General features: G+C 37.6%; 4 protein-coding genes and 1 long non-coding RNA gene across 6 annotated transcripts; 2 read left to right on the top strand and 3 right to left on the bottom strand.

The window, feature by feature from the left end:
* The first annotated feature begins 6,465 nt into the window (after positions 1-6,465).
* LOC149830920 (uncharacterized) lies at positions 6,466-11,568 on the top strand. Of its 2 annotated transcripts, XM_090011919.1 has the most exons (5): positions 6,466-6,899; positions 7,993-8,036; positions 9,210-9,287; positions 9,369-9,963; positions 10,637-11,568. In XM_090011919.1, exons 1-5 carry the CDS (start codon positions 6,753-6,755, stop codon positions 11,276-11,278), a joined length of 1,506 nt encoding a protein of 501 aa, XP_089868045.1. In that variant the 5' UTR covers positions 6,466-6,752; the 3' UTR covers positions 11,279-11,568. The 2 variants fall into 2 exon arrangements, with proteins under 2 accessions (XP_089868045.1, XP_089868046.1); XM_090011920.1 differs by lacking the exon at positions 7,993-8,036.
* Positions 11,569-19,502: 7,934 nt separating this feature from the next.
* Positions 19,503-52,991, top strand: LOC149830919 (secretory carrier-associated membrane protein 1-like). The gene is made up of 13 exons (XM_090013547.1): positions 19,503-19,744; positions 22,984-23,049; positions 24,899-25,003; positions 25,113-25,175; positions 26,343-26,376; positions 26,537-26,659; positions 29,594-29,656; positions 29,800-29,893; positions 30,043-30,088; positions 30,195-30,262; positions 52,098-52,146; positions 52,489-52,554; positions 52,702-52,991. The coding sequence occupies exons 1-13, from the start codon at positions 19,688-19,690 to the stop codon at positions 52,786-52,788; spliced, it is 921 nt and encodes a 306-aa protein (XP_089869673.1). The 5' UTR covers positions 19,503-19,687; the 3' UTR covers positions 52,789-52,991.
* Positions 52,992-65,893: 12,902 nt separating this feature from the next.
* Positions 65,894-66,926, bottom strand: LOC149830918 (uncharacterized). Its single transcript, XM_090011917.1, has one exon. The coding sequence runs from the start codon at positions 66,807-66,809 to the stop codon at positions 66,138-66,140; it is 672 nt and encodes a 223-aa protein (XP_089868043.1). The 5' UTR covers positions 66,810-66,926; the 3' UTR covers positions 65,894-66,137.
* A 9,933-nt stretch (positions 66,927-76,859) lies between these two features.
* LOC149830917 (uncharacterized) lies at positions 76,860-77,698 on the bottom strand. The gene has a single exon (XM_090013546.1). It carries the CDS (start codon positions 77,653-77,655, stop codon positions 77,152-77,154), a length of 504 nt encoding a protein of 167 aa, XP_089869672.1. The 5' UTR covers positions 77,656-77,698; the 3' UTR covers positions 76,860-77,151.
* Positions 77,699-82,921: 5,223 nt separating this feature from the next.
* LOC149830916 (uncharacterized) lies at positions 82,922-84,284 on the bottom strand. The gene is made up of 2 exons (XR_016432972.1): positions 84,048-84,284; positions 82,922-83,225 (listed from the first exon to the last, which is right to left on the bottom strand). It is a non-coding gene; the product is annotated as an uncharacterized LOC149830916 (long non-coding RNA).
* Positions 84,285-102,937: the final 18,653 nt, after the last annotated feature.

Genomic DNA, 102,937 nt, shown 5'->3' with positions numbered 1-102,937 from the left:
ATATGCCAACATTCTTCTGAGATTTTTCTGAGAAAAACCAAAATTTTTAATACATCACGAGATTTTCCTGAGAACGAGAGTTGTTACTATCTCACAATGCACAATACCTAAAACAGTGCAATATTTTCCAAAATATATATTATTTCTATCATGTTACTAATGTGATAAATATAGTTTTATGGCATATTTTGCCGTATTTACTTTTATTTACACTTTCACGTATCCTTTATATTGTTTATACATGCTGACATTTTCTCAAGATTTGTGTTCAAGAAAAACCAAAGTCTTCAAAATATTGTGAGATTTTGCCTTGAACGAGATTTCTGGCATTGTTGAGAACAGCAATGCAATACTTCATTGAATTGGACAAAAAACAATTTGTTTTTTTCTGCTTTTTATTTTTATTTTTATTTTTTTATTTTTGATGACGAGGAAACCCTCACCCAGAACCAGACTGCTTAATGTGAAAAAGGTTTTAATGCTCTCATATATAGATGGTCACTGGGTGGGTCTCAGCGGGCAGCTAAACCAACTTGAGCTCACTGTCTCTGTGCATTACCTCTGGGGGTGTCAATGGATCGGGTTTGACCTGGACCCTACCCATAGCAAACCCTGCAGGGTCAGGGCTTGGTGCTAAAAAAAAAGGCTCGATTAAAATCCCAGTTGGACCCAAAGGGTCTGATTAGTATATGGAACTGGGTATGATTTGTGAATTTTCACACCAGACCCGGGTCTGACCCGAGTTTTGATTAAGATTCATGAATTTTCAACTTAAACAGTATTGAAAATATTATTTTCTTGGGTATGAATAGGGATGGCAGTGGACTGGGGCGGGGGACAAGGTCCCCACCCCCACCCTGTCTCAAAATTTTGCCCTCCATTCCCGCCTCCATCCCTGCACGGGTTTTTATTTTAAACTATATCCCTGCCTCCATCCCCGTTTCATGTCCTCCATCCTCGGTCCACTTCCATCCCTAAAAGCATTTTAGTTATTTTACTAACCGGGATTGTAGGCGGGGGCGGGGGAAAGCGTAAGTTCATCCCCGCACGGGTTTTGATTTTAACCTTCATCCCTGCCTCCATCCCCATTTTATGTCCTCCATGCTCGGTCCAAATGGGTGAGGCAGGGCGGGGCCCCGTTTACCCCCGGTCGACTGCCGTCCCTGGGTATGAACTGGGTTTGGTTCATGTAATTCTTATTAGGACCCAGGTATGGATTTCCTTATGATGGACCGTATTGTTGGGTCACCTCAGTCAGATCCAGGTTTGGACCCACTGGGTCCCAACCAGATTCGACATGTTGACACACCTAATTACCTTAAGTTTTGCCAAATAACAAGCATCCATGGATGTAGATGTATGGTTTTTGGCCCAATTAGACCTATGTCGTAAATATATGATTACAATCCGCCATGCAATTCGAGTTCTCTATGCGAATTCGAAAAATTTCTCAAAAATATGATACATCCACACGTATTTTTTAATTTAAAAACAATTTTTTGATATTTGAATAAATATATATTTAAATATTATTAAGAAATATTAAAGTAACATTTAAAATATTAAAATAACATCTGTGCATATAAATTCGTGTCAACTTTTCATAGCATGTTCAACTCGTATCGCCCATGACACGCCCTCCAAGTGGCCTCACTGTAACGTAGAATTAGACCAAACCAAGTTCTAGGCTTACGAACGTAGAGCTAGGCTTGACCACTTTTTTGTAGTTCAACAAACCAGAGAGAGAGAGAGAGAGAGAGAGAGAGAGAGAGAGAGAGAGAGAGAGTAATATAATTACGGACTTAATTTCATAAATTAGTTAATTATTTTATAATAAAAAAAGTAGATTCAGCCCCTTAAAAATAAGTGATTTTGTTGATGATTAAAAAGTGTTGCTATCACGTTGATATTGTGATAGAATGAGTGATATTATGAAAAAATCACCATTTTTTTAAGATATGTGGCTTTTGAAAATATCAAGATAAAATGACAATGTTTTCAAAATATCCCCCATAATCTTTACCTTTTTGTAGGCAATAAATCATCCTTTCTATAGTTTGGAGATGCAAAAATCGGTTGCTCAAATTGCACCTACATCCTAAAAATGGCTTCACTTGTCATATTTGATTTGAGATTTGGTCCTCACATACCTAGCAACTACATCCAGCTTTTGTAACTATTTTTTTTATGAAACCAACTTTAAGGGAAGGGCACGATATATTTATCATGATTTATTTTTTTATGACCAGGAACTCACGCCAAAAACCAGGTCACTTAATTAGGGGTGTCAACGAGTCGGGTTTATCTGGACCCGACCCATAACAAACCCTATAGGGACAGTGTATGGTGATAAATATGAAGACAACCGGATTAAGACCTGAGTCCGGACATGAAGGGTCCTATTAATACATGGAGCCAGGTATAGTTTGTGAATTTTTATATCAGACCCGGGCTCGACCCGAGTTCCGATCAAGACATGTAATTTTTCAATGTAAAAATAATAAAAAATATTATTTTACAGGATATGGTTCATGTAGTTCTTTTCGGGTCCGGGTATGGTTTCTTTTATGGTGGGTCCATTTAGACCTGGGTCCAGACCCGGTACCATACCCAAAAATTGGGACCAGGTCTGGTTCCACCTGAGTCCGAACCAAACCCGACCGGTTGACACCCCTACACTTAATGGACACCACCCTCCACCCCCCTTGGCTGGCCTCCGGTTGGTAAAACCCTTGAGGTCCCCCCTATTCACCTGAGATCAGACCCAGCTTCAACGTTGCGGCAAGGGATGCCACACATGAGTTAACTTGGTGACATTCACAAGTCGCCCCTACCAGATGAGCGGAGCCCTTGTGGGCAATGGGCATGATATATTTATCATCCATTTTTTCAACAAGACAATGTTCTCCATTTCATGCCCATCACTAAGAAGTACGGATTGGGTCCAGATCCAGCCATACTTGTTCCATTGACAGCTCGAATCAGCTAAGAGTCACTAGACTTGTAAGGCTTTGACTCTCTCAACCAGGCCTACTCACTACCCAGACTGATTATCCAGTATAGTAACTAGTGTCCGTGCCCGACCTAGACTAAAAATATTTTCTTGGAAATATGAATCGGACCAAACACATTTTCTTGGAAATATGGATCTACAATAAAGCTCAAATGATTGATCGTAATAGATCAGATTTGGACTTATGCTGTTGGTTGTTTTTGGATTTGGTTCAGATCCAGATCAGTATTTTATGTCACATTTACATTTTGAATCTGGATTAAATCTAATCTATTTACCTTTTTACATGTAAATGTCTGTGCCTAATTTTTTTTGCCAGATATATTAATAAAAATTCAGATTCAGTTTTGGATCCATCATGGTCCGGCCCTAACCCGACGCATTTGCACTCCCCGAGAGCCCTAGGAGCCAAGTTTTGATCTTTAAGATATCATATGAATAATGTACAAATATTCAAAAATAATAAGTGAGGAATCCAGCTATTTGGCTAATAATTTCAAGATACTTACAAAAAATACACAAAATAAATATTAACATTATCACCCATTCATGATTATGTTTCTGCAATGCAGATTTAGAAAAGGATTGAAGGAACAGATAAGAATCTATATAAAGACCTTATATAGTGATATTTAACTTCTTAATAATGGCAATTTTCTTATGAGACCTGAATTATCATGTGGGTAAAATACCAAAATGCCTTTCATACGTCAGCAAAGAATGGCCCTTTCGTATGGAAAGGCTTCTTAGAGGGCTTGTTTGATGCAGAGCTGCGAGTGAACACCCACTGGTATCAAAGGGGGCACAAGGTTCGAAAAACCACCTCTTGCCCTCTTTCATAGGAAAATTAACTCTTTCACCACCACCTCCTGTCTGGGAAGACTTTTTTACATAAATCATTAGCATAGGAAAACATGGGACCCAATGCATTGCCATGTAAACAGTGTTTGGGTCTCACATTTTCTCATGAGAAAGTTTGTCTCAGGTAGGTGGAAAAGGAAGTCCAAGCAAGCAATTTAAAGGTATTGGTAGAGGATCCAAATAATAAAACAAGAGTTTTTTGAAAAATCTAAATAAAAGAAAGGCTCTAATCCTAGAATAATAGGAGATAAAAATATAAAGACCAAACAATAATTCAAACAAGGTCCCAATAAGGATTCTAACTTGTTGGAGGTGATATATTTTTTTTAAGTGACATAAATTTTTTTTAGCAAATGTTTTTATGCATGTAAAAAATTTTAACCTAATATTTATGTATGCACCGAATGCAAACCTTATATTAGATATTTAAGAAAGAAGAAACATGTCAAACACAATGAGCCAAGCTTAAAGAGGGTGATATTATCTCAAAAAAAAAAACATCACTTGATTTAGATTCCACAGTGCGAAGATATGTAATTTGGAATGCCAAACACCCAATGAACTTTTCTACCCCAAAATGGTAGAATGCATTTTTCTTGAGAATTCTTTACTAAGAAAATATTTTTCTAGATTTTCTCTCAAAATATCAAAAATAATTCAAGATATCAACTTTAAAAAGAACCCAATTTTGTCAACACATGAAACCCGAGTAGAAAGAAATGCCTCGTGAAATAGAAATTGCCATGCAGCCTTACCTGTCACCGAACAGAAGACAAAATTTTTTTGGGTGATTTTGACAAAAAAAATTGGAAAATCTTACAAAATATGACATGTTTGAAAATGAATTATCTTTCAAAAAAAACAAGAATCACATGATTTTGACATCAGAGCGCGAAGATCTCCTTCCTGGAATACAAACTGTCCAAAAAAAAATTAGAAAATAAAAATAAAACTTTTGGGATAGAAATATATACTTTTAAGAGAATAACCCAAAATATGAAATGAAGTTAGGAATCTTAGCTTTCCAATGCAACAAAAATTGCTCTGTTTCGATATCAAAGTGGTGAGATACAACTTTCCAAAGACAAATTATTTAGAAAACAAGTCGCAACTACCAAACGCCAAAAAGGGTTTGTTATTTTAGTTCTAAACGGCAAAATGGTTTTGCCGTTTTGGTCCTGAATGACAAAATGACTTTTTCATTTTGGTCCTAGATAGATGGTGGGAGAACCGATTCGTATACGAATCGGCCCCTCCTGTTTTATTCGGTTGGGTCGGTTCTGAGTCCCCTGAACTGAGCTACACCTCTTTGGGCCCAGTTCAGGTATATCCTTAAGCCTTTGGGCTCAGATCCACTATTCCAGATTCAAATTTTATTTGATGGAACCTGGGTTTGGCCCAAACTGACTCTTTTATTTATAATCGAGTTTGGTTTTGGAGCACGTCAACAACATCATTTGGAGCACAGAACGATAAAGCGAGGAATCCAAATCATTTGGAATTCTTCAGATTGGATCAAACAAACTTTAGAGACATTGGATCCATTTAATCCAAATCAACAGAAGGATCCAGAAGACTACGAATGGTTCAGAAAGAATATTTTGAGCTTTCATACGCATATCAGAACAGTTCAGCCTACTAAGTTTATGGACCTACATCGATATCTAAGATTCTTAACCTACAAAGTGGAATGAAATTAGAAGAAGCTTTGGCGGGAACAAGACTTGAGGGCAAGTTTTCTCGAACCCGAGGAGATTAATGCAAGAGGAAAGCGATGCATATCCAACTTTACATTTTTTATTGGATCATTTGCATTCCATATTATTTCTTATGAATATCTTTAGTATTTGGATTATTTTATAATTGATCTTAGATCCGATATTCAGATTTAATAATATTAGGATAATTAAAAAGAGTTTTAGATTTTTTAAGAGTTTATCATATTAATTCTTGAATTTTGGTTTGGGTATCTCTCTATAAAAAGATGAGAGCCCTTTGTACATGTTCAAAATTAAGAGTTTGATTAAACTTGCTAATTTTTCTTGAATTTTATGCAAATTTTTTAATATATTTTTTTTTTATTTTTCTAAGTTTTTATTCACACAACTTAGTTTTCTCTGAATCGAGACCTCGTGGTTTACAACACACCAATGTGCTAGAAACTCGTACCAAAATTTTGGGAGACTCATCTCAATCAATACGTACCTAAAACTTTGAAGGCCTTGTATAACCCGTACCCATCCCCATCTCTCTCTCCCGTTGGGACTATGGTTTTAGATTTTATAATTTAATTTACAGTAAAATTTTATCTAAAATTCTCATATATTTTTCGAAACACCAAAAAGTTTATGTTTAGGGCGATACTTTACCTCACTTAGATTTTCCACACAACGAGACTTGTGGCGTCGTATCAACAGATTTATTAGGGATACACAATCAAACCGGGTCCACCTACAACCGACCCAAAGCTCGAGAGCCGAGACCCAGTGGCCATGGCAATTTAGTAATCCAACCCAAGGGCAATATATAAACAGGGGAAAAGAGAAGGTCAGGTGGTGAAGGGAAACCTAAAAAGTCCTCCTCTCCCCCTTTGGCCTTCTCTCCTCCAATCTTTTCAACACCCACGAACACGTCACCCCCACCACCATATAAAATACCGCCCTTTTTTTTCCTCCGAAAACCACCAACTCTATCAGGCCAGAAAACCAACCCCCGGTCCCCCCCCCCCGGGAAACCGCCAACCAAAACCAAGTTTCTTTTTTCTCCTTTGTTCGCTGAGATCTTTCAAGAGAAAAACGGTTTCCCGGCGTTCACACCGGTGGCGGTGATGAACGATGCGAGGCCGCGAGGGTGACGTGGAAGGCGCCGGTTGTATGATATGGAGGGGGCGGAGCCGGTGAGGTGGGGGACGTGGGATGAACTCGTCCTCGGCGGGGCAGTTCTCCGGCACGGCACCGCCGCCTGGGATTCCGTCGCCTCGGAGGTCCGGACCCGAACCCTCTTCCCCCACCTTTTCAACCCCGAGGTAATTCTCTCTCTCGCTCTCAAAATTAAATTAAATTTTTTATTTTCGATTTGGATTTTTGTTATTTTTCGCTGAATTTCCATGGCCGTTGATATGCTGTGGTCACATGGCAATTTATTAAATGACTAGTTTGTCCCTGTTGGGGACACAGTTGCCTTTTCTAGAAAAGCAAAAAGTTGACGTGTTCACTTTTCACTTGTTCTGTTTGCGAGTCCGGATAGGGTGCAATATGATTGCACAAAAAAATGTGCATTAAGCACTGATCGCCCTCTATCAGGTCTTGGGCCCCACACCTGACAGGCCCTATTCTCCCAAGATGGAGGGTGATCAGGTGCTTAATGTACACATTTTTGTGCAATCATATTGCACCTGATCTTTTCTCTCTGTTTGCGTTCGGTCGTTCGGATTTTTAGAAAGGGAAATCGATCCCGCGACCTGGATTGTTTTTTGAAAACAAGCCCATGTGGTTGGGTTGCCACGTGTTTAGTCGTGTGCTTTTTGTCCCCCAATATACGCGTCTATCCTAAGGATATACAGCTGGCTGCATTTCCCAATTTCACTTGACTTTTGAGTATCCTTTCCTATATCAATAAATTTGGCTTTCGGGGATACATTGGTCATTTACTATATTGACTAGGGGCAAATGAGTCAGCTTGTCCTTTTCTTGGCTTCGTTGAATTTGTATTTTTTTTAATATTCTTTTTTGTGAAACAAAAAAAGCACGAAAATCTATCGGTCAATGGACAAGTTTGAGCTTACACATGAAAAAGTTGGAGTGATTCTCTGGGCTTTAGCTTTGTTTGAAAGAATATGGTCCCTGGTCATTTTTTGATAAGGGAAGGGCACTTTTGGTAATCACGTTGTAGAGAAAATATTGGCCTACATTATCGCGTTCTTCGGTCGAAGCCACTGTTTTGACGTTTTTTTTTGTTTTTCTATTTTCAGATAAATTGACAAATATACTCTATTTGGTTTGTTTAGTTACCAATTAAGGGCGTATATATATATATATATATATATAGAGAGAGAGAGAGAGGTTTTTATGTAGTGATATTTTGGTAATTCTGTGAAATTTTTTTGGTCATTTTCGCAGGTGTGCAAGGCCAAGTACGACGATTTGCAAAAGCGATATAGTGGGTGCGAAAAACGCTTTATTTATTGATTTATTTATTTTTCTCCCCCTGCTTTTCCTAATGACGAAAAATACCCCTGGACTACAAATAATTGATGGATCCGCAAACTAATTATTTATCCTTAGAAAGATGGATAAATTACGCGGATGCCATGACGTAGGTTTCCGTTATATTTGGTAGATTGTGGATATATTGGTGAGGTTGGCGCCTGACCTTCCTTGCCATCCGTCCTATTAAATCGCCGATTTATTCGAGGACGTTGATGGCATGTAAACGGGCCCGACTTCACGTTTTAAATCTGACCTAATTAAGGATTTGGATTTGGATTTGGATGAAAAAAATTATATAATACCGAATCTGATCCTACTAGCTTTAAAATGGTTAACCGGACATAGTGTTGCACATAATCGGATCCTGGTATCTGTCGGATTCGGTTTTGGATTTGAGATGAGGTGTGAGTCTCCGCACTGAACCGAATCTGATTGTTGATTGGAGGATCAACGGGTTCGGGTTTGTTCCAATATCTGATTCAAATGACAGGACGAGATCCAGGCACCCATATGGGATCCACATGTGAGACTTGTGTTGTTCGGTTTGGATTCTGGTGACACCGACTCGGTTTTGACTCGGACCATATGATTCACCTACGAACCGAATGAGTCAACCGAGTCGTGCTGACCGGTGCACATCAATTGTTTCGGGTTTTAGAAGTTGGTGAGACGGATCATGACTCGTACGGTTGTCTCGGCTCGGACCATATTTGGCCGGGAGTGTTTTTTCTCCATCTGGTTGACCGTCTCGGGTTCGTGGTTGATCTCGGCTCGATTTCGGTAGCACCGTAAGATGGATAGTACAGTAGCGGGTATCTGATCCTTTTTGTTCTCCAATCTGATGGTCCATAAATCCGAGCAAGGGTTGGTTGGCGTCCCAGTGACACGCCTTTTACAGTGAGTGTCATATTGACACGAAGACACGATACGACACTATGGGCTCTTTAAAATTTTAACTTTTGACCGTTTTAGTAGTTTTCTTAATATTAGCTCCACAAAAATCCTGACCGTGTACATGACAACAACGTAGGGAATTTAGTACCAACTTCAGATTGACATTGTAGAAAAACAATCTTGATTTGCTTGCTAGCTAAAACATAAAGCACAAAGAAATCTTTAATTTGTAGTGCGTGGTTCGAAGAGTTGAGGAAGCTCCGAGTTGCAGAGTTGAAGAGGGAGATAGAGAAGTCTGAAGACTCCATTGGGTCAGTACTTCTATTTCCAGACGTGCATACATGCACACACTTCTTCTGGTGATTGCAGAATTCACTGGCCATGTTTTGCAGATCGCTGCAGTCGAAGCTTGAAAGTCTTAAGGCTGGGAAAGGCGATAGCGACCACTTGGACGATGACTCTTGCTGGCCGAAATTCTCGTCGCCGGCAGAGAATGTCGATGGCAGGGAGTCTACCGGGAAGGAGAAATCCAAGGATGGTTCATCAGCTGGCAGCATCACACAGGGTGTGGACGATGTCAGGAAGAACTGGTCGCAAGAGTGTCATGCTCTGGCCATGGGAGATCGAGAAGCTGAGGGTGACGGGGTTAAAGTGAAGTTGGTGGAGGGTTTGGAGAAGCCTGCGGCGGCTCTCGGGACTCTGAGGAAGAGAAGAGGGAGGAGGAGGAGGAAAGTGTGCAGAGGGACAAGGGATGTTGGCAGCGGTGGTGGTACAGGGGAGAGTGATGTGTTGAGCTCTGCCAACACTGTTGTTGCTAAAGAGACTGATGAAACGATCAGAAATCATGGGAAGATCGTCAAGGCTTCTAGTGATGACAGCAGAGGCAAGGAAAGTGTGGGCTCGAATTTGGATTGGATACCGAGGTTTCTGGATTGCATCATGGAGCACAAGGATGGAGCGGTATTTGGTCGCGAGCTCGAGAGTCAGGTAAGCTAGAGTAAATTATGTGAATGCTCTGTTTAGAATTATGGAAGTGCTAAATTAAACCGAATTTTGCATGTCTTTGATTGAAATTCATGCTATATAAGAAGGAAAAAAGATCATCTTTGGTAGGGAGCCTAATGGTGCTTTTACCAGTGATATGATTGTTTTAGACGAACTGAAACATTGTATTGTAATTGGTTTTTGCCATGAACAGAGAGCCTTTCAGGCAAGAACTGTGGCTCATCTGTGCTGCCAATTTATTTTTATATTCAAATTATGGAATTAAGAGTGCAAGTTGCATTGAAGATAGAAATAGCATGAGATTGACCACTAACCATTTATGGCCTGTTGCTTCCGGGGTTGTATGTTTATGGTAATGAGATTTTCTCAATGGCCTTGAATGCAAAATATTTCACATTACTACTGCTCTGGATATGTACCATCTTGGTCCACATTATTGCAATTCACAAAGATACTTTAAGTTAAGTCCGTCTCCTGCTGCAAAAAAATGGTGTCCTGTATCGTGTCCATGTGACATGGTTGCATGGACTGGATTTACATCGATTGCATATCTACTTTTTGTGAATGAAATTGGTGTTTTTCTGCCCTTGATGATAATATAGCTTCAACTTCGTTGAATCATTGGTTAAAAAAACTGTTTTTCTTGGATGGTCAGAGGAGGGCTAGATACAAAAAGCTGATAAGGAGGCATATGGACCTAGAGATGATAAGGAGAAGTGTAGATAAGAACCTTTACACCACAAGCTTGGAGATGCTGAGGGATCTTCTGCTCTTATTGAACAATGCTCTGGTTTATTACCCAAAGTGCTCATCTGAGTACAATTCAGCCATTGCTTTACGGCAATTCGTCACGAAAAGGTCCAAGGAATTCATGCATAAGGAACAAGGTAGCAATCAGAGAAATGCTCTTCTTGCAAACCAGATCCCGAATGCTCTGGTTTATTACCCAGAGAGCTCATCTGAGTACAATTCAGCCATCGCTTTACTGCAATTCGTCGCGAAAAGGTCCAGGGAATTCATGCATAAGGAACAAGGTAACAATAAGAGAAATGCTCTTCTTGCAAACCAGATCCCAAATCCAGTAAAGCCTCGAAGCTCTCGGCTGAGCAAACACCATGTTACCAGTAAAGGTTCTGCAGAGAACAAGGTTCCAATGGGCAGTGATGTCAAGAGTGGTGAAGATGGGAATAGATCGTCTTGGCCCATGAAGAGACGTGCAGTGCAGAGTGCAAAGAGTGGTGATGAAAGACCAGAGAAACAACTAAAGGGTTATTCTGGAAAGGGTAGGAAAAGGTGAACCATGACTTGAGATATCTGCTGGCCTGTGACTGTTTACTGTTGTAAACATTTTGGAATTTTTGTTTATGTATATCCTTTGCCTTTTTTTTTCTTGCATCTTTTATGTGCATTGCTATGTTGAGGATGAGGGAGAAGGGAAACAGCTAACAGCCACCTTTTGTGTATCTTTGGGAAAACATTTAGGGGATTTACTGATAATTATACATTTTTATTTAAAGTCAGAATCAGGAGACAAGGGAAAGGGATTGAAGTACAGCATATCTTGTATTGAGTGTCATCTTTGGCAATCAAAAGGTGCATGCAATCAATCTGAGAGAGAGAGAGAGAGAGAGAGAGAGAGAGAGAGAGAGAGAGAGAGAGATTTACTCATAATTATACATTTTTTATTTAAAGTCAGAATCAGGAGACAGGAAAGGGATTGAAGTACAGCATATCTTGTATTGAGTGTCATCTTTTGGCAATCAAAAGGTGCATGCAATCAATCGGAGAGAGTGAGAGAGATCCGTCATATGGGTGGGATTGCCCATATTGCCATATTGTAATTAATTGGAATAAAAATCAATTAAGCTAACCTTTTCCTTTGAGTCGTGATTAATTGGCAAATTTTTAAGTTTGCCAGTAATAACTGCAAATAGTTAAATTTTAAAAATATACATTTATAAAATCTCATTGTGCTCTTGAATTTAATGACATGTGAATATCTTAATCATACAATAAAATTTTGCAAAAACTGTGTGACTATTGCATACATATCGATTAGAGCAATAAAATCAACCTATAAAACCTTGGACAACAAAAAATAATGGATTAGTGAAGTTTAAAGCTAATTTATGTTTTACCGAATTCTAAAAGGTTATTGATTTAAATAAATATTAGCTTATAAAAGGTGAATATATACATAGAAATCTTTAATTGTTTTATATATAATTTTTATTATTAATCTTTATATCCATACTAGTATTAAGACTTTTTATTGACAAATTATAAAAAATTTGACATTCAGCACGGCGCCCGTTCCTCTGTGTAACAGAAAAAAAGAAAAAAGAAAAAACCTTGCTGCAGTATCTAGGTGATATATCATCTTTAATCTCTCATGGATGGTGAAACGGATTCAGCCTGTTTTGTTGTGTGTGTTATAGCCAATATACATCTAGTAGTGCTCAATGATCCTACCATCCTAGTAGGGCTGGTAAACGAACAGAGCTGCTCGGTTCGGCTCATCAGGAACTCGTTCATGCTCGGTTTATATAGTTGGCGAGCCTAGCCACGAGCAGCTTGTTTAACTTAAACAAGTCGAGCCCTAACACAAAGTGTTCAGCTTGGCTTGGCTCGATAGTGCTTGTATAGATAAATTATATATATTATGTAATATATAAAAGAAAGAATGCATAAATATATATATATATATATATATATATACAAGAAGGATGAATGAAAAATATATATTTAAAATATGAACTATTAAGTGTAGTTTATAAAAAGTTTTATATATTTTTAAGTATAATACATAAAAATATATATACTAAATATAAATAACATGAAATGTTTTTACACGACTCGTCTTATTTTGGGATGATCGGAGCTCAAATCACGTTCTCAATCCACTAGTAAACGAACCGAGCCTCAACATGACCTATTCGGTTTGTTACCAGCCCTACATTCTAGCACTAGGCAAAAAAAAAAAAACTTTTTGGGTTTTGTTGTTTTTACATGCATCGGAGGATGGGCATTCCGGGCCCTGAAAGGGTCTGACACGTGTCAATCAACTTGAGGAATGTTGGGGATGATGCCCTGACAACCTGCCCATAGTAACAGGTTCTGAAAGAGATGTTGCCCGTTTGGATGCCAACTGATAATGGCCAAAATCCCTAACTTGATAATGATAAGTCATGGGCTAATGGACTCGACTCACTCTCTTATCTCTCTCAGGCGTTGTGTCCGTGCCTAAGGAGCCCAACCTGAGCCCGAGTATGGATGAGTTGGGCTAGGCTCGGGCCAAGACATGGATCGGGTCGATCGAGCCCTTATCGGTCCTAATCGAGCTGGGCCAGGTCGGCCCGATGACCACCCCTACTGAGACCGTACATGCATGGCTGAAGGAATATCATGTCTAAGCCTTTACATATTTCTTGGACCCTGCCTACCACGTTCTTCGTCTTAACCTATACATGCTTCTTGGAGTCAGCCTGTCGCTGTTCCTTACAAGTTGGACGAAACAGTTTAAGAGTAGACAATTCGAAATTGTTGGGAAACCCCAACCAGAACTCCCATCATCTATGGCACAACTGCTTTGCCAACCCCATACAATTTAAAATCAAATGTGATTTGGAATCGTATGAATTAGTATCACAAGGGACCACAATGGGGTCGCTCGTGTGGCCAGCAAGGTGGTTGGGAGGGTGCTGAGAGGAAGACATCAGATCAAACCCCACTGGTGCATGAGTGTGTCCGTAGCTTTCAGAGGTGGGCCACACAAGGCAGGGTGGTCGTGGGGCCCCACCCGGAGTTTTTCTTGCAGCGGGTGAAGGTTCCTTGTCATAAAAAAAGAATCAGAATTTTCCCTTTGTGATTCATATTTTGGCGACAAATGAGAAAATGACTCACTTGGCACAGCAAATGCCTTGTCATTTTCTCATGCCTCATTCTCTTTAAGTTAGTTTTGACTTGACATGAGAGAATAGAGGTAATTGAAATCATTTGTGTGAGAGAATGATTCTCGTGGCAGTTAAACAAATGGGTTCATGGTAGCTATTTGCTCTTTTATCTTCATCTTGTTCACCGTTTTTCCTAAGAATTTGATCCCTCTCCCTACTAAAGTGGATATCGGGTCGCATACCCAACTCAAGATGAGCCTTGTTTGGGCTGCATTGTGCAGTCTGAAACATGGATTTGGATGAAAAAAAATGAGGGCAGAGGGCAGATTAGGTCAGGGTTACCCCTGACGTTAAGTACCATAGGAATCAAATGCAGCCTAAAAGAATTCAATGGGCCTAACACCGCCCATCCTGAACTGAGTCGATCATGGATCTCGGAACAAATTCAGTCGGGACCAAGCTCCACGCGTGTCTGATAATAACCAGGTCCAACTTGAAGTCGATACCTGCTGGGATAATTTGCTTACGGATCAGATTGGAGACTCAACCCTCAGCCTTTAATGGACATGGGATTGGATTGGGCCAGCCGGATAAGTGGGTTAGGTGAGCCTAACTAAATAGAAGAATTGAGCTGATTAGATCCAGTTTGAACCGATTTTAATACTTTTTTTCCCTTTTTTTTTTTAACCCAGCAGGATAAGTGGGTTAGGTGAGCCTAACTAAATATACACATGCTCTTATTTTTATGTAGTTACCTAACCAATCTCAATACTTTCTTTCCTTTTTTTTTTTTTCGGCTTAAGCCAAGGGAAAACCCCCACATCACCACCGCACAGTTGCATTTTCAGACCTTTTTTCCACAGAGAAAACTGGGATTAGGCAGACCCCTGCCAATTATACAATCATACCATTGGAATTTGAACTTGCAACGTCGCAACACAAGATAATGTGCACTAACTGCTCCTGCCAGACAAGCAAAGCCCCGGTTAGTCGCATTTGCAGCAGTGTTGTGAGAGGCGTACGCCTCAGTACTTGAAGCGTACGCCTCACAGGCGAGGCCCACGCTCAAGGTATTGAGGCGCACCCTCAGTTCCTGAAGCGTTCTGAAATTGCTTTGAATACATAATTATCTAAAATAATTTCAAATATAACACTGTTTGGATTGCCCTCACTATGATTTCAGCTAAATGTTTGATGCTAAGTTTCTTTCAATAGCATTAATAGCTCCCGATTAATGGCGTGGTGGTAAACCACTAAAAATCTTTCATTAGTATAACTAAATTAAATTTACATATACCTGTATATAAGTAAGAGATCGTGCGCAAAAGTGCATTGCTGAAAAACTATAGTTTCATGATAGTTCTATTGCATGTATGCATTTGATATGTCCAAGAAAAAAATATTTATATGCATCACTAAGATTTTTTTTTGTTTAGGCCGTTTTTGATGAAAACAAATTCAAGGTTATAATTTAAAAAAATTGGGAGCCATTTATTTTTCAAGTCCTTCAAAAACCTTATATTTACTAAATCAACCATCAAACAAACTCATATATGTATATAACAAGCTCATATATGTATATTTTTATTAAAAAAAACATTTACCAGTGCTATTTTATTAATATTATATATTTTATTTTTTTGATCATGAAGCTTACGCTTCAATGCCTCAAGGCTTATGCCTCGCTTCATAACATGCTCAACGCCTCGCTTCGCCTCATCGCATTTAACAACCTTGATTTGCAGTACTTCTCTTGGTAAAATCCTAAAGATCCTCTCTGCCCATTTTAGAGTACATCCAGCTTCAACTAGGGGTGGCAATCGGGTCGGGTTGGCGGGTCAGCATACCTCAACCCGAACCCGACCCGTTTATTAAACGGGTCGGCTATGGCAAACACGAACCCGACCCGTTTAATAAACGGGTAACCCGACACGACCCGCCAACCCATTTAATAAATGGGTTGGGTCGGGTAAACGGGTTTTCAGGTTCGCGGGTCAGGTTTTCGGGTCGGGTTGGCGGGTTGACGGATCAGGTTGGCGGGTCGGGTTCACGGGTCGGGTTGGCGGGTTGGCAGACGGGTTGGCGGGTTGACCCACCCGCCTAACCCGTTTATTAAACGGGTCAGACGGGTTGGCGGGTTGACCCACCCGCCTAACCCGTTTATTAAACGGGTCAGCCGGGTTGGCGAGTTGGCATACCCCCAACCCGAACCCGACCTGTTTAATAAACGGGTTACGCGGGTCGACCCGTTTATTAAACGGGTTGGCTTAAGCCCAACCCGAACCCGCCTAAGAGGCGGGTTGGCGGGTCGTGTCAGAAATTGCCACCCCTTGCTTCAACCATGCAGCAGGGGATGCCTCTATGGGTTTTGAACTCGTGACATCCTTTCAACTTGGTGACGTTCACAAGTTGGCCCTACCAGATGAGTGGTACTTTAACACTAAATATATAAGTTCAATCCTCTCATCCAAGTTTGAGCCTAATCCACTACCAACCCAGTTTATAATTGAGCTAAACCAAATCCAAATTGTTTGTCTATCCAACTGATTTATATTAGAGTTGGTTCTAGATCAAACAGTTATAGGTCGGGTTTGGTTTACGTCTAAATTTAACCAAATCCAACTTATAAAGAACTAGACCAAATATTGAAATGTACGGAATAACTGTTAACGTTACTTTCCCTCACCCAAAAAGTGTCACCTGGACTCCAAACCAATGTTGTCACGATCGGAATGGGACCTGTATCGTTTGGCCGACGATTCAGGTGAATTGGACGATACCGATTCTCAAGTGAATCGTTTTGAATCGGCAAAAATAATTAAAAAATATTACATGTCAATTAGAACGTGATACATGTTAAAGCCATTAAAATAATATTAAAAATTAATACTATGGGTCCAAAATAAATGATATAACCAAAACCAAGCTTCATATCTGCTGGCTTTGGGTCCTTTTTCAGGCCTAATTCAATATCAAGCTTGAACTAACCCACTTACAACCATATTTAAACATGTTTTGGGTCTTCTGGGACATAACTGAATGTGGAAGATGTCAGACCCGATCCATCTCAGCAAGAATGGAAAGATACGTTCACACTGAGTTTTCTTCCCCAGTAGGCAGCAAATAAAGTTTTGCTTAATCAAATTGAGATTCGGGTTAGGAATCGGGTGGAAAGGTAAACTGAATCCAGATCCGATTAGCTAATCAAGTGCATTTTATACGTGATCAGGTCCAATGATTTAGCGGACTCGGATGTAAAGCTGTATGCTGAAACCAAATCTGATTAGTAATCAGATGCTACTTAGGGGTGTAACTAGGTCAGGTTTGGCTCGGGTCTTATCGGACCCAATTCCAAATTGGATCTAAAAGTAGGACCCAAACCTGACCCAATTTAGTTCAATTGCAGCTAAAAATTGTGGACCCATATATGGGTTATCAGATTCGGGTATGTATCAGATTAGGTCTTTAATAGATCCATTTTGATTCGGGTTGGGTTCAGGTCCGAGTATGACTGAGAAAAAAAGTAAACCCATTTGGGTTAACGGGTTTGGGTATGATCAGTTCGGGTTTCATCTCAGATCTTGATATGATTGGTATTCTAGACCTAATTACCCGCAAATAAAAAACATATGTAAATTAATGGAATCAGGTATTCATTAAGAAGATTATATGCTAAAGTTTATTGACTATTCTAAATAATGCCAAAATCTAAATATAACAAGAATATTTCCATGCTATTTCGGTGCATATAAACCGGGTTTGAGTTTGTGTTAGATTTCGGGTTCAGGTTTGGATCAGTTCAAGAATAAAAAGGGTTCGGGTTCAGTTCGGTTTAGTTTTACAATATGGACAACCATATGGGTTGGGCATAAAATGCAGGTCGGGTTTGAACAGGTTCAGCTCTTCATATTTGTAATACCCAATACTCTACCTGTTTTCATTATGGGTTTTTATTTTGGACCAACCCAAACCCATGAGTCTACTAAAATTGGATCGGTTTGTAACGATGGGTCGGGTCAGGTATACCCGACCCAGATACACCGTTAATGCTATTGTGCTAACCGAATCAGACTATTCCGAGTCAGAACTGTTCGGATATCTTACCCAAATCCAATCCGTTGTCATCCTTGAACGTGGGTACGGCTTTTACGCGGTTGCGTCACACGGAACGTCTCCACCCCGACTTGTTAGTTGCGCTAACCCACTGATAATTATCTTTTCCAAAAAACATGTAGCTGATTACTTGTTGCTTCTAGGAAAACAGCCCCTCATAATATCTTGCCATAAATAACAATACATCATCTTTTCCCACAACGACCATCTCGTAAGCTTATAAATCTCCATAATACGCCATTACTTTCAAAACGTGGCAGCCAAACAAGAATGACTTTATCCTGAAACACACCTTGCTCGTCATAGGGTCCTACGTCACCATACTTGAAAACTGATCTTCCCTAATTCCTACTTGACAGATAGCCTTAAGCATAAAAAAAGGAGAAAGAGCAGGAAGTTGAAAAAAAAATTGTATGTATTAAATTCAAACCAAAATTTTCATCAGAATTGCTGTACCCACCATAGTTTTCATATTTTGTAGAAAACCCCAAATTTCCACCACCTTTAATCTAAAAACACATTTCTCTACCACCTACCGTTTAATCCAATGTTGCAAAACTCGTTCTCAAAAAAATCTGGATAAGGGAAAATATAACAATATTTCTTGAAAAATATGGTTCTTTAGGAACAAATTTCAGAAAAGTAATAACTAAAAACATAAATTGTTTTACCGTGTTAATATCATAATAAAATGTATTTATAAAACAAATGATATCTGGAGAATATAACCTTTTCTGTATTATACAAAAAATATCACAATTTTTATCATGATATTTTCAAAATATCAGTCACATTTGTGACATAAGCTGAATGTTAAATTAATGTAATTATGAAAATAAATTTATCATATTATCCTTACACAAATGCATTTTGTATCGTTGTTCTCATATTCAACTCACTATAAATCTAACTATCTTTCATGAGTATTCCTTTCATAGGGGCCATTTGTGAATGTCACCAAGTTGAAGGGATGGCTTGAGTTCAAAACCTAGAAAGGGCATCCTTTAAGGTAAAGTGGAAGATGGGTGCACTGTCTATTTAGAGGTTCTCTTGGCCAAGCCAAAAAAAAAGTGTTTATTTTTAATAAGTATCCAATATTAACAAAATAAAACAAAAATTAATGTGAGAAAGGCAGGACAAGGATGTGTTACAAGGTTCTAACTAAAACATTCTTAAATTAATTTTTTATTTTTATTTTTTATCTTGATGCATGGCAGGCTGAGCCAGCAGGACCAGGTCTTTGTGCTGGGTGTCTTCAGGTTAGAAGATTATTATCTTGATATATAAGTTGTATGGAACTTGATTCATATTTGCTCAATCTCACGTTGAAACTTAAAAAGTTTTAGAGACTATTTGAAAATGGTAAAACCTTTGTGGTGTATCCGAATTACGACTAAACGTTTGGTGGTCATCTGAAAATTACGAGATCGTATAAAAAAGAGCCGCTCTAGTTTTCGTTTTTTCTGTTTTCCGGACTAGAATTCCTTCGTATTTGTTTTTACCTCTCTCTGTCTCTGACGGTTCTCTTTCTGTGTCTCTTTTGTATTGTAAAGAGGGGGGAAGAGGAAGCCCTTCTAGGGTTTCTTGGGTTGCTTCTCCGGCAATTTTCCCACCAGAGGAATTTTTACTCCTTAAAGAGGAAAGTTCTTTCCCTCAGATCTCACCCGCCATAGCCGAGAGGGAGAAGACGACGAGTCGCCATGGCCGGACGGTACGACAGAAACCCGTTCGACGAGGAGGAAGTGAACCCCTTCTCTGTGAGTCCTCACATTTTTCCTCCAGATCCTTGCGAATTTAGCGTTTTTCTTGCGTGTTTTTGCGTTTTGTTTCGTCTGAATTGGTTGACCTAGTTCGTTTCCGGGAAGAAAACGGGGAATCGTGGAGTAGTTCTGATGGAATTCTAGTCTTGTGGGTGTTTTGAATGGCGTAATTGTTGAATACTGTAGTTTAGTCGCATTGCCTTTTTGTTGGATGTTAGATCTGCGTCTCTCAGTAGCGAATTTTGCATGGAATGTTGGCATTGATCGTTGATTTTAGTATCTAAAAGTGCGTGATGCATGTTCCGGTGTGCAATTCTTCGAAAGGGTTTGATTTCTAATTTGTTAACTTAAGTCTAGGGCAGGATTCTGGAATCTGAAGGTGAATTGAGGGATTTAGCATTATCTTGTTTTATCCGCTTATGGTGTTGCGGAGGATTGGATTCGTGGAGTAGAGCATCTTGATCTGCATACTGGCATGAAAGGCAAAAAATGGGATTTGATACCTTTTTTTGTATTTAGAGCATTTATAGTTCAGACCAGAATCTGTAGAGCAGGTGATTTTGAAAGGAGAATCCCTTATGCTTGAATTAATTCCAAGTACCCGAATGCAAGAACCCTCGTATTTTGATACTTTGGTTGTCTTCTGATGATACTAGCTGGGCAAAGCCCTTGAACACACGACACCTTTGTGAAGATGCCTATGACTTTACTGTTTGGCCACCACATTGGACCCTCATAATGTGTGGTGGAATGACATGATTAGTATGAAAATTTCAGTAATTTGCATGTAATCACCTCCAAAACAGATGCTTACTGGTCTTGTGAACTGGAAGGGACCATGTGGTGAGCTTCTTTTCTCCCTATTGGAAGAAGAGTTCATGAAATTGCATAAATTTGTCTTTGCAAGTAATCTGACAACTCAATCAGCCAATGTATTTTAGAAAACCTGAAATTTACTCTTTCATAATTTCATTTATTCAATTTCTGGGACTTTGGCATAAAAAGGGAAAGAAGCATTAGAAAGAAGGGACAAAAAAAAACAAAAAGCAAATCATATTGAATGTGAAATCTTGTTTAGCATAAACAACATTACCTTGTATACGATCTCATGTTTCAATTACATGGGTATTCCCCAGATTAGTCACTAAAGAAAATAAAGAAAAACGATTTGGGACCACTAGAAACCAAAAAGATGATAAGGGCGTGAAGGGGCAATAAAAATTGTAGAAGTATGTGCAATATGAGTTTGTTTGATAATGAAATATAAAATGAACTTTGGATAAATGAGATGGAAAAATTGAAAGTCTTGACATAAACAAAGGTCTTGGTCTCTACTATGAACTCAGGGATGCTACATTTGTTGTTCTAGTGCCCTTTCAAAACATCCTATACCCTGCAATTGAGGTTCTTGTTAACTTACAAGGAATGCAACAGAAACTGGCAAATATATGATTGCAGCATGCCAGCATTTATTGAAAGAAAAGTTACAAAGGGAGGCTGTAGAGTATGTTTCTCTTGTTTGTTTGTGGAGCTGCATTGGGACTTGTTCTTTATAAATTTTGTCATATTCCTTCTAGATGAAGTTGACCAGTTTCTACTATAGGCACCCATACTAGTGTTTTAGACTTTTAGTGTTTGCTCGCTTCAATAGTATTGTTGAAATCAAATGGGTGAAACATATTGCTTCTATGCACCCTTTCCTATATTTTGTACTTCTTTTAGAATTACTTCATGCAGCTTGGTTGGTCTTGGAAAACTTTCTCTATGCCATTGTCCTCCTACCTTGGCTAGTAAAAAGCTCTCATTGGGCCATTGTTCCGAAAGTATGAGCAGCAACAGCAACATTGTGTATAAAAGACTTCATTTACATGCAGGAGTACATATCCATGTACTAACATAACCCATACACTCAACATGATAGCTGTCATATTAATTAGTTACTAATAGTTTCATCTTTGTTTCCATAAACTTTGAAAATATAATCTTGCTTTTACAATCACACAAACTTAGATCTTTAATCATTTGCAGTTTAAAAAGTGGTTTTTTAGTTGTACTTTATACCTAAAAAATTACTTCTTCATAGTAATGATGTAACATTGCTTATTTGCACCCCCCCCCTCTCTGATGTACACACACACTCACTCTTACAGAGGACGAGTCGTTGGTTCAGACGTGTGTGCCATATCAATAACTAGGATCTCATCTACTCATGTTTTCAAGTTGATCAGATCATATAGATGTGTTTGGCATGATTCATTATGTGTGAAACATGTTTTCTATCTAACAATTTGGATGTGGAAAACCTTTCTTTTGATGGCTACAGTTTAGTGCATCTAGAGGTTTCAATTTTATTCTTCTTTAAAATATATTTGATATTTTAATTTATTGGTACTCCAAAGTATGTTCTAAACCGTGATAAATCCATCTGCTGTGGTCACATTCACTATAAATTGCATGTGATGAGATTTTACCCATATGTCATTTGTCCTGCATACATTCGCAGCATAGGCTGATCCATACATACATGTGCACACACATACACACGCTAAATGATACAAAATTCAGGTATATCCAAATAACCAATCCAATGTTTCTTAGTAAAAAAGACCATGATAAGCATATCTGTAGGATCCAATTAATGTAGACAACACCTGCAACTGTGACCTTTTACTGGATGGGATCCTACTCTTGGTTGTGCCGAACAATTCCCTGTGTGTGTGTGAGCATGCATGTCTAGGAAATATGTACCATACTATGTAGCAAAAAGTTAGTTGCAGGTGTTCTTTGCTTAAGTGACCTGTGGATGTGTCTACCATTTCTTGTTTACTCAAAATAATGTTCTTATTAAAGTATTTCAATGAGATTTTTTTTTAATTGTAAACTTTTGGTGCAGTATGGAGAACTCCGTCTAAACATCAAAATTTCTTAGTTAATACATGTTTTCCACTGAATAAATTATAGAGATCACATCTGTAGGGTCTGATCTGCAAAACATAAAATAAAATATGAGAAAACTAAAGTAGTATCAGCTGAGGCAAAATGTTCTAGACTATTGATAGGCTCAATCGACATATGTATATTAACCTATTGCGGTTTTGTGAAAATGGGTTTTATGGTAGGCATGTGTTTTTTCCCCCCTAAGTTTCTGATTTTTCTTGTCCTTTTTGTATGTGTGCCTGCTTGCATGTATGTATATGATACAATTTGTTACAACCTTGGTATGTTTTTATAACCAGGATCCATCAGTCCGTGCAAAAGCATCTGGACAGTCAACTTTTGGTGGAGGCTCATTTTACACAACAGTAAGTTTTAATCCCCTTTTTCCTTTTTTATTTAAATTTCAAAATCCTCCTCCTTTGTATGGTAAATTGTCAATGACATGATTAAGCTGGTTATGTCATCCTCTTTCATGTATGGGTTCTACCATGAATTCTCTACAACTGCAACCCATAGCCCGGCAAATTGAGGTCATTTTTAGTTTAAATTATCCTACCCATGTATGGGGACCTTATTGGGTATTTGGTGACCTGTGACTTATAACCCTGATGCTTATGGTTATTACTTTTTATTGTAAACTGAATTGTTTATTTTGTAAATTCAGTGTAAGAATTTGGCTTCTGTTTGCAATTTTATATATTGAATTACAAAACTTATGATTATCATGATGCATGCAGGAATGGGAAGGTCTATGTACATTATTCTTGTCTTGTACACAGGGAATTGAATGAAATCTATGATATTTTTCATGAGATTTTCTTTCTTCTCAGTTGTTTTACTTTTGCTACTTACCAAGAAGAACGAGCTAAACTTCCAATATTATGCGATTCTTTCTTGGTTCTATTCTAAACATGGAATTGAATGGAGTTCATTTCTTTTCTCAAACTTTTGTGTAATTTGTCAGTTTTTAATGGTTTCCTAATTAATTAGTTTTGCTTTCCAATGTCCGCACTTGTGGAGGGGTAACAACCAATTTTCCTATAACGGTTGGGTTACATCAAGGATCTGCTTTAAGCCCTTTCCTATTTGCTATAGTGATGGATGAGCTTACGAGATCAATTCAAGAAAATGTGCCGTGGTGTATGTTGTTTGCTGATGATATTGTTTTGATTGATGAGTCTAGAGCTGGGGTTAATGCTAAGTTAGAATTATGGAGACAGACATTGGAAGCAAGATGTTTTAAGTTGAGTAAGAATAAGACAGAATACATGGAATGTCGGTTTAGTAAGCAACAAAGTAGTGATGGGAGTGTAGTGAAGCTTGGTGAGCAAGAAATACCTGTGGATGATTGTTTCAAATATTTGGGATCTATCATTCAAAAGTATGGAGAAATTGATGGAGATGTAAATCATAGGATAAAGGTTGGGTGGATGAAATGGAAAAGTGCAACTGGAGTGTTGTGCGATCGTAGAATGCCATTGCGGTTGAGGAGAAAGTTTTATAGGACGACTAATAGGCCCGCTTTACTATATGGTACGGAATGTTGGGCTGCCAAGAGACATCATATTCAAAAAATGAGTGTAGCTGAGATGCGTATGCTGAGATGGATGTGTGGAAATACAATAAAAGATAAGATTCGGAACGAGGAGATACGTAATAAGGTAGGCGTTGCACCCATTGAAAATAAGATGAGAGAGAATCGTTTACGGTGGTTTGGACATATTCGGCGAAGGCCTAATGATGCTCCAGTTAGAAGGATGGAGAAATGGGAAAATATATTAGTTAAAAGAGGTCGGGGTAGGCCTAGGAAGACATGGATGGAGGTGATAGGAAAGGATATGAATGCTTTGAACCTCACCGAGGACATGGCATTGGATAGAAATGATTGGAGGAGAAGGATTCATGTGGAAGACCCAAAATGATTTTCTTTTTTGGTTCATATCGCCGACCCCAATTGTTTTGGGATGAAGGCGTAGTTGTTGTTGTTTGACATTATTTGTAGTGTGCTGATTCTTTTTATTATTAATTTAATTGCCTTCCTTTTCCCCTTGAGAACTTTGGTTGCTCTCTTATCTTTGGACTTTTTATTTTATTTTTGGTTTGTGACTTCTTTTCATATTTATGAATTAAGACATCCTTCTTCTCTCTCTCTGTGAAATGTTTGTTTGCTTTTAGTTTATAACAATATTCTCGTGGATTGTCTCCACTTACCAGAATCCAGGAAGTGTTCCATCTGCCATGAACAGACTTTCACCTCTTCCCCCTGAACCTGCTGATTTTGGAAGTGCGACAGTTGATATTCCTCTTGATACAGCAAAGGTATGCTTCTATATTCAGGTTAACATTGATATGCATCCATCCAAATATGAAATTTGTTGCATAAGGTCAAACTGGACTTTCTGAATATGATTTGTTGTCAAATATTTAGGATTTGAAAAGGAAAGAGAAGGAATTGCAAGCTAAAGAGGCAGAATTGAACAAACGAGAACAGGTGCGTCAGATGTTATCCATTTTAAAGATTGTATACATGACCTTGTCGACACATGCACTGATTTTGAGTTTGTCTTGGCCAGGTTTTGACCACTTATGGTAACTCTGATCAATTTGATTGGGCACACTAGAGCTTTCATATAATAAGTTGTCTGTCCAACTTGATCCATGGCGCTGTATATTTTCTTCCTTTCTTGAAGTTGGAAACTGCTAGCTAGAGATTGGTTCTCTTTCTTTTCTTTATATGGTATCATCATTTTTTAAAACACATTTCAAGCTTCAAAGTCAAGCTTCTACTTTTTTCTTTTTGCTGACATGTGTTCTGTTCAGTGTTGGTTTTATTTCTTATGGCATGGAATTTGATTAAATGTGTCATCAAGTTCTATGTTCTGTAAGGTTGCTCGTCTGCCAAATCATAGTTATCTTTCCTTCTGGTAGAGAGAATTTCAGTTAACAGTTGCCTTCCATTAGCCCATTGTTCACCTATATATATATATATATATATATATATATATATATATATATATATATATATATATATGCCCTCAAGTTTTTGTTATCTCGATGCCCCTCCCGCCATACATATTCAGACAATTGAGGGAGTGGTTGAAAACCCCTTATCATCAATGCAATCTTTTATTCAGTGGAATAGGAAAAATCTTTTAGAGGATCATGATATTATTTCATGAGCTTATCTGCCATTTTCATGCTGGCATTCCTGTTCAGACAGTCAGTTATTATTTTAGCATTATTACCATGGGATGCAAGATTTGTCTTTATATTTATTTACTGATCCTCAAGTAAAATGTGAAAATCTTTAAGCCATATACAACCGTTAATGAGTTGGGTTATTGGATCAATGCATTACTTATGCACACTATTATATGCTGTTGGTGCTTAACAAGTTTCACTTGAATTAGATTACTAAATACTTTCCTATATGATTCATATTCCCAAGTTAAGGTAAAAGACCAAATCATAGTTCAAAAGGAAAAACTCTCTTTTTCCCTTGTCTCCCATTGTTAGTCTTCATCTTATTATTCTCATGCATTTATTTTTTTCTGAATGTGCAAAGGTTAGTGCTCTCTTTTGCACTTATGGAAATATGTGGAGTTACAATAATCTGGTTTATCTTATTGAGAGCTGTTCTATGTTTTACCTTCTACAGGAACTAAAGCGGAAAGAGGATGCAGCTGCACGGGGTACTTGTCTTCTTCGCTAACATCAACGTGTTTTGTTGAAATCATATAATGGTTACTTTTTGCTTGCTGTGGTGTCTGGTGATTGCTTATTGTTATTAATGGCGATTGCTTATTGTTATTAATGGTGATTGCTTATTGCTATTAAATTTCTTTTCTGTAGCTGGAATAGTGATTGAGGAGAAAAATTGGCCACCCTTTTTCCCTATCATCCATCATGATATTGCAAATGAAATACCAATTCATCTACAGAGGCTGCAATATGTTGCTTTTGCATCACTTCTAGGTATTGAAGCTTCATCTTGTGGACTCAGTTCTTGCTTTGTATGTCATATTGGTATAGCAATTTGTGTGTGTGTGTGTGTGTGTGGTGCGTACGGCTGTGATCAATATATTTTGGTGCACAGAACAGCCAGTGCACTTACTAGGTTCCTGTGATACTCTTTTCCAGCCTTCTCATTGTTGGGAGTTGGGATGCAAACGGATCGGTTCCGTATCAGGTAAATACATAGGAAAGTTGGATCTGAATTGGGTCGGATCAGCCAAAAATCATAAAAGTGGCATACTGGATCCGGTCTGCTTACACCCCTATTTGGGAGCCGTTGGCGCCTTCCTGGACCAACAAAAATTTCGTCTGCCAATATCAGGCCTTGTCATAGCTGAAAGTATGAGTATGTCTTTTTTGGCTTCGTACATAGATCCGAGGTCTGTTTTGGATAGTTTTGGGCGATCAATGTCTTGGCACGCACTTGGCAAAAATTGGTGGACATGTGTGCACATGCAAGCGATCAATGTTTTGGCATCAACTTGGCCAAAATTGGACGTGTGCATATGCATGTTTGCACACATACATGCACATAAAATGAATATGATCTCCTAAAGGATGAAGATTTTATATCCTGTAATGGTGTAATGTGCACGCACAAGCATGTGCCAATAGTAATGATTTGAGATGGAAGATGATGTGATGGGTTCCTTGGAAGAAGTATGCAACAATTTGCATGGATGTATTCCATCCTTGATTGAACTCCTCATTAGTTCTTATGTGTTCGATTAGATGCCTCGAGGTTATAAGAAATGACTTATAAACTTCTATACCTGCAATCTATGTCACATGGGTGCGGGTGCGGGGGTGTGGCACTTTCAAAAAACTTGGGTGCGGCAAAATATATATATATATATATATATATAAAGTCCAAAAGTTGGACTTAAATGACCCTGGATGCGTTTACCGCACCCAGGGTCAGGTTGACCGCACCGGGTGCTGCACCCGCGTTGCGTCTATGCGGGTGCGGCACCCAGTTGGCCGAGTTCCTGTGACATAGCCTGCAATGCTTCGGACTGTGTTAAAACAATTCAAGAAGCAAAGGCCTTCCTTTTCTGTCACCCAGACGATGAATTAGGATACTAAGTAGATGCAATAGGCAGAAAATGAACAGAAAATGGTGGGGTCATCAACTCAGTTGGTTTATCTGCCTAATGTCATATGAATTGCCATATTTTTGTTGTACCATCCCTGTGAACCTAACTGAGTCAAGAGCATACTTGTCTTGTGTACTGCCACAACTCTGGCTTCATACAATAGAGATGACCCAAATTGTTCATGTATATCAGAGCTTGTGAACTTCCTGAATGTTTCCTGGATTGCTATCTGTAATCATAGTGATCAAGTGATAATGGCAAATAAAAGCTGACCCAAAATATTGATGTGAAATTTAAAAGCTAAACTTTCATGCTTTAAATTGAAAAAGCTGAGAAGGTAGATCAAGAAGAATATTTTCTTTTTGGAGTGGAAGATGGGAATAGGTAAATTCCTAATGTTGAAGATGTTAAGAAATATGCATTGTATTATATACCCAAGTATACTAAGGTATATTTATAGGTATTTTCCTTTGTATTTATTTTGTATATTATTTTTGTCATTGTAATTCCAATCTTACTAAAGTATACTTATTCTGATTTCTATTTTAGTAAAAGGATAGTTTAGGATAAGTATACATATTGTATACTTTTAGGGTAGAATAGAGATTTTATTTTTATTATTATTAATCATTATTTAAGATGACTAAATTTTGTAATTTTATTTATTTATGTGCTTTTCTTTTTGGTCAAATGAGTTTGACCCAAGGTTACCAGAAGTACCCTTAGTAGTGGGAAGCACACTTCCCCGAAACACGTTTCGGAAGCACGAAACGTCGCGCTTACGAAACATGCTGGGAAGTGCACCCAAAAAATGGGAAGCGCGCTTCCTCTAAATGGGAAGCTCGCTCCCCCCTTTTGTTCTTTTTTTATATTTTAAATTTTAAATTTTTTTCTCTTTTTTCGCTTCCCCCTCGCTTCCTAGGTCGCTTTCGGTTCGCTTTCTAGGTCGGTTTCGAGACGACTCGTGGTTCACTTCTAAGTCGTCCCACGCTTCCTGCTTCCTAAAATTTTGAAAGTGCCTCTCTTTCTGCTTTCGCTTCCCGTATTGCTTCCCGCTCCCGCTTCCTCGACTAACAACTCTGGTTTGACCAATTAGCTGTTGGGGTTTGTAATGGCCATTATGTTTTCTTTTATATATTGCTCATCCTTTTTGTTGTATAGGTCAGAGATGGATGTATAGTGTGTGCATGAGTGTTATAGTGAGGTTGACTTGTATATTTGTGTGAATATTTCTCATTAATAAAATATTTAATTTTTATGTCTTGTTTTTCCTTATGGCTATGTATGGTTTATTGTATCTAGCCAAATGCATTATGAGAATGCATTTGGATTTCATTTATATTTGATAAAATTGTTGGTATTCTTTTGTTTTTCTTGTGTCTCGGATTCGGTGCCATTTCGTAACAGAAGATTGAATGGTATGTGTAGAACTTCAGTTTCCTGAAAAAAAATGTAGAATTTGTTCAGATGCATGCAATAGACAAAACCAAAGATGCCATGTTGGTAGTGTGTGCGTGCACAAGTGTGTGTGTGTTGAACAATTAAGATTATGATCTTGAGAATATGAAAAGGAAAATATTTCTCATGTGTCTGTGGGTGAACGTGTATGTGTGCATGCACACACACCCACATTGTTTTTGTAAACAACTGAGGAATTTTCATGCCCCACATGTAGATGTTTTGTGATTGGTAGAAGTCAAAGTTTAGTATGGACATAGGAACCTTCACAGCATGTGCAAGTTTGATGTATTTGCCCAAAAAAAAAACTTTGCATTAATGGGCTTTGCATACTGTGCAGGACTTGTCCTATGTCTTACCTGGAATATAGTAGCAGTGACAGCAGCCTGGATTAGAGGAGAAGGTCAGTTATTTAGAATTATTTTTATAGACTTTAGAATATATATTTCCATTTTACTAAATGTAAAATTTCCAGTTGCATCAACTATTCCAAACAAAGAGGCATTGGGGTTTCATTTTTTATCTGTTGGTCAATGTGCACTCCAGGTGCAACAATATGGTTGCTTGCCATTATATACTTTATAGCTGGGGTCCCTGGAGCATACTTTATGTGGTATCGCCCCCTTTATCGGGCCATGAGGTAATCCATGCTCTTCAATCTTTTTCTTTTTCCTCTCATGTGCCTGAAAGGCTCTCTCAATGTACCTTCTGTATGTATTACCGAGTATTGCTGTATGGTAATATACTTTTGAAAGATAAATCTTAGTTCATTCTTGTGTATTTTTTCAGGACTGATAGTGCTTTGAAATTTGGGTGGTTCTTCTTTGCCTACTTGGTAATGTTGATGCCCTATTTATCCTAGGATCTACTCTTTTTTTCCTTTTGAAGCATCAGCATCTTTGACTAAACCCTCTAGTGAATTTCTTGCTGTTTTCCTTCAGTTTCACATTGGCTTCGTCATTTTTGCTGCTGTGGCTCCTCCGATTATCTTTAAAGGAAAGTCCTTGGCGTAAGTTTTTTTTTCCCTCTAGATTGCTTTACAAGTAGTACATAGAGGCCTATTCATTTATTCTTTATTTTTTACTAATTTATGCAAGTAATATTGTTGGACTTGGTCAATAAATAGCTGAACCTGTTCCATAATGTAAAGGGTTCTTAAGATTCATGTAGACTTGTAAACATGTAATCTGTCTTACCTGTAAACATGTAATTAGTTATGGTCCCTTCTGGTCCTGATGATGCAGAGCATTTGCTTAAACTTTTAAAAACTGAACTAAAAGCTGGGTGACATTGATGTCTTTTTGCAATAGTAAAGTAGGTTATGTTTTCTGCATCAAATGCATCTTGTTTCACCTTTTCGTTCATTCCTTTTCTTTTGTCACCTTGAAGCAATGAAGAGGCTTTTTTTTAAAGAACTGAAAACCGCACAAGGAATGTGTGCACATTGTGATTTTGCAATTGGTATGAACTTAAATTAAAACTCTAAATTCCATTTCACCTGCAAAAAAAGAGTAGATAAAAAATTGTCCTGCTCAAAACAATTCAGTCTTTCACATTTGTGTCTGAAATTGCCCCATGCGTATGTGATTATAACCTTGCTAATGAAGCTTTGTTTAGTCAAGATCTCTTTCTTGGTATCTTGGATAGCTTTGAAGACTTCAATTGCCCGCTTGTGGAGAACTTCATTTCCCTTTCCAAATCCATGTTGGTAAATCATGCCCACACTTTCTTGATACTAAATCCTGTTTCATTACAAATCCATGATTGAGAATCTTCATTTTTCATTTTCTTGAACTGAGGTTCAGCTTTAGAAAACCAGGGTAGTGTTCATGTTGGGAAGAATTGCCATATGAAGACTATATAGCAGGGTAGCTGGTCAAGCTTGATACTTAGGTTGGTATAAATTGTTCAAATGAGTGGGTTCAGTGTGCACCTGGACTATATTTCATTTCTGAGTATTTTTACCAGTGCCATTTCTGTCATAATCCATGCAAATGTCCTGATTCTTTGGTTAGCAGGGTAGTTGGTCAATCTGGATACTTAGGTTAGCATAAATTGTTCAAATGAGTCGGTTCAGTGTGTGCCTAGACTATATATCATTTCCGAGTATCTGTACCAGTGCCATTTCTGTCATAATCGGTGCAAATGTCCTGATTCATACAGATGGCTTTGGACCAAGGTTGCCAGACTGGGAAGCGGAAGCGAGAAACAATACGGGAAGCGGAAGCGAAAGCGAGAAGCGATGCATTTTAAAATGTATAGGAAGCGGGAAGCGAGGAATAAAAAAAAAAGAAATATAATAATTGAATGTGAATCATAATGAAACACAAATAAAAACTAAAATAAAAGTGACTAATATTAAATTTCATGATTTTTTTAGTGTAAGAATTAAATTTTTAACAAAATCTAAAAATGATGATTACCAATTTAGAGAAAGCACATGGAAGTGAGAAGAGTGAGAGAAAACACATAAAAAACATGAAAAGTTGAGTAAGAGAACATATAAGATGAATAAATGAAGTGTGTGGAAAGCATAGGAGAAGCGTGGGGGAATCGAGGTTCTCATCAAGTTTCGGAAGCGAGGAGCATCGCGCTTCCGAAGCGAGTTTCCGGGAAGCGAGCTTTCCACCTATCTAAGAAGCTTCCGGCAACTCTGCTTTGGACCCTAAGGACCCAAATCTCTTCCTTGGAGAAGGGTGTTGCATTTGCATCTAATAAACCTTCCCAGCAGGAATTTTAAATGATTTCTCCTCAAAGCTACCATCATGCTAAACAATAGAGTCCAATACTGGATTTTATTGTAGGAATGGTTCATGCCAATGTTGAAAAATAACCCATATAGGTTGGGTCCAAAATAGGATACATATTGTAAAAAATCGTTAATTTTTAATAAATTTTTTAGGAAAATCCAAAAAATAAAAAATTTCAGGAAAATCCTAAAAAATCATAACACATGAAACAATGACGAATTACACAAGATACAACCATAATATCACATATCAAGCATTTATGTTTCTATAAGTTGCATAAGACATCATCTAACATCAAATAATACAGATTATAATGCATCCATATCTGACAAGGACAATGCAAAATATGAAATATCATGCAATTAAGAACATGCTGCAAGACTCATAGCTTTGTAATACATAAACAAAAACAAAATAATCATGTTTGTGAATACTTAAGTGTTATATAACCAAGTTTTTCAAAATATAAACAAAATCAAATGTATATGATTTCAATCATCATCTTCTTCTTCTTCTCCTTGTTCGACATCCACATTCACCATGCTCCTTTCACGTTGAACCTATGCATCCAAAACATCAAAATGTTCTAGACTGATGAAATCAAATTACTCCTTATGCCCTCTTTGATGATAACTTCTTAATTTACCTAAAAAGATGACATGAAAAAAATAAAATTAGTTGGGTGTTGTATGATATAAATTTTTTTTAAATAAGCACATGAAAATGACAAATAAATTTTATATTTTTATATACTTCTGCCTTAGCCATAAGTTGTGTGAGCGTACATGAGGTCATTGAGCATTTTGTTCTCTAATCTATTGTAAGGAAGTAGGCGGAAATACAAATAACAAGTAATAACACTTGAAGGTCCAATAATGGATGAGAAATCACAAGCACATAAAGTGCAAATATACAGAACCCATTAAAGGGAAATCACAAGCACATAAAGTGCAATTACATAAACCTACAAAGGGGTAATGCCAAAAGGCTAAAAAGAAACAAACTTTATTACGAGCGTGAGAACTCTACACAAAAATAAAGGGGAACACCCCTTTTATATACAAAAGAATGAGGGTCTAAGGGGGCCATTGGGGCTCCCCTATTGTAGACGTTGGGGAGCCCCAACGGTCATATATATGAAAAATAAAAAATGGAAACATTAAAATAAGAAGCAAAAAAAGTTGTTTTATAAACCAACAACTTCGTTACATGTGAAAAGACTAAAATACCACTATCAGGTATTTTGGAATAAACTGAAGAATAATATATATATATATATATATATATATATATATATATATATATATATATATATATAACACGCCCCCTCAAACTTTACGGGGAAAGGACAGAAAGTTTGGCAGTACGAACAAAAGCAAATGAAGAACTCCAAGTCTTCAACGGAAATAGCCATCTTTATAGCATATCAGAGAATTTTGCAAATGTTATCCTTCAACTGTCTTTAATGGTGATCATTTTCAAACACCTTTATTGACTATCTTCATGATGTATCAAAGGTATTCTTCCATCTTATCTTTAAGAACACGTGGAACAAACTAGAGAGCTTCAAGTATACCAGAAAAATATCTTTGTCGAATATAATTTAAAAACAAGAATAAAATATTTCAAATAATATATACTCATTTTTAAAGAAACCATAACATTGATCATGAGACAATTTGATTATTAAAGAACATATGATTCATAAAAAAAGAGATAAAACAATGATGCATAAACAATATTCTATGCATTTCAATCAAGCTTCATGTGAAAATATTGTTAAGCGGATCAAGTTCAAAGGCAACTTCATAAACTCACTATATTCTTAACGAAAGATATGTGCACAAAGGCACAAGAAATTGCTCACAAAGGAGCAAACATGCATCATGCATGAATTTAATATAACAAAAGATTTAGAAAGAGCTAATTAACTTCATGCATACAATAATGTGAACACATATATGCATCATGCAATTAAAGCATTTCTAATGAATACATATATTCTACACTTTTTGTATTGATATGATAGAGACGATTGGTTCATAACAATACACAAGTGTTTATGTAAGGGACATACTTACAACACCTTCAAGGGAATACACAAAAAGACTCATGATATATAGAGACTATGCGAAAATGCTTGAAGTTTTTATCTGTAAACATCTTTCACAAAAGGTTTAGAAATTTCGAAGAGAGATTTTAAAGAGAAATTAGCAAATCAACACCAATTTGTGAAATATTACATTCTCACAAATATCAAGAAGAAATATTTTATTTTGCAAACTTCAACAATGCAATGCAAGAAGCATGAAATAATTTCAATCATTTCTCATAGAAGAGAAGATAAGTTAGACAATTTTTGAAAACATTAAAAATTCTTAAATCTTTGAATGAATTTTTCAAATTAGAACATCGGTTTAACCATCACAAGTAATCACCTCCTAGTCCTCCAAACCTCAAATATCAAGTGTATCAGCGACTAGACCAAGAGCATAAACTAAAGGGCCAAAGACACACACGAAGGTGTGTAAAAAGACCTTCTGTCTATATATAATGACACTTGAAACAAGTGTATCAACGATTAGAACAAGAGCATAATGCCAACGAAGGGCAAAAAACCACACACGAAGGTGTGAATAAATATCTTTTGTCTACATATAATGACACTCAAAATCCAGTGTATCAGCAACTAGAACAAGTGTACAAAGCCAACAATGGGCTAAAAATCACACACGAAGGTGTGAATCAACATCTCTTGTCTCTATATAATGACACTTAAAACAAGTGTATCAACTACTAGAGCAAGAATACAAAGCCAACAATGAGCTAAAAATCATACATGAAGGTGTGAATAAACATCTCTTGTCTACATATAATAACACTTAAATAAGAAGTATAAAAAGGAAAAGACAACCGAGGTAAAAAAGCTTGTAATGGAAACACATTAATGCAATCAATTTTAACAACATTTTGAAACACCATTGTTTCAAAAAATAGATAGCCATCACAGATACACAATTAAAAACATCCATAATAAAGTCAATGACCAAAGATCAAAGGATTGATATAATATACTCACAATAAAAAATCACATAACTGTCAGTTAGAGTCAAACTACAAGTTGACAATCTAAAATGATATAAAGTGATGTGCACACAACTCACCCCAACAAACATCTCTGATTCAACAATAATAAGGCCAAGAAGATTGATGCATCATATAAAAGACTGTGATGGATAACACAAATGCCATAAGAAGGCAATTATGAAAATCATTTTTCTGAACAAAATACCGATTCGAAAAACAAAATTTCAAATCAACTTCAATAATAGAAAACTTGGTCTCATATGTTCATGTAATTATAATCATGTAATGAAATGTTGGTCTTCCACAAAAGCACTTGAATCTCTCAAAAGAGTGTCTATCAAAGACACTTCAAATAAGACCCATAAAAGGGTATAAATGGAAAGAACACAAAATGAAATAATAAATTTTTATTTATAACAAAAATGCTTAAGAAGCATTGATACATAAGCAAGTTATGGAAAGGGCTAACTTAATTTGGTTCATAAAAAAGGAACCGTTTTGAACATATAAAGGTCCAAATTTACAACTTCAACAACTAAGATGAAATTTTAGAAAGAGTCACATGTTCAACAAAATGTCCCATGACAATTTTTACGATCTTTAATAAGCAAATAAGAATCATGCTTATTTTAAGCAATTCTTCAAAAAAAGTTCATGAATACATCAATCAAGAGATAAGTGCACTAAGGCATATTACATGCAAGGGGTCCAATGACTCTTAAAGAGAAGATAAAAACAATATATATGATTTTGAAATAAGCTATTTAAATTTAACTCACAGTCTACTATGAGACAATCAATGCTTATTAAAGAGAACCAAAGCATATGTAGAGATTTTTTAAATAACTATACGAAAATCCAAATGCATATATTTTCATAAAGAGATCAAAGGGATTTATATGCAATAATCTAAGTAACTTAAAGCCACATATCTCATACAAAAGACATGCATATGAAAAAATTTAAGCATATATGCAAGTACTAAAGACATTATATAAAAATTTATATTTTTAGTGTACAATGAGTCAAGAGTTTTAAATATGAACACATATGTCCACCAAGTATGCAACACAATATTTAAATCATATACAAGAGATATAAGATAATTCCATGAGATCATAATCATAAGTTCTCAACACCTAATATCATTACTATTGTTATACACACAAGTTCAAGTAAAATTATACATCATTATCAAATTATTTTAAGATATGAACATGATTGACTTTTATAATTATGATTGGTTCAAACGAACTATCTAAGGCCAATAACACATGTTCAAACATACATGATTTTTTTTTTATATATATATATATATATATATATATATATATATATATATATATTAAAGCAAGTTTTGAAAAATTTCAAGATTCAAACATGATAAATATATCTAGTTTTCTTAAGATAAGCAAAAGATATAAGAAACACAAGTTTAACAATGATAAAAATACCATTTTAAAATTTCAAAGCATACATTTTGCTTTTATTTTAATTTAAAAGAAATAACATAGAATATATATATATATATATATATATATATATATATATATATAATGATAAAGAAAATAGATGTTTTTCTCTTGCATAATGCATGAGCTAAATAGCACAAAGAATACTTAAGAAATGTAAAATTCATACCGAGTAATTCCAAGGAGAAGAGAAGAAGGGAGAGGTAACAAATACTTCACCACCTTCTCAAATTTTGAATGACAAGTTTTTCGATGCATCGAAAGAATAGCTTGATCACAACCAGGCTCTGATACCATGTAAGGAAGTAGGCGGAAATACAAATAACAAATGATAACACTTGAAGTTCCAATAACGGATGAGAATGAAAAAGTGTGTTTAGGGTCTGGATATTATACCAGACCTGGACCTATACTGTACACTCAAACATATTAATACATCTTTTAGGTCACGATTTCTGTGATTGAAATCGTGACAGCCGCAACCCCTTCTTCTTCTATTCCCTTTCTCTTTTCTCAACACAGGTTCCAGAGAAGATTCTAACATAGAGAAGATTCTAACATGGTATCAAAGTCAAAATCCGTCTAAGGGTTGAAGAGGCTTCCGAAAGGTGCAACCGACCGACCAGAGGTTTGAGGACTCCTTCGTCTCTTGTCTTCTACTCTTCTTCAGTTTTTTTTACTTCTTTCTATCTCTCTTTTCTAACTCCTTTCTGGTGAATTCACGTCTCACGTGGGTCTGATATTCACGTGAATCCTTGTTCACGTAAACCCTGTGTGTAAAAAAAAAGGGGGAAATTCTATTTCACGTGAATCGCTGAAGTTGATTCACTCGTTCACGAGAAACGACCCACGATTCACAAAAACGACCCACACGATTCATCTTTCCCTTTCGCCTGGTATTTCCAGATCTGGTGTACCAGATCTGTTTTCTTTTTGCACATTCCCCTCTACGCATCTACTCTGCGTATCTAGATCTGACGGTGAAGTTGCGTCAGATTTGAGATATTAAGCCCTCTTTGCTGTTCGTATTTGCTGTGTGACAACTTTTTTTTTTTAATTTGATTCTCATTTTTTTTTCAAGTGTCTCCTCTTGCAGTCCTCTCGCTGTCACAACTAGTATCCACATTGCTTTTGTCTGAAAATACATTTAGATTAATATTCTGTTCAACGTGTGAAAATTTTTCATTACGTTAATCTCAAATCTTATAAAATTGTAAGGGAAAACTTGGGTCTGATTCCCTTTTAAATCTGACAGCCAAAAAAAAAGGGCGATCAACAAACTTCCCTAGTAGAAGACTGAGTACTTTGTGAACACTCTTGTTAAATTTCCTTTCTCCATGGATTCTTATTCTTCTCATTCGAGTCTCTCTTCAAGCTTTCTTAATCAACTCGTTTCCGAAAAGTTAAACACCTCAAACTTCTTGATTTGGAAGAGACAAATCATACCTTTTATAAGGAGCCAAGGTCTCTTAGGTCACCTGGATGAAACCACTCCAGTCCCGCTAGAATTTGTTACGAGAGAAGATAAAGATGATAAAGGGGCGAGTTCAATTGTGTATGTCAAAAATGCAGAATATCTCAACTGGGAAATGAAAGATCAATCAGGAGTTGCATATATCACTTCTACCTTGTCTCAAGAGGTTCTTGTTGCAATCCCCGACAATTGTACAACCCTGCAACTTTGGGAGAGATTGGTTCAGACGTATTCACAAGTTTCACAGGCGAGGATGATTTTTCTCAAGAGGGAATTTCAGCTACTGAGAAAAGATTCCATGACCATCATGGAATATCTCAACAAGATGAAGACTATCACAGACCAACTTACAGTTATAGGATGTGCCGTGAGCGACAGTGATATGGTGCAACAAACTCTGAGTGGATTGGGACCCGACTATAATATGATCGTCACTTCACTATTGTGTCTGCCTGCCCTTCCTACTTTTGATGAGTTGCGAGCTAAATTGATTCAGTATGAAATGACTCTGAAAGAATTTTCTGAAGAAACAAATGCTCATACAAATTCCCAAGAAGTTTTTGCCACAGGAGTGACTTGTGGTCGAGGACGAGGGCGAGGGGGACAAGGGCGAAATGGACACAGAGGACGTGGATTGCTTCCCACTCCAAATATCTTGACTTACACTCAGGGACAAAGGTCAATCTTCACTTGCTTCCTTTGCAACAAAAGGGGGCATATCAAGGCGAATTGTTGGCACAACCTTGAAAATAAAGGAAAGACTCCACAGACAGAACAAAAAAGAAAGCCCACTAATATCAGAGACAATGGAGAGATTAGAGATCTGTTAATATCTGCCCTGTCAGAATTGAAATTAAAGCAGAATGATCAAGGCACATGGTTCGTTGACTTAGGAGCAGCAACTCACGTGACTGGTGATGTAGGTAAACTTTCTAAACCTATCCCTTATTTTGGTAAAAGTAAAATTGTCATTGGAGATGGATCCTACCATCCTGTTTCCCATGTTGGAAAATCTGTCATTCCCATGTCACATTCTACTCTTGAACTTACTGATGTCCTTCATGCTCCAAATATCAAGAAAAATATTGTCTCTGTTTCTAAGCTTGTTGATGATAATCATGCTTCAGTCGAATTCACTCTCTTCTCTGTGCTGGTCAAGGACCTTCACACGAGGGAAACATTCGCTGAAGGACAGAGACGAGGCAATATGTTTGTCTTTGAAGAAGCTTCATGTCATCCCGTCCGCCCTATTCATCTGGATTCGAAGCCTTCATTAGAGTTGTGTTCCTTCTCTTCAACAAATGTTTTTAGTATTTCTGAATGTAATAAGTCTTCCTTATGGCATAGTGGATTAGGACATTGTGGGAGTCATTTTATTCAGAAACTTGTTTCTAATAATCTCATTCCAAAAGAAAGTCTCAAAGTGGATGAGAAAAACCAGAAGTATTCCAGTTGTTTTTTATGCAAAAGTCATGTATTGCCTTTCCATTCTATTAATAAGAAAGCTTCAAAGCCTTTTGAGGTAATATGTTCTGATGTATGGGGACCTGCCCCAGTTGTCTCTGGATCTGGGAGCAGATACTACCTAATCTTTGTTGATAGCTATTCTCGATACACCTGGATATATTTCATAAAAAATAAGTCAAAAGTTTTTCTTTTGTTTCAAAATTTTCTTTCCTTATTAAAAAATCAATTCTCTGAGTCCATCCAATTCTTCCAATGTGATAGAGGTGGGGAGTTCTCATCTAGTGATTTTATTTATTTTCTTCAAAATAATGGGATAGGAAAAAGGGTGTCCTGCCCACACACCCCTCAACAAAATGAGATTGCTGAGCGAAAACACAAGCATATCGTTGAAAGTGCCATGAGTATGCTCCATGATATTAATCTTCCCATTAATCTGTGGACAGAAGCTTTTCATTCTGCCGTACACGTGATAAATAAATTGCCTATGGTTGTTTTAGAAAATAAATCTCCTTATTACTGTCTTTTTGGAGCTCATCCTAGTTATCATGATTTGCGTGCTTTCAGATGTGTTTGTTATATGTATATTGATCGGTCCCTAAGAAACAAGTTTCATGACAAGGCTCAGAAGTGTAGATTTGTGGGATATGCCGACGACTACAAAGGATATAGGTGTTATGATCCCGTCAACAGACATATCAGAATCTCAAGAAATGTCATCTTTGATAAACACAATTTTGATTACAAAGCTGGCACAACGAATATGTCCTCTACCATCACCGAAGTTTATTATCCCTGGTTGAATTCAGAACTTTTTGTTAGTTCCAATGAAGTCTGCTCTCCAGATTGTGGGCAGCAGGAAGAAGAAATGTCTGAGACTATTGACACATCGGGATCACAGAATGGGGAAGAAATACCATCCGTACCGGGCAGATACAAGGGCATTTGCTATACTAGACAGAGAACGACAATGCCAGATCTTTCAAATCACGCCTCAGCAGCTGCACCTACTTCCTCTTATACCCTATTGATAGGTGGGTCAACTATAACAATTTCTCCTTGGACTTTCAACTCTTCTTAACTGCCCTGAATAAGATGAACCTATCATGTACTATCAGGCAGCTACTTCTACTAAATGGGTAGAAGCCATGAATGATGAAATACAAGCCTTACATGAACGTGAAACCTGGGAAATTGTTCTCAGACCACCTGACAAAAATGTTGTTGGATGTAAATGGGTCTACAAAATAAAGTATAAACCAGATGGAACCATTGAACGATACAAGGCGAGACTAGTTGCAAAAGGATTCACTCAAGAAGCAGGACAAGACTATGATGAGACATTAAGTCCAATGGTGAGAATGAGAACAATTCGAATTATTCTTTCCTTGGCCGTTGAGCATGGATGAAAGCTGAGTCGGCTTGATGTAAAGAATGCATTTTTGCATGGGGATTTGAAGGATGAAGTCTACATGGAACAACCCCCTGGATATCAAGAGCAAAACTGTAAAATACATGTGTGCAGGCTAAAAAGAGCTATCTATGGCCTAAAACAAGCATCTCGCTCTTGGTTTGACAGCTTCTCCCTTGAGATTCAGAAGCATGGATTCTCACGCTCCCTACTGGATCACTCATTATTTATTTTTAGAAGTCAGAATGTGATCACTTTATTGTTAATTTATGTTGATGATATAGTTATCACAGGCAACTCTGAAGATCACATCAAAGAAGTAAAAAACCTATTAGGTCAGAGGTTCAAAATGAAAGATCTTGGAGCCTTGCGCTATTTTCTTCGCATAGAAGTCGATAGCCAGGCTCATGGCTTGACTCTCACTCAACACAAATATACGATAGATGTTCTCAGCAAGGCAGGTATGAAAGACTGCAAACCTTTAGCAACTCCAAGTGTGCTCCACCAAAAAATAAGTACTCATGATGGAGACCTGTATGAGGATCCTGAAACACGACTGACCCAATTCGTTTTATTTAAACGGATGCTCTCCTTTTATTTAAATACATGCTCATTAATGGCATGTTGTAATTTTGATGTATCATATAATGGGTATTTTCGTACCCTACTATTGTACCTATGTTTATTTAATGAGAAAGACAAGCCACTGAATACCCTATTAGGGATTTTCACAGCAGCCATGCTTTCTCTCCCCATACTGTTGCTGGTGCTTGTGGATGAACAAAGGAACCCATGATTTCTATCATGGTATCAAAGCAGGTTCAATCGTGAAGATCGGTTCCTCTTATGACTGCCTTGTCGTCTTCTTCTAAGAATATGGACTCATTTTCTCATTCTCAAGAATGTCTTTCCTCAAACTTTCTTAGTCAACTCGTGTTTGAGAAACTGAACAATTCCAATTTTCTAACTTAGAAATGACAAATCATACCATTCATAAGAAGTAAAGATCTTTCCGAACATCTGGATGGTTCTGTTCCTGTTCTTCCAAAATTCATACCACAAGAAGAAAAGAGTGGTAAGGGAGATCTTTCTATTATTTATGTTAGAAATCTTGAGTACGTATTTTGGATGAAGCGAGATCAGGCATTGGTTGCCTATATCACTTCTACATTGTCACAGGAAGTGCTTGTGTTTATTCCAAATGACTGCTCAACAATGCAATTATGGCATCGACTGGCTCAAACATATTCTCAAGTTTCTCAGGCCAGAGTATTGTTTTTAAAGAAAGAGTTTCAAATGCTAAGGAAGGACTCCATGACTATTATGGAGTACTTGAACAAAATGAAGACTATTACAGATCAATTGGCCACTGTGGGATGCGCAGTTAGTGACAAAGATATGGCCCAACAAACTTTGAATGGGCTGGGATCGGATTATCATATGATGGTTACTTCCTTATTGTGTTTACCAGATTTACCTACATTTGAAGATCTTCGTGCCAAGCTTTTACAATATGAGATGACCTTGAAGGGATTTTCTGAAGACACCCATGCTCATGTTGGAGCACACGATGTTCTTGCTACAGGAGTAGCCTATGGACGAGGACGTGGTAGGTATGATTTTCGAGAAAGAGGGGGTCAAGAAAGAAATGGACAAGGAAGTCGTGAAATATTACCTACACCCAATATTCCTTCCAATGGGCAAAGGCAAATGACAATACCTACCTGCTTTCTCTGCAACAAAAAGGGGCACATAAAGGCAAATTGTTGGTTTAACCCTCAAAATAGAGGAAAACAATTGGAGACAAGAAAGGAAACAAATACATTAAAGAATAGTGAAGAAGTTAAAGAACTGTTATTATCTACCTTAGCCGAATTGAATATCAAACAGAATAATTAAGGCACTTGGTATGTTGATTCTGGTGCAACCACTCATGTCACTGGTGATGCTAGTAAGCTCTTAAATCTTGTTCCTTATGTTGGTAGAAATAGTATAGTCACTGGAGATGGGTTTCACCACCATATTTCGCACATTGAAAAATTTGTAATTCCTATGTCCAACTCTTCCCTTGCTCTTTCAAATGTCATTCATGCTCTTGATATTAAGAAAAAGATTGTTTATGTCTCTAAGTTTGTAGATGACATTAGTGCTTCAGTTGAGTTTACTCTTTCTGTTTGTGTTAAGGACCTTCACACGAGAGAAACGTTCGCTGAAGGAAAACGTCAAGGGAATATGTACGTGTTCCAAGAGAATCCTTCCTCTCGTGTTCAGCCTGTTGATTCCATCTTGAAGCTCATATCATCGTCTTCAGTTCCTCCTGAGAGTGTTTTTAATCTTTCTGAATGTATTGAGCCGAATCTTTGGCATGGTTGTCTGGGTCATTGCAGTAGTCGCTTTATTGATAAGCTTGTTTCAAGTAGCCTTATTCCTAAGCCAAGTCTAAATTTAAGTGTTGATAATAAAAAATGTTCTAGTTGTCTTCAGTGTAAGAGTCATGTTCTTCCTTTTCATTCCATTAATAAAAGAGCTTCAAGACCATTTGAAATTATATGTTCTGATGTTTGGGGCCCAACTCCGTTTCCTTTCTTGTCTGGTACTAGATATTATCTCATCTTTGTTGATAGCTATTCTCGATATACATGGATCTTCTTTATGAAAAGTAAATCTGAAACCTTCAAGCTATTTCAGAATTTTTATTCCTTTTTCAAAATCAATTCTCTGAGAATATTATTTGTTTCCAATGTGATGGAGGGGGCGAATTTTCTTCAAATGACTTTATTAATTTCCTCCAGACAAATAGAATAAGTAGACAAGTGTCTTGCCCTCATACACCTCAACAGAATGGGATTGCTGAGCGGAAGCATCGCCATATTGTCGAGAGTGCAATGAGCATGATGCATGATAGTAATCTTCCAGTTACCTTCTGGGTAGAGGCTTTCCATACAACATTCTATGTCATAAATCGCTTGCCCATGAACATCTTGGAAAACAAATCACCATATTTCTCTTTGCATGGTGTGCATCCAAATTATCATGATTTGCGTGTATTTGGGTGTGTATGTTATGTTCATGTTGACAGTTCAATGCAGCACAAGTTTCAGGATAAGACCTTAAAGTGTAGATTTGTGGGGTATGCTGATGATTACAAAGGCTACAAATGCTATGATCCCGTGAGCAAACACATTAAAATATCCAGAAATGTTGTGTTTGACGAATCAAATTTTGGTCATAATGCTAACACTCCCCCTGAAATTGAAGTTTATCACCCTTGGTTGAACTCAGATCTCTTTTCTAGTATTGATGGTGTTTGTTCTTTTGAATGTAATCAAAGAGATGAGAGAAACATACCTTCTGTTGCGCAAAGGACTAAGGAAAGTATAATTTCTGGACCACTATTAGCCCCCGAAAGGTATAAAGGCATTGTTTACTCTCGACGTGAGAAGGAGATACCTCCCAGCTCTAATCAGGAGCAAAATTCTCCTACTGTTTTCATTCAACCACCTTCTCACTGAAGGTTTACCCGACCTCAACATCCTATTGATAGGTGGGTTAGTTATGAGAACTTCACGATGGATTTTCAACTCTTCTTAACCTCTTTGGACAAGGAAGATCAACTCACAACATTTTACCAAACAATAAATTCTAAGAGATGGATTGAAGCTATGAACGAAGAAATGGAGGCTCTTCATGAATGTGACACTTGGGATATTGTTCCCAGACCAAACAATCGAAATGTGGTTGGGTCAAAGTGGGTGTATAAGATAAAGTATAAGCCATATGGTACTATCGAGCGATACAAGGCTAGACTGGTTGCCAAAGGATTCACACAGGAGCAATGACAAGACTATGATGAGACCTTCAGTCCGGTCATGAAAATGGGTACTATCCGTATCATACTGTCATTGTCTATTGAGCACCAATGGACTTTCAATCAACTAGATGTAAAAAAGGCGTTTCTACATAGAACTCTTAAGGAAGAAGTATACATGGAGCAACCCACTAGGTATGTAGAAGGGAACTCTAAAGAATACGTGTGCAGATTAAAGAGAGCTATATATGGTCTGAAGCAGGCATCTCGATCTTAGTTTGACAGTTTTTCTCTTGCAGTAGAAAAATATGGCTTTAGTCGGTGTCTTCTAGACCATTCTCTTTTCATATTCAAATGCAAAGATATAGTTACCCTGTTATTGATATATGTTAATGACATTATCATTACAGGTAACTCTAATGAACATATTGAACATGTTAAAGAACTTTTGAACCGTAGATTCACGATGAAGGATCTTGGTAAACTGTGATACTTTCTTGCAGTAGAAGTTAATAGGACTCTTTAAGGCATGACACTTACTCAACATAAGTATACCGTTGATGTTCTTAGCAAGGCATGTATGAGAGATTGCAAGCCTCTAAGCACACCCAGTGTACTTCATCAGAAACTCAGTACCCAAGATGGAGATTTGTACGAGGATCCTACAGGATATCGTAGGATAGTAGGAACGCTTCAGTATCTTACCTTCACTAAGCCTGACATTGTCTATTCTGTCAATCAGGTATCTCAGTTCATGCATGAACCACATATTGGGCATATGAAAGCTGTTAAACACATTCTTCGATATTTGAAGGGAACTATTAGATATGGTCTTCTGTACAGAAAGAGCATGCATGACCATCACATGCATGAACTTCTCACTTACACAGATGCAGATTGGGCAGTAGATTCAGATGAGCGTAGGTCAGTCTCAGGATACTGTGTTTTCATTGGCCTAAATCTTGTCTCCTGGAGCAGTAGAAAACAAAAGGCCAGGGCCAGGTCGAGCACAGAAGCTGAATATAGATCAATGGCAGCTGCTACAGCCGAAGTAACATGGATCAGACACCTGTTGACAGAAGTAGGAGAATTCATTTCCAAAAGCATTATTTTGTGTGACAATCAAAGTGCTATCAACATGTCATTCAATCCTATCTACCACAGTCGTGCCAAACATATTGAAATTGATCAACACTTTGTAAGACAAAAGGTCGAAGAGAAGGAAATTGAACCAGAATACGTACAGACTGCTGATCAAGTTGCTGACTTGTTTACAAAAGGACTTATCAAAAACAAATTTTGGATGTTAAAAGGCAAGTTGTTCATGGTTCAAAACCATGTACAACTTGAGAGAGGGTGAAAAATGCTGTCATTCATGACTGGGTCTGGATCTCAGGATCCAGACCCAATTCGTTTTATTTAAACGAATGCTCTCCTTTTATTTAAACACATGCTCATTAATGGCATGTTGTAATTTTGATGTATCATATGATGGGTATTTTCGTACCCTACTATTGTACCTGTGTTTATTTAATGAGAAAGACAAGCCACCGAATACCCTATTAGGGATTTTTACAGCAGCCACACTCTTTCTCCCCATACTATTGTTGGTGCTTGTGGATGAACGAAGGAACCCATGATTTTTATCAGACCCCACCAGGTACCGCAGTCTAATAGGAATGTTGCTGTATCTCACATTTACTCAACCTAATATTGTTTATTCAGTCAATCAAGTGTCTCAATTTATGCATGCACCACGTACTGGACTTATGGAGGCGGTTAAGATGATACTCAGATATCTGAAAGGGACTATTGGAGATGGGTTGATATATTCTCCACAGTCGTCTGGCAAGAATGTGCGTGAACTTACTGTATATTGTGATGCAGACTGGGCAAGAGATCCTGATGAGCGAAGGTCTACGTTAGGATATTATGTTTTTATTGGGAGAAACTTAGTCTTTTGGAGTAGTAGAAAACAAAAGGCTGTTGCTAGATCAAGCACTGAAGCTGAGTATAGATCCATGGCTGCCGCTACTGCCGAAGTCACATGGGTCAGGCATTTACTAACTGAAGTGGGAGAAACGATATCTCCGTCCACCTTGCTGTGTGACAATCAAAATGCTCTCAATATGTCATTCAATCCAGTACACCACAGTCACGCTAAGCATATTGAGATTGATCAATATTTTGTGAAACAAAAGGTTGAAGAAAAAGAGATTGAGCCTGAATTTGTTAACACTGAAAGACAAGTTGCAGACATTTTTACCAAGGGCTTGACAAAAGATCGCTTTTGAATGCTTAAAGGCAAGTTGTTCATGGTTCAAAACCATGATCAACTTGAGGGGGGGTGAAAAAGTGTGTTTAGGGTCTGAATATTATACCAGACCCGAGTCCATTTATGTATAGCCTTTATGTATAGCTTTGTATAGTTTTATTTCATTCCGGGTCCGGATATTATACCAGACCTGGACCCATATTGTACACTCAAACATATTAATACATCTTTTAGGTCACGATTTCTGTGATTGAAATCGTGACAGCCGCAGCCCTTTCTTCTTTTATTCCCTTTCTCTTTTCTCAACACAGGTTTCAGAGAAGATTCTAACATAGAGATGATTCTAAGAGAGAAATCACACGCACATAAAGTGCAAATACACAAAACCCACTAAGGGAAAATGACAAGCACATAAAGTGCAATTACATAAACCCACAAAGAAAGTAAGGGGGAACACCCCTTTTATATACAAAAGAATGAGGGTCTAAGGAGGCCATTGGGGCTCCCCTATTGTAGACATTGGGGACCCCAACGTCTACAATAGTGGGGTCCCCAATTGTACCAAAAGATAAAAAAATAAAAGAAAAAGGAAAAAGAAAAATAAGAAGCAAAAAAAGTTTTATAAACCAACTTTGTTACATGTGAAAAGACTAAAATACCTCTATCCGGTATTTTGGAATAAACTGAACAATATATATATATATATATAGCGAAGTTCTAAATGCAAGATTCAAATAGTATGTTCCAACTTGAAGAGGTTAATGAAGCTGCGAAGTCCATTTATGATTCATGATGCGCCATATATGCTTGTAGATGTTTTTCTTCCAATTCAAGTTATTTCTAATGTCCTCTTTTGCCTTGTCCATGGCTTTATAGAGATAACCCATAGTTGGATTGTTTTCACTATCTACCAATCTAAGCACTTTCTTTAAAGATATGGTGATTCTCAACTTCATTTAAGAGTCCCAGAATTCACTTATAAATATAATTTTCCACAATTTTTTTTGACTTTCTTTTTTGTGCATTGGGATATGCATTCTACTGGTCTGATAAAAACATTTTTTTGAGTGCAGTTGTATTCTTTACTAGACTATGCACTGTCAAAAAGTTCGTAGCAATTTTAGTAACTGCACTACGAATCAACTCAACATCATTGGTGTACTTTTTCATTAAGCTCAAAATCCATGCATGATTGTAAATAAATTTTGTGATCTCTTAGCAACATTCAACTGTTTGTTTTATTTCATCCACGCTACTGATGTCCTCAAGAATGAGTTCTATGCAGTGGGCAACACATGGGGTGCAAAAGAATGTCCCATAATTTTTGTCAATTATTTACCTGTTGCCTTTAATTTGCTGCATTATCAGTGATAAATTAGACAATATTTTCAGGCTTAACTTTATCCACAATCTTGTCAAACACCCTGAGCAACACAACTGCCGTCTCGGGCGTAATAGACAAATCAATTGATTTCAAAAACATAGTTTCCTTGAGGAAACAAACAAGAAAATTTATCAAGGTTTTTGTCTTTTTGTCAGTCCAATCATCTTCCATGATGCTACACCCAGTTTTCTAACATGCAGTGTTTTTTAAAATGCGCCTCAAGGCGCAAAAATCACACCTCTTCTTAGTGCGAGGCCCCTTGTGCCTTGAGGCACACATAAAAAGCGTAAAATCTTTTAGGTGTACGCCTTAAAGCCCCCATTTGACCAAAATTTGGGGGCAAATAGAGAGCGATCCCAACCTAATTAGGGTCTTGGGCCTGCCTCTCTTGCTCTCTCGTCTCTCGCTCTTCACCACTGACAGCAATGGCAGCCACCACCGGAGGCAGGTTCTCTCTCTCTCTCTCTCTCTCTCTTCTTTTTCCTCTTTCTTCTTTCCTTCTCTTTTTCTTCTTTCCTCCTTTTTCTTCTTCCCTTCCTCTGCCGCAGCTGTATCTTCTTCTTTGTACTTTTTCTTCCTCTATGCAATTAATTGACTCTGCATGTGATTATGTATGTACATGTAATTGACTATGTATGTGTTCGTTTTTGTAAAGATTGTGTATATCAAATTGTGAACGTTACTTTGTTATTATTTTAAAGTAAATTTTTGATAGGTGGATATGAATGTAATTGACTGTGTATGTGTAGGTTTGTACATGTACATAACTACACACAAAAATTGTGTATGTACATGTAATTTACTGTGTATGTGTAGGTTTGTAATTTTGTATATAAAGAATGTTAATGTGAATTTGTGACTTTTAGTTTATGTTGTTGGATCATGGAAATTAAAAATAAGTTTAAGCAGTTTTGTTGGTGAGACTAAGTATAGATAATTAGATATGCATTTTTATGTGTTTTGGTGCTTGCAAAATTAGCTAGATATACATTAACTTTTGGTTGTTAATACTAATATGCATTATATGATGATGACATGATATTGAGAAATTTAATTGTTAGTGATTTTGTTACCTAATTTTTCATTGAATGTTCATATTTTATTTGTTAGATAGTTAAATAGATCAAGTTGTTGGATTCATGTTACTTTACATGTTATTCTTATATTTTCGGTATTTATTTGATATTTTTTATTTCTTATTGGTTGTTGCTTCATGAATAAAGCATTATATATATATATATTTTAAGTTTCAATTTTTTTTAGGCTTATGCTTTACGCCTCAAGGCTTACGCCTCACCTCAATTTTTGGTGGAGCGTTTCACTACGCCTCAACTAGGGGTGACAATCGGGTCGGGTCGGCGGGTCAGAATACCTCAACACGAACACGACCCGTTTATTAAACGGGTCGAATGTGGCAAACACGAACACGACCCATTTATTAAACGGGTAACCCGACACGACACGGTTAACTCGTTTAATAAACGGGTCGGGTTGACACGACACAACGACCCATTTATTAAACGGGTCGACCCAATAACATAGACACGATAACCAACCTGAGTAACTCGCAACCCGATAACATAGACACAATAACCGACCTGAGTAACACGATATATATATATATATATATATAAACGGGTTGCGGGTTGGCGGGTTGGAATACCCCTAACATGAACACGACCCGTTTAATAAACGGGTTAGGCGGGTCAACCCGTTTACGAGACGAACCCGTTTAAGCCAAACCCTAACCTGGCTAAGAAGCGGGTTGGCGGGTCGGGTCAGATTTTGCCACCCCTAGCCTCAACGCTTTTCACAACATTGCTTCTATGACTACCTCATCAAAATATTCTTTCACTTCACATTATCATTCAGAATTTTTTCTCTCAAATCATGACATGAATGCATTTTATATTCAGGCCTAATATTAGTTATAACATCTTCCATGACCTGAAAATGAAATGAATTTGCCTTATTGAAAGAAATCTAGGCATCATAAAACCATCTTTCAACTGTGACATTCGCTTTCTTCACTAAATGTTTAAGGGTCATAGTAGTGCGAATGGTGAGCTGCAACTCAAGGGCAATCCTAGGAGGGAAAAAATCCTAATAGAACCTCTAGCTTCACCTCCTCTAAAGGAACTCCCTCTTCTTACTCATCTTCTTATTTTTCTACCCGCACCATTACTACTAGCATCCTCCACATCTTTCCCTTTCAATGTAGAGATTTGTACTTTTGATGCTATGCTAGGGGTTGTAGGATAAGAAGTTGGTAACTCATCTATGTCATAAGCATCCTCCCATGGCCGCACATACTCCATTTCTACTTCATTTATCTCCTTTTCTTGCTTTTTTTTTTCAAATTATTAAGCAATTGTTGGCATTGTCATTTCACGGCCTTCAACAAATTACTTGACGTGCATGGGGAAATATTGTGATGTATCCCGGTTAAATGATGCTTAAACCGAGAGATACTACCAGAGAAAGTATAAAGGCAAAGTTTTCCTCGATTTTCAATTGATTCTCACTCAATACTTGAGTGCCCCATTGCCATGCGGGGTCAATTGATGTCATTTTCCTTTAAAAAACTCAATAAGAAAAAATTATAGATTTTTTTTATCTTAACCACTTCCTTGAGTGGAAAAAAGGTGGAAATACTCATGTAAAAAATTTGCAAAAAACCCTCTCCTTTGCTTACAAATTGGCCCCTAAATATCTCTCATGCCTCTTAGAGTGCGTGGGTTCCCCCCCAATGGCCTCTATACAAATGAGGAAATTGGCCTTAGGGAGATCTTTAAAACCCAAAAAATAAGTTTCGACCCTTTTTAAAGTGCATCTCTGGTGTAACGTATGATACACCCTGTACAGTATGATACAATACGATACAGTGCAGTATCATATGATACACTCGATATGAGTACTATCGACACTCGTATCGTGATACAAGTGCATATCATATCGAAAACCCTAAAAATATCGTGCTATCATCTTCCGCAGCAAGATCAACCATAGGTGTGTGCACAGGTAGATCTGGAACCATTGGCAAGTGCTGGGACTTTTGTTGAGGGTGCTGCAAAGTTTTATCTCTATCATGATTGATATAGCAACCTAAGCCTGACATGATTTATGTCCTTATCATCAGTCTTCTTTTTTAACTTACAAAACGGTCAGACTAGGTGCTGGAGCCACCTAACTTGAGTCTTGAGTCCAACTTGGTGCAGTATCCACCAGCTCCAACATGGTAACATGTTAGGTACACATACCAACCAAGTCTAGATTTATTTGGTCAGCCCTAGGTATCTGACTTACTGGTTTACAGCCACAATGTCAGTGTGCCATTTAATAAACATTGTTAATTCACAAACATCTCTATGGATTTGATGCTACGGGAAAACTAACAATGGAAATAATTTAGCAGATGAATTATTAAATGTAACAAGTGAGAACAGAAAAATTAGAAAGAATGACCAAATGACTTTATTTTTGGGATAAGCTCAAACCTAATTATTAGCGTTTTATCTTGTACCTTTGATGGTACGGAGCATGTTGAATGTATCAGCATGTATTTGATTCATATTTTCAGAGGATACCTAGGTGTCATTCTTTCTGTATGACTTTTGGAAGTTGTATTTGGCATACCGATGAATAACTCTGTATCTCCATTAAATTGCTCATTTATGGACTGTCCATGCATGCTGACTTCTTGAATTACTATGGAACAGTGGCATCCTACCTGCAATTGACCTTATGAGCCCACACATCATTGTCGGGGTATGTTCTTTATCTATATTGTCATAATTGACTAGTCCAATCAAATGATGGAAAGGCACCTTGATCTGCATTACTCCTATCAAGTACCAAATTCAGCATTGTACGACCTGTTTAGATGGATGAAAGACTCATGATGAGAAGCTCTCATGGTTTTACATCCATTTAAACAGGTCACTGCAGCTTCGTACCTTTGTGTGTGTTTTGTCTTCTTGACAATTGCCTCATTTCCATTTGTTAAAACTTCTTTCATTTTGCTCTGGTGTTCACTGCCCATCTTACTCTGGACTTCTTTGATAGTTCTATTTTATTGTTCATAACTTGCTGCTGCTGCTTTCTGATCAGATCTTATACTTCGTGGGGTTTGCATTGTTCTGCCTAGAATCACTACTCAGCATCTGGGTTATCCAGGTATGGCGACGTACCATCCTATTGCATTCCATTTTCACTTGGTGTTTGTGTCAACGTTGCTCTAAGTTCCATCCTTCCCTTCTCCCTCCCTCTTATCCGTTTTCCTTTTCCCATTGTTTATTTCTTTGTTTTGATTTATACGAGCAGCAAGTGTTGATGTACTTCCGGGGCAGTGGGAAAACTGCTGAGATGAAGCGTGAAGCTGCACGTGGTGCTGTTAGGGCTGCACTATAGAGTTGATACTATAAATGGGAACGGTTTCATGCAATTACGATGTTTTCCTCTGCTTCAAGTGATGAAGTTGTGTATCATGTTTTCCTCTTCGTTTTTTATGCACAGGAGCACTAAACAAAATAGATCAGCATAGGTTTGTTAATTTGTAATTTGTGATGAACTGATTTTTTGGTCAATTTTTACAGGTTTTTCCTTTTTTTAAACTTTTTTTTTCTGACTGCCTTGGTGTTGATTCATATCTCTTAATATATTACTAGTATTTTTTTCTGAATGCCTCTCTGTCTGATATACATACATAATGACATAAGTTAAAAACGGCAAAATATCAGCAGTCAAAAACTTGCGAGAATTTGAATTTTTTTTGAAAATCTTGCATTTTTGGCAAAATCTCAGCAAAAAAAGGAATTAAAAAGCTAAAAAATAATTTTTATAAGGAAATATACATAATTAAAAAAAAACTACACGGTTTTTTGCAGAATAAATAGCTGTTAAAAATGTAAATATCATGATTAAATTATAGTTATGTTTTGATGAAAAAAATTACTATATTTTGAATATATCGTGGGAAATTACCGTTTAAAACATTCAAGTATTTTCTTGCGATATTATGGCAAGATTTTCATAAATATAGGTAGGTTTGCGCCAGTTCACCCACCCTGGACCATCCGATCAAATAATCAGCTGGTCAAAATTCTCTCGTGTGTGTGTGTTCCCTCCTGCATTTTGTCATCTTCCCACCTTGTGTTGGTAACCATATGTATATCATACACACATAACACACGCGCACACACACATAACACACGCGCACACACACACACACACACAGAGAGAGAGAGAGAGAGAGAGAGAGAGAGAGAGAGAGAGAGAGAGAGAGAGAGAGATTTATCCCGGTTATTATGATAAAAAGCAGAATGTCATGTTACAAAGTATTAAAATTAAATAAGGACTTGCACATGAAAACTAAGATACCCAACTAAGCCTAAAATTTAACTATTCCGTGATCTTAGAAAAGTTTGAAGAATATGCAGAGAGAGAGAGAGAGAGAGAGAGAATTATGATAAAAGCAGAATGTTACAAAGTATTAGAGAAAAATAAGGACTTGCACATGAAAACTAAGATACCCAACTAAGTCTAAAATTTAACTATTCCATGATCTTAGAAAAGTTTAAAGAATATGCAGACTTACCTATTCTAAGAGGGGAAGCCTTAAAACCCCAACAAACAATCATTTTTTATTGTTATAATAATAATAATTATTATTAACGAATACAAACTTACTTATTCTACACTAAAGCTTTTAAAACTACATCAAAGTAGCCCACAAGCGCTAGGCACACAATGGCTAGGTAGATCAGTTTAAGATGCACAAGCTGAAGGATGTCAAGAGTTCGATAATTGAGGCGAGTCTCTTGCTGCAAGGCTGTGAATCGGCAGCCTTCCTGACCAGTATTGTCAGTATCAATGCGAGTCGGCCTATTCATATTGTATTGGCTCAAAATCTATTCGACGATTTGGGGCTCAGCCATTTTTTAATATTTTATAATTTTATTTTTTTAAATTATAATGATTTTTACATTAGAATACTATAAATGGCTAATCCACATTGGCTGATTCTCTGAATCAATTTAGGTCTGAAACTGATACCTGCAACATTGCTCCTGATCTGATGCTGGTTTTCCCTATTACTATTATTGTTCACCAACTAAATATTCCATTGCTTTTCCGTTGGAGTAGGTCGAACGTGAAGCCATTTGTGAGGCTGCCACTATATCCATCTAATGCCAAGTTTCATGCTCATTATCACTCAGCAATGAACTGCTGGTGACATCTCTAGGTTGCCAAAAATTGTTAGTTTCACGTGTACATAACTTGTTTCACTAAAATTACTATCAAGATACACAAATACTACAAGTAAAACATCATCTTACAAGGAAACAAGGGTCCTTTTTATTGCATAAACGACATACATACGTAGCAGATCTTACAAAGCAACTGTGGACACTGTTTGACATCAGTGTCCAAAACAAACACACCACTACTATAACTGAAAACCCAGACATGAAAAAAAGTAAAACCATAGAGAGGTTAACACATGGCCAGGCACATCCTCTCACAGTCATAGTTACATTCACCACCACGGTACCCAACATTCTGGCCTGAACCTGAGAGGCAGCTGGCCGGGCAAGTCAGCTTCTTCCCTGCACAAGGCCCTGTATTAGGACAAACCATGGATGGCAATCCAAGCCCACCTTGATCAACAGATCTCTCACTGGACCCACCTGGACCCATGTAGTCCCCTGGTCCCCATGGGAAGGGCCCACGTGGACCAAATGGGCTCCATGGAAATGGTGGCCAATGGCCAGGAGGGATGAAATGACAATCTGTGTCATTGGGAAACAGCTTCAACCACTCTTCTATCTTCTGCATGCAAGAGCTGCTTGGCTCATCATGATTCTTCCATAGGTTATGGGGACCTCCTCCTTGGTAGTACTGGGGGTTAAGGTATTGGCTAGACTTCTTCCTCAGTTCAGCACCAACTGCACCATGACCATCATCTTCTGCGGAAGCCGATATGACCAACAGTACTAGCAACAGAGGGATTATTGCAAAAGTGTTAGAAGGAGACATGTTTCTAAATGTATTGGACATGGGATGAAAGGATTGAAAGGTCTTATAGATAGAAACAAACAAGCTAAGTGTTAGTGATAAGGACAGACATCTAAGAAATTCTTCTGCTTGCATAATCCTTCTCTCCGCTCTTTTAGGTTAGCATTAATGGTCGATATATATAGGTATCATTTATACATGAGAGAGTTTACGTTACGTAGCTGCAAAATGGCATGCAAACCGTATTCGTTTGTCCTGTTCTTTTAAATTTCATCCACGTTAATTTCTTTGGTTTACTATATAAGAACAGTATTTTGGCTATTTGCTATCCTCGTGTAGTGGAAAACTCTAAGTTCTTTTTTGTTTCTTTTATTTGTTTTGCACATCTGACACTCCAAATGTGATCGACATCTTTGATTTAGTAGAAACTAGTTCATGGATCGTGTTTTTCTGATGTCTATGTAAGATTTTTTGGGGGTTGAAAAATCTGCGGCCTGAAATGTATCAGATGTATAATCCTCAAAAAATCATATTTTATGTCAAAAAATACGATCCAAGGGCTGATTCCTACTATTTTGATCATGCTGAACACATCCATGGATTCAGATTTAGTCAAAACAACCTTTCCCTATGAGTTTCAACTAAGGAGTTACTTATCCATTAGGCTAGCTGTGTGTGTGTCCTTCATTTTCATCGAACACTGTCATCCTGTTTTCCCATTTAGAATTTACCTGGATAAAAAAAGTTTCAGTACAAATATATACGTGTAAATGGGTAGGGTCAGTTTAGCTTTATGTCGAGTTTCATTGGACCTATATCCAAATCAATACGGACTGCATATTCTAGGTTTACCTTTTATTCTAGATCCGTATGGGTTATTAGGTCTGGATGCACATAAAAATCAGGTCGAGCTTTGACGGGCAAGAGTGTTCTTGATTTGGATGCAAACCAGTCCAGTTGGAAAGAGCTCAGGATGAATTAGTTTAGGTCCACAACAATTCCAATTGGTTAACCAACTGGGTCAGGCTCAAATTAATAGGGTTGAACTTATTAAAAATGTGGTGAAATTAAGGCTAATTAACACCATTTTGCTAAATCACCCATTGGAATTTAGATTAGTTCCCAACAGCTTTTCATGCACTCAAGACATTGTTTCTTGCATTAAAGGCCCTTAATTAATGGTTATACTTCCAAATTTCCTTTTGCAGCTCTGTCAACAATTTTGATTGAGTTAACCTTAAAATATCTTGTTTGGTAGTTGGCTGTGACTGAAAATGTGGTTATAGTTTGGTAAATGCAGATAAGAATACATCCCAATATTTGATCAGTTTGATACACTTAGTTGAGCAAGCCAAATATGAGACTCGTTTAAATTACTTGGGAGTTCAAAGACAGAATATATAGGCCTCTGTGTGCTTCATGGAATGGAGAAGCTGTTCTCTAAGAGCTGTATCACAAGGAAACGTATCACATTTTGGCTGCGTGTCCCTGGTGATACGAGGGACTACATACAAACACTGATTCATATGGCTATTATTTTACCAATTTTAATAAACTTTATTATGTTAATAAAAACATTTAAGGTGTGTTGGGCTGCCAAGAGACATCATATTCAAAAAATGAGTGTAGCTGAGATGCGGATGCTTAGATGGATGTGTGGAAATACAATAAGAGATAAGATTCGGAACGAGGAGATACGTAAGAAGGTAGGTGTTGCACCCATTGAAAATAAGATGCGAGAGAATCATTTACGGTGGTTTGGACATATTCGGCGAAGGCCTAATGATGCTCCAGTTAGAAGGTTGGAGAAATGGGAAAATAGATTAGTTAAAAGAGGTCGGGGTAGGCCTAGGAAGACTTGGATGGAGATGATCGGAAAGGATATGAATGCTTTGTACCTCACCGAGGACATGGCATTGGATAGAAATGATTGGAGGAAAAGGATTCATGTGGAAGACCCAAAATGATTTTCTTTTTTGGTTCATATCGCTAACCCCAATTGTTTTGGGATGAAGGCGTAGTTGTTGTTGTTGTTGTTTATGTTAATAAAAACATTTTTAAATCTTAAAATATCAAAAATAAATTGTTACTGATTAAGAAATAAAAAAAATCTGTGCCCTCGTGTTCCATTTTTGAAAAAATCTTTGAACTTGCAAGTTGAACCTGCATATCGTGTCCTAGCTTCCACCTATCTTTTTATCACAATCTGAAAGTTCACATAGTTTGATCCATCACATCAGCATTCTAACATAAATGCAGAAGGAATGAGACCTTTTTAACTGATATTCAGGGATGTCTTTTCCTAAATTTGTGGGACATGAGATACATATTTTGGTCTAGTTCAAATTGGGGACCTTATATTCCATGAAATGGCTTATGACTGCACTAACAAAACAAGCTAATAGCGTCGACAAGGGCTCTGCTCATCTGGTAAGTGCGACTTGTGAATGTCACCAAGTTGATGAGACGTCACAAGTTCAAAACTCAAGGGTGCCATCCTTTGCTGCAAGGTCGAAGCTGGGTGTACTCGCCAGTGGACAGGGGAGAGACCTCAAGGGTTTTACCAATCAGAGGTCAGCCAATGTGCAGTCGGTGATGTGTGGGAGGAGGGTGTTCCTTTGGACTCCTAAGACAGTTAGGTCTATTTAAGGGTGTCAATGGGTCAGGTTTGACCTGGACCCCACTCATACCAAACCCTATAGGGTAAGGGTTTGGTGATAATTAAGAACAACTAGAATCTGGGTCGAACCCAAAGGGTCCGATTAATATATGGAGCCGAGTATGGTTTGTGAAATTTCATACCAGACTCGTGCCTGACCCTAGTTCCAATTAAGATCCGTAAATTTTCAACGTAAAAGTGATAATTTTTTTTATTTTACCTGGTATGTATGGGACTGGTTCATGTAATCCTTATAGGATATGGGTATGGTTTCTCTTATGATGGATCCAATTAGACTTGGGTCCGGACCCAATACCATAATCTCAAATGAGATTTGGGTTTGGTTCTACTTGAGTCCAAACCCAACCCGACCAGTTGACACCCCTAGTTCTAGAGCGAGATGGTATACCCTTGTCTAGATACAGTCAAACGCATCATGCTTGGTCAAACCCAAGTTGGGTAGATGAACTCAGTGAAGCCTTAGTTGACCTAGAAAGCATCTGAGCAAAGACTAGCTTCTCAAGTCATCCAAGCTCAGGCGAGAAGACCTGAGTTAACATCTAACTTGTGAGGTCATATATGCTAAATACCAAGTTCATGAATAACGACAGTTTTGATCTCTCTCTCTCTCTCAAATGATCCAAACTGGCTCTATAGTAGGTGAAGTCAGAATCTCTACCTATGGGGCTGGTAGACATGCTGAAGGAAACCAACATAGGGGCTCGGTTCATTCTTGTGACCCAGCTTGAGCTGATGGCAAGCCTGAGTTAAAGAGCCAAACCTGAGCTGGCTCATTAACCAAAAAAAAAAAACATATATTCTAACACTGAAAATAGTAGAAATTGGACTCTGAACCTAAAGAGCTAAGCCCAAGTCGGTTCATTTACAAAATAGCTGCATTGTTTCAAAGCTGTAAGCAGAATTTGAACTCCAAGTTTATTGCTTGCATGCCAAACACTTCAACTATAATATAAAATATATGTAAAATATATTTATTACTAAAATAATGAGCTTATACGAGCCGAGCTGAGCTGGATACTCGTTGTTCTTGTTTGACTTGCCCGAGCCTATTTCACTTCAAACGAGCACTTTACGAGCTGAATATGATCCAAGCCTTGAGCAACTCGTTTCAATTCCCAGCCCTAAGGGCAGACTGAAAGTGTAGGTGCAACGTGAACTTATTTTCAGGTTAACACAAATCGCATGCGTCTTCAAATAATTGCCTGGCTTTAAGATCTTATGGGAATCTTTATAATGTCAACGACAGGAAATCTAAAACATGATTTGCTATCGTATTGTTGCATAAAATTATGATTTTTTTAATCAAGAACCTTTAGTGCATTGTGGATACTATTAAACAATCCGCCTACAAATCAAAATATGATCTAATATGTGCTTTTAAAGAATTAAACAACTTAGATCACATCCATAGCTATGATTACAGGAATATACAGAAACTGTCAGAGAAACATGTTCTTATTAGGGGGCGTTTGATGGCACCCAGCTTTTGGTTTTTGTGCCCTATCAAATGGAAAAGAAAAAAACTACCTGCTTTAGGGGACGTTTGGAAGTGAGAAAAATGTATGAAAAGTGATACAAGGTAGAAAAATCGGTAGGAAAACCGTACGGTTTTCCAGCCTCTCCAAACGAGAGACAATTTTTTTTCTAAAAAGTGCACTTTTGATAGAAAACATTCTGAGAAAAGTGGAGCCTCGAGGAAAAGTGGAGGAAGGCTCCTACCAAAAAAATGGTGATTTACACTCACCACCGATTTCACCACATCTCACCACCACCCACCATCACAACCTCCTAGAAAACCGCTCTTCCCATGATGATTTTTCACAATCCATCACCATCGATCATCCATCTCACCACCACCACTGTTACCCACCTCCCAAAAAATTGAGCTAAAGAGAGCAATGAGGTGCCATGTGATTGCACTCGATCCAGACTCGAGGACGAGAAGCAAGGCATGATGAGCCTTTCATGCAAACAGTGTCTTGCAATTGACGATGGTATGACTTCTTAATAATTAATTACTTTTGCCTCAAGGAAAAATATCTACTTAGGCCTAGTTTGTTTCATGCAACTTACATGAGAAAGTACTGAGCTGATAATTCTGTTGTATTTTTTTTCATCATAAATATAACAAACATCAAATCATCATTATTGAAAGGTGCTATGCCGACATAAGTGGGCCTTAATATTTTCATGAACTACTACTTTTTATGTGTAAATTCATTAATACTTTCCCTCGTGTGAAAGTTTTCATCACTACCCCAACTATGATTTTCCACCACCATCCACGATCAACGGCCCTCCCTATGATGATTTTTCACCATCCATCACCACTATTCATCTCACCACCACTACCACCCACCTCTCTAAAAATCTCCCTTTTCATCACCACCATCCATCTCTCCACTACCCACCTTTCAACTGCGCCGGAGAAGCTCAACCACCACCCTCTCCTCTCTCTCATTTTTTTTAAGATTTTTCATTTTATTTCTCATGCTACCTAAACAAGTGAATTTTTTTCATTTAGAAAAATTATCATATCAAAACTTGTCATAGGCAAAATTGTATTTTTCTATGTGAGTTTTTCTTGCTTCCAAACATAATTTTGCAATGGCAGCGTCTCTTTTTTGAAGAGACCCAGCAACTTTTTCCTTTAGTTGAAGTTTTCTCTGGAGATAATTTCATCCCCAGTCAAACAAGGTGTACAACAAAGTAACGGCATGGTTAATTTTAATGTGAACCCACATTTAGATTGAAACTTGGGATTGATGTGGAGGTGTTGGCACAGGTCTAAATTGCAAAGAGTCCTCATAATCCTTGAATTATGTTAATCTTTGAAAATTTGTAAGAATATGAAGTTTCTTGTAAAATCTAAGACCCAAATTCATGATTTTACATGTAAAAAAAGATCGAATCCGAACGTCTGGTTTGGAGATCAGAAGCCAACCCATTGTAGCATGCAGATATGCTCAGATCCGGGTCAGACCCAGGTGTGTTACGTACAACATACAACCACTGGGCATGTGGATCGACCCCGGTCAGAACCAGACCATTTGGGCATTTGGAGTGGGAATTAGATCTGGACCCATATGGGCATTTGAATCGATGCTCAAAAGCAAGGTTGTTAAATGCGATGAGGCGAAGCGAGGCGTTGAGCTTGTTATGAAAGCGAGGCGTAAGCCTCGAGGCGTTGAAGCGTAGGCTTCATGATCAAAATAATAAAATATATAATATTAATAAAATAATGAAAATTTTAAATAAGAACTACTAATAAACGACAATATAAAATAAATACTACTTTCCTATAATTAACTCGTATCATTCATTGATTTTAAATGGTTGATGAAGAGTATTTTTTTATGAGATTGTTGCACATTATATTCCTAAGTTGTCGCAAATTGGTGCAATTATCAAAATTGCATGAATGTTGCTTCTACTGCAACAACAATTTTTGTGAGGATTACAAAAATTAAAAAAAGAAAAGAAAAAAGAAAAACAACAAAATTTGTACATTAAACACCTGATGGCCCTCCATCAAGCCATAAGCCTCACAACTGACAGGCTTGTCCATAAGATGGAGGGTGATCAGGTAACATAGTTCCTGAGAGTCGCCTCTTAACTCTAAAAAGAGGAATTGGGGAATGAAACTACGCAACTGAAGAAAGAAGCAACTAGTTGAAACTAGAACTAGATCTTTATCAGTGCCTCACTAACTATTTTAACGAGATGCAAGAACAAAAAGAAGTAAAAACTACCGAACATTGAAACATGGATTGAACCCACCGTATTTCAAATTAACAAAATATGCATCAAAAGAAACAATAGCTACAGATTATGAACTGAGATCAATCACGGATTGTTTGTTACAAACCATAAAGGGGAATTTTTAAAATGAATATTTTCTTTCAAGCAATAAAATTGAGCTTAAATTCTATTATAAGAACCATCCTCCGACCAACATACAATAAATCTGGATAGCTGCAAGACAAATTACTAAGATCCCACTAGTTCCAATTCAAAAGAAAGCCCCACAGTAATGCCTAGTATACAACTGAAAATTCGAAAAAGGAAAATCCCAACCTAAAACCCAGTATTCCTAAACTAAAAAACTAAAAACATGCAAAATGTTCAAAACAAAATCACAATTCATAGAAAGCAAACAAATCAAAGCAAAAGATAAGAACGGGAGTCCCGATCAGACCTGAACCCGATATTTCACGGCGAGACTGGCGATGGTGTCGTTGTGTTTGAGGCGGTGCGAGACGGTGAAGCGCCGTAGCCGATTGTCCTGCCACAAGGCATCGGAGGATGGGATCTCGACGATCTCTTTCAGCTTTCAGGGGGATCGGAATGATCGGGTCAGAATCTCACAATCGGAGGAAATACAGCGCCGGAGTCGGCAGACGCCGGTAGCTCGTGCGAGGTTGGCAAGGAAAAGGCGCTCAAGGATGCTCCGAAGGACGTCCGACGAGGTTAGGGCGGCGAAATTGGAGTTCATCTGAGAGATGACAGCGGAGGACTCACCGAAATCCGTAACTTCGGTGAGACAAGGGTCAAAAACATACATCACAACTCCAAAATATAAGAGAAGACGACATGAAAATGTGCAATGTTTGTAAATCTGATGCGTACGCCTTAGAAGCGAAGCATGCTTCGATGCGAGGCGTACGCTTCACCCATGTAAAGCGTACACTTCGAGACTCAAATGCCTCACAGCAGCGCCTCGATACTTTTTGCTTACGCTTTGCCTCTAAGGCGTACGCTTCAGGTACTGAGGCGTACGCCTCTCACAACACTGATTCTTTCTTAATCTCTTTATGTGTTACATTGAGATTCCAATATAGCTAATGTGACATGAGGATAAGGAGTCTGGATCTTATGCAACGACTTAGCATCTTTATCATTTTGATAAAACCGACTCTACACTAGACGGTTTGTGCACTCTTCTCTCAACAGAATTATCCTTGATCTTCAAGGAAGACATTTTCCTTATCTGGCATTTCATCAGGACTCTTAGAAACAATTTTCCTCAATGGGACTATGATGGAAGAGTCTGGAATCGTAACTCTAACAATTGTAAGCACTTGGTGAGAAAGGGAGCATTCCTTACTTGGGTAGGTAGAACTCCTTGAATGTGCTCTTTCATTCATAAGCATTATTATGTATTCACTTTTGAGCAGTGTTTTGAGAGGCGTACGCCTCAGTATCTAAAGTGTACACCTTAGAGGCGAAGCGTAAGCAAAAAGTATCAAGGCGCTGCTATGAGGCGTTTGAGTCTCGAAGCGTATGCTGCCTCGCATCGAAGCATGCTTCGCTTCTAAGGCGTACGCATCAGGTTTACAGACATTGTACATTTTCGTGTCATCTTCTCTTATATTTTGGAGTTGTGATGTATGTTTTTGATCCTTGTCTCGCCGGAGTTACGGATTTCGGTGAGTCCTCCACTGTCATCTCTCAGATGAACTCCAATTTAGCCGCCCTAACCTCACCGGACGTCCTTCAGAGCATCCTTGAGTGCCTTTCCCTTGCCAACCTCGCACGGGCTGCCGGCGTCTGCCGACTCTGGCGCTGTATTTCCTCCAATCGTGAGATCCTGACCCGATCGTTCTGATCCTTCTAAAAGCTGAAGGAGATCGTTGAGAGCCCATCCTCCGATGCCTTCTGGCAGGATAATCGGCTACGGCGCTTCATCGTCTTGCACCGCCTCCAACACAGCGACACCATCGCCAGTCTCGCCGTGAAATATCGGGTTCAGGTCAGATCGGGACTCCCGTTCTTATCTTTTGCTTTGATTTGTTTGCTTTCTGCGAATTGTGATTTTGTTTCGAACATTTTGCATGTTTTTAGTTTTTTAGATTAGAAATACTGGGTTTTAGGTTGGGATTTTCCTTTTTCGGATTTTCAGTTGTATACTAGGCATTACTGTGGGGCTTTCTTTTGAATTGGAACTAGTGGGATCTTAGTAATTTGTCTTGCAGCTATCCAGATTTATTGTATGTTGGTCATAGGATGGTTCTTATAATAGAATTTAAGCTCAATTTTATTGCTTGAAAGCAAATATTCATTTAAAAAATTCCCCTTTATGGTTTGTAACAAACAATTCATGATTGATCTCAGTTCATAATCTGTAGCTATTGTTTCTTTTGATGCATATTTTGTTAATTTGAAATACGGCGGGTTCAATCCATGTTTCAATGTTCGGTAGTTTTTACTTCTTTTTGTTCTTGCATCTCGTTAAAATAGTTAGTGAGGCACTGATGACGATCTTGTTCTAGTTTCAACTAGTTGCTTCTTTCTTCAGTTGCGTAGTTTCATTCCCCAATTCCTCTTTTTAGAGTTAAGAGGCGACTCTCAGGAACTATGTTACCTGATCACCCTCCATCTTATGGACAAGCCTGTCACTTGTGAGGCTTAAATTTTGATGGAGGGCCATCAGGTGTTTAATGTACATATTTTGTTGTTTTTCTTTTTTCTTTTTTTTTTTAATTTTTGTAATCCTCACAAAAATTGTTGTTGCAGTAGAAACGACATTCATGCAATTTTGATAATTGCACCAATTTGCGACAACTTAGGAATATAATGTGCAACAATCTCATAAAAAATACTCTTCATCAACCATTTAAAATCAATGAATGATACGAGTTAATTATAGGAAAGTAGTATTTATTTTATACTGTCGTTTATTAGTAGTTCTTATTTAAAATTTTCATTATTTTATTAATATTATGTATTTTATTATTTTGATCATGAAGCCTACGCTTCAACGCCTCGAGGCTTATGCCTCGCTTCATAACAGGCTCAACGCCTCGCTTCGCCTCATCGCATTTAACAACCTTGGAAAGAATCTCTATTCGTGAGTTTAAAATAGAGAGATATTATGGTGGACGTAGGTTTTACTGTGTTTTATTTTCATTGTCTGAGCACTTGTTCGTTTTAACAACAAGGGTGTCTTTAAATCCCTCCAAAAGCAGCTTCGTAGAAAAGGGGGGCCGGGCCAGACACGGTTAGTGATTTTGGGGGCTGTTTTCTGCAAGGAAAGTGTTTCCCATGTTTGCATTGCACAGTGGATAGTACGGAAATGGCATAGGTCCCAAGGCATTTCTGCGCAACATAATCCAAACACTTCTGATTTCCAAGGATCCCCCTTCACTTCCACCAATCCACATGACTCTTGCTATATTTTCTTTTCAACAATTTCATTTTTGTATGAGCGTTTCTCATACTCCCACTCAAGGGAAGCCTCTTTTCTTTGAAAGGACCACTTTGAGGGGAAAGTGATCGTCTAGGGAGAGGTATGAACCCATTTTCACAGCAAAACTGCTTTTTTAATTTATTATGTAGGTCCCACTATATATTTTTCATAAAGATAAACATGTTTGTTTCACCGTTTGTAGAAAAAAAAGCCTATTTCTTATGAAAGAGAGCTTTTTTCATAAGAAAAGTAGGAAAAGCGTGAGACAAATGCCACTTATTGAATGAGCTCTTGAAGTGCATTTTAGATGAAAAAAAGGGTTTACTATATTTTATAATTTTCGCCAATTTTGGTATGGTTCTAGCGGAAGGTAGGCATATTGTTTTTTGAGGGAAAACGTAGATGAGATAGGCTCCAGTGATGTAAAATGACCTTTTTTTTTTATGATTCAGGGCCGATACCGATACTGACAACATTGTGTCTATCATACAAATTCAAAGCAGGATTAACCCATTGATAGTCTAACTGGGAAACGGATAATATTGGATCAGGACAATTAATACAAAACCCTGTTAGTAACCATATTGCAATTTCATTACTAAAAAACTACAAAGAAACAAATTCAAAACCAACCTTATAACTGCTACTGCAAAGAAAATTACAGCATTTGCATGTATGGGATATATATGCTTTTTAAAATTGAAGGCGGGAAACAAATACGAAAACCAGACAGCTGATTTCTACTAATGCATGTCAAAGTTCTGTAAACTATAGTTTCTACTGCTAAACCAAATTCAATTCTCCAACCATAATTAACTACCTAGTGGACATATACAAAAACGGTTTCCCGTCAACCGGAAAACTACCAAACTGCTAACAATAAGCTATGCACTGATCTTGGCAATCGAAAGAGCAACCGCCACCGCCACCGCCACCACCACCATACGGTCCGGAGGAGCTCCATGAAGAGAAACACTTGTTTGGGCATGTCAGCTTCACGTTGTAACAGGGTCCAGGATCTTGACAGACAACTGAAGGTAGTTCAACCCCGTGGCCGTCAGAATCACCACCAAGGCCACCCCATCCTCCACCAAATCCGCCTCCCCAAGGGAACCCACCATAACCACCACCATAGCCACCCCAACCTCCACCAAATCCGCCTCCCCAAGGGAACCTGCCATAACCTCCGCGACCACCGGCACCATAGCCTCCACCGCCACGGCCACTATAACCACCGCCACCACCGTAGCCGCCACGACCACCATAACCACCGCCACCACCGTAGCCGCCACGACCACCATAACCTCCGCCACCTCCATAACCGCCATAATAGCCTCCACCACTGTAGTCAATGCCTTCCACAGCATGGCGGCCATCTACTCCCGGGCCACTCCGGCGACTGGTTTTCTTCCAGAGCTCCGACTCGAGAGAGCCGGAGCTGCCGGTTTCCAACATCGGCGAAACGGCAGCCTGATCGGAAGCATTGATGACGGCCAGAAACGCTAGAACCAAGAGGGCTTCAATCGAAGATCGAATGGAGCCCATTTTCTTGTGTCTTCAACTTTCTACCAAGAAAGTACCACAATGGTTGGTTTTTTATGTGGGGGTGTCTTGCTTCAAAGGCGGTGACTCCAAAAGAGGTGGTGATGAAGATAAAGATAAACACCCATGATACACTATCTTTTATCTCTTTATGGGAGGGTGGGGGAGGGTCCTCATGGTGGGAACTATACCTTGGTCTGTCTCTGTCATGGCCGATTTTTACCACGGTTGGGCATCTTTCCAATGTCTTGATGCTTTAGGTTCGGGTTGAATATTGCCTGAATCTTGTTCGCTTGTGGGGGAGGTTGTTTCCAGACCTTTCTTATGAAAAAGTCCCTTTTTCATAGGAAAGAGTATATCTATTTGACTCTTTCTAAGGTGGGTAAACAAGCACCTCCATGAACATATGTGGTGGGACCCACATATTATGTCACGAAGATTTGTGGACAACACGTGACCAATGTTTTCATCAGAGATGTCAGAATGGTATCGGACTCTGAATCAATTTAAGAGGGAATTGGCCGATTCTAATTCTGAACTGAGTCGGCCAATTTTTAACCACGTCCCAAAAATGTTAAAATAATATTAAAAAGTAAAAATATTAAAAAATAATTTATACTAATTTTAAAAATATTTAAAAATAAGCCAAATCAGTTTAATTTCATATCATTTTTTGGCGGATATAATACAAATAAGCTATTTCAGGCTTATTGGCAATGATAACATTACATGTGACTAGGGGTGTCAACCGGTCCGGTTTACCAGGACCCGACCCAAACCTTATAGGGTTTGGATATGGTGACAAATAAGAAGACCTGATTAAGACCCGGGTTGGTATCCGAAGGTCCAATTAATACATGGATCTGGGTATAGTTTGTGAAATTTTATACCAGACTCGAGCCCGACCCGAGTTCCGATTAAGACTAAGAAATTTTCAATGTAAAAATGATAAAGAATAATATTTTACCGGGTATGGTTCAGGTTTGGGTCATGCAGTTCTTATTGGATCCGGGTATGGTTTCTCTTATATATTAGACTCGGGTTCAGACTTGCTAACATACCCAAAAATCTGATCCAAGTCTTATTTCACCTGGATCCGAACCAAACCCAAACCGTTGACACCAGTACATGTGACGTGGGTTTGACTCTCAAGTTTGAAATATTTGCAAAAAATAGGACAACCACTCATGTCATATTCATAGATGCATGGTTGGCAAACCGGTTGACTCGATTAGGTTCGAGTGAATAAGTAAACGAGTACCCATTTAAAACTTACTGGGATCATGACAAAACTCGTATGGATAGTCAATTTATGTATATATTCCTATCATTTCAGCCATGTATCGATGAGTTTGTCAAAGGATGCCTTTAACTTCTTATGATAGATGTCACCTTCTTGAAAGAAAATACATAGGTATTTTGTTGTTTGCCTATATTATTGATGCTTCCGATGATACATTTTCTGTAGCATTTAGAATGGTTGATAAGGAGTCGAAGAAGTCATGAAAATGGTTTTTGAGGCATTTGAAGAACTAAATAAATATCTATGACAATGATAAACTGAAGGTTAAACAACAGTTGGTAGTTATCTCAAATAGACACAAAGAGCTTATGTATGCTGTCCCATGCATATGACATAACTGTAATTATGGATATTGCATGAAGCACCTGATTGAGAACTTTTTAAAGAAATTTGGTGCACTACTTAGTGCATACTGGTGGTGTGCCGCCAAAACACCCATGAGACTACAATGCCATTTTTTATATTTCAAAGATACGTGAGTAAAGTGAAGAAGCATATAAATATGTTGATGATAAGATAAAACCGATATATTGAGTTAACAATCATTTTTCTGCTAGAAGGTACGAGTTGTTAACTTTTAATATAGCATATTGTTTTAATTTGTGGATTCTCCCTATACGTGACAAGTCTTTAATCTCACTTATTGAGAAGCTTCATCTAATGTTGAAACTTTACGAGAAAAGGACTAATAGAGAGAAAATGAATGACAATGTGGTACCTGAGGTAATTACAAAGATTAAAGAGCATAAAATAGAAGCATAAAAGCTACACATGGTAGTAGTGCATTGCCTCCATCGTTATGAAGCTCATGACCGAAAGCATGACTACTATGTTGATCTTGAGAGTATGTAATGATCTTGTGAAGAGTGACAAGTTATCGTGATTCCTTGCGAGCATGATATCATATGCATTTTGTATGACAAATTTTCGGATGATTATTGTGACAAGTTCTATATATTTGAATCATATCAGGCTGCATATGTTAATTATCCTTGAGACAATGAAATTTGAAGTTGTTTGTTTTTTGTTTTTTGAGGATAATGAATTGTATATATATAATAGGGAATGAAGTTGTTTGATTCTTATTTTTTTAGTAGAATGGATTATTTATATAAAAGAAGAATGAATTGTGTATCTAACATGGAATGAAGTTGTTTGATCTTATTTTTTGTTTGATATGTATTGTTAATATAATAAGTGATTGAATTGTTTATTAGAATCAAATGTGTATAATGTGTATATAACAGAGAATGAACATGTTATGTAACTGATGATTTTCACATTATGAAGGAATTTTGCAAGGTACATGCAAATTTTAATTTATTTTTTATATAAGAAAGAAATTTTGGTAAATGCGAATTTCAACTTACTTTTTTAAAATTAGAAATGAATTTGGCCTCGATATTGTGAAATTTTTTAATTGCATTGCACCGGTATTGCGAAAATCTCAAAATTCCTTTTGCAAGAGATTTACCAAAAATCGCTGGAGCGGGTCAAAATTTAGGGTTTGCAAAAATAAGGCATCCGAATGCAAAAAAATGGCTGAGAAACAAAGCATATACTTTAACAAAATGAAGTCACTCATACATTGCATTCATTTTATTTTTTTAGAAAATAAAGTCGCACATACATTACATTTATTGCATTCTTTCATGAGAATACTGGTTCAAACTGCATCTTTAATCGAGAAAAAACATAGCATTCCACTCATACCACGTGATCGGATGCTGACTATGAGATACATCAACTTTTGTATTTATAGAAAGAAAATACATTTATCCAGCTATCATAGTTTGTTAGAGCAGATGACCTCAAGAATGATGAATATCTCACCCATACCACGTGATCGAATGTTGATTGTAGATTTCATTTTCTATCTCACCCATACTATAAGATGCCTTTATCGAAAAAAATCATTGTCGTTGATTTTTTGTCGATGAAGTGTCGCCGATCTTCTCACCACTGATGTTTGGTCGAGAAAAATGATCATAATTTCTCACTGGTTGGAGACCAAAAAAAACGTAGTTTCTGTGAAACCCTAGCTTTGCTTTTAGAGTATTCATAATTTTTTTTTGTAATACCAGTGCGATAATTGTTCTGAATTTCGCAAGATATGAGCTTTCGCAACACTAGAAAAGTTTTTTGCAACGTTCATTATGAAACTCGTCACGAGTTTTGCAATTTGTTTGAAATTTTGCAAACCTTTTTAGAATTTTGCAACCTCAGATGCGATTTTGTTGATGAGTTTTATGAGTATATTATTTTAGTGTCGGGATGCACAAAAATAAAAAATTCGCACTTGCGAGGGGTAAAAGCGACAAGAAAAATTTAAGAACTTGCAATATTGTTCATTCGGTGAATTTGGTAAATTATGGGCATTTTCAGAAACATGTTATTTTTGTCTTACAGTGCGATCATTTTTTGTAAAAAAAAATTAATCCATCCAAGTTGACTCGCCGAGTTAAATCGAGTCACTAGTCAGTTCCAAAACAATTTTTGCTCAAGTTTGGGCCAACTATGCATACGTGGGTAGAGCCCACAAGCATTGTTATTTGTTAACTTGTGATTTGTGCCTCGCACCTATTTTGGACGATATTAAGTTAGACCTGTCAACTGGAAAGTTTAAGTAGGTTGTCAAAGACATGACCCAAATTAAGAAATGAAAAAATGACTGTACTATATGACAAAAAATGAGATGTTTCTTGAAATACCTTACAATTTTTGAAATTTGTTTGATGTTCAATTTTTATAATTTTTTGGCTTTAAAAGAACTATTTTGCCCTTTACACAAGCAAATTTCTTCAAGATATGCAAATTTCTTGCCAAATATGCAAATATGCAGATTTTTTTCCTATCCTAAATGTGTGAATTCTCTCTTAAATATGTAAATTTTCTCTCAATTATGCAATTTTTTTTAAATATGCGAATATGTGCTTTGTCTCTTAAACATGTAATTTTTCTCTCAAGTTTTCTTCCTAAATAAGTGATTTTTTTCATAAACTGGCAGGATAAAACTTTTTATTTTTATTTTTTTTGGTTAATTCAATGGAAAAAACGGCACATTGGCTGGCCTCTCATTGGTAGAACCCTTAAGGTCCCCCTACCCACCAAGGAGTAAAGCCAACTTTGACCTTTCGTTAAGGCATGCCACCTATTTTTATTTTAAATTTACATGGAGAAACCACCCCCATGATCATAGACCTAGATGCAATGGCTCTGATTGACATGCTTACAGTCTCAGTCTCTGTCCTAGCAGCATAAAACTCCGTGACCTTACCCCTTGCCCACAGGGAATCACCAGGCTTTGGCTTGCACAAGAGGTGACACTCATGAGATTTGATCCTTGATCACCTGCCTAGCGGTCTAGGTCCCATCCCACTATGCCAAACCCCTATAGGCCAAGGGAAGCTGCCCGTGGCTTTTGAGCTTGTGACATCCCATCAAGTTGACGACGTTCACAAGTTGCCCCTACCAGATGATTTTAGCCCTTGTGGGCAGTCCTGATTAGACTTTACCCGGCCCAATTCTCATGGAACCATGGCTGGATCTACAATTGAGACCTCAATATGAAATGAGTCAGTTCTTGATTATGTAAGAACAAAAGGCCTTTTTTTAAGGATAATCCAAAGAAAACATTCCCTTCAATCACTGACCACACATTGGCTAGCTTCCGGTTCACAAGTCGGCCCTACGAAATGAGGGGAGTCCTTATAGGCAGAACAAAAGTTCTTATACCTGGTCCAAATGGTTCATTGTAATATGTATTTGGCATCAGAAGTCTCAAGACCCGATTTAGACCAAACCTGGTTTTGTAAATGCATGCACGTCCACTTTACAAACCTGGTTTGTACTCTTATCTGATTGAGAACAGAACCATTTTATGTACTTACTCCAGTTACTACCCAAACATCAAACTTGGTGGCCTATATGGGTCGGATGTAATTGCTAAGCCAGGTTCAAATAAGAACCGAATCTAAGTTAGTTCGGGTTCGGATCCAAAATTTATACACAATTCAATGTTGTGTCTAAACTGAGCCAACCCACTTGCAAACCAAGCTTCAAACCAAACTGACTGATCAGATCTGCCCCACTTTGCCATACTTGGTTGAGGTATTAGACTGGTGGACCCAGAATAGATGTGATCTAGTTGTGTAATTATGAACCTACACCAATGTGTAATCCACACCCTAAAATAAAACTAAATTCTTTAATAATCTAAAAGACAGGAAGTAGTTTATATAAGCTCCTAATTTATTGAATAAATTATATTATATTTTTTGCACATGCACACCTCATCGAAATGACGGAAAAAGCTAAGTATTGATCCATTTATATACTGACTGTTGGAAAATCCAAAAGCTATTGTACAAATTAGATCCTGCACTTATATGATTTCATAAGATGTGTAACTGCAACAGGAAAACATAATAAAATATAAATGGTTTATTTACTTTCTTCTGCACAAGCTCAAAGTATTGACTTGTAAGTATGAACTTTTATACTTCGTTAAAGACAATCACATTGAAGTAGCATGCTAGAACTCACTCTTATAAGTGTTTTGCTTTCACAATCTTTGACATCTTTGTGCCATTGGTTAATTTAATTTTGTTGAAATCTATAAGATAAATAAACTTGCAATCAATGACTTAATTGTTGACTTATGAGTCCCATTTAACTTGCTTAGTCAAGCTAGCCTGGGCTAGTTGTCCAAGTCCTAGTTAGGAATTTTAGGAGACTTTCTGACTCTTTGATCTTCCCCTGCCCTGGTCTTGATCATTCCTTTTTATCCATGGAAGTGATGCCCCTTCAATTGATGTAGACGTTTAGAATAGAGAGAAAAAAGAAAAGAACCACCCCACTTGAGTAGAGGGTAGGGATGCACATGAGTCGGGTTCGAGCTGAGCTTGGGCTAGTTTGAATTGGGGCGAGAAGAAATTTTGGCTGTTCAAGCTCGGCTCGAGCTCAAGCCAAGCTTGAACACCTTTTGCCTGGGATCGGCTTGAGCCCAGCTCAAGCATACGAGCTGAATACCTTTAATTTAAGTTTTATCAAAGTTTTTAAAAATCATGTCAAAAGCCCTTTTGAAAGAAGGGTAGACAATGGGATTTGAACTCACACTACTTCCAAGAAAGACCAACAACCTACCAATTAAAGTAGGAACTTTCTTTATAATCCTATTATGAACAAAATAATGCATATGTAAAGTCTAATTTCACTATATACCTATGTGAGCCGAGCTTAATCGGGCTTACCGAGCTGGACTAGTTGTTTAAGCTCGGCTCGTTTATGTGTACGGAGCCTGAACCCTTGTTCAAGTTCGACTCATTTATTTTTTTGAACAAGTTCAGTTCGAGCTGAACTTGAACGGGTCAACCCTGAGATAGCTTGGCGGGCTGTGCATCACTAGTAGAGGGTTCCTCACTGACTACATTTGACGTAGAGCTATTTATATGGAGATCTTATGAGAGAGAGAGATGCCAATGGATCAGATTTTTATCCTATATTAAATCAAATCCAACTCTGTTTATTCAGATTTAGTAAGCCAAAACCATATCTGATTATAATTGGATGCTGACATGGTTTTGATTCTTTGCTGTTGAATCGATGAATATACAAATTTGATGGAAATCTGAACCTGTTTATATGAAAAAAAAACTGAATTGGTGCTAGCTTTCGAATATAATTCAAACTCAAACACATTTAACCATCTTCTCATTAGCCAGATTTGGTATTAGCTATATCCCAACATGAATCCCACCCATTTACAAGATTAACCTTTATTCATCATGTTTGATCAGTATGTACGTGTGTATACATGACCTGTTCACAAGGACGGACCGTTTTCTAGTACTTTTAATATTTTGAATGATACATTATTAAAAATGCATTTTTTATGTATGGGTAAATATTGGCTACTAATGTACAAAACTAATGAGCTAGAAATCATAAGTGCAAGTTGTATTGACTCAAGCCTTGGATCGTGCTTTTCTGATGTAAAAATGTAATATCTTTTGAGTTATGAAATTTTGGCACATTGTGGGCTGTTGATTTTTTGACCCCTTTAAAAACCTAATTACTTATCATAATCACATGATTCAAAACAAGTTTCCTACTAAATAAGTCGTGTACAAAACTAAACTAGATCACATAAGTAACATTTGATCTAAAAAAATTGAAATTTTTTGAAGAAAAAAATGATTTTTACTCATTAGTAGCCAATATTAATATCAAAACTAATTTTTATTAATTAAAAAATTTGCATCCTCATGTCTTTTTTTTTTTTTTAAGTTCTATTTTGCATGTCATACTTGTAACACGTGTGAAAAAACTTACCTCATCACAAACACGCACACAGATGCACACAACTATTTCTTAGAGATCTCATTAATCAATGTATAGGGATGGCAGTGGACCGGGGCGGGGGATAAGGTCTCCACCCCCGTCTCGTCTCAAAATCCAAACCTCCATCCCCGTTTCAAATCTTCCATCCTTGGTCAAAACAGGGGCGAGGCGGGGCGGGGGCCCGTTTCCCCTCGGTCTATAGTCATTCCTTGAAGGATTGGAGACGGGGTGGAGTGGGGTGGGGCAAGGAGGAGATTGTGACGGGGATGGGGCGGGGCAGGGTGGGGGAAAGCGTAAGTCCATCCCCGGACGTGGATAGATTTTAATCTTCATCCCCGTTTCGTGCCTTTCATCCTCGGTCCCAGCTGCCGAGGCGGGGCGGGCCCCGTTGTCCCCCAGTCCACTGCCATCCCTATCATTATCAGGTTTTGCTGCAAGTTGGTAGTATGTCCTTAGTAATTAGCCAATAGCTATTAAAGATGGGCAAGTATTGATGGATGAACTATCCTTTTTCCGTTTTGGGGCTACTTTATATCAATGAGACAGCTCGCATTTTGAAGGCACCCAGAACACTTTGATGGTTGCATTTAACTGCACCACTTTTTTATGCTGCCCTTTGGATACTTCATATATCTTAAGCTTAAATTCTCTATATTTTGAAGTTCTCTATTGGCAGGAAGAACAATCAAAAGAAAGAAACTTCATAGATTTTTACCACCTTGAACCTCCATTTATTGGATCTTCATGTTCCTAATATTGTACTTCAATGCTATCCCAGTTCTATATTTAGGCATACAGAGTGACATTTATTCCAAGAGACTCCAAACACAAGCAAGAAAGCATGTGTTTGATATGGCTCCTGATTTGTGTTTCACCAGGAATTGTCACTGTATACTAGGGATGTAAATTTGGATGTGGGCTTTAATGGATCTGACCAACTCAGATAGTGCCTAGTCCAATTTCGAGTAACGAGTCCGTATCCAACTAGTTTAAAATGGCTAATTGGACATTCTTTTACACATAATCAGATTTGGATTATATTCAGACTCGGATTCGGATGTAAAAGCAATGTTGTCGGTATCGGCCTTGTATCGTTTGACCAACGATTCAGGTGAATAGGCCAATACCGATGCTCAAGTGAATCATTTTGAATCGACCAAAAAATAATTAAAAATATATTATGCGTCAATAAGAACTGACATGTGTTAAAGCCATTAAAATAATATTACAATGATATTAAAAATAATTTTAAGTATTTTTTACATTTATTAAAAAATAGCCGATTCAAGGGCGAGGCGTATCGATTTTCTGCCGATACGGATACACACCCATACTCGCAATATTGTGTAAAACTTCACACTGAATCCGAATTTGACAAAATATCCGACTAAAATTCGAACCATTGACATGCCTTTCTTTCTTTTCTTAGTGCAATATGGCCATTTTTTAAAAGAGATATTACTTTTTTCAGTACTTCTAGTAAGATGTTTAAAACAAGGTAGAATGACAAATTCAAACTAAATTCTGAGTTGAATATTTGGATCATAGACGGACTGGGTCAAAGTGTGTCCAGAACCCGGCATTTGATGAAGGATCAGAGGGACATCTAGCCGAGCCTTCAGTCGGTTTGGTCTTCAAATATCAAAACTTGATCAACTGGCTCTTTTCTAGGCTCGTTTTCGTCATGGCTCGGTCTTAATTACATTACTTGACTATCCAGGATTAGGCACGACACGACACTGAACAATCTCGATCTGGATTCAAAGCCAGCTCTGAGACCATGGTTGGTCCTGATGGATCTGAACCAGATCCAAGGTACCGAAGCACCATTATCATCCACCTAGTCATAGGGATGCAAACGGATGGGATCCGAAACAGCTAAATACACAGGAGAGTCGGATCCGGGATTCAAAACAATAAAAAAATCACAAAAACCTTCATCCTGGATCCGACCCATTTGCATCCCAAACTAGTCACCTGTGTAACATGTTGCACTTGCATTGGGGGATGCGTGTTTGGGCCCACACGGCATGCAGTGCAATGCAATTCATAGGGGCACGTGAACTCAATCAAGCAACGTTGGGGCATTAATGGTGCAGGAGCAAGACACCTTAGACCCGATCCAAAAGACCAAAACCACTCCAGAGATTCAGTGTGCCGACTCGAACCAAGTCGGTGTAGTCACAATCAAGATCACGTTCACACAGCTTTAGGCAATGAGAAGGATACGCGTTTTAGAGAAAAAAAAGACAGCACAGCACCATCACTATCCTTCCATTAAAGCTACGTCTGGGATCAAATAGAACATGACCAAGTTCATGAAATTCCAGATTCCTACCATCGAAAATCAAGTTCTACAAAAGATCACAGAAAGAGAGTAACCCCAAGTGCCAAAAGAACAAAGCAAAAGAGAAAAAACCCAACCCTTTATTCCATATAACCCTTACCTTATGCTTATACCATATAATATTATCATAACAGTACAACACTATTAAAAGAGCAAAGTTACACCACAAATAACCAGAGTGGAGTCCAGACACATCATTACGTACACATCCAATCTAGTCAAACAAAACCCTAGAAAGCAAACCACCAAGCTGTTTCCCGTCACCGGAAAGCCACCAAACCCTAAGCCAAAGAGTATGTAGAGGTAGAATAACAACCAAGCGGTATCCCGGCGGCCGGACAACCGCCAAGAGCCTAGCAGTAAGCGACGCACCTCTTCTTGCAATCCATGGCGCAGCCGCCGCCGCCACCGCCTGCACCGTAGCCATTGCCGGACTGGCTGAACGACTTGAAGCAGCGGGCCGGGCAGACGAGCCTCTTGCCGTAGCAGGGTCCACGCTCCTTGCACGTCACTGTGGGGCGGTACACGCCGTTCCGGGAGTACCCGCCGTTGGGCCCGCCGAACCCGGTGCCGTACCCACCGCCGACGACGCCGGGACCCCAGCCGTTGCCGAACCCGGGGATCGAAAAACCGCCGCCGGGGAAGAAACCGCCCGGCATACCGCTGAAGGGGTCGATCCCCATATTGGGGTTGGGGTTCTTGTACTGGTAGGGATTGTCTGCTGCCTTCCTGAGCTCTTCCTCGAAGCCGCCGCCGGAGGACTCCTGCCAGGCCGCTCCGGCAACCACCAGGGCAGCCAGGAGGAGGATGAGGTGGAGAGAGAGAGGGGAAAGTCTTGAGCTTTTCATCTTCATCATGGTGTTGATCTGGTTTGAAATGAGGCGGTGGTGGTGAGGGTGGTGCGGTTTAAATAGGTTGTGAGGTTGCATTTAAGAAGGTAGATGGGGTGTTAAGTGACCGTTGAGGAAAGGGTGTGTGACCACAAATCACACAACAAGAGCAATGATCTTGCTCACAATTCACACCATAGACGGGGATGTACACCGTTCAGATTCGGGTCGGATGTGTCCAGTACCAGATCCGATTATCTGGCTGTTGGCTAAACGAATTCGGTTCCAGACTCGGATATGAAAGGTGACAAGTAGGGGTGTCAACAGTTCGGATCAGGTTCAGACCCAGGTAGGTCCGAAATCCAATCTGACTTTGAGGTGGGGGTACCGGTTCTGAACCCAGGTCTGATTGGCTCTACCATAAAGAAAACCATACCTGGGTCCTATAAGTAGAGGTGTCAACAGGTCGGTTTTATCCAGACCAAACCCTATAGGATCTGGGTATGGTAACAAATAAGAAGAACCGATTAAGATTCAGGTTCGGACCCAAAGGTCCGATTAATACATGGACCTGGGTATAGTTTGTGAAATTTTATACCAGACCCGGGCTCTACCCGAGTTCCAATTAAGACCCACAAATTTTCATTACAACAACAACTACGCCTTCATCCCAAAACAATTGGGGTCGGCCATATGAACCAACAAAGAAAATCATTTTGGGTCTTCCACATGAATCCTTCTCCTCCAATCATTTTTATTACAATGCCATGTCCTCGGTGAGGTTCAAAGCATTCATATCCTTTCCTATCATTTCCCTCCAAGTCTTCCTAGGCCTACCCATGTAAAATAAAAAAAATATTACTTTACAGGTTATGGTTTGGGTCTGCTTCATGTAGTTCTTATTGGGTCTGGGTATGGTTTCTCTTATAGTAGACCTGGGTCCGGACCATATACCATACCCAAAAATCTGGTTCAAGGTTTTACCTGGGTCCAAACCAAGCCCGACCCGTTGACACCCCTACCTATAAGGACTACGTTAACCAGACTTGGTCCATACCCTATAAAATAATATTTTTTCTCTCCTTTACATAGAAAAATCACAGATCTTAATCAGAACCGTTCGGTCCCAGGTCTGATATGGAATTTCACAAACCATACCCGTCTCCAAATACTGATCTCACCCTTTGGGCCCACCTAGATTCTAATCAAATTAACCTTCTTTCTCACCAAACCCTGACCCAACAGGGTTTGGTACAGGTCTGGTCCGGATTAAACCCCCGACCCATTGACACCCTTAATGCAAAGCCGATACCATATCCGTTTTTCACATGCAGCTGAATTAGGATATCCATTAAATCCTGATATCCGTATGAACCATATGTGCATCAGATTATAATCAGATATGGTTTTGGCTTACCAAATCCTACTAAACAGAATCAGTTTGGGTCGGATACAGGATAAAATCCTATCCATTGACATCCCTAGTCCATAGTCACAAATCTCATTTTCGGGCAATTATCCACCAAATAAAATTTTGTAATACTTTAAAAAAAAGTTTTTATAAGAAAAATCTTGAGAAAGTATCCGTTTATATAGATGTCTACAACATATAGTTAAAAGTACAAATATAAAATAACATACAAATTTGAGCAAAAAATCCTTGTATCATGTCAATATAAGTTTAAAAAATGTGATATTTTTCCAAATAGGGATAGTTCGGAAATATCAAGTTTTTTTGGTATAGTATCTTTCTTTGAAAATAATGCAATAAAATCAGGATGTTTTCAGAATTTGATTACTGGAGATATTTGTGGCCATGCAGTACACCACAGTTGGAGGAATTTTAATTTGTGAAAATCCGGTGACTACTGTGTTTTATATGGAAAATTATACGTGCAGGCCATATTGGCTTAGTTTGACCTCTTAGATGCGTTTAAATGATTTTTTTGGCCAAGTTCTATACATTCAATAGATGTTTTCATATGCAAAAACATGATTTTTTAAATAATATTAGGCCCTATTTTATTGATCCGCCTAGTTAGGCCTCACAGTTTGAAGTGTTTTATGATAGATTTGAACTGTTAGATGTGTTTATCATGTTGGATTTAATGGGAATGACCCCGGGATCATGTTTTTTTGATGAAAAATGTATTTTTATGAGCAGAGAAAATTTGATGCCTTTTATTGTAAGAACCTGGATGCTCGAATGCAGAATTGCAGTGGGGGTGAAGAACACGTTACACTCAAAATTGCTAGGGAGGTCTACACTCTCAACTCTTTCATAGTCTGAATGCCTTTCTCTAACTGTAACCGTTACTTTCCTGTGTATGTGTATCATACCCTTTCACTGCATTTATAGTTGTGTAAAGAGTTTAAGTTTGTGACACATCTTTGGGAGAAATCTCGTCATTCCCCAAGAGACACGTCTCTTTGTATTTGAGTATTATGACCGTTGGAATAACCCCCAACCCTTATGCCCATATATATAGCCTTACATCTCTCACCTAGCCATAAGAGATTTTTTGTGTTTATATGCTTGTTTTCAACCAGAACCTTGCATACACACTTTCTAAGTGATCTTTATACACTCACCACTTAGACATATTTGAGTCTCATCTGACTCACATGTATAGTGAAAACATCCTCAGTGACTGCCTTGGTTAGCGGATCTGTTACTATGTCACTTGAAGGAATATAGTCTACTGCTATTTTATTTTTTGTAAGTATATCATGAATATGTTGATATTTAACTTCAATATGCTTACTTTTAGAGCTATCAGCTCCTGTTTGTATTAGTCTTATAGCTGTTTTGTTGTCACAATAAAGTTGAACTGAATTCTTTAGAATGTTCAATTTCAACTCATTTAGGAAATGATTTATTCATACACCAAATGTGACTGTAATGTTACAGGCATTATACTTAGCTTTCTAGGTATGTTGTGCTACACACCCTTGTTTCTTGCATGACCATGCAATTGCCCTACCTCCTAACATAAAAATACATAACCAGAGATAAACTTTGTTTCATCTCTATCACCAGCCAAGTCAGCATCTGAGTAGCCTACAAACTTTAAACTATCTGACTGATAGCACAACTTGAGTTTCTTAGTTCTCTTTAGATATCGAAAAATTCTCTTCATTTTTTCCCAGTGAGAGAGCCCAGAATTACTTTGATATCTACTTACTAGACTTATAACAAAACTTAAATCAAGTGTAGTACAAAGGATTGCATACATTAGGCTTCCAATTGCCTAAGAATAGGGAACATTCAACTTTTCTTGTCTCTTTTAGACAATCATTCTTATTTAGTTTTTGACCTTTTACTATAAAAGTACCCTTTGCCTTGGTACTTTTCATTCTAAATTTCTTAAGAATGTGGTTAAGATATTTTTCTTGGCTTAGACATAGCAATCCTGATTTTCTATCTCTTTGTATTTTAATTTCAAAGATATATGAAACTTTACCCATATCCTTCATTTCAAATCGAGAACTTAACCATGATTTAGTCATATTTATTATGTCTATGTCATTTTCTGTAATTAATATATTATCAACATAGAGGGATAACATAGTAAACTTACTTTCACTATTCTTGGTATATACACAGTGGTCTAGACTATTTGCCTCATAACCCAATTTGGTTATAGCATTATGAAAAATCAAATACTACTGCCTTGGTGATTGCTTAAGTCCATAAAAGGATTCATTTAACTTGTATATTTTATCCTCTTGACCTTCAATTTCAAAACCTTCTGGTCGTTGTATGAAAACAATTTCATTTAATTCACCATTTAAGAAGGTAATTTTCACATCCATTTGATATAGGACAAGATCAAAATAAGTTACCAATGTCAAGATGATACGAATAGATGCCAATTTGGTTACAGAAGAGTAAGTTTCTTCATAATCAATTTCTTCACGTTGAGAATAACCTTTTGCTACTAGTCTTACCTTGAATTTATTAATAGATCTATCTGTCTTAAGTTTTCTTCTTAAGAACCTACTTACTACCAATTGCCCTATATTCATTAGGCAAAATGGTTAGTTCTCAAATTACATTCTTTTCTATAGAGTCCAACATATCTTTCACTGCTTTCTTCCATAGTTCAAATTCATTGGAAGTAATTACATCTTCAAAACTCAAGTTGTCAAGAGTTTCATCCAAATTCATGGAATAACATAATTCCTCACTTAATAATGTATAATAATAATTCAAATAGGATGGAGGAGTTCTTGTTCTTTTCTTTTCAATTACTGGTTGAGAATTTTGCTCATTATTCATAATTAGATCGTTATGCTCTAACTCTTGATTTGGTATCTTAGGATCGTTTATGATATCTAGAAAGACACCATCATCTTTAGGATCAAAATTATTTTTTTTAGTTTTCAAAAATCCTACTTCTCTACTCTCTATAAATCTCTTTTCAGGATTATATAAATGATATTCTTTTGATCTTTTTGGGTATCCCATAAAGATGCATTTGATAGTTTTGCTATTTAACTTGTCTCTCATTTGACTAAGAATCAACACATGAGCAAGTAACTTTTACTTTCACAAATGACTTAAGTTTGACCTACTAGTTCATAATTCATGGGGTGTAAGCTTCACAACCTTAGAAGAAACCTTATTTAAGATATACATAACGATGCAAATTGCTTTTCCCTAAATTTTTTTGAAAAGATTTACATGTGCCAACATGGACCTTGTCATATCCATTAAGGTTCTATTCCTTCGTTCTGCTACATCATTTTATTGTGGTGTACAAGGCATAGTTGTATAAAGAATTATATTATTATCATTGCAAAAGTTCTTAAACTCAGCAGAGTTATATTCACCTCCTCTATCAGATTTAATAACTTGGCTTTTTCTTCCTAGTAATCCTTCAACTTTATATTTATATGTCTTTAACTTTTTTAGAGCTTTAGATTTCTTAGAGATTAGGTATATGTATCCCACTACAACAGAGCAGTAGATTAGCGACGACCACCTTTCGTCGCTAATCCGTCGCTAATCCGTCGCTAACCATGTTAGCGACGGATTAGCGACAACGCGGCGACAGTATGCTTACGTCGCGAATATTTCGACGCTAACTGGCGACGGAATAATTCCGTCGCCAAGTCCGTCGCTAATTGCGACGGAATAACGAGCGCTATATTCCGTCGCCAATCCGCCGGTACTAAACGGCGACCACGGCGTGGCGACGGATTTAATTCCGTCGCTAAGCCGTCGCTAGATTAATATGAATAGCGACGGAATCATCCGTCGCTAATCCGTCGCAAAAACGAAAAAAAATTTATTTAAAAATTAATTACGGAGAACTGTACAATTTATATTTCCTGTACAATTTATATTTCCTGTAAATAAAAAACAAACCACACAAAAAAATTCATATAACAAGTATCTATAATAATTAATCGTTCCACCTTAAAACTAAGAAGTTTAATTATTTACAATTCAACAATTACAATTAGGAAAAATAAAAAAAATAGAACTTCTTCAACACAGTCCTCTAATCATCGCCAAGATTTTGTGCGTCTTCTTGTTCATTGTCTTTATCTGTCCCTTCAGCTCCACTACCCTGATTATCGCTAGCAGCCTACACAAGAAAAGAACAGTCAGTATTGATAAACAAAATATAATGAAATAAATTACACACTATATGTGATTCTATCATGTGCTCATGTGTGATCTAAGGCAATAAAAAAACTCTATATGTGATTCTATCATGCTCATATGTGTGCTAAGGCAGTCAAAAAATTGAATATGTGATTATAGCATGTTCATATGTGTTCTAAGGCATATAAAAAAACTCTATATGTGATTCTACCATGCTCAGATGTGCTTTAAGGCAAGCAAAAAACTATATATGTGATTCGATCATGCTCGTATGTGTGCTAAGGCAGTAAAAAAATTGAATATGTGAATATAGCATGCTCATATGTGCTCTAAGGCAGGCAAAGCCAAAAATTTTATATGTGATTCTATCATAAATGATATATAACATGTTCATATGTGTTCTAAGGCAGTTAAAAAACTCTATATGTTATTATAGCATGTTCATATGTGTGCTAAGGCAGTCAAAAAATAGAATATGTGATTATAATATGCTCATATGTGTTCTTAGGCAGTAAAAAAACTGAATATGTGATTATAGCATGCTTATGTGTTCTAATGCAATCAAAAAAACTTTATATGTGATTCTATCATGCTCATATGTGCTCTAAGACAGACAAAAAGTTAAATATATATATATGTGATTCTATCATGCTCATATGTGTGCTAAGGCAGTAAAAAAATTGAATATGTGATTATAGCATGTTCATATGTGTTCTAAGGCATCTAGAAAAACTCTATATGTGATTCTACCATGCTCAGATGTGCTTTAAGATAGTCAAAAAAACTATATATGTGATTATACCTGAGAGGGACCTGGAATCGAAGATCCCCTATCCTAAACAGCGGCCTTGATCTCATTTCGGAGAAAGGGGGCGACGGTGTATTGGAAGTAGTTATTCAGTGATTCATTAATGATCTCGCGTACATCATCACCGGAAAGAATAGTCGGCTGCTTGGAGCTTATGTCGGCGCAAGAAGTTGGTGAGCCGTAACTGGAAGAACCAATAACTGGTGAAGTGTTCATATTACTCCCAAACCCGAACACGCGACCTTTTTTGGGTTCACCTGCTGCAGTCACCCATGCTGTAGGATCAAATGATGGATGCTGAGTAGCGTCTTCACCATATCGCTCTACCATTTGTTGCTCATATGCCTCCTACAAAATAATGTTTAAAGTATTCATTAATAATTAATGATAACATTATGATGACTTGCATATATATTGCAATGATTATTAATAGAATTAATACATACCGTTGTCGTTCTCGCCTTCTCTGATACGAAGACTCCCGTGGTCTTCCGTTTATGTGTTTCTACAAACACATCCTTATATGGTACACTGCCTCCTTTTTCTGCTTCCTGCGAAGTTAAATGACAAAAGATTTAGTACACAAATTTGCAACTATACTTATAAAATTAATATTATATATTGATGAGTTACCATTTTCTTTAGGTGGCTCCCAAATGTCTTAGATCCACCTGTGTGTAGATGGGCTTCGGGCATCTTCGATCGATTTTGTGAAGCCTTCGCAGAGCGATTTTTAAATGCATCTCCCGCCCACATATCGCACATTTCATCCCAGTAATCTCTCCTGATAGTAATAGGACCATGGCCCTTCCACAGTAATGGATCATCTACTACGCCAGATGCTTTTTTTGCTGCAGTCTTCATAGTGTGCAGCATGTCTGCAAATCGATTGGCAGCCACCTTCTGCCACACCTTCCTTGCATCATTTTCTTCCACCGTAGTTGCAAAGCGATTCGAAGCCTACAAATATTTTCAGAAAGTTAGTAGACATTGCTTAAATAAATTAAATATGAAACACATTAACTATGAGGAACAACTGTATACCATGAATGAGGACCACAATCTGTCTAATACCTCCTTTGGGTACTCTTTCCATTGAGCAACTGGTCCTGGTAGATGTTGAAGAAGTGAATTCCTAATCTCCCGTACTACTTCTTGTGGCTCAAACCTCGTGCTGCACATGAATTGTTACACAGTAAATATCAATATAAAATATTTAAAAGATATGCAATAATTGAAAACAAAATACTTACGGTCGATTATCGATATACACTATTCGAATGAGTCTTCTTGTGCCAGCCTGTGAAGACCCTGTTTCCTGTGTTGGCTGTTGACTTGTGCGATCAACTGGTGTAGGTGGGTCATATACAGGCGCAACATCATCTGTAAAAAAATACACACCAAGTTCTCAGAATGTGCATTTGAACTAATCAAGCATCTAATTAGTTATATGATATACCTATCACAGGACCCCGTGAAGATGAAGGTTGAGCCTGGCTACTACTGGATGAGCGACCACTATAACCTTCACGAACCATATTCTAACAAATAACATATGTCATACAATACATTCAAATAATTCACATCAAGTATTACAATGCATTCAAGTCATTCACATCAAGCATTGCAATGCATTCAAATAATTCAAATCATTGACATCAAGTATTGCACTAATTCAAATCATTCGTTAATTGCATAAATTATAATACATTCAGATAAATTACAATGCATTCGAATCATTCGTATCAAGTATTACAATACATTGAAATAAAATTTTTAATCATTCACACCAAGTATTGCAATACAACTCACATCAAGTATTACAATGCATTTAAATAGAGGTTTGTAGTATAAGATTTTTTTCACTAGCTTGAGAATTCTTCCTCGTCACTAGTTTGACTTTCTTCTTCTTCTTCTTCTTCTTCTTCTTCTTCTTCTTCATTGTTTGCCCATCCACTTGGTACATCATTTGAATCACATTCCTCTATGAATGTTTCATCAGCCAATGGAGATATGACATGCATATCATGCGCAACATCGTGACCATAAGCGAAGTCACAGACATCATCTGATTGATAGTAATCACTGTCTTCAGCTAACTCATCTTCTTGTAACTGATCATACTCGGGGTATAATTTGGATTTCACCTTGCAAACTGCCCACCATTCATTTCTATCTGACTTTTTTATACTCGGATATGAAGTATAATAAACTTGTTGAGCTTGCGAGGCTAATATGAATGGTTCATATGTTCCAAACCTGGATTTATGATTCACCTCCACAATGCCTGAAGCTTTGTCGAGTCTTGTTGCAGTTGGATCAAACCAATGACACTTGAATACCGTAACCCTGTTATTCATGCCTAAGTAAGTCAACTCCATTATTTCCTCTATAACACCGTAGTAATCATGTTCATTTTCACCGTAGCTGCTACCCTTGACACACACGCCACTATTTATCGTTGATTTGTTTATACCGTAGTCTTTTGTATGGAATCGATAACCATTTACGATATACCCGTTGTAGCATTGCACAACTTTGGTCGGACCATTTTCTAAATCACATATTCCTTGATCTTTAACATCACCATGGCGAACCTACGCACAGACATAAACAATTATTGTGATCACGATCAATTAAGTAACTTAGTGTTGTTTATAAGTACAAAATTTATGTTAGCTTCTTTACCAACTGTTTCAACCACTCCACAAACTTAGTTTCACGTTCTTTTTGTACTTCTGCATTAGTGAGATGTGAAACTTTGCTTTGCAACTCCAGATCAAATCGTCTGCAAACCACAAATACTTATATTACCGAGCCATGTATCCACATATAGAACATAAAAGGATTTATAATTGAGTTGCATATACATATACTTACTCGATGTATGGGTCGATCGCTGAACAATTAAAAAGAATATAGATGTGTGCTGCATCTTGCTCTCGATCTGTCAATAGCCTTGATCGGCAACTACCAAATGCATGCCCAAGTCGTTGAAATATCGACAGCTTGTCAGCTACAGTTACTTGTTCTCCATCATCGTTACGGGGCGGGCATGTGTAACGTGTTGAAATATGAGGTTCGAAGTACATAGATGAGAAATTTGAAATCTCTTCTAAAGTGTACGCCTCACAAATAGAGCCTTCTACTCTTGCTTTATTACGAACCTTTTTTTTTAGGTCGAACATGCATCTGACAAGAATATACATTTCAAATTTTAAATATCTGTCATTAAAGAAACAAATATAAAAAAACATATACCTTTCAAATGGGTACATCCATCGATATTGCACAGGGCCACCAACCCTTAGTTCATATGGCAGATGTATGATCAAATGTTCCATAACATCGAAAAATGCTGGCGTAAATATCTTTTCTAACAGACAAACAGTGGTGATGACAGAGTCCTCGAGATTCTTTACATCTGATACAATGACCTCCGATGCGCACAATGTTCTGAAAAATCCGCTCAACTCAGACAATACCCCCCATATAGGTTTGTCTAACATATCATGGAATGCTAGGGGTATCAATCGTTGCATAAAGATATGACAATCATGGCTCTTCAACCCATATAACTGTTCATCGTCAATCTTCACAGCCCGAGCAATGTTAGAGACATATCCATATGGAAATCTCAGTTGTCTCAACCATTGACATACATGTTTTATTTGATCAGGTCCGAGCACGTACTTCGCCTTTGGTTTCAGTACTTTGCCATTATACTCTTTGAGTTCCAATTCTGGTCTTTTACATATTAATTTTAAATCCATACGGGCCTTCGGATTATCCTTCGTTTTTCCTTTAATATTCATTACTGTATTGAACACATTATCAAACACATTTTTCTCTACATGCATCACATCCAAATTATGTCGTATCAATAGGGTCGGCCAATACGGTAGTTCCCAAAAAATAGATTTTTTCGTCCAATTGTGTTCCTTCCCAAATCCACGGAAGGGTGTAGGACTGCGGGCATCTGTTAATACATTTGGAAAGTATCGCAATCTTCTTAAAATCTCTATGCCAGACAATCTTGAGGATGGACCTTCCATTTCAGTTGTGCCTGCTGTAAATGCATTCTTTTGACGTCGGAACGGATGATCGCTGGGTAGAAATCGACGATGGCAATCAAACCAGCAAGGCTTCCTTCCATGCCTCAATCTAAAAGCTTTGGAATCCTCCATGCAGTACGGACAAGCCAACCTCCCATGTGTGCTCCAACCAGATAACATACCATATGCAGGAAAGTCACTGATTGTCCATAGAACAACGGCCTTCATGTTGAAATTTTGTTTTTTGTGGGCATCATACGTGGTAACACCGTCATCCCACAGTACTTTTAATTCATCAATCAATGGCCTTAGATATACATCAAGATTTTGGCCAGGTGAGGTCGGACCAGGGATCAACAGAGACAAGAAAAGATTTGGACGTTTCATACACAAGCTTGGTGGAAGGTTGTATGGAGTTACAAATACTGGCCAGCATGAGTATGGAGTTGATCTACCCCCAAATGGATTAAATCCATCTGTACATAGACCGAGTCTAACATTTCGCACTTCCATTGCGAAGTTCTGATGAGTACGATCAAAGTGCTTCCAAGCTTCAGCGTCAACAGGATGCGTGATCTTGTTTTCATCGTGTCGAACTTTATTTGCATGCCATCTCATGTGTTTAGCTGTCTTTGAAGACATATACAATCGCTGCAATCTAGGAGTGATAGGAAAGTAGCGGAGCGACTTGTATGAAACTTCATTTGATCTCGTGCTACCATTGCCTCTTGTCTTTGGCTTGAACCGAGGATGCCCACATGACGGGCATGATATGTCGTTTTCCTGCTCCTTGAAATACAACATGCAGTGATTTGGACAAGCATCAATCTTTTTGTAACCCATACCTAGAGCGTTGACCATAACTTTCGCACGATAGAAATTTTGTGGCAATTTCTCATCTTTAGGCAACATACTCTTCACAATCATGCACAAACGGTCAAAACATGATTGACTCAAATTATACTCGGACTTCAAATTCATTAGTTGAAGAACTGCAGACAAGATAGTGTGACTCTCACAACCGTTCCAAAGTGGCTCATCAGCATCTTTAAGTAAATCATAAAATCTACTAGCTGCATCGTTTGGTGATTCTTCATCTACGACAGTTCTTACATCACTAGAACTCATAGCAGAACCCAGTTCTGTTCCTGCAGCATCAAATATCAAATTCGTATATGGATTATCGTGCACCACATTCACCCGTGCATCAAAATCGTTTCTAAATTCTTCTCCATGAAACGCCCAGTTCTGATAATCACTCACAAAACCCTTCCTGTATAGGTGATGTCTAACGCCATGAGGTTCTACAAATCGATTATTCTTACAAATCTTGCAGGGACACCTAATCCGACCTGTGGGATCTACCGTACTGACACTCGCCGTTGCAAATTCAATAAAACTATCGACACCATCCATATATTCATGCGATAACTCATTGTCCACTATCCTACGGTACATCCATTCACGGTTTGCAGTCATTCTGTCGTATGATGTTACGAATAGTATCCTAGCGAATTAAGAAAAAAACAATCAGAATGCGACGATGAAGAAAATATCAAATTTATCATGCAATATACTATGTCAAACAATAACAAGAATTTTGATGCATGCATTGATAACTTAATATTTTCATGTGCAAACTATTAATGACATGATACAATCATTTGAAGCATGCTTTTATTATAAAATTTCACATGGAAGTCAAAATCAAATTGAAAGTAACTACATGCAAGCATGGATACAATTACATCAAACATTGCAATACATCATAATCATTCATATCAAATAAATGGCAAACATGTACCTGCAGCAAACACACTTCAATATCTCACTAACTACTACCATGCTTAGCATGGACTCCGTACTCCAAAAATAAGAACACTTCCATATTTCTACATTAAAATCATGCTCAGCATGATCTCCGAACTCCAACAAAGCAGTCCTAGATATCAACAACTAAGTGAGTGTGTGAACAATAAAGTGCTGCATTCAATAAATTAAATAACATGTGATACGTTTGCATCACTTACTCACCACGGGTATTTACCCGATTTGCATTGTTTTTGTCATTTACTTACCACAGGTGGCCGAGCACGAGTTGGTTCCGTTGAAAAATCTGCACAAAAACAAAACAAATTAAGTAACAAACTAACTAATCATGAAACAAGATGAAACACTAACTAAAAAAATCGGGTATTTCTCTCAAGGTACGGGCATTTTCTTATGTGAAACGTTTGAGAAATCGGGTAGAGGTAGGATTTCCATGCATGTTTTGATGGAAATCCATGGCGAATCAGTGGATCTACGAATCCACTATGTTATATTGATATTTTTCCTTGTTTTTCATTTTTTTTTTCAAAAAGAAATCCATGGCACGATCGATGTGGTATGGGTGTCGGCTGACAGACCAGCCGAAGTCAAGCCGTGAACCCTCGTTGTTGGCCCAGCCGAGTGATCGGCTGGGTATGATCCCTTTATTTCAAAAAAAAAAATCTTTTTATTCACGTTGGTGGCTGTTGGCTGGCTGGCAGCCAGCCGAGTAGCACTCGGCTGACTGCCAGCATGCTGGCAGGTGCGCCAGGCCCAGCACCCAGTCGGCTGGGTGCTAGGCGAGCCTATGACAGGGCCATAGCCGGCCCAGCCGACAAAAATTCTTTTCAAAACAGGGAAGGGGGTTAAACCCCCTGCCGGAAAGGCAGTTCCGGCATGGGGGGTTGACCCCCTGCCGTGCCTTTACGGCAGGGGGGTCGACCCCCCATGCGTTTCCGGCAGGGGGTCGACCCCCCATGCGTTTCCGGCAGGGAGTCGACCCCCCATGCCTTTCCGACAGGGGGTCGACCCCCCTTGCCGGAAACGCAGGGGGTCGACCCCCCCTGCCGGAAAGCACGGCAGGGGGTTAAACCCCCTCCGTTTCCGGCAGGGAAGGGGCGTACCCCCTGCGTTTAGAAGAAGAAGAAGAAGAAGAAGAAGAAGAAGAAGAAGAAGAAGAAGAAGAAGAACCTGCGCTTCGCCGGACGGTGGCGGGAGGTTGACGGGGAGCGGCAGCTGGCGAGCGCCGGCTGGCGAGCGGTGGACGGGGAGCGGCGGCTGGCGAGCGGCGGTGGCCGGACGGTGGCGAGGGCCGACGGGCGGCGGGAGGGTGCAGTACAGCGAAACAGGGAAAAGAGAAAGAGGGATGGGATTAGGGATTTACGCGACATTTAGCGACGGCTTAGCGACGGAAAAATTCCGTCGCGAAGCCGTCGCGAAACCCAAATACCAAAAAAGCGACGGAATATATTCTGTCGCTACTCCGTCGCTAATTAGCGACGGAGTAGCGACGACAGAGTTCCCTCTCTAAATCCGTCGCTAAAATGGTGTTCTTGTAATCAAAAGTAGCGACAAAAACATGCAGTCGCTAATCCGTCGCTAAGTAGCGACAGATTAGCGATAAAAGTAGTTTCCTCGCTAATCCATCGCAAATTAGCGACAGATTCTATCTCTAGCTAATCTGTCGCTAAGTAGCGACGGGAAAAATCCGTCGCTAATTTCCGTCGCTAATTAACAATTTTCTTGTAGTGTCCATACCTTGAGTAGTCATCTATAAATGTGATAAAATGCAATTTCTTTTCATGTGTTTCTATTGTTAAGGGTTAACATATATCTGTGTGTACTAGAACTAGTAAGTCACATGATCTACTTCTCTTAGGAAAATGTTTTTTAGTCATTTTACCTGATATTCATGATTCACATTTTTTAAATTTTATATTTTTTAGAGAAGGTAATAATCTCATGCGAATTATTCTTTTTATTTTATTGACACATGCCCTAAATATGTATCAACATTAAATACACAATCAATATAACCAGAAATATTCATTGCATTATTTATAAAAGGAATTATATTTAGACAGAAGAGACCATGGTCAGTATCATAGCGATTCCTGAGCTTCACTTTTTCATCTTTCTCAATAGTGACCTTATCACCCAGGAAGCGGATTTCGAAACCCTTTTTAGCAAGATCTTCCACTGTTAAAAGATTTTTTCTCATATAATGTACATAAAATACATTTGTTAGTAGAAGACTGGTCCTTTCTATTTGAAGCTTGTAGGTACCTATTTCGACCACATCACTATAGGTATTATTTTTCATATATACCTTATGATCTCCATGCTTCAACTCTTTCATCTCCACAAGTCATTCATTTGACTTAGACACATGTCGCGTCGCCCCTGAGGCAATCCATCACCCTAGGAGATCACTATCTGCGATCAATGATTCAGACCAAGTGCATACTAATTCTCGTTATCCATTTACTTGTTTTCCTTGATTATATTTTTTTGTTCTATTTAGGTAATTAATCTTGAAATGCCCAACTTTTCTGCCAGAAAAACATGCTCCCCTGGTTGCAGTATTGAAGTTTTTGGTTTGCTCTAGACACTTCTTGTTGAATTTATTCTTTTTAAATTTCTTGAAGAACATGCCTTTAGGATTGAACTTGTAAAAGGTTGTCGAGAAAGATTCTTGAGCATTCATAACTTCTCCCTTCCTGTCTTTTGACATGTGCTCTTGCTCAAGGGCTAATTGCAGAGGGAGCTCAATTAGAGTAAGACTTTTTTGGTTTAATTTCATGGCAATTATCACCATCTTCCAAGTTGGAGGAAGGTTGTTTAGTATGGTGGAGATTTGCATTCGTTCGGGAATATCATTTTCAGCTATGGCTAAGTCCTTAGCCATTAGCCACATTTGATTCACATGATCGACTATGTTGTCTGACTCTTTCATCATGCATTAGTTGTATTGCTCTAGAAAAAGTTGAATGTAAGTTTTTAAAGTTGTATCATACTTCTTTCTCACTCCATCCATCATTTTCTTTGCAGTATTAAAGTCTTCAAACACTTGGATGAGGCCATCTTGCATAAATGTTAGAAGAGTTGCTCAAGCTAGTTGATCATCTTCGATAAACTTATTATGAGCTTTATTCTCTTTTTATACTACTCAATACATATAGAGTCTTGTTATGTGTTAATATATATTCTATCTTCCTTCTCCACATTCCAAAATTCATCCAATTGAGTTTTTTTTATTTCGGATACAACTCTGCTATGACTATTCGATTTTCCATATTCCTAATTATGAACAAATATTAGAATTAATAAAGCTTATTCCAACTAATATTTATAAATGTAAATAGTTTTGATACTTCTAAACTAGTTTAACATGCACTATGGTCTTTAAGTACGCAAGAAGTTCACAAAAATTGTTAAATATTAAGTACTATTTGAAAAAAATAAGTAGTAGGTGGTTTTCAAAAACTGAAAACCACTTTTCTGTAATTTTAAAAAAATAAAATAAGAGGTTCTATGTAAACAAAAATCACAGAAACCTGTTTCTGCAACTTTTTGAGTTAAACAAAAAGTTTTGACCCTCTTTCTGTAATATCATAAAAGATCAGATGCTCTATTCTGTAAAAATTCAATAAAACATAACACTTTCTAAAATTTTTGAGTTTATCAGAAAAGATAAACCATCTTTTTTCAATTTTCTGAAAAGCAGAAGCCTTTCTAAGTAAAAATGAAAATATAAACTTCAAAAAGAAAATTTTATGAGTTAAACAAAAAGATTCAACCCTCTTTCTGCAATTTAAAAAAAATATCAGCAACCTTTTCGTAATTATCCAACAAGCTATATATGTATATGAAATTTCTCGAGTTTAATAGAAAAGAAGAGAACCACTTTTCTGTAATTTTAGAAAAGTCAGTGTACTGATTTTTTTTTCAAAAAAACTGAATTAACAGAGACCCTTTTTAAGAATTTCCAAGAAATTTCATTTTCAAACTGATTTGTTTTTTTAAAAAAGAAAGGATTATATGTAAAAATGAAAGGGAAACCCGATTAGGGTTCCCTTTCTATTTTTTTTCTTTTTGTTCTTTTCTTTGAGAGAGAGGAATGACAACTGAAGCGGCATCGGGTTTTCTGGCGACTGATTTTTCGGCAACCTCCTCTGGCTTGTTCGGCGACGCCCAGGCAAGGTAAAAGCCCCTTTTCCCCTTCTTGTTCCCCTTTTGTTTTTGTTTGTCTGTCGCTACAGGCAGAACCAGGCATACCGGTCTAGTGGTAGCACACGACACCCGATGGCGACAGATCCAGCAGCATCACACTACTACCTTTCTTCGTCAAGGGGCCATGAAAACCATGTCGTCTGGCGTACAAAGAGAGAGAGAGAGAGAGTGAGAACAACCGAGCCACCACTTATGGTGATTTTTTTCTTTTCTCTACCAAAAACAAAAACAAAAAATGAAGAGGGCTGAACTCTTTCTCACCTTTTTTTTTTTTTTGAGTTTATGCAAATCGAGAACCCTTGGTTCACCGATTTGTCTAAATCAGAAAATAAAATTGTTCTCTTGTTTTTTTTTTCTTTATGTGCCTCTTTTTCGCATTTAATTCCTGCATCAACACACCCCTACACACAGGCTGCTTCCGACACTATCAGAGATCTGTGAAACCCGCTCTGATACTAATGTAAGAACTTGGATGCTCAAATGCAGAATTGCAACGGGGGTGAAGAATACGCTGTTACACTCGAAATCGCAAGGGAGGTCCACTCTCTCAACTCTTTCATAGTCTGAATGCCTTTCTGAACCGTAATTGTTTCTTTTGTGTATGTGTATCATACCCTCTGCATTTATATTTGTGTAAAGAGTTCAAGTTTGGGATAAATTCCTAGAAGAAATCCTTTCATCTCCTAGGAGACATGTCTTTTTTTATTTGAGCATTGTGACGGTTGGAGTCACCTTATGGCCATATAACCTTACATTTATAGCTATTGATTTTGGATCATCGGATAAACCTGTATAAAGGTCACATTTAGGTGATCCAAAAGCTGGTTCCACTAAACAAAACCTATAGATCACATCTATGGTGTTGGATGTGTAAAAACAATACCTAAAACTACGATTTTTGAAAGGGCAGAGGCATTACTCTTTTTTAAATTATGAAATTTGGTTTATTATGATGGTTGGTTTTTGAAGCTCAAGAAGAACCCACATCAACATGATTCAAAACTCTTTTTCTTCACAACAAACCACGTAGATCATGTTTGTTACATGAGATCCACACAAAAATAAAAATAAATAAATAAAAAGTGGAAATAGTGTTTAATATGACAGAAACTCATAGTGCATTCTGTCAACTGTGAAAAGCATTAACCACAAAGTACTTTCAAATGCCTTTACTTTTTTAAGAGCATGTTGATACTTTTCATCAATCGGCTAACTTTAAGCAATAATTACCAATTTGCCACAAGAAGAAGAGAGTCTAAGAAGCGATGCTAGGGGAATGAGGCGAAAAATTAGTGTTTGGAAAATGCTTGGATGTGTGAAGAATGAAACAGTTAAGAACCATAAGGGAAGCCAAGTACGAAACAACAATAAAAGCGAGTAATTATATTCATTATATGTTAAATAATAAAACATAAATTTCCAAAAAAATATCTTCTTTTAACATGAAAAAGGCGTTTAAAATATTATGAAAGTTCATTTTCAAGCTGAAAAAATCAACCTTCCCGTTATCTTTGAAAGCTACTTTTTTCACAAAGTTTCAGCACAAAAGAAGCATGTGGTTTTATACTTTTGAATCAAGTTTTCTGCAAAGCAAGCTTTCGAGGGTTTTAACTTGTAAAATGCTTCAGTAACTTGTAAAACGCTTCAGCAACCCATTTTATAATACTCGAGACCTTACATAGTTACAAAGATCTATTTTTTCGACCGACTTTGTCCTCATTTTCTAGCAATCTCATGTGGCACGCCAATTATCGTCAACATTTCTACCGCACCATGAGCCCAGAACCTTGGGGCACTCGTCCAGTCAACTGGCAGACCCACATGAAGTGGTGCATTTGATCACTGGTGGATCCAGGTTTTATTGGGTAGGTTTGACATGTTTTTTTAGTGGGTATGCTTTTATTCCTCTCTATATATATATATAGTAACCCTAACCCGAATATTGTGCCTCTCCCTTCCCAAACCCTCTCTCTCTCTCTCTCTCTCTCTCTCTTTCTATATATATATATATATATATATATATATATATATATATATATATATATATATATATATATATATAGGGTAAATATTCGCTACTAATGAAAGTACAAAACTAATGAGCTAGAAATCATAGGTCCAAGTTGTAGCGACTCAATCTAACTATATACATGTGTTCAACATGGTTTGTTTGCTAAGGATCAAGCCTTGTATAATGCATTTTTGGAAACCTTTAAAAATATAATTACTTGTCATAATCACATGATTCAAAACAAGTTTTCTACTAAACAATCCATGTAGATTTCTGTAACGTTTGATCAACAAAAAATTAAAAAATTTTGAAGAAAAGTGTGATTTCTACTAATTAGTTTCATACCTTGGTTAGTAACCAATGTCAATCCCTATATATATATATATATATATATATATATATATATATATATATATATATATATATATATATATATATATATGACGACATGCACACACACATAGACAGATACATTTGTGCCCACCCTAATTCGGATTTCTGGCTCCGCCTCTGCTTCTACATAGGTAATTTTTCATACTTAAAAAAAATAGGTATGAATATTTGGTAGGATATGAGGTGGTGTTTGTCCAGGACTTGTGAGTTACATCAGTAGGTATGCGACTCTCATGGGTTTCATTGTGATATTTTAAAAATGAACAGAATGGGACAAAGCAATCTGCATGGGGAGCGCTTTATCTCCGCATTTCAAACATGGGACAAGACCCATGTGTGGCTGCTTTGTCCTGGAACGAAACTTGTCCCACTAATCAAACACAGCCCGAGGGTTTAAAGTCTTTCAGATATGTAAAGGGTCATCTACGCTCTGGAAATGACGTAGATGATATTCACTTTTTAGCAGAATTCATTGTTTTGTCGAGACTAGAGAAATATGTCAAACATGACTAATCCACTACTCAAAATATGTCAAGCATGGTCACTTGATTTTTTTGTTGAAGGTTTTACGCTCATGTCGCCTAACAAAATAGGCGCCATGTTAGTTATCACCTAGAAAAATCAAGTCCCATGTTAGTTATCGCCTGAAAAAAACAAGCGCAACGTAAGTTGTTGCTTGAAAAAATGCATAGTTTGAAAACTCGTCTGATCAACTCATTGACTCGGCCTAGATCGCTTAGTTATTGGGTAAAAAACGAGTACAAACTTGTTTTGTACAAAACTCGGTGAGTCGCCGAGTTGGCTCAGCTAAGTTATGGGCAAGTCATGCATATATATACATATATAATATATTATATATAATTTCATATATTATATAAAATATAATATAAATATTATTGTATAAAAATATGGTTATACATGTATTAGTAAAATTATATATTAAATATATTATAAAAATATCATATAATGTATATTATATATAATATATTGATAAAGTACTATAAAATATAAAGTTAACATGACCCGGCCAAGTCTCGAGTCACTCAAGGACAAGCCAGTAACGAGTCACTGGGTTTTAAAACCATGGACGAAAGTGTTAAGTTGCTGAAAAAAAAAGCAAATTTGACATCTTCGTCATATTCTCTAACTTGTGGTTAACAATGGAATTTCTAATAAAATGATTGTCCGAATTTATTTTAAACACATTGATTCGGCTACAAAAGTTTTTGATACAAGTTTCAAATAAACATGGGTAGAGTTTTTTAATTGATTGGTACAAGTTTTTAGAATATATATATGCAGCATATGTATTTATAAATATACCTACGAATGAAAGTAGTAAAATATTGTTATTTAATCAATAATCGTTGTATTATAATTTCTCCATAATCATTTATTTAAAAGTTTCAATGAAAATATCATTGTTATTTGTCATAACAACCGCTTCCCAAGGGCCCTACGAAAGGATTTTCATACAAAAAGCTACGAAAAGATGTGGCGCTTGTTGATATGGCCATTTCTTTGGTATCTGATACCTGCACTAATTGAAAAGGTTTAGATTCATTCTATGAACTCGAACAAGTTGATAACTGAATTAGAGACAGCAAAGCTTCTAATTAAAATGTTCAATTAATGAATGTGACAGGCCCAACAAACTAAAAACAGGAGAAACCAATACTAAGAAGAATGACTGTGAGCACCTTTCCTTGGTTATGTTTTCCAATATAGAAGAAAGATCCCTGCAAATCCCATTCTCCGAAAGTTCACCCCTTTGGATTTGACCCCGCAATTCAGCCATGGTATTGTGGCTGATGTACTCCCATTTTAGCTCGTCCATTAAGGGAAAGGTGACGACAATCATACTAAAGAGTGACAACTCTTCCTCGTGGGCCCCTATGCGAGAGCCCGTCGGCGACCCGATTGGTAGTTCTCATGTGGTATTGGATCTCAAAGTCATACCCAATGAGCTTGGAGACCCATTTCTATTGAGTAGGTGTGCTTACCCTTTGTTCCAACATGTATCAAAGACTCTTGTGGTCTGTGTGAACCATGAAGTGCCGCCCAAGTATTGATGCCATTTGCCCACGACAAGTATGATTGCCATGATTTTTTTCTCATATGTAGAGAGTCCCCTCTTCCCTTCTGCAATTACTTACTGAAGTAGGCTAGGGAGTGCCCTTGTTGGATACGGACTGCACCTACACTCAAACTGGAAGCGTTCGTGTCAATCATAAATGTCTTGGAGAAGTCCGGTAAGGCCAACACAAGTGTGGTACTCATGGCGCCTTTCAGGTACTCAAAAAAGCCCTGAATGCTTCCTCCCTACAATTGAAAGAATTTTTTTTAAGTAATATAGTGAGCAGGTGAGCGAGCTAGGCATAGCTTTTTATGAACTTCTGATAATATCTAGTTAGGCCTAAAAATCCTCCTAAGCCCTTGAGGAAAATCCTGTCTTCCAAACAAATTGAAACCTCAAACAACAAAAATCACACTGATCTTCACGCATAATCTGTGTGAGTTAACAGTTAATCACAAAATGAGAGAACAACATGTGACTGCTCACATAGAGTAATAGTTATAAGCAATCAAGATGGAGATTTTAGCATTTAGTGTCCTCCAATCCCTCAGTTTTCCATGGACCTCACTATTACAGTTCTCGATAACAAAGCATCATTTACCAGCATGTATAACGCCAATTAAATGAAGTAATTTAGCAGCAGTAGCACATAGGAAGAAAAAATCAAGGACATGTCAAATAATAAAATAAAACACGATCTCACCTGTCAAGAGATTTCAAGAATCTAATGCAACAGAAATACAACCATATGCTCGAAAGCTATCAAGCATCACACAAACCATCATACCTTTTATGCTTTCACAATAGTCACAGCCACATAGGATGCACAGGTCGATGAATTGATCCATAGTTCGATTTAACTCCTCCAATATCTACCAAAAGAAGACACAACAATAAGAATGGACAGGCTTGAATAGAAAGTGGAAAACTACAATATTAACAATAGTCATTCCACCTTTGCAACTTCCAACTCCACTAAGGGGCCCTTTTTGAACTTGGGTCCATCAAGTGCTGAAGAAATTTTTGGTGCTCCAAAAGTCAAAGAATCCATCTTCGGAAGCCACAGCATAGACCTACAATGTAGCATCGGCATGTAAAGATCCGGCATAGAATACCCACACATGAAGAAAATGTCAGAAAACTCTTCTTAAGTGATAACATGCCTTTCCATTTTTGCAAAGTGATGAACACTCTGCTTCTGCCTCTTAAAGAGGCTGCCAGTAAAACCATATAAATAATACATCAAACTAAAAAGAAGCGCTTCAAAATCGAAAAAAGAATTCCACACTGCATTATCACCTCCGCAACTGGTGCACCCATTAGTCTCAAAAGTCACTTGCAGTCCTCGTTATGTTTCTTTGCAAACTTCACTGTTCTTTTGCTATACTTTTCGATGCCCTCTTTATCTCCCTTCTGATAAAATTGTGCGTCAAATACCAAAAAAACACAAGCAGAGGCAGATCCGTAAGGATATCAAGAGGTTTCCCTCTTTAGCCTCCACCAAATCATTGGTGGCATCTGCTCTTCTGTAGAACCTGCAGATGAATTGCTCAGCAATTTCTCACAAAATTGTATTAAATAAATAGGACCTTACTGATCAGTGCACTTTCAGATTTGAGATTATCGAATGTGATATATATTATGCTCGTTCTCTTTATCATCATCCATTTCATACCTATGTCATAGGGGGGCACTCTTTAGGGCCCTATGTCTACGTGATACACAAATGACATACGGACCTTTTGTTTGCAGTAGCCTTAATATATATGTCTGTTGGGTTTCCGCATACAACCCGTTATCATTTCCCATAACACGTTACAGAATCCAAATATCCAAAGAAACTTTGGGTAACCCGAACCCCGAACCCGGCACAGCACGGCGGGCAGGCGTGCGCGTGTGTGGTGGTCATCCCACTCTCTTGTTCTCAGGAACAAGTGTATGAATTCACAAGTGGCTTAAAAAGCCCACAAAAAACTCAAGCACAAACAATATGGGACTATTCCACTCCTTTGAATTCTCTCTCCCTTCCTTCTTACACCTAACATGTGTGTGTGTGTTTGCTAGTATGAATCAAGATTTGCATAGGTTTTTTTTTGCAAATCTCACCATGCAAATGCATTCAACGTGGTCCATTTGATATGAATCTAATTGTTGGATCATCATACTCCAATCAATAAATGTGATTTTTTATGCTTCAATATTTATGAAAATTCAAAGCCATTGATTTTCAACCCTTAAAAGATCCTTATTATACATCATAATTGGACGATCCAAAAGTCTGTTTATATAAAACCAAGGGTCTAGCTCACATCAGAATAGTGAAATTTTTGAAAAAAAAAAACCTATGAAATTCTTGTTTCATACCAGTAAACATATTTGGTTGGTAAACATATTTTTGTTACTCTCTCTCTCTCTCTCTCTCTCTCTCTATATATATATATATATATATATATATATATATATATATATATATATATATATATATATATATATATATATATATATATATACCCAGCTTCAACCTTGTGGAAAGGGACATCACCGGTGGGTTTCAAACTTGTGATATCCCGTCAACTTGGTGACATTCACAAGTTGCCCCTACCAGATGATGAGAGCCCTTGTGGACAAGTATATTTTTATATATTAAAATACTAAAAATTCTTTTTTATCAATTAAATATTAAAAAATCCATGTCCTCGTGTCCCAATTCTTAAAAACTGGTGTATTCAACTTTCATACTTGTGTCTAGTCCCCATCCATGCTCGTGTCCTTTTGACATTGTTTCCTAGGTTAACATCCTAAACTAATCAGTTAATATAATATTATATATGTATGGTTGATATTTGGTGCTATTGAAAGTATTGAACTATTGAGTATAAGTCACCTTCCTTTCATTTTGTTTTAAATTGAGCCATATGGATATGCTCTATAAGGTTTATTCAGTAAAGAATAAGTTTTGAATCATGTGATTGTGACTTGCAAGCAGGGTTCTTAAGAACTTAAAAAATTAACAGCTTACAGTGGACTAAAATTTTATGACTCAAAAAATCATAATTTTATGTCGAAATAACACAATCCAGGTTTGACCCTCAATAAACAAACTATGTTGAAAACATCTATATGGTTAGATTGAGTCGATAAAGCTTGACCTTGTGATTTCTAGTTCAATATTTTTGTGTCTTCACCAATATATATATATATATATATATATATATATATATATATATATATATATATATATATATATATATATATATATATATATATATATATATATATATATATACACACACACAAAAAAAAAAAAACATAGGTGCATGATCACTTTCGAACATGACCAAAACGATTTTTCATGGAGTGTCCATCGCGCGTGTGGTTCCACCAAAGAAGACCTTTAGCGATGACTTTTGTCACCGCTAAAGCTCTTGTTCGGCAGAAACAAGCATGGAGTGTCCATCAGGCGTGCGATGGATGCTCCATACCAATTCATTTTGGTCATGTTCTAAAATGATCATGCACTTACATGTGTGTGTGTGTGTGTGTGTGTGTGTGTGTGTGTGTATTGCCCATAATGGGCAATCATCGAACAACTCTCATTCGTTGATTGTGTAAAAAAATTTTGGAATTAACAATGGTCCTTGACCGCACTAATTCCCTAGGCAGAAAAACAAGAATTAGCGGCAGTACCGCTCAGCCCACCCTTACCCAAACCCCTTTCATGTGCACCTTTAGCAACTGAAGTTTTTGATTAACCGAAAAGCTGCACAGCAACCATCCATCAACTCAGCTAACTTCTCATAGATCCCTTCTTTAAATCCAGGTACATTCAACCACCAATCTTTAAATTTAAATTTAAATTTATTATATGTTTTAAACAGACTTTAGAACTCCACAATGATAACACCATGATAAGAAGCAATTGTGGGGCAAGAGAAAGTCGTTAGGCCATGTCATGGGTAAGCTTCTACAAGCGACATTGAGGCAATCGCTCTATCCAAGTTCCTCAAACAAGGAGACCTCCCATTATTCAACCAGGTAAAAAAATGGAGAGCAGATCAAATGATCTGCCAAATCATATTTAGAAATGTGATTTGGCATCCTCACCGTCCACAATGCACACAGGTCCTTGTGGGATGAAGCAATGGAAGGTGAAGATGTCAAATCACCTTTTTAAAGTGATTTGTGTGATCTGCTCTAAAAAAAATGACCAATAGATGGGATATCATAAAGGTGCCATCAAACCAAAAAGTCAATTAAAATGATCCATAGATCTTGTGGCTTTAACTAATTTTTTTTATTGATTTTT

Source organism: Nuphar pumila, chromosome 7 (genome assembly GCF_984573655.1).
Source record: "Nuphar pumila chromosome 7, dmNupPumi1.hap1.1, whole genome shotgun sequence".
Classification (NCBI taxonomy): domain Eukaryota; kingdom Viridiplantae; phylum Streptophyta; class Magnoliopsida; order Nymphaeales; family Nymphaeaceae; genus Nuphar; species Nuphar pumila.
This window is presented reverse-complemented; position numbering and strand designations above follow the sequence as displayed.

What these genes read in the sequence shown, in the direction of transcription:
- LOC149830920 (XM_090011919.1), top strand. Translation starts at nt 6,753, where the DNA reads ATGGAGGGGGCGGAGCCGGTGAGGTGGGGGACGTGGGATGAACTCGTC. An exon ending in TTGCAAAAGCGATATAGTGG is followed by an intron (nt 8,037 to 9,209) that starts GTGCGAAAAACG and finishes TTTAATTTGTAG; the next exon opens with TGCGTGGTTCGAAGAGTTGA. An exon ending in GTCGCGAGCTCGAGAGTCAG is followed by an intron (nt 9,964 to 10,636) that starts GTAAGCTAGAGT and finishes TTGGATGGTCAG; the next exon opens with AGGAGGGCTAGATACAAAAA.
- LOC149830919 (XM_090013547.1), top strand. Translation starts at nt 19,688, where the DNA reads ATGGCCGGACGGTACGACAGAAACCCGTTCGACGAGGAGGAAGTGAAC. An exon ending in TTCCTCTTGATACAGCAAAG is followed by an intron (nt 25,004 to 25,112) that starts GTATGCTTCTAT and finishes TCAAATATTTAG; the next exon opens with GATTTGAAAAGGAAAGAGAA. An exon ending in TCAGCATCTGGGTTATCCAG is followed by an intron (nt 52,555 to 52,701) that starts GTATGGCGACGT and finishes TTATACGAGCAG; the next exon opens with CAAGTGTTGATGTACTTCCG.
- LOC149830918 (XM_090011917.1), bottom strand. Translation starts at nt 66,809, where the DNA reads ATGGGCTCCATTCGATCTTCGATTGAAGCCCTCTTGGTTCTAGCGTTT.
- LOC149830917 (XM_090013546.1), bottom strand. Translation starts at nt 77,655, where the DNA reads ATGATGAAGATGAAAAGCTCAAGACTTTCCCCTCTCTCTCTCCACCTC.